Source organism: Oncorhynchus mykiss, chromosome 17 (genome assembly GCF_013265735.2).
Source record: "Oncorhynchus mykiss isolate Arlee chromosome 17, USDA_OmykA_1.1, whole genome shotgun sequence".
Lineage (NCBI taxonomy): Eukaryota > Metazoa > Chordata > Actinopteri > Salmoniformes > Salmonidae > Oncorhynchus > Oncorhynchus mykiss.
In genome coordinates, this window is record NC_048581.1 from 21328993 (window position 1) to 21442544 (window position 113552).

The 113552-nt window shown below is 45.1% G+C and overlaps 9 protein-coding genes and 1 long non-coding RNA gene across 13 annotated transcripts; 3 read left to right on the plus strand and 7 right to left on the minus strand.

The window, feature by feature from the left end:
- Positions 1-4797: 4797 nt before the first annotated feature.
- On the plus strand, positions 4798-5899 carry LOC110493448 (protein Hook homolog 2-like). The gene is made up of 3 exons (XM_021567717.2): positions 4798-5006; positions 5146-5217; positions 5445-5899. Exons 1-3 carry the CDS (start codon positions 4950-4952, stop codon positions 5595-5597), a joined length of 282 nt encoding a protein of 93 aa, XP_021423392.1. The 5' UTR covers positions 4798-4949; the 3' UTR covers positions 5598-5899.
- A 369-nt stretch (positions 5900-6268) lies between these two features.
- LOC110495100 (bestrophin-2-like) lies at positions 6269-23679 on the minus strand. 2 transcript variants are annotated; one of them, XM_036949362.1, is made up of 10 exons: positions 23512-23679; positions 21710-21881; positions 21501-21595; positions 21145-21378; positions 10951-11105; positions 10697-10774; positions 10141-10293; positions 9890-9970; positions 7476-7630; positions 6269-7245 (listed from the first exon to the last, which is right to left on the minus strand). In XM_036949362.1, the coding sequence occupies exons 2-10, from the start codon at positions 21859-21861 to the stop codon at positions 6354-6356; spliced, it is 1995 nt and encodes a 664-aa protein (XP_036805257.1). In that variant the 5' UTR covers positions 21862-21881; positions 23512-23679; the 3' UTR covers positions 6269-6353. The 2 variants fall into 2 exon arrangements, with proteins under 2 accessions (XP_036805257.1, XP_036805258.1); XM_036949363.1 differs by having other exon boundaries at positions 23354-23679.
- Positions 23680-24201: 522 nt separating this feature from the next.
- On the minus strand, positions 24202-31291 carry LOC110493447 (ATPase GET3). The gene is made up of 7 exons (XM_036949364.1): positions 31110-31291; positions 30229-30376; positions 29657-29805; positions 27595-27745; positions 26628-26735; positions 26173-26370; positions 24202-26070 (listed from the first exon to the last, which is right to left on the minus strand). The coding sequence occupies exons 1-7, from the start codon at positions 31250-31252 to the stop codon at positions 25942-25944; spliced, it is 1026 nt and encodes a 341-aa protein (XP_036805259.1). The 5' UTR covers positions 31253-31291; the 3' UTR covers positions 24202-25941.
- Positions 31292-35157: 3866 nt separating this feature from the next.
- On the minus strand, positions 35158-38386 carry ntan1 (N-terminal asparagine amidohydrolase). The gene is given in 10 exon segments (NM_001165247.1): positions 35158-35709; positions 35925-36038; positions 36358-36455; positions 36536-36589; positions 37157-37210; positions 37319-37392; positions 37467-37578; positions 37672-37737; positions 37884-37986; positions 38187-38386. Coding segments are annotated over 10 exon segments (927 nt in total). The 5' UTR covers positions 38268-38386; the 3' UTR covers positions 35158-35538.
- A 215-nt stretch (positions 38387-38601) lies between these two features.
- Positions 38602-48712, plus strand: LOC110493445 (probable ATP-dependent RNA helicase DDX17). The gene is made up of 13 exons (XM_021567712.2): positions 38602-38900; positions 39282-39441; positions 39540-39636; positions 40052-40185; positions 40447-40512; positions 42530-42671; positions 42943-43103; positions 43387-43559; positions 43816-43926; positions 44157-44218; positions 44353-44412; positions 46946-47179; positions 47398-48712. The coding sequence occupies exons 1-13, from the start codon at positions 38845-38847 to the stop codon at positions 47928-47930; spliced, it is 1989 nt and encodes a 662-aa protein (XP_021423387.2). The 5' UTR covers positions 38602-38844; the 3' UTR covers positions 47931-48712.
- Positions 48713-48793: 81 nt separating this feature from the next.
- On the minus strand, positions 48794-56656 carry LOC110493446 (ADP-ribosylation factor-binding protein GGA1). 2 transcript variants are annotated; one of them, XM_021567714.2, is made up of 17 exons: positions 56501-56656; positions 55887-55971; positions 55686-55761; positions 55463-55561; positions 54977-55100; positions 54068-54165; positions 53797-53877; positions 53296-53433; positions 53142-53223; positions 52692-52802; positions 52327-52467; positions 52104-52168; positions 51837-52030; positions 51521-51738; positions 51167-51336; positions 50860-50970; positions 48794-50635 (listed from the first exon to the last, which is right to left on the minus strand). In XM_021567714.2, exons 1-17 carry the CDS (start codon positions 56541-56543, stop codon positions 50525-50527), a joined length of 1947 nt encoding a protein of 648 aa, XP_021423389.2. In that variant the 5' UTR covers positions 56544-56656; the 3' UTR covers positions 48794-50524. The 2 variants fall into 2 exon arrangements, with proteins under 2 accessions (XP_021423389.2, XP_021423390.2); XM_021567715.2 differs by having other exon boundaries at positions 56432-56549.
- Positions 56657-57362: 706 nt separating this feature from the next.
- micall1a (MICAL-like 1a) lies at positions 57363-74805 on the plus strand. 2 transcript variants are annotated; one of them, XM_021567710.2, is made up of 16 exons: positions 57363-58380; positions 63540-63588; positions 65489-65630; positions 66089-66189; positions 68125-68279; positions 68542-69428; positions 69565-69637; positions 69832-70244; positions 70696-71066; positions 71250-71387; positions 71678-71804; positions 72655-72745; positions 72839-72912; positions 73118-73232; positions 73336-73382; positions 73513-74805. In XM_021567710.2, the coding sequence occupies exons 1-16, from the start codon at positions 58226-58228 to the stop codon at positions 73674-73676; spliced, it is 3102 nt and encodes a 1033-aa protein (XP_021423385.2). In that variant the 5' UTR covers positions 57363-58225; the 3' UTR covers positions 73677-74805. The 2 variants fall into 2 exon arrangements, with proteins under 2 accessions (XP_021423385.2, XP_021423386.2); XM_021567711.2 differs by having other exon boundaries at positions 70738-71066.
- A 3274-nt stretch (positions 74806-78079) lies between these two features.
- LOC110493443 lies at positions 78080-80255 on the minus strand. Its single transcript, XR_002469146.2, has 6 exons — positions 80099-80255; positions 79834-79927; positions 79681-79743; positions 78939-79506; positions 78602-78697; positions 78080-78406 (listed from the first exon to the last, which is right to left on the minus strand). It is a non-coding gene; the product is annotated as an uncharacterized LOC110493443 (long non-coding RNA).
- A 2378-nt stretch (positions 80256-82633) lies between these two features.
- LOC110493441 (transcription factor SOX-10) lies at positions 82634-88438 on the minus strand. Its single transcript, XM_021567709.2, has 4 exons — positions 87671-88438; positions 86276-86953; positions 85620-85888; positions 82634-85414 (listed from the first exon to the last, which is right to left on the minus strand). Exons 2-4 carry the CDS (start codon positions 86713-86715, stop codon positions 84633-84635), a joined length of 1491 nt encoding a protein of 496 aa, XP_021423384.2. The 5' UTR covers positions 86716-86953; positions 87671-88438; the 3' UTR covers positions 82634-84632.
- An 11917-nt stretch (positions 88439-100355) lies between these two features.
- LOC110493440 (ATP-sensitive inward rectifier potassium channel 12-like) lies at positions 100356-110495 on the minus strand. Its single transcript, XM_021567707.2, has 3 exons — positions 110237-110495; positions 104420-104621; positions 100356-104212 (listed from the first exon to the last, which is right to left on the minus strand). The coding sequence occupies exons 2-3, from the start codon at positions 104509-104511 to the stop codon at positions 102580-102582; spliced, it is 1725 nt and encodes a 574-aa protein (XP_021423382.2). The 5' UTR covers positions 104512-104621; positions 110237-110495; the 3' UTR covers positions 100356-102579.
- Positions 110496-113552: the final 3057 nt, after the last annotated feature.

Genomic DNA, 113552 nt, shown 5'->3' on the forward strand with positions numbered 1-113552 from the left:
CCGAACAAGCAGCCACGAAACGACGCGTGTCATGCTCCCGGGTGGGCCACCAAAAACGCTGGCGAATGGAAGCAAGCGTACCCCGAACGCCAGGGTGGCCGGCTAACTTGGCAGAGTGAGCCCACTGAAGAACGGCCAGACGAGTAGGAACGGGAACGAAAAGAAGGTTCCTAGGACAAGCGCGCGGCGACGGAGTGTGAGTGAGCGCTTGCTTTACCTGCCTCTCAATTCCCCAGACAGTCAACCCGACAACACGCCCCTCAGGGAGAATCCCCTCGGGGTCAGTGGAGGCTACTGAAGAACTGAAGAGACGAGACAAAGCATCAGGCTTGGTGTTCTTAGAGCCCGGACGATAAGAAATCACGAACTCGAAACGAGCGAAAAACAGCGCCCAACGCGCCTGACGCGCATTAAGTCGTTTGGCAGAACGGATGTACTCAAGGTTCCTATGGTCAGTCCAAACGACAAAAGGAACGGTCGCCCCCTCCAACCACTGTCGCCATTCGCCTAGGGCTAACCGGATGGCGAGCAGTTCGCGGTTACCCACATCATAGTTACGTTCCGACGGCGACAGGCGATGAGAAAAATACGCGCATGGGTGGACCTTGTCGTCAGAGAGGGAGCGCTGAGAAAGAATGGCTCCCACGCCCACCTCTGACGCATCAACCTCGACAACGAACTGTCTAGAGACGTCAGGTGTAACAAGGATAGGAGCGGATGTAAAACGATTCTTGAGGAGATCAAAAGCTCCCTGGGCGGAAACGGACCACTTAAAGCACGTCTTGACAGAAGTAAGGGCTGTGAGAGGAGCTGCCACCTGACCGAAATTACGGATGAAACGACGATAGAAGTTCGCGAAGCCGAGAAAGCGCTGCAGCTCGACGCGTGACTTAGGGACGGGCCAATCAATGACAGCTTGGACCTTAGCGGGATCCATCTTAATGCCTTCAGCGGAAATAACAGAACCGAGAAATGTGACGGAGGAGGCATGAAAAGTGCACTTCTCAGCCTTCACAAAAAGACAATTCTCTAAAAGGCGCTGGAGGACACGTCGAACGTGCTGAACATGAATCTGGAGTGACGGTGAAAAAATCAGGATATCGTCAAGGTAAACGAAAACAAAGATGTTCAGCATGTCTCTCAGGACATCATTGACTAATGCCTGAAAGACAGCTGGAGCGTTAGCGAGGCCGAAAGGAAGAACCCGGTATTCAAAGTGCCCTAACGGAGTGTTAAACGCCGTCTTCCACTCGTCCCCCTCCCTGATGCGCACGAGATGGTAAGCGTTACGAAGGTCCAACTTAGTGAAAAACCTGGCTCCCTGCAGGATCTCGAAGGCTGAAGACATAAGAGGAAGCGGATAACGATTCTTCACTGTTATGTCATTCAGCCCTCGATAATCTATGCAGGGGCGCAGAGACCCGTCCTTCTTCTTGACAAAAAAAAACCCCGCTCCGGCGGGAGAGGAGGAGGGGACTATGGTACCGGCGTCAAGAGCTACAGACAAATAATCTTCGAGAGCCTTACGTTCGGGAGCCGACAGAGAGTATAGTCTACCCCGGGGGGGGGGGGTGGTTCCCGGAAGGAGATCAATACTACAATCATACGACCGGTGTGGAGGAAGAGAGGTGGCCCTGGACCGACTGAACACCGTGCGCAGATCGTGATATTCCTCCGGCACCCCTGTCAAATCACCAGGCTCCTCCTGTGAAGAAGAGACAGAGGAAACAGGAGGGATAGCAGACATTAAACATTTCACATGACAAGAGACGTTCCAGGAGAGGATAGAATTACTAGACCAATTAATGGAAGGATTATGACAAACTAGCCAGGGATGGCCCAAAACAACAGGTGTAAAAGGTGAACGAAAAATTAAAAAAGAAATGGTTTCACTATGATTACCAGAAACAGTGAGGGTTAAAGGTAGCGTCTCACGCTGAATCCTGGGGAGAGGACTACCATCCAGGGCGAACAAGGCCGTGGGCTCCTTTAACTGTCTGAGAGGAATGTCATGTTCCCGAGCCCAGGTCTCGTCCATAAAACAGCCCTCCGCCCCAGAGTCTATTAAGGCACTGCAGGAAGCTGACGAAACGGTCCAGCGTAGATGGACCGACAAGGTAGTGCAGGATCTTGAAGGAGAGACAGGAGTAGTAGCGCTCACCAGTAGCCCTCCGCTTACTGATGAGCTCTGGCCTTTTACTGGACATGAAGTGACAAAATGACCAGCGGAACCGCAATAGAGACAGAGGCGGTTGGTGATTCTCCGTTCCCTCTCCTTAGTCGAGATGCGGATACCTCCCAGCTGCATGGGCTCAGCACCCGAGCCGGCAGAGGAAGATGGTAGTGATGCGGAGAGGGGGGCAACGGAGAACGCGAGCTCCTTTCCACGAGCTCGGTGACGAAGATCAACCCGTCGCTCAATGCGAATAGCGAGTTCAATCAAGGAATCCACGCTGGAAGGAACCTCCCGGGAGAGAATCTCATCCTTTACCTCTGCGCGGAGACCCTCCAGAAAACGAGCGAGCAAAGCCGGCTCGTTCCAGCCACTGGAGGCAGCAAGAGTGCGAAACTCAATAGAGTAGTCTGTTATGGATCGATTACCTTGACATAGGGAAGACAGGGCCCTGGAAGCCTCCTCCCCAAAAACAGATCGATCAAAAACCCGTATCATCTCCTCCTTAAAGTCCTGATACTGGTTAGTACACTCAGCCCTTGCCTCCCAGATTGCCGTGCCCCACTCACGAGCCCGTCCAATAAGGAGAGATATGACGTAGGCGACACGAGCAGTGCTCCTGGAGAAAGTGTAGGGCTGGAGAGAAAACACAATATCACACTGGGTGAGGAACGAGCGGCATTCAGTGGGCTCCCCAGAGTAACACGGCGGGTTATTGATTCTGGGCTCCGGAGATTCGAAAGCCCTGGAAGTGGCCGGTGGATCGAGGCGGAGATGGTGAACCTGTTCTGTGAGGTTGGAGACTTGGGTGGCCAGGGTCTCAACGGCATGTCGAGCAGCAGACAATTCCTGCTCGTGTCTGCCTAGCATCGCTCCCTGGATCCCGACGGCTGAGTGGAGAGGATCCGAAGTCGCTGGGTCCATTCTTGGTCGGATTCTTCTGTTACGGTGCGTGAATGAGGACCCAAAAGCGAATTAACTTAAACAGAGCTTCTTTAATTACCAAACATAGGTAGGCTCAGACGGACCGGCAGATTCCGACAGGACAAGACAAGGTTACAGCAAACATGACGACAGTCTGGTTCAGGCATGAAACACAACAAACAAGAATCCGACAAGGACAGGAGCAGAAACAGAGAGAGATATAGGGACCTAATCAGAGGGAAAAAGGGAACAGGTGGGAAAAGGGGTGACGAGGTGGTTAGTAGGAGACAAGGCACAGCTGGGGGAAAGAGGGGGAGAAAAGGTAACCTAACAACGACCAGCAGAGGGAGACAGGGTGAAGGGAAAGGACAGAGACAAGACACAACATGACAGTACATGACAATGAGACAGCCAAATGTTCAAGTACACCATCTAAACAGGATGCTTGCTTTCTGGTGCTTACCTACAAATCCCCCCTGTGACCGTCTGAATGTGGACGTTCAATATTGAATGTGCCCTGATCAGCAGTAAAGCATATGTGGCCACAGGGAAGAGCCAGACTACCAAAGCCTACCTCTCCATTGTCTCTCACTCTGAACAATACCAGCCAGGGCCTCTTCCCCCCATGTGGATTGGACCGGGCTGAAGAGAGAGCAGAGAGGGTCAGCGCCTGGCTGGATGTAAGGTTGGTGTGTTTATTAGTGTTTGGCGTTGTGGTTATATTCTGGCTAGAAAGTAGTTTGGTTGAAGAGAGAGGCTGGGCAGTGACTCGCAAGCGGTTAGGTCGGTGTGTTGATCAGTGTTTAGATCAGGGTTGCTGATTGTTGGAGCTAGGAACACAAGCATTTTGCTACACCTGCAATTAAAAAAAAGTATTTATTTTTATTGAACCAGGTAGGCTAGTTGAGAACAAGTTCTCATTTACAACTGCGACCTGGCCAAGATGAAGCAAAGCAGTGCGACACAAACAACAACACAGAGTTACACATAAACAAACGTACAGTCAATAACGCAATATAAAAAAATAGAAAGTCTATATACAGTGTGTGCAAATGGCGTAGGGAGGTAAGTCAATGAATTGGCCATAGTAGCGAAGTAATTACAGTTCAGAAAATTAACACTGGAGTGATAGATGAGCAGATGATGTGCAAGTAGTGATACTGGTGTGCAAAAGAGCAGAAAAGTAAATAAAAACACTATGGGGATGAGGTAGGTAGATTGGATGGGCTATTTACTGATGGGCTGTGTACAGCTGCAGCGATCGGTTAGCTGGTCAGATAGCTGATGTTTAAAGTTAGTGAGGGGAATATAAGTCTCCAGCTTCAGCGATTTTTGTAATTCGTTCCAGTCATTGGCAGCAGAGAACTGGAAGGAAAGTCGGCCAAAGGAGGTGTTGGCTTTGGGGATGACCAGTGAGATATACCTGCTGGAGAGCGTGCTACGGGTGGTGTTGTTATCGTGACCAGTGAGCTGAGATTAAGCGGAGCTTTACCTAGCTGGCCCTCGCTACGAATATGTCACGAGGGCCAGCCGACTAAAGCATACAGGTCGCAGTGGTGGGTGGTATAAGGGGCTTTGGTGACAAAACGGATGGCACTGTGATAGACTGCATCCAGTTTACTGAGTAGAGTATTGGAAGCTATTTTGTAAATGACATCGCCGAAGTCGAGGATCGGTCGGATAGTCAGTTTTACGAGGGTATGTGACCAAAACAATTTGATTTGACTATTAATGTGATACAATTTCTCTGGCTAGATGTTGCTGTTTGGCTAGTGGTCAGTCAGTGGCCCTGTTTTGGTGGTTTGGTAGGAGTGCTGATGTTTTACGGGCATCGTTGTGATACAGTTAGAAGATGATGACTGAAGAGGAGACTATTTCCTGTGATGTCATCATGACAGCTGTCAAAGAAGTGAGTGTTTGGCCTGATTTCAGAACTATGTTTGTCATACGCCATCATCTGTGGTAAATCTTTAATGCACCACCCAATGCTCTTAATTGTATAGCCTCTAAAAAATATATTGATGTTACTCTATCTGTTGATGTTCCAGGACTCACATGAGAGGATCATGTCCAGACAAGACCAAGAGGAAAAACTCACTATTACAGACTGGTACAGTATGGTGAGTGTGTGAGAATGTATACTATTGTTGATGTCCTAAATAGTAACCTATTCCCTATATAGTGCATTACCCCAAAACTAGTCCACTATATAGGGTATAGGGTCTCATTTCAAATGCAGAAAGTTGGAAAAGTGAGGACTGAATGTTATTGTTAAACCATGTGTATGTCACTCCTGAGCGGACTCTACTGTTTGAATGAGAAATTCGTTTTTATGCATCCCCTCCAGTGTGTGACTCTCCAGCAGCAGGAGCTGAGGCTGTCTGAGGGCTCTTGCAGGCCTCCAGGCCAAGCCCAGTCCTTCCTGGCCCAGCAGAGGCAGTCCACCCAGGCCAGGAGCAGGAGAGGCATGGGGCTCTTTCCCAAGCTACAGCCCAGATAGGAGGGAGAGATGGAGGGAGAGGTCCCTCTGTTGGGGATGGTGGGATTGACACTGGATGGACAAGGAACGTTGGAAGAGGATGTTGATGGGATTTTTGTGGCTGTTTAAAAAAATCTTGGATGATAAAAATATATATTCTATGTAACATTGGCGCCACCTGCTGGTCAAATGGTATTGGTGTTCGTTTTTTGTCCATCTCAGTTTGAATCTAAAGTCTAAGGAATAGATAGGACAGTAAAGGACCATCACTATTACAATGTGTTGCCAATGGATTTTTGTGCTTCGAATAAAATATCAACATGACTTACAGTATAGCGCTCATTTTCTCCAGATTTAATTTGACTGTATTGTCTCACATATCTGCTGTCATCCCAAACTATTGTGTCTCATAGCAACAGAAATGGAACTATGGCAAGAAAGATTTGTCTTTTCTTTTTATTTACCTCATTATAATTCATTATAATTCATAACAACGTAACAAGGTGAAAAATCATTCATCTAAAGTAAATGTACAGTGTAAGATTGGTGAACACAGTGAAAGCTGCAGCCCAACCTTGTAGCATCTGGGTGGATTGATCAGTAGGATGAACTTCATGCACATGATCTATAGACCAGTGATTTCTCATGAACATACTACAGTGACATATGACCTAGCTGTTCAGTGTAATGTGTTGGTCCCAGTTGGACAGAAGTGTGTATGTTCTCCCTTACTCATAGTCCGGTTCTGAAATGGCATCCTATTCCCTAAGTAGTGCACTAATTTTGGCTAGAACAGGGTGCAGTTTGTCGTTTCGGAGCCGATGGGGACTCTGACCCCATGCTGACGCTCCTATGGCGCTTTGGGGCGCTGTAGGACGGCACAGTGAGGAAAGACATCTTGGCTCCACCAATGGGCGGCTTGGGAATGGCGGGGATCATTGTGCTCTGCTCTGTGATTGGTTCAGAGATGAAAAGGTCTTGGGTGGAGCAGGCTGTGGAACGGGGGTGGATGATTCTGGGGGCTAGGGGGCTGGAGGGGGTTGTCGAGGCTGGTCTGGGTGTCTTATCCTGGGGTTGTCTGATGGATGTTTGGCCTCTGTCTCTGGAAGGCTGGAGGGGTGATGGGAGCAGTGGCATGCGGCTTTGAATATCTCCTGTCACCTCAGTGTTCCCTTCCTCCATCTTCTCTTTCTCTGCCCCCTTCTGGATGTTCCCCTCATCCTTTTCTTCTTCCTCTTCTTCCATAATCTCTTCCTGGCTTTGAAGGGCGTCCCCACATCTCTCCACCCCAACCCCAAACTGTACCTCCATGAGGGGGGTCCTAGCATTAAACACCCCTCCACAACTACATATGGTACTCTGAGTATCCTGACCCAAAACAGACGGCAGCGAGCCCCCAGACGGCCACAAAGTCTTCCCACCTTCATCATCCTCGTCCTCACCCTCTTCATCGCTGAACGAGGGCGGGTACATCCCGGAGCGACGGCGGAACCTTTGGAGCTGGGCGGAGGTGCGGCGCAGCGCCCCTCCAATGAGTCCCGTGGGGGACGGGGCAGTGAAGAGGAGCCGGTTGAACAGGGCCATGTTGGGGTGGTGACCCCCACCCTGAGACTCCACGTTCTCAGTGATATCCGCCAGGGGCGCGAAGTGCATCTCCTCTTTGGGAATCCTGGAGGGGACAGACTCAATTCAAATCACTACAACTTAAATAATGCCCTTAGGGCCATACAGAAGTGTTAGCAAGGTTACAAACATACAACTAATCATCTTTGGACTTGTAAGACACACATACGGAATATCCTTGCTTGCAACGAGGTGAACACATATTTGAGGTGTATTGTAGAAATGTATTGCACTTGCCCCAAAAATAGAATAGAATAAAATAGAATAGAGACTCACGCCATGTCGAAGGTGGAGCCCTGGAAGGAGGGTTTGCGCAGCCTGAATAGAGTTGCTGCAGTGTAGGGAGGACGAGGGTTAGAGTCGTTCCAATATCGGTCTCTTTCCATGATGGGAAGATCCCCATACATCTCATCGACTGCCATCATGGAGACCTGAGGAAACACACACTCAACCTCTTCAGTTTCAGATGAGGGAAGTTCCAAGAAACTCTTCTGTTGAAATTTCCTTTCACCCCACCATTTTATTCTCTCACTTTGAATGTTTCAAAAGTACTTATCCCACTCATGTACAAGTGTAGGCTCGGCCCTAATTTATGTGCTCTCTGTCACCTGGAGCTGCATAGCAAATGGCCAGTAACACAAGGAAAGCACAAAGGACAATGCTCAAGGACTTGCAAGCCCTTCCCCTCTGAGGGGCCAAAATGTATCTCTCTGTTACAGAGGACTGACTACTATAAAATAAAGATATAGTATCCATGTCTGGTATCTATCTGAAACGTGTACCTTAAAGACTCTGAGGCAATATGTATGTACAGTGGGGCAAAAAAGTATTTAGTCAGCCACCAATTGTGCAAGTTCTCCCACTTAAAAAGATGAGAGAGGCCTGTAATTTTCATCATAGGTACACTTCAACTATGACAGACAAAATTAGAAAAAAAATCCAGAAAATCACATTGTAGGATTTTTAATGAATTTATTTGCAAATTATCTGTATTCCAGTCATGTGAAATCCATAGATTAGGGCCTAATGAATTTATTTCAATTGACAGATTTCCTTTTATGAACTGTAACTCAGTAAAACCTTTAAAATTGTTGCATGTTGCGTTCATATTTTTGTTCAGTGGATGATCTCTGTGGTAACTTGTATAAAGTAGTGAATGCTCCTTAGCAGGAGGGTGAACTCTAAATTACTCTGTGCAAAGGTGTTTTATGGTCCTCTCAGGAATATTTTGAAGTACTACTTAAGTAGTTTTGGGGGTATCTGTACTTTCTTTACTATTTATATTTTTAGACTAATTTTACTTTTACTTCACTACATTCCTAAAGAAAAGTATATACTTTTTACTCCATACATTTTCCCTGACTCCCAAAAGTAGTGAATGCTCCTTAGCAGGACAAGAAAATGGTGCAATTCACACACTTATCAAGAGAACACCCCTGGTCATCGCTAGTGCCATCTGGTGGACTTACTAAACACACACGCTTCGTTTGTAAATTATGTCTGAGTGTCGGAGTGGGCCACCATAAATTAAAAAACAAACAAGAAAATGGTGCTGTCTGGTTTGCATAATATAAGGAATTTTAAATGATTTATACTTTTAGACTTTTACTCAAGTAGTATTTTACTGGGTGACTTTCACTTTTACTTGAGTCATTCTCTGTGAATGTATCTTTACTTTTACTCAAGTATGACAATGGGGTACTTTTTACACCACTGGATCTTTATGCCTAGACTAATGCTTTGTTAATGTCAGTCTTGCCTTGTAGCTTAATCTTTATGCCTAGACTAATGCTTTGTTAATGTCAGTATTGCCTTGTAGCTTAATCTTTATGCCTAGACTAATGCTTTGTTAATGTCAGTCTTGCCTTGTAGCTTAATCTTTATGCCTAGACTAATGCTTTGTTAATGTCAGTCTTGCCTTGTAGCTTAATCTTTATGCCTAGACTAATGCTTTGTTAATGTCAGTCTTGCCTTGTAGCTTAATCTTTATGCCTAGACTAATGCTTTGTTAATGTCAGTCTTGCCTTGTAGCTTAATCTTTATGCCTAGACTAATGCTTTGTTAATGTCAGTATTGCCTTGTAGCTTAATCTTTATGCCTAGACTAATGCTTTGTTAATGTCAGTATTGCCTTGTAGCTTAATCTTTATGCCTAGACTAATGCTTTGTTAATGTCAGTATTGCCTTGTAGCTTAATCTTTATGCCTAGACTAATGCTTTGTTAATGTCAGTATTGCCTTGTAGCTTAATCTTTATGCCTAGACTAATGCTTTGTTAATGTCAGTATTGCCTTGTAGCTTAATCGTTATGCCTAGACTAATGCTTTGTTAATGTCAGTATTGCCTTGTAGCTTAATCGTTATGTCTTGTATGTGAAACCATTCATTTTACAAAGTTATTAAATTATATTTGCTTTGATCTTTGATTTTATGACCAATCTTTTGATCTTAGTCAGCTAAACGCATAATACTTGATAGCACATGGTTTAACCATGGTCTTGCATATTGCGATCTATATTATTTTTCCATTTAATTCATTTAATGGGCTAATTGCTTGGTCTTATTACGGGTTGCATGTGGTATATTTATAATATCACATATATGAAGTATTACCATATACATGCATATATTACATCTAAGATAACAACGGGGGGTTGTGAGAAGGATAGCAGTACATGTGATTCAATATGAACCTGGAAGTTCCTGTCGATCAGCCAGTTGGTCTCAAAGTCATCATCGTCCTCTCCAAATGGGTTTATCAACTGCTCTGCTACCTGAAAAACATTTTAAAAATGGTCATGTTCGTTGGGGCACGCAAGGGAAATGTTTTAAAACATTTTGCAACGAAAAAATAATAATAATTGTTTTTGGTAGCCTCTCCCTGTTTCAGTCTGGTTTTCTTCCATTTGCTACCTAGAGAACACAACAATGAACTTCCACTGACCTTGAGCCAGCCAGCATAGAAGAAGAACTGTAGCAGAGTGAAGATGGGGACGTACAGGTCCAGGTCATGACCCAGGTAGCCCTGTGTGGGGTCCAGGAACTGACGTCCTATCAGACACACGAAGAAAAAACTGTACACGGCCAGAGTCACCACCTATAGGGATGGTGGAGACGAGAACATAGGACACCGAATGAGTGATGCCGACAGAGAAAATTCTACAATGATTGTATGTGCAATCACCTGCATGCACATACACACACACACACACACACACACACATACACACACACACACACACATACATACACATACACACATACACATACACACACACATACACACACACACACACACACACACACACACACATACACACACACACATCCACATAAACATACACACACATACACACACACACACACACACACACACATATACACACACACACACATACACACACATACACACACACACACACACACACATACACACACACACACACACACACACATACACACACACACACATATACACACACACAAACACAAACACAAACCTGAGTGTAGACCAGGGGAACACTGATCATGTCGTAATGGAAAAGCATACTGCAGTTCCCTCTGAAATGATTGAGCTCCTGCCGACATAAACAGACAAGCACACAAATGTAAGTTATCGTTTTTGTTGAATGTATTGTTTTTGTGTAAGGTTCAGTCAGTATGTAAGTCGGGTACAGCTTATTCATGTCATATAACTATTGACATAATGTGGTTTATCACTATGTCGCTTTATGTGTGTTGTATTGTAGACTACCTCCAGCACTAGTTTGAGGGTGCTGTCGTCCTTAATCCTGCCCTCACAGCGGGCCAGGGCGGCCAGGTTAGTGAACCACACACAGGGAATCCAGTACTTGTTATAGGGGGACTTGAGGCTCTCAAACTTCTTCCGCTCCTCCTTGGTCATGAACCCTGAGGAGAGGGGAGTGTATCTGTCACATGTGAGGTCGGAACCCCCATGTACTGCTTTGAAACCCAATGTCTTAATTAGGCCAAGAGGAAATTGGACCGAGGGTGACACTGATTAAAGTTCCAGGCAGGGCTACCTCATCACCAGAGCGTGTCATGTTGTGTCTTTCTGTCCTGTCCTTTCACCCTGTCTCCCTCTGCTGGTCGTATTAGGTTACCTTTTCTCCCCCGCTTTCCCCCAGCTGTTCCTTGTCTCCTCTTGACTACCTCGTCACCCCTTCTCCCACCTGTTCCCCTTTTCCCTCTGATTAGTCCCCTATATCTCTCTCTGTTTTTGTTCCTGTCCTTGTCGGATTCTTGTTTGTTGTGTTTCATGCCTGAACCAGACTATCGTCATGTTTGCTGTAACCTTGTCCTGTCCTGTCGGAATCTGCCGGTCTATCTGAGCCTACCTATGTTTGGTTATTAAAGAAGCTCTGTTTAAGTTAGTTCGCTTTTGGGTCCTCATTCACTCACCGTAACAGAAGAATCCGACCAAGAATGGACCCAGCGACTTCGGATCCTCTCCACTCAGCCGTCGAGATCCAGGGAGCGATGCTAGGCAGACACGAGCAGGAATTGTCTGCTGCTCGACATGCCGTTGAGACCCTGGCCACCCAAGTCTCCAACCTCACAGAACAGGTTCACCATCTCCGCCTCGATCCACCGGCCACTTCCAGGGCTTTCGAATCTCCGGAGCCCAGAATCAATAAACCGCCGTGTTACTCTGGGGAGCCCACTGAATGCCGCTCGTTCCTCACCCAGTGTGATATTGTGTTTTCTCTCCAGCCCAACACTTACGCCAGGAGCACTGCTCGTGTCGCCTACGTCATATCTCTCCTTACTGGACGGGCTCGTGAGTGGGGCACGGCAATCTGGGAGGCAAGGGCTGAGTGTACTAACCAGTATCAGGACTTTAAGGAGGAGATGATACGGGTTTTTGATCGATCTGTTTTTGGGGAGGAGGCTTCCAGGGCCCTGTCTTCCCTATGTCAAGGCAATCGATCCATAACAGACTACTCTATTGAGTTTCGCACTCTTGCTGCCTCCAGTGGCTGGAACGAGCCGGCTTTGCTCGCTCGTCTTCTGGAGGGTCTCCGCGCAGAGGTAAAGGATGAGATTCTCTCCCGGGAGGTTCCTTCCAGCGTGGATTCCTTGATTGAACTCGCTATTCGCATTGAGCGACGGGTTGATCTTCGTCACCGAGCTCGTGGAAAGGAGCTCGCGTTCTCCGTTGCCCCCCTCTCCGCATCACTACCATCTTCCTCTGCCGGCTCGGGAGCTGAGCCTATGCAGCTGGGAGGTATCCGCGTCTCGACTAAGGAGAGGGAACGGAGAATCACCAACCGCCTCTGTCTCTATTGCGGTTCTGCTGGTCATTTTGTCACTTCATGTCCAGTAAAAGCCAGAGCTCATCAGTAAGCGGAGGGCTACTGGTGAGCGCTACTACTCCTGTCTCTCCTTCAAGATCCTGCACTACCTTGTCGGTCCATCTACGCTGGACCGGTTCGTCAGCTTCCTGCAGTGCCTTAATAGACTCTGGGGCGGAGGGCTGTTTTATGGACGAGACCTGGGCTCGGGAACATGACATTCCTCTCAGACAGTTAAGGGAGTCCACGGCCTTGTTCGCCCTGGATGGTAGTCCTCTCCCCAGGATTCAGCGTGAGACGCTACCTTTAACCCTCACTGTTTCCGGTAATCATAGCGAAACCATTTCTTTTTTGATTTTTCGTTCACCTTTTACACCTGTTGTTTTGGGCCATCCCTGGCTAGTTTGTCATAATCCTTCCATTAATTGGTCTAGTAATTCTATCCTCTCCTGGAACGTCTCTTGTCATGTGAAATGTTTAATGTCTGCTATCCCTCCTGTTTCCTCTGTCTCTTCTTCACAGGAGGAGCCTGGTGATTTGACAGGGGTGCCGGAGGAATATCACGATCTGCGCACGGTGTTCAGTCGGTCCAGGGCCACCTCTCTTCCTCCGCACCGGTCGTATGATTGTAGTATTGATCTCCTTCCGGGAACCACTCCCCCCCGGGGTAGACTATACTCTCTGTCGGCTCCCGAACGTAAGGCTCTCGAGGATTATTTGTCTGTAGCTCTTGACGCCGGTACCATAGTCCCCTCCTCCTCTCCCGCCGGAGCGGGGTTTTTTTTTGTCAAGAAGAAGGACGGGTCTCTGCGCCCCTGCATAGATTATCGAGGGCTGAATGACATAACAGTTAAGAATCGTTATCCGCTTCCTCTTATGTCTTCAGCCTTCGAGATCCTGCAGGGAGCCAGGTTTTTCACTAAGTTGGACCTTCGTAACGCTTACCATCTCGTGCGCATCAGGGAGGGGGACGAGTGGAAGACGGCGTTTAACACTCCGTTAGGGCACTTTGAATACCGGGTTCTTCCTTTCGGCCTCGCTAACGCTCCAGCTGTCTTTCAGGCATTAGTCAATGATGTCCTGAGAGACATGCTGAACATCTTTGTTTTCGTTTACCTTGACGATATCCTGATTTTTTCACCGTCACTCCAGATTCATCTTCAGCACGTTCGACGTGTCCTCCAGCGCCTTTTAGAGAATTGTCTTTTTGTGAAGGCTGAGAAGTGCACTTTTCATGCCTCCTCCGTCACATTTCTCGGTTCTGTTATTTCCGCTGAAGGCATTAAGATGGATCCCGCTAAGGTCCAAGCTGTCATTGATTGGCCCGCCCCTAAGTCACGCGTCGAGCTGCAGCGCTTTCTCGGCTTCGCGAACTTCTATCGTCGTTTCATCCGTAATTTCGGTCAGGTGGCAGCTCCTCTCACAGCCCTTACTTCTGTCAAGGCGTGCTTTAAGTGGTCCGTTTCCGCCCAGGGAGCTTTTGATCTCCTCAAGAATCGTTTTACATCCGCTCCTATCCTTACACCTGACGTCTCTAGACAGTTCGTTGTCGAGGTTGACGCGTCAGAGGTGGGCGTGGGAGCCATTCTTTCTCAGCGCTCCCTCTCTGACGACAAGGTCCACCCATGCGCGTATTTTTCTCATCGCCTGTCGCCGTCGGAACGTAACTATGATGTGGGAAACCGCGAACTGCTCGCCATCCGGTTAGCCCTAGGCGAATGGCGACAGTGGTTGGAGGGGGCGACCGTTCCTTTTGTCGTTTGGACTGACGATAGGAACCTTGAGTACATCCGTTCTGCCAAACGACTTAATGCGCGTCAGGCGCGTTGGGCGCTGTTTTTCGCTCGTTTCGAGTTCGTGATTTCTTATCGTCCGGGCTCTAAGAACACCAAGCCTGATGCTTTATCTCGTCTCTTCAGTTCTTCAGTAGCCTCCACTGACCCCGAGGGGATTCTCCCTGAGGGGCGTGTTGTCGGGTTGACTGTCTGGGGAATTGAGAGGCAGGTAAAGCAAGCGCTCACTCACACTCCGTCGCCGCGCGCTTGTCCTAGGAACCTTCTTTTCGTTCCCGTTCCTACTCGTCTGGCCGTTCTTCAGTGGGCTCACTCTGCCAAGTTAGCCGGCCACCCTGGCGTTCGGGGTACGCTTGCTTCCATTCGCCAGCGTTTTTGGTGGCCCACCCGGGAGCATGACACGCGTCGTTTCGTGGCTGCTTGTTCGGTCTGCGCGCAGACTAAGTCCGGTAACTCCCCTCCTGCCGGCCGTCTCAGGCCGCTTCCCATTCCCTCTCGACCGTGGTCTCACATCGCCTTAGATTTTGTCACCGGACTGCCTTCGTCAGCGGGGAAGACTGTTATTCTTACGGTTGTCGATAGGTTCTCTAAGGCGGCTCATTTCATTCCCCTTGCTAAGCTTCCTTCTGCTAAAGAGACGGCACAAATCATCATCGAGAATGTTTTCAGAATTCATGGCCTTCCGTCAGACGTCGTTTCGGACAGAGGTCCGCAATTCACGTCTCAATTTTGGAGGGAGTTTTGCCGTTTGCTTGGGGCTTCCGTCAGTCTCTCTTCCGGCTTTCACCCCCAGTCTAACGGTCAAGCAGAACGGGCCAATCAGACTATTGGTCGCATCTTACGCAGTCTTTCTTTTCGCAACCCTGCGTCTTGGTCAGAACAGCTCCCCTGGGCAGAATACGCCCACAACTCGCTTCCTTCGTCTGCGACCGGGCTATCTCCTTTTCAGAGTAGCCTCGGGTACCAGCCTCCGCTGTTCTCATCTCAGTTCGCCGAGTCCAGCGTCCCCTCCGCTCAGGCTTTTGTCCAACGTTGCGAGCGCACCTGGAAGAGGGTCAGGTCTGCACTTTGCCGTTATAGGACGCAGACTGTGAGGGCTGCTAATAAGCGTAGAACTAAGAGTCCTAGATATTGTCGCGGTCAGAGAGTTTGGCTCTCCACTCAGAACCTTCCCCTTAAGACGGCTTCTCGCAAGTTGACCCCGCGGTTCATTGGTCCGTTCCGTATTTCTCGGGTCATTAATCCTGTCGCAGTTCGACTTCTTCTTCCGCGATACCTTCGTCGCGTCCACCCGGTCTTCCATGTCTCCTGTATTAAGCCCGTTCTTCGCGCCCCCGCTCGTCTTCCCCCCCCCCCCCCCATCCTTGTCGAGGGCGCACCCATCTACAGGGTCCGCAGGATTTTGGACATGCGTCCTCGGGGCCGTGGTCACCAGTACCTCGTTGATTGGGAGGGGTACGGTCCTGAGGAGAGGAGTTGGGTTCCCTCTCGGGACGTGCTGGACCGTGCGCTGATCGAGGATTTCCTCCGTTGCCGCCAGGTTTCCTCCTCGAGTGCGCCAGGAGGCGCTCGGTGAGTGGGGGGGTACTGTCATGTTGTGTCTTTCTGTCCTGTCCTTTCACCCTGTCTCCCTCTGCTGGTCGTATTAGGTTACCTTTTCTCCCCCGCTTTCCCCCAGCTGTTCCTTGTCTCCTCTTGACTACCTCGTCACCCCTTCTCCCACCTGTTCCCCTTTTCCCTCTGATTAGTCCCCTATATCTCTCTCTGTTTTTGTTCCTGTCCTTGTCGGATTCTTGTTTGTTGTGTTTCATGCCTGAACCAGACTATCGTCATGTTTGCTGTAACCTTGTCCTGTCCTGTCGGAATCTGCCGGTCTATCTGAGCCTACCTATGTTTGGTTATTAAAGAAGCTCTGTTTAAGTTAGTTCGCTTTTGGGTCCTCATTCACTCACCGTAACAGAAGAATCCGACCAAGAATGGACCCAGCGACTTCGGATCCTCTCCACTCAGCCGTCGAGATCCAGGGAGCGATGCTAGGCAGACACGAGCAGGAATTGTCTGCTGCTCGACATGCCGTTGAGACCCTGGCCACCCAAGTCTCCAACCTCACAGAACAGGTTCACCATCTCCGCCTCGATCCACCGGCCACTTCCAGGGCTTTCGAATCTCCGGAGCCCAGAATCAATAAACCGCCGTGTTACTCTGGGGAGCCCACTGAATGCCGCTCGTTCCTCACCCAGTGTGATATTGTGTTTTCTCTCCAGCCCAACACTTACGCCAGGAGCACTGCTCGTGTCGCCTACGTCATATCTCTCCTTACTGGACGGGCTCGTGAGTGGGGCACGGCAATCTGGGAGGCAAGGGCTGAGTGTACTAACCAGTATCAGGACTTTAAGGAGGAGATGATACGGGTTTTTGATCGATCTGTTTTTGGGGAGGAGGCTTCCAGGGCCCTGTCTTCCCTATGTCAAGGCAATCGATCCATAACAGACTACTCTATTGAGTTTCGCACTCTTGCTGCCTCCAGTGGCTGGAACGAGCCGGCTTTGCTCGCTCGTCTTCTGGAGGGTCTCCGCGCAGAGGTAAAGGATGAGATTCTCTCCCGGGAGGTTCCTTCCAGCGTGGATTCCTTGATTGAACTCGCTATTCGCATTGAGCGACGGGTTGATCTTCGTCACCGAGCTCGTGGAAAGGAGCTCGCGTTCTCCGTTGCCCCCCTCTCCGCATCACTACCATCTTCCTCTGCCGGCTCGGGAGCTGAGCCTATGCAGCTGGGAGGTATCCGCGTCTCGACTAAGGAGAGGGAACGGAGAATCACCAACCGCCTCTGTCTCTATTGCGGTTCTGCTGGTCATTTTGTCACTTCATGTCCAGTAAAAGCCAGAGCTCATCAGTAAGCGGAGGGCTACTGGTGAGCGCTACTACTCCTGTCTCTCCTTCAAGATCCTGCACTACCTTGTCGGTCCATCTACGCTGGACCGGTTCGTCAGCTTCCTGCAGTGCCTTAATAGACTCTGGGGCGGAGGGCTGTTTTATGGACGAGACCTGGGCTCGGGAACATGACATTCCTCTCAGACAGTTAAGGGAGTCCACGGCCTTGTTCGCCCTGGATGGTAGTCCTCTCCCCAGGATTCAGCGTGAGACGCTACCTTTAACCCTCACTGTTTCCGGTAATCATAGCGAAACCATTTCTTTTTTGATTTTTCGTTCACCTTTTACACCTGTTGTTTTGGGCCATCCCTGGCTAGTTTGTCATAATCCTTCCATTAATTGGTCTAGTAATTCTATCCTCTCCTGGAACGTCTCTTGTCATGTGAAATGTTTAATGTCTGCTATCCCTCCTGTTTCCTCTGTCTCTTCTTCACAGGAGGAGCCTGGTGATTTGACAGGGGTGCCGGAGGAATATCACGATCTGCGCACGGTGTTCAGTCGGTCCAGGGCCACCTCTCTTCCTCCGCACCGGTCGTATGATTGTAGTATTGATCTCCTTCCGGGAACCACTCCCCCCCGGGGTAGACTATACTCTCTGTCGGCTCCCGAACGTAAGGCTCTCGAGGATTATTTGTCTGTAGCTCTTGACGCCGGTACCATAGTCCCCTCCTCCTCTCCCGCCGGAGCGGGGTTTTTTTTTGTCAAGAAGAAGGACGGGTCTCTGCGCCCCTGCATAGATTATCGAGGGCTGAATGACATAACAGTTAAGAATCGTTATCCGCTTCCTCTTATGTCTTCAGCCTTCGAGATCCTGCAGGGAGCCAGGTTTTTCACTAAGTTGGACCTTCGTAACGCTTACCATCTCGTGCGCATCAGGGAGGGGGACGAGTGGAAGACGGCGTTTAACACTCCGTTAGGGCACTTTGAATACCGGGTTCTTCCTTTCGGCCTCGCTAACGCTCCAGCTGTCTTTCAGGCATTAGTCAATGATGTCCTGAGAGACATGCTGAACATCTTTGTTTTCGTTTACCTTGACGATATCCTGATTTTTTCACCGTCACTCCAGATTCATCTTCAGCACGTTCGACGTGTCCTCCAGCGCCTTTTAGAGAATTGTCTTTTTGTGAAGGCTGAGAAGTGCACTTTTCATGCCTCCTCCGTCACATTTCTCGGTTCTGTTATTTCCGCTGAAGGCATTAAGATGGATCCCGCTAAGGTCCAAGCTGTCATTGATTGGCCCGCCCCTAAGTCACGCGTCGAGCTGCAGCGCTTTCTCGGCTTCGCGAACTTCTATCGTCGTTTCATCCGTAATTTCGGTCAGGTGGCAGCTCCTCTCACAGCCCTTACTTCTGTCAAGGCGTGCTTTAAGTGGTCCGTTTCCGCCCAGGGAGCTTTTGATCTCCTCAAGAATCGTTTTACATCCGCTCCTATCCTTACACCTGACGTCTCTAGACAGTTCGTTGTCGAGGTTGACGCGTCAGAGGTGGGCGTGGGAGCCATTCTTTCTCAGCGCTCCCTCTCTGACGACAAGGTCCACCCATGCGCGTATTTTTCTCATCGCCTGTCGCCGTCGGAACGTAACTATGATGTGGGAAACCGCGAACTGCTCGCCATCCGGTTAGCCCTAGGCGAATGGCGACAGTGGTTGGAGGGGGCGACCGTTCCTTTTGTCGTTTGGACTGACCATAGGAACCTTGAGTACATCCGTTCTGCCAAACGACTTAATGCGCGTCAGGCGCGTTGGGCGCTGTTTTTCGCTCGTTTCGAGTTCGTGATTTCTTATCGTCCGGGCTCTAAGAACACCAAGCCTGATGCTTTATCTCGTCTCTTCAGTTCTTCAGTAGTCTCCACTGACCCCGAGGGGATTCTCCCTGAGGGGCGTGTTGTCGGGTTGACTGTCTGGGGAATTGAGAGGCAGGTAAAGCAAGCGCTCACTCACACTCCGTCGCCGCGCGCTTGTCCTAGGAACCTTCTTTTCGTTCCCGTTCCTACTCGTCTGGCCGTTCTTCAGTGGGCTCACTCTGCCAAGTTAGCCGGCCACCCTGGCGTTCGGGGTACGCTTGCTTCCATTCGCCAGCGTTTTTGGTGGCCCACCCGGGAGCATGACACGCGTCGTTTCGTGGCTGCTTGTTCGGTCTGCGCGCAGACTAAGTCCGGTAACTCCCCTCCTGCCGGCCGTCTCAGGCCGCTTCCCATTCCCTCTCGACCGTGGTCTCACATCGCCTTAGATTTTGTCACCGGACTGCCTTCGTCAGCGGGGAAGACTGTTATTCTTACGGTTGTCGATAGGTTCTCTAAGGCGGCTCATTTCATTCCCCTTGCTAAGCTTCCTTCTGCTAAAGAGACGGCACAAATCATCATCGAGAATGTTTTCAGAATTCATGGCCTTCCGTCAGACGTCGTTTCGGACAGAGGTCCGCAATTCACGTCTCAATTTTGGAGGGAGTTTTGCCGTTTGCTTGGGGCTTCCGTCAGTCTCTCTTCCGGCTTTCACCCCCAGTCTAACGGTCAAGCAGAACGGGCCAATCAGACTATTGGTCGCATCTTACGCAGTCTTTCTTTTCGCAACCCTGCGTCTTGGTCAGAACAGCTCCCCTGGGCAGAATACGCCCACAACTCGCTTCCTTCGTCTGCGACCGGGCTATCTCCTTTTCAGAGTAGCCTCGGGTACCAGCCTCCGCTGTTCTCATCTCAGTTCGCCGAGTCCAGCGTCCCCTCCGCTCAGGCTTTTGTCCAACGTTGCGAGCGCACCTGGAAGAGGGTCAGGTCTGCACTTTGCCGTTATAGGACGCAGACTGTGAGGGCTGCTAATAAGCGTAGAACTAAGAGTCCTAGATATTGTCGCGGTCAGAGAGTTTGGCTCTCCACTCAGAACCTTCCCCTTAAGACGGCTTCTCGCAAGTTGACCCCGCGGTTCATTGGTCCGTTCCGTATTTCTCGGGTCATTAATCCTGTCGCAGTTCGACTTCTTCTTCCGCGATACCTTCGTCGCGTCCACCCGGTCTTCCATGTCTCCTGTATTAAGCCCGTTCTTCGCGCCCCCGCTCGTCTTCCCCCCCCCCCCCCCATCCTTGTCGAGGGCGCACCCATCTACAGGGTCCGCAGGATTTTGGACATGCGTCCTCGGGGCCGTGGTCACCAGTACCTCGTTGATTGGGAGGGGTACGGTCCTGAGGAGAGGAGTTGGGTTCCCTCTCGGGACGTGCTGGACCGTGCGCTGATCGAGGATTTCCTCCGTTGCCGCCAGGTTTCCTCCTCGAGTGCGCCAGGAGGCGCTCGGTGAGTGGGGGGGTACTGTCATGTTGTGTCTTTCTGTCCTGTCCTTTCACCCTGTCTCCCTCTGCTGGTCGTATTAGGTTACCTTTTCTCCCCCGCTTTCCCCCAGCTGTTCCTTGTCTCCTCTTGACTACCTCGTCACCCCTTCTCCCACCTGTTCCCCTTTTCCCTCTGATTAGTCCCCTATATCTCTCTCTGTTTTTGTTCCTGTCCTTGTCGGATTCTTGTTTGTTGTGTTTCATGCCTGAACCAGACTATCGTCATGTTTGCTGTAACCTTGTCCTGTCCTGTCGGAATCTGCCGGTCTATCTGAGCCTACCTATGTTTGGTTATTAAAGAAGCTCTGTTTAAGTTAGTTCGCTTTTGGGTCCTCATTCACTCACCGTAACAGAGCGTGAGTCCCACTCACCTCCGCTAGACGGCTACATAAACTATAGGTATGTGTTTGGAAGACACAGGATGTAGGACAAAACTGCAAGTGGTATGGTGTATCCAGATGTACACTGTAGGCTACTTTCTTGTGTTTGAATTCCGAAAATCTGCAAAGTGCAATTTTACCTTGAAGGCGACATCTGGAAAGTGCAATATCTCCTCAAAGGCAGTCTCTTAGCTGCATCTGAATGACACATTTACCTGCTTCCACGACGTGGTCCATGGTCGGGAAGCGTTTGAACACCGCGGTGCTGACCGAGCGCAAAATCAGTAACGCGGACAGACTTGCATAGCGCATCATGGTGCGTCGCAGCAGCCGCCCGCGCTCATCCACACCCTGCAGGCCGCCGGAGAGCACGCACATCAGGCGGTCAGGTAATGGAATGCGGGTGTACTGATTCCACCAGCGGTTCACCACCAGTGTCACGTAAAAACCTGGAAAACAGCAGCAAATGGTTCTGTAATAAATGGTGGTATTTTCTTATAGAATAGAAGAATATTAGAATAGAAGAATATTCTAATAGAATCTGTGTTATTGATTTAGTAATATTGCCCACCTAGCACAAAAGACATGGGGATGAGACTGGCATAGTGGTTGCAGTAAATTGCCAGTTTTTCAAAATACCTCTTCTGGTCATCAAAGAGGAAGAATCTTAAGAAGTAAAAGTTACATAATAATGTGCACCAATTAAAACAAACTGAAATCTTCAAATGGTAATGGGAAGTTCAAATAATTATGTAACTTGGTAGCCAAAGGCTCTCATACCTGTAAGTGACACTGATGGCAGTGTACATGGCGAAGAAAGCAAGGAACTCCTTCCATAAGACCTTGTAGATACTTCCCCTCCAGGCTAGGAGCAGTTTGGAGAACCCGCAGAAGCGCGCGTTGGCAACTTGCGCAGTGTAGGTGACCGTCATGATGTCATCTATCAATTATTCTATCAAATAAAATAAAAAATAGTATATCTCGGAAAACATATATTGTGTTAGTTTTGTTTCTATTAATCAAGGGAAATGGAAAGAAAACCCATGTCTAACCCTCCACAAATCATACCTATACAGTTTTGTTTCTATTAATCAAGGGAAATGGAAAGAAAACCCATGTCTAACCCTCCACAAATCATACCTATACAGTTTTGTTTCTATTAATCAAGGGAAATGGAAAGAAAACCCATGTCTAACCCTCCACAAATCATACCTATACAGTTTTGTTTCTATTAATCAAGGGAAATGGAAAGAAAACCCATGTCTAACCCTCCACAAATCATACCGATACAGTTTTGTTTCTATTAATCAAGGGAAATGGAAAGAAAACCCATGTCTAACCCTCCACAAATCATACCTATACAGTTTTGTTTATGTAACAGGTGTAAAATATACTTTATGTATTTCACCGAAAATCCCTCATATTTATTTTTCATTTATTCATTTATGGTTATTTTCAGATGTATTACAATACTTTCAAGAGTGAACTATTTTATTGTATTTATTTTCTAAATTGTGTTGATGTTGTGATGTCATCTACAAGAACCATGCTTTTACGCCTCAGTTTGGTCAAAGCGTGATGATGAGAGGTCTGTGTTACTGTTTATTTTGAATGCACATGTTAGCAAGTGTTCACAAATGCACACAAAAAAAAACAAGCAACAATTATATCATCATTGATTTAGTGTTGTTGCACTCCTGTTAGTAGGAATATATATTCGCGTGAATGGGGATAATTTTCGAGAGCAACTTTGATTGCAAATGTGCAAGGTTACCGTTAGCTTTGGGTGCGGGAGAGGCTCTCTTTCAGGTACAGACAGCGTGAGTTTTCTGACGATTTTCTCACGGGAATTCTGCAATGTCTTTTGTCAGGCAAATATACTTATGTACGACAGTCCAGACGGCAGCATTAACGTTTGCCTTACATTTGTATCCATTCCATGCAGGTATGTTGTGAAATGTGACGTGTTTGTATTTAATTTAGCTATCGTTCATTTTGTAACCTGTCCGGTCATGTCAGGAATGGCGTTGTTACCTCATTAGTATGCCTCGGGTATAGTAGTGCAATAGTACACTCAAATACACATTTAGCACTTATTAGCAAATTAGTGTATTGGTGTACAATGTTTCTAAAATGAAATTTTAGTATTTTGAAAATATTAACATGCACATTTTGTACAATGCATTTTTTTGTTTTTGCGAGTTTGCTCAAAGCGTGACGAGGAGAGGCAAATATACTTATTTATGAGAGTCCAGACGACATAATTAAGCAGACAACTGCAGAGTTGTGTCCAGAGCTTTCCCTTCCCTTCCCATCCACCTACACCCCACCAGAACACAACACATTTAGACTTTGCGTAAAAGTCCATGAAAACACCTAGTTCGATTGACAAATTTAGGACAGATATGAAACAAATGGTATTACCTCTAGTCTACTGTTGTGAAGTGAGTGGATCTTTGGGGTGTTTGCAGGTTCAGGTTAATCAACAATCTCCGCGCTTAGCATTATTGCTGCGCACGATCAAAGCCCTTACATATTCCATAGCCTAATACAGCTGTACAACTTTAATATTCTCTACTAACCATTCTACGTCCACCGTTGGTAACCCATTCAGCCGATACATCATACAGTAAAAGAAGACAGCAGTAGAGGGTAATCGTTGGATGCTGGAGCCTCAGCAGTGCGTTCAGTGGTTAGAGCGCCCCGGGGCAAATCCCGAAAATTGGAGGGAGACGGAGCTCGTTAGTGTATGTCCCCTACTGGGAGAGCGAGCTTTTCTGCACAGTGCATTTTAAATCGGTGATGGACCACAAGCGACCGCCCGCGGAGAGCTACACAATGTCAAAAACGCAAGTGCGTAAAAACTAGAAGAAAACAAGTATTGGAAAACAGGAAATAGTCAGACTGCCACTGATAAAAGACTAAACCATGTAACAGTATGGTAATATTTATTAAATTGTGCTTATATTAGAAAAAGTTTATGGTGCGTTATGTTTTTGATCGAGGCAAGTGTTTTTTTCCAGTCCATTGACAAATTTGAATGAATTCTACAAAACAGTGTCAGCTCAACAGGAGGCTTGTTGTTTGCAGGTTCTGAGCGTAGAAGTCACCCACAAAGTCAGGACCTGTCAAGACGAATCTGTTGTTCAACAAGGCATGTTGTACCGCAGACCATCCATGCGTGTCCCGGCTGCGTCTTGGGGGTCGCCTGCGTCCGTAACATTATTTGGTTATGAAAGCTGTGTTAATAAATAAAAACACAACCAAAAATCTCCCTGCGAATTAGACATGTTTGGTTTTTATTTCGTAAGTTTAACAATTGCCTGGGGGGGGGGGGGGGGGGGGGTGTATGCATAACTTGAAGCATTAATAACATTGCATGGACAAAATCAAATCAAAAGGACCCTTCCAAGACCTGTGTTGCTACTGCAGAGATTATGGGGCTATAGCTGGTAGTATAATGACCACTTCTGGTGTGTGAATATCTTGATGACAAGTCAAATTGACAGCTAGTGGGACATTTTGCCTGTGGATCACAAAGAAGCTGTGCCAATTGTGCACTAATGCAAAAATGCAGGCAACACAAAAATCCCACACTGAATGATGTCTAAATAATGACTCAAATAGAGAGCCCTCTACACAACAGACAGGGTGTGTCTGAAACAGCACACCATTCCCTATATAAAATGCACTACTTTTGACCAGGGAGAAAGAGATGTGTTTAACCAGGCTAAGTCCCCCCCCACCCAGGCTGAACACTGTACTCAATGGTGAGTGCAGCATTCAGTCTGGTTCAACCAGGCTAGAGAGAAAAGTAGCACTTTAAAAGCTTTACACAAAGACTGCTTCAGTGGCCTCCTAGAGTAGGGAAAACAATGACATTGGCATAAAATAATTACAAGTAGCCATCTGATACTGTAGATTATAGATGAATGACACTGCTCAGTGATCAATAAATATAATTTCTTTATCCAAGAGCTGAACTAAATGTAGGTGGGGACATGCTATTTACACCATAAACATGTGGTGCGTGAGAACATTTTGGTCAAATAATGTAGTTAAGTATGTCCATGCTATTATTACTCAAGTATTCAAATGCCCTTCTAAGGCTGGTCAGTGGACTGATGGGATTGGTGGGACAGAAATATAACATGATCTGAAAACCCTTCCCTCTAGGCCTATATCCCTCTTCATAGTGACTATTCACCCTGGGGTCGTAAGTCCTCACCCTGCATCACACACCCACCTTCATCCAAAACAGACTAAACTCTCCCACTACTCATATTATTTTCCATTCCCACAATGGAGGGCATTAAGAAGTCAGAATGTGCATCCAAAATGGCACCCTATTCCCTATATATAGTGCACTACTTTTGACCAGGGCCCTGGTCAAAATGTGTGGCAATAATGCACTATACAGGGAATAGGGTGCCATTTCAGATGCAAACCAAACAGATACAGTCTAATTAAATCACATGGTAAAAACCAAAGATGCAGTCCATCGTCTCAAAGCTGTTTTATACTGAAAAACACAGCAGCGGCACCAGACACCAAACTCAGCCATTAAGGATAGTTTCACTTGTACATTACTGAGGCTGGAATATGGAAGGAAAAATAGGATGAGGGAGGCAGGAAGGAAGAGGAGGAGGGGGGGCCTTGAGTGTTCCTCTGGGAAAAGTTACATTCTTTAGGAATAGTTCATCTTTTCCCTGGTGAGACAAGATGGATAGAATGGTATGGATAGAATGATAGAATGATGAAAAGTGAAAAGAGAGATAAATCACATGTGGATCCTCCTTTCTCTTTTAGACTGTAGGCCTACAACAGGAGCAGGTGGTTGTGTGTCCTGGTGTTCTGTGTTGTCCGCCCCCTGTGTGAGTATCGTTCTTGCTGTAGTGGTTTAGGTTCCTGAAGATGAAGAGGATGTTCTTGCTGGGTTGCTGTAATGCAGGAGTGAGGCTGGGGTCAAGGGGGACGGAGATGGTGAGTTCAGACTGGGAGTCAGAGGTCAATCACTTGGTAGGGGGGATGTAGGGCTCCAGGAGTTGCATTGAGAAGGTGTTGACTTTTTCAGACCCCCGTACCTCGTGGGGCAGCAGCGGTAACTTGATTATGTGGAAATCTTCATATAGATCCTCCATCTGGGACAGAAAATAAAGGTTAGGACACCATTGTAGGGGCAGAGCACGTGGTGACAGACTACTGCCATTGACAACATGAAGACTACTTATGCTGTGCTTTACCTGGTCCAGGTACTTGGACTGGATCTTGTGGCGGGCCTCGCACATCTTGCATGGCCGGTCTGAGTCGGGGAACACCAGCTGGTTGACGATAATGTTGTGCGTGTCGATGCGACACTTGGCCAGCTCCTGGATCAGGCGCTCCGTCTCGTACAAGGACAGGAACTCGGCGATGCACACACAGATAAACGTTGTTTGTTCCTATGAGGGTGTGTGGGGAGGAGCGGAGAGAGGCGTCAAACACAAGTAGAGACATAGTCACTATACGGACTCCAAAAACTATAATTAACACACAATACTCAAATAACCACTCTACTTCACAATGTGGAGTTATCAATCAAATGTACATAATGCAGGTGTATATACACACCACAATGTTTTCCTAGAGCGAAGATGTTTGGTAAAGCATTGTTAAGGAGATCGATGTTTCTAAATGGGTCGGTGTTGGTCTGACTTACAGGGTCTTTGAACTGCTCACTGACAGAGCGGATGACTGGTAGGGTCTCCTCCAGCTTAGAGGCCAGCTGGTCTGCGTTCATGTCTCCCAGACCCAGCATGTTACACATCTACGGGGGAGAAAGAGTGAGCAAGAACTAGAGAGAAGGATCATGCACAAGTGGCAACAATAAGAGAACTGATGCTACCGACTCAGACAGCAACACTGGTCAATAAAAACAGAGCAACTAGAGCTTCATGCTTAACACAGAATTAAAATCAACAGTCAGTAGACCTTACCTGTGAGATGAAGGGGCTGATCTGGTTTAGGGTTAGTAGACCTTACCTGTGAGATGAAGAGGCTGATCTAGTTTAGGGCTAGTAGGCCTTACCTAGGAGATGAAGGGGCTGATCTGGTTTAGGGCTAGTAGACCTTACCTGTGAGATGAAGGGGCTGATCTGGTTTAGGGTTAGTAGGCCTTACCTAGGAGATGAAGATGCTGATCTGGTTTAGGGTTAGTAGGCCTTACCTAGGAGATGAAGATGCTGATCTGGTTTAGGGTTAGTAGGCCTTACCTAGGAGATGAAGATGCTGATCTGGTTTAGGGCTAGTAGGCCTTACCTAGGAGATGAAGGGGCTGATCTGGTTTAGGGCTAGTAGGCCTTACCTAGGAGATGAAGGGGCTGATCTGGTTTAGGGCTAGTAGACCTTACCTGTGAGATGAAGGGGCTGATCTGGTTTAGGGCTAGTAGACCTTACCTGTGAGATGAAGGGGCTGATCTGGTTTAGTGTTAGTAGACCTTACCTGTGAGATGAAGGGGCTGATCTGGTTTAGGGCTAGTAGACCTTACCTGTGAGATGAAGGGGCTGATCTGGTTTAGTGTTAGTAGACCTTACCTGTGAGATGAAGGGGCTGATCTGGTTTAGGGCTAGTAGACCTTACCTGTGAGATGAAGAGGCTGATCTGGTTTAGGGCTAGTAGACCTTACCTGTGAGATGAAGGGACTAATCTGGTTCTTGATCTGCATGAGTCGTCCCAGGCCTCTCTCCACTATGGTGGGGAAGTTGAGCAGACGTAGCGTGTGGCCAGTGGGGGCAGTGTCGAACACCACCACAGAGAAGTTCATGCCTTTCACTAACCTGAATGGAGAGGAAAAGAGTATGACTGAGGAATACTGGAGTTAGTCAATATAACCTTATTAACCCTCTAGTTTCTAAGCTGGGGGGGGGGGGGGGGGGGGGGGGGGGTTCTACTAACATATATATTTGTTTTAAGATGATTTAGCTATTTGATTATGAATTTGAAGACCCCTTATTAAGGCAGAGTTTTGTTTTGCCCTAGAACTACACAACTGATTAAAATAAATCAACTAATCATCAAGCTTTGAATCAGCTGTGTAATGTTAGAGTAAAAAACAAAACAGTTTGGAAAACCCTGCCTTAACGGTAACGGGTCTTAAAATTCAAATAGCTAAATGATCCTTGGTGTGACCATCTTAAAACAAATCTATTTTAGCTTAGTAGAACCCCCCCAGAAACTAAACTAGTGCATCAAAGCGGGGGCCGAGAGACTGAAAAACAGCTTCTATCTCAAGGCCATCAAACTGTTAAACAGCCATCACTAACATTGAGTGGCTGCTGCCAACATACTGACTCAAATCTCTAGCCACTTTAATACTTGGATGTAATAAATGTATCACTAGTCACTTTGAACAATTCCACTTTATATAATGTTTCCATACCCTACATTACTCATCTCATGTATATACTGTACTCTATACCATCTACTGCATCTTGCCTATGCCGCACGGCCATCCATATATTTGTATGTACATACTCTAATTCGTCCCTTTACACTTGTGTGCATAAGGTAGTTGTTGTGAATTTGTTAGATCACTTGTTAGATATTACTGCACTGTCGGAACTAGAAGCACAAGCATTTCGCTACACTCGCATTAGCATCTGCTAACCATGTGTATGTGACCAAGAAAATATGATTTAGGAACCGCTGCCTTAACGTAAAAATAATAATAATAAATAAATAAACATACATACACACACACACACACACACACACACACACACACACACACACACACACACACACACACACACACACACACACACACACACACACACACACACACACACACACACACACACACACACACACACACACACACAAAAGATTTGGTGAAACATTAAGTTTGGCATTACAGCTATTAAACACATTGAATAACAGATCCATTACTTGGAACATATTTTTTTTACTATACTAAGGAAGTTTGTCCATCCTATATCTGAGAGATATAAGAGAGATCTATTCTTATTTTAGGAAATAAACTACTTTTTAAATCCCGTACAGGGGGACCTTCATACGAGTCGTGTGAGTGTCCTAGAGACATGTGTGTGTTTGTGGTCATATTAGTGTGTAGCCCAAACTGCTTGGACGCTACAGGCAGAAGAGGCAGTAACGACTTCAGATGAGTCCCGTGATACTTGTGGGGGTCGTAGAGCAAAATGGAGAACACCATCGTGTTCGTGCGACTCTCAGTTTGTAGGCCAAGCCCTTCAGACACTACAGACATATTCGTGAGAAGACCGATTTTCGGGATGTCTAATGGTCTGACAAACACCGCTCTAGCTTTGCCACCTTTCACCGCAAGTGCGGAAGGGCAATATCGGCAGATGCGGTGGATTGAGGCCCTTTGCAAAAAAAACATATTTCATTTAAACAGAAGTATTTTTTTAAATTATGGCCGTGGAAATTGTAGGAAAAGGGTTAAGCTAACCCAGACGTATGAATTTGATTCGGGTGACAATAAAGCCCAATAACAGCAGCCCAACTAATTTCTACCACCACAAGTACAGACCAACAGCCACACTATCATCCATGTATATGGTGCATTATAGCACAGAAACTGAACATAACCAATGATTCACTGAATTTAAAGAACTTTTAAAAAACACTCAAAGCACAATGTGTATCGATAACTATGTGGAGAGCCATTAAGTGTTGACTTCATGACCTCTGTGTGTGCGTCTCCATACCTCATGACCTCTGCGTAGCTCATGGCCTCGTCGATGCCGGGGAAGGCACTCATGGCCTCCTGCATCATCTTCTTGCCCATACTCAGCATGTTATCCTCTTCAAAGAACTCATCTGGGAGCTCCGCCACACCCAGGCTGGGATCAATCTCCTGCAGGGGCACACACACAGACAGACAACACAGACAGAGCAGAGGTTAGGGCAAGACACAGGAGGAAAGAGAAAATCTCCATCTTAGGGAAAAACAGACTTTGCTTGCAGGACTTTTTTTTAATACTGATGGCTAGATTGTGTGTGAAACACAAACTATTGTGTGAAATAAGAGTTTAGTCTTGCCTGTGTCATTCTCCAAACAAAGCTTGCTGAATGTCACCCTCAAGTCAACATAAGCTCTCCTAAGTCGACTTCTATGAATATATTGACGGTGAGGAGGTAGACTGACAAACCAGCTCTTTGCCTCTACTCATTCTCAAAACCCAGTAAGTGAGTGCATACTGCAGAAAGCGACATCACCAGTCTGTAGTGTAGACAGAGAAAAACTGGGGCAAAGAGACTGGGTCTAATGCTGACATACCATAGCGAAGAGGTTCTCGTAGCCCTGGACTTTTGTGGGCACCTTTGAGAACTTCTGGTCAAAGGCATCTGAGATGTTGTGTGCCGGGTCAGTGGAGATGATGAGCACGCTGTCACGCACCGCAGCCAGCTGTACAGCCAGACTGCAGCTGTGGGGGCAAAGGACAGACGGAAACATTAGCACACATAGACAGAAATGTCATGAGCACGCACTGACAGACAAATATGACCATAGACATATACACTGATAGACAGACACGAGCACAGACAAACAAGACAGACAGTTATCTTTTTCAACCCTTCAGTTAGAAATTGTTTACGTATGTATACGTTACTACATTAGAAACATGTCGTCTCAATTAAATAAAAATCAGCTTCACATGAAACTGACAAATTTAACCACCGAACTTTGAAGTTGGTGTTTGAAAGTGATGGTCCATGTTGAGTTGATGGTAGTGTCTAGCTAAAACTAGTTAGCTAGATAACGTTAGATAGATAGCAGAGTTTGCTAACCTGATGCTTGCTGTTAATGTAAAAGATTGTTCAGAACTGTTTAAAACTCGCTGGATTGCTAGCTAACGTAGTAAGTAATGACAGTCTTATTAATTTGACAGCTAGCTAACCAGTTAGCTACAGTTGCTAGCTATTATTGTCATTTTAGCTAACCATATAACTAGCTAACGTTAGCTCACTGTGTTTCCCACTGAAATAAGAGCTACGCTGATGGTAAATTAATGTCAATAAAGAAACATTAATTGAACGTCGGGCTAGCGGTATTGAACAAGCTACGCTACCTGGCTAGATATCTATACTTGGCTAGGCCATTCATTTTGCTAGTGACGTTAGCTAATAGTGACAAAGCACTATTTTGTATCGGCCTACCTGCATGTTGTTTTGCCAACGCCACCTTTGCCTCCAACAAATATCCATTTCAGAGATTTCTGCTCTATAATGTTTTTCAATGTTGGTTCTAAAGGCTCCACATCGGGCGCATCTTCAAATTCTTCTTCCAACGAAGCTGCCATCTTGTGTGTACAGGTCAGCAAATGGGATGTACCAAATAATAAAAAACAGCTGGGTAAAAAGAAAAAGCGACCCTCTTTTGGGCGATACCAAGGCTAAATAGTTTAGCGATCAAAATGTAAACATATTTTCAGCAAACAATCTAATCAAAAACCAAATGAAAAACACTCAATTTCTAAGAAACAATAAAACAATGGATAGATATTGAGTAATAAAGACACAGGAGGCCCATCTATTAGGAATTGTTGTTTTTATTCCACATCAGAAATAACAGTAAGAGGACACATTATAAGACATAAACAGCTGACTGGTCATGGGAGAGTTCTGACAAATGCTTGATAGGCTGGTCCATCTTCAGCCCATTCTAAATTGTTAGCTTTTTTTGTTGCATTGAATTACCATTATTTGGCTGGGGTCCTCAAAGGGAAAACATGGGCCATGTGTGGGCTTCGAGGAAAATGAGCCGGTATGTCTTTCAAATTCAAAAGCCATAAAATACATAAACATGGAATAATAATGAAAAGTTGAAATATATTTATCTTTTTAAAATCTTCTGAATTTTAAATAGACTAGATGCTGTGTTGCATATTGGGGCCATGTGTGGGCTGTACCTTGCTCAAGGTCACATAGAAATATTTCACATTGTCGGATTGGGTTTTCGAACCAGCGACCTTTCGGTAACTGTCACAACACTAACCTTTAGGCTACCTGCCTTTCACAATGCGGATTACACATTGGTCCTAAAATAAAGAAAAGGGGATTGGGAAATCTTGAATTGCACCACCATCTAACACTGCACCTATACACTATCCCCCCAAATCCACCACCCCATCCCACTACTTTGGCCCTTAACGATCCTAAACCAGACCGTCAGCCTGGGAGGATGGAACCCCTTCTCTCAAAACTTCCTGTAGATCTTCGGCACTACAATCTCTCACACCCAAATACACTGCTCAAAAAAATAAAGGGAACACTTCAACAACACAATGTAACTCCAAGTCAATCACACTTCTGTGAAATCAAACTGTCCACTTAGGAAGCAACACTGATTGACAATACATTTCACATGCTGTTGTGCAAATGGAATAGACAACAGGTGGAAATTATAGGCAATTAGCTAGACACCCCCAATAAAGGAGTGGTTCTGCAGGTGGTGACCACAGACCACTTCTCAGTTCCTATGCTTCCTGGCTGATGTTTTGGTCACTTTTGAATGCTGGCGGTGCTTTCACTCTAGTGGCAGCATGAGACGGAGTCTACAACCCACACAAGAGTCTCAGGTAGTGCCGCTCATCCAGATTGGCACATCAATGCGAGCTGTGGCAAGAAGGTTTGCTGTGTCTGTCAGCATAGTGTCCAGAGCATGGAGGCTCTACCAGGAGACAGGCCAGTACATCAGGAGACGTGGAGGAGGCCGTAGGAGGGCAACAACCCAGCAGCAGGACCGCTACCTCCGCATTTGTGCAAGGAGGAGCACTGCCAGAGCCCTGCAAAATGACTTCCAGCAGGCCACAAATGTGCATGTGTCTGCTCAAACGGTCAGAAACAGACTCCATGAGGGTGGGCCCGACGTCCACAGGTGGGGGTTGTGCTTACAGCCTAACACCATGCTGGACGTTTGGCATTTTCCAGAGAACACCAGGATTGGCAAATTCGCCACTGGTGCCCTGTGCTCTTCAGAGATGCAAGCAGGTTCACACTGAGCACGTGACAGACGTGACAGAGTCTGGAGACGCCGTGGAGAACGTTCTGCTGCCTGCAACATCCTCCAGCATGCCCGTTTTGACGGTGGGTCAGTCATGGTGTGGGGTGGCATTTCTTTGGGGGGCTGCCATTAGGTACCGAGATGAGATCCTCAGAGACCATGTGCTGGTGCGGTTGGCCCTGGATTCCTCCTAATGCAAGACAATGCTAGACCTCATGTGGCTGGAGTGTGTCAGCAGTTCCTGCAAGAGGAAGGCATTGATGCTATGGACAGGCCTGCCCGTTACCCAGACCTGAATCCAATTGAGCACATCTGGGACATCATGTCTCGCTCCATCCACTAACGCCAAGTTGCACCACAGACTGTCCAGGAGTTGGCGGATGCTTTAGCCCAGGTCTGGGAGGAGATCCCTCTGGAGACCACCTTATCAGGAGCATGCCCAAGCATTGTAGGGTGGTCATACAGGCACGTGGAGGCCACACACAGTACTGAGCCTCATTTGGACTTGTTTTAAGGACATTACATCAAAGTTGGATCAGCCTGGTTTTCCACTTTAATTTTGAGTGTGACTCCAAATCCAGACCTCAATGGTTTGATAAATTTTATTTCCATTGATAATTTTTGTGTGATTTTGTTGTCAGCACATTCAACTATGTAAAGAAAAAAGTATTTAATGAGAATATTTCATTCATTCAGATCTAGGATGTGTTATTTTAGTGTTCCCTTTATTTTTTTGAGCAGTGTATTTCTCTGCTGTAACTACCACATATATATTCTGTGATTTCCACTCCATCAGTGCAGTTGATCACCATGGCTATAAACACAAGACATCCAACCTTAGTAAAACTCATGACATAGTCAAAAAAGTGAATTGTTAATACAGTAGTTTCCTTATGATGGTTCATCATGGCAATGTCTTTGGTGGCCCTAAAAAGTTTCAAGTTGATAGGCCACTGTGAAATGAATTTAGAAAGGAAAATGTGTCCATTGATAAAGATTGATTTATCAATAACTCAGCCATATTTGAACCAAAACCTTAGCTTTTCTCAAACTAAGTTAAGAGACCTGCCACATACCCATGTTATTTGGAATTCGGGTTCATGAAATATGTTTTTTAAAGGTTTTCAAAATTGATCCTGACAAACCTTAGTCATTGATGCAAATTTGATTGGTTGCCACTCCATACCTTCTTGCGTGGATGTTTTCTGTTTCCTTGTAACATTTTAGCTAATCCTAACCATTTCCCCAACCTTAACCTCATTCTCCTAACCTGCCTAGCTAAAATGTGACAAAGAAATAGCAAGCAGCCACTGTTCTGAGGGCAAAAGGAAACAATTTTAGGAAGGTGTTCTTAATGTTTTGTCCAGTAAGGGTACATCTACAGCTACTGGATAACATGACTACACCAGGTAATAGCATAGTAGGACTCAGATGAACACATTGTGCAATCCAACAGACCGCGTAGGTGCAGACCTTCGCCAACTCAAGAATTAAAACATCCCAACAACAATCATCAGTAATAGAAAGATATAATCTGTCCCAAATTGTACCCCAGTCCCTACATAGTGCACTACTTTTGACCAGAGCCCTATGGCCCTATGACTGCACTAAATAGGGAAAAGGGTGCCATTTGGGACAAATACACAAGAGCTCCGCCTGTCCTGTCTTCACTGGGGCCAGCCAGTCAAGTAAACAAAATAAATGTTATTTTTAAGGCAATTTCAGCAGAAATGTTGCAGTTGGGGAGGTTCAAGTCCCTAGTGAGACACCATGGTAGAATGATGAGTTATTGAGAAAGATGGGTTCATCTGTGGCTGTCGGAAGGGCGGAATTTATGAGTGTTGAAACAGAAATGTACAGGGCAAATGTTTGATGTCCGCCAATCAGGGGTGAGGGTAGGATGTGATTATTCTATGTTTTGCTTTTCGTTATTTATGTTTTGTGGTTTGGCTTCATGCTGTGAGCGGTATGTGTGCTGGTCCTGATATTTATGGGTGCGCTTTCTTTCATGCCCGCCCGCGAATCGGGCTTGGTTTTTCCAGCCTTCGGAAAAATCTCTTTGGGCCGGGGCCTTGTCTTGTTAGCCCCTCGGGGCGAGCGCACCCTCTGACCAGAGCACTCTCTGTGGGAGTGGACATTTGTATTGTCGATTTAAAATAAGTTTGGTAAACTATGAGACAGACAGTCCATAGATACAGCACTGGGGTTCAATCCAGATAGCTCTGTACTGTACATAGCTACCACGGATAAATCAAATTTTATTTGTCACATGCGCCGAATACAATTTTACCTTACTGTAAAATGCTTACTTACAAGCCCTTAACCAACAATGCATTTAAGAAAAATAATTACTAAATAAACAAAAGTAAAAAATAAAAGAGCAACAATAAAATTAAAATAAAGAGGCTATATACAGGTAGTACTGGTACCAAGTCAAAAAAACAATAACATGTGACACCCACAATGGCGTAAAGAGGAGGGTCACAGTGTCTTGTCTTCCAGAAGTTAAGGAGTGATTCCATTTCCGGACAGATTCCAGGGAAAGTCAAAGTAATAGGGGGTTAGAGAAGGGTCTCAAGCCCTTTATGTCTGGTTAACATTCTCCCAGTCCCCCTGCTCTGTTCTGCGGTAGTGCTGGGGCTGTCCTCCAGGGAAGACGCTGTCTGAACTGGGGTGCTCCAGGAGGAACTGGATGGTGGACTTGATGTGCTGGACAAAGTGTGGTGGCTCAGCCGTAGGGGACGTGGATAGGTACTGGTCGGGAGGTGGGGGAAAAAAAAAAAACATCAGGGGAGTAACATATCAGTGTGTATACTGATAACATACAATGAATGTTGCATAGTATCAGTGTTGACAGAAACAGGGACTATAACACAGAGGTTGTCAAAAAGGTTTTAAAGGGACATACAACTAAAGTTCTAGTGATTGTGGGATCAATATTAGTAATGTATTATTTTCTTACACCTTACCTTTAAGATGGTGTCATCGTCTTGCGACAGCCAGAAGGAAATATCTAGATTCGGGGACCACTTACATGGGCCTATCTTCACAACTCCTTTGTTCGAGTCATATATATCAGCCATCTGTGGAGATACAATTACAATGTTATATGACTGTCTGATGAAGAGTAGTTAGCAACTGGCGCATGGGTTCTATCCAGACACTCCACAAGCCATTCAATGTGTCATCTTTGATCTTTCTTTATATCGATCCTTCACATAGTGTCAGAGATGATGTGCAAGAGCATAGACAATATAGCAGTAGACAGGAATTCTAGTTCTACTTGACGTCCCAATTAGAGCAGGACCCAGCTAAAAATGCGGACAAATTTGCCAATCTGATGCATAGTGGCTCTATGACATCAGCCTATTTAAGGTTCTATATCTATGCGGAAGTCCCTACCTGTCCCCCAGTGAATGTCCGTGCTGATCGCAGCTCCTCCGCGGGTCCTTTGTAAGGAAACGAGGCGGGGAACACCTCCCCTGTTTTAATATTTATACCTGCAGACAAACAGTTAATGCCATACTATAAACTGTGTGCTACACAAAAGGTGAATTTATTTGCAGTGTAGATACAGTACCTATGCCATGCACACCCGGTCTGTGCGCTCCGTCCACTAAGACGTCATTCATCTCTGCAAGTGGAAAAAAGAGAAAGAGCCTCAAGATAGGTAGGGGCAGAGTCAGATATACAGAGAGTTGGGCCAATTAGGGTTTCTGTCTGAACGTTCCCGAGAGCGCCACTTCCTCCTCCATAGCTGTTGCTAAGTGATAATTGACACTTCCGCGTTGTGCTGTTTATTTCAGATAGGTTTTGAAAACTATGAATATGTCCACTGAAAGAAGATATGCAATTTGTTGACACCACAACACAGTACAGACTTGGATACACCTCGAATGCGAATCAATAAAAACATATTAAATTCGCTCTCCTGCTTTGCATGTTTACAGGGGTCATTTCATTGGGAATTGTCGGAGGCGCTCTCGTATTGTTACATCACCAAAACTTCAAGAATAAAAGGCACTAACATGGCAGCCGTTCGATCATGGCCCCTGTGCTAACATGGCCCCTGTGCTAACATGGCCCCTGTGCTAACATGGCCCCTGTGCTAACATGGCAGCCAAACTCTCTACATATATAGCTCTGGGTTGTATAAAGAAAAACAGGCTGAGAGAGAATATAACAGAGTGGAAACATGTACCTGTGATGCAGCAGGTCTCTAGGTGAATATCCTCTTTCTGTCTCTGGAAGGCCGCTGCAAAACACAATAGAAGGGTTGTAGTTTCTCTATGCAGCCTGATAATGGTGTTGCCACTGTGGCAGTTGCATTCAAACAGGAGGGAAGAGAAGGAGATTCACGTACACAATAGGTTAAGGCTGAGTTTGTGGGACGTCTTTGACTCATCATCAAATCCTCCAACGAGGTGGAGGTCCAGCCTGAAGGAAAAGAAGCAAGGGGACAATTACGTGTGTGTGTGTGTGGGGGGGGGGGGGTGTGTGTTATCTCTTACCTGCCCTCCTTGGCAGGGTCCTTGCTCAGAGATGTGACAGCTTTGACGATGAGGGGAACCTCACTCCACGTGCTGGAGCCATCACAGTGAGCCAGGCAAGCAGCTCCACTTCCTACAAGATGGTACAAATGCAGACATTAAGAAGCTCATATCTTGATGCTATCATAGTATCTACAAACACACATTACATAGAGAACTGCAGTACCTGTGTGTCGCACCAGAACTAGGTGGCAGGTGGTTGCATCATCAGAACCAAGGACAGCGACAGAGTCTGGGGAAACAGAGGGACACATTTCGTCATGGTCGTGGATACAGCGGATTTTTAGCTACAGTGTAGAGGTAGGTAGCCGTTGGACGCAACAATATACTATGTTAAGCTAGGCTGACCGATTGATTTAACTATAGGTTTATACTCACTGTCCGCTGGTGTTGTGGCTGCAAACTCTCGTTGCTGTATGTATAGGAGGCACTTCGGGTCGACATCTACAACCGGCTTGGACCGAAAGACTCGGGCGTTTTCCTATGGTATAAAATAAAAATGTCATAGCATGAAGAGCAAGTGATATGTTACTTAATGGTGATTAATTTCAACAATGACAACTTGCTTACGACATGACAGCTGCTAGTTTGCTTGGCTAACTAGTCAACTCAACGGTAAATAAAGGTTAAATAAAATAAAATAAATACAAATAGTTTGCTTGGCTACTCCAGTCAACTCACCTGCAAATGCGGATATCTGGCGAACAAATCGACTGTCGAACCTGGTCGTTCGATTATTCTATTTTGTATTAGCAAAGGCATTTCTTTCTACAATATAAATCTACCTAATATAATGTCATATTATCTTCATGAAACATGAAAACTAGACCTATTACACAAGACAGATGGTTAGCTAGCTTGCACTTCCTGGATCCATTTTCTTCTTCTTTTGTAGGCTTTCTCCTCAAGAACGTCACTCACTGTCACAAGATGTATTACTGCCACCAACTGTACACAAGTATTATTAGGGCATGAACGCTATAAAATGTAAATGTAGGCTACGCCGAATTCTCCATTTGCCCTACGCCCTTTTGACACGAAACGTGCATGTTGTTTATGTGGGGTTACGACCCAAAACCTTACGTTCACAGGGAGGGAGTGACTGGGGGAGTTGACGTGACGTGATGTGAAGCAGCAGCAACTGCAAAACAAAATTCTGTTTTGGTTTGTTCAGTAACTTCAGGGCTCGTCTTACCTTTTAAGTTGTGTTTGTAAATAAGTGTTTAACTTTATTGCACTTTCATTATAACATAATCTATTGTATCGGAATTGTAGTATCGAGACTGCACAACACCGTGCAACTCTTAAATATTTCTACAAGCAATTATTTATTGACGACATGAGGGGGAGTTCGTCGTACGGAGACCGAGATAGAGACCGTGGACGAGACAGAGGGTAAGCAGATATTTTCTGCAGCACGTGAAATATAGTTATAGCCACGTAGGAATGAATATCTGTCATAAGTGTGCTTTTTATATGATACGGGGATATATTGGAAAGCTGTTAGACGTTCGTTGAAACACAACTATCTTGCTGAATGTCTACGTGCACGGGCGTGTCTCAGACATGGTGCACGCGCCCTGTTCGTGTATGATAAATAACTCTACTTGCTTGCAACATAGTTATAGGCGGTGCCCCACCCCACCCAGGGAAAATTGCACTAACTCAAAATAGATTAAAAGGGCCAGGAACCTATTTAGTGACTATGTTGCAGTGTTACTAATCATGGATCGTTCATCCCATTTTTCATCACTCCTCTCGCTGCATGTTCCATAGGCCTCGGTTTGGGTCCAGTAGCTGGGGCGGCCCTCCCCCTATGAAGAAGTTTGGGAACCCTGGAGAACGCCTTCGCAAGAAGAAGTGGGATCTGGACGAGCTGCCCAAGTTTGAGAAGAACTTCTACAATGAGCACCCAGAGCTCCAGCGCATGACTCAGGTACACACACAAACACAATATATACACATGCTCTTAGAAGGATGCTATCCATAGTGTGTCTATTGAGCCTGTTGATTCTCTGTTGTCTGTGTCTGCAGTATGACATAGATGAGTTCCGCAGGAGGAAGGAGATCACAGTCAGAGGTACTGGCTGCCCCAGGGCCATCACCGGCTTCCACCAAGCACAGTTTCCCCGTAAGTAGACAACAGTAGATACCAGTTGACACTTGTTGAACCTATATTATAGCCTGTCCCTTCACCTTTTCAGCAGTCATGCCGGTAAAGAGATGAGAATAGGAAGTTGAACCCATTTTAAAGAGTTCTTGGAACACAGCCCAAGCTTACAAAAAACTAACCCCATAGGCTATTGGGAAGGGGAGGGGGGCTCATGGGTCACATTATTGGGTTTTAAAAAAACAACACTCCAGGCCACTCTTGAACGTCAAACTAAATACATAGTATGTTGAAATTATAATGGCCTGCAAATTGATTTTGACAAATCAGTCAAAAATTAATCTGTGTGGCCCTCGGTTGAATTTCAAAAGCCAAAAGGTTTGCCCACCCCTGGCTATAGCTAACTATTCCTTTAATTGTTTCTCTTTGCTGACAGAGTATGTAATGGATGTGCTACTGAGTCAGGACTTCAAGGAGCCCACATCCATCCAGTCACAGGGCTTCCCTCTGGCCCTGAGTGGCAGGGACATGGTGGGCATCGCTCAGACTGGCTCCGGCAAGACCCTGGCAGTAAGGACGCCATGATAATCCAACAACACGCACAGTACCGACAGCTGCAACATCTCTGTCTCTCTTTCTGTCACACACACACACACACACACACACACACCCACCAACAGCTGCAGTATAAAAACACAAACTCCCAGAGGAACATTTGACAGCTGAAACACACAAAGACATATTGACACATGAGGACCAACGTCCCTGGACTGTCAGATTGGGACATATACCTCATGACCTCATTGTACTACTTGGCGCCTTTTCTTGCAGTATCTGCTTCCTGCCATTGTGCACATCAACCATCAGCCCTATCTAGAGAGGGGAGACGGACCTATTGTGAGTACACAACTGGAAACTGCACACGGTTACTTATTCATATATTTCATGTCTGTGAGACTAGAATGTTTTGGCCCTTTTCTATAGTGTACTTAACTCTGTTGTGTTTAGACTTACCTATGGTATGCTGTAGCTTTATATCATGTGTTATTAAAGGTTATACACTACCGTTCAAAAGTTTGGGTCACTTAGAAATGTCCCTGTTTTTTTAAAGAAAATCAAATTTTTTGTCCATTTTAAAATAATATCAAATTGATCAGAAATCAGTCAAATTTCAATCAAATGTATTCATAAAGCCCTTTTTACATCAGCCGATGTCACAAAGTGCTGTAAAGAAACCCAGCCAAAAACCACAAACCGCAAGTAATGTAGATGTAGAAGCACGGTGGCTAGGAAAAATTCCCTAGAAAGGCAGGAACCTAGGAAGAAACCTAGAGCGGAACCAGGCTCTGAGGGGGGGCCAGTCCTCTTCTGGCTGTGCCGGGTGGATTTTATAACAGAAATACAGTGTAGACATTGTTAATGTTGTATATGACTATTGTAGCTGGAAATGGGTGATTTGTTTTTTCAATGGAATATCTACATTGGCGTACAGAGGCCCATTATCAGCAACCATCACTCCTGTGTTCTAATACTACGTTGTGTTAGCTAATCCAAGTTTATAATTTTAAAAGGCTAATTGATCATTAGAAAACATTTGTGCAATTATGTTATTGCTTCTGATTATTGCTTCTGATTAAAGAAGCAATTAAAACTGGCCTTCTTTATACTAGTTGAGTATCTGGAGCATCAGCATTTGTGGGTTTGATTACAGACTCAAAATGGCCAGGAACAAAGACCTTTCTTCTGAAACTCGTCAGTCTATTCTTGTTCTGAGAAATGAAGGCAATTCCATGCGAGAAATTGACAAGAAACTGAAGATATCGTACAACGCTGTGTACTACTTTCTTCAAAGAACAGCGCAAACTGTTTCTAACCAGAATAGAAAGAGGAGTGGGAGGCCCCGGTGCACAACTGATCAAGGGGACAAGTACATTAGGGTGTCTAGTTTGAGAAACAGACGCCTGACAAGTCCTCAACTGGCAGCTTCATTAAATAGTAACTGCAAAACACAGTGAAGAGGCGACTCCTTGATGCTGGCCTTTTAGGCGGAGTTGCAAAGAAAAATCCATATTTCAGACTGGCCAATAAAAAGAAAAGATTAAGATGGGGGAAAAGAATACAGACTCTGGACAGAGGAACTCTGCCTAGAAGGCCAGCATCCTGCAGTCGCCTCTGTTGACGTTGAGACTGGTGTTTTGCGGGTACTATTTAATGATTCTGCCAGTTGAGGACTTGAGGCGTCTGTTTCTCAAACTAGACACTAATGTACTTGTCCTCTTGCTCAGTTGTGCACCGGGGCCTCCCACTCTTTGTATTCTGGTTAGAGACAATCTGCGCTGTTCTGTGAAGGGAGTAGTACACAGCGTTGTACGATATCTTCAGTTTCTTGGCAATTTCTCGCATGCAATAGCCTTCATTTCTCAGAACAAGAATAGCCCGACTAGTTTCAGAAGAAAGGTCTTTGATTCTGGCCATTTTGAGCCTGTAATCAAACCCACAAATGCTTATGCTCCAGATACTCAACTAGTCTAAAAAATGCCAGTTTTATTGCTTCTTTAATCAGACTAACAGATTTCAGCTGTGCTAACATAATTGCAAAAGGGTTTTCTAATGATCAATTAGCCTTTTTAAATTATGAACTTGTATTAGCTAACACATCGTGCCATTGGAACACAGGAGTGATGGTTGCTGATAATGGGCCTCTGTACGCCTATGTAGATATTCCATAAAAAAATCTGTTGTTTCCAGCTACGATAGTCATTTACAACATTAACAATGCCTACACTGTATTTCTGATCAATTTGATGTTATTTTGATGGTCAAAAAATTTGCATTTCTTTCAAGAACAAGGACATTTCTAAGTGACCCCAAACTTTAAAACGGTTAGGAAATGTATTGATATCTCTCTCCTCAGTGCCTGGTCCTGGCCCCGACCAGAGAGTTGGCCCAGCAGGTGCAGCAGGTGGCTCATGATTATGGCAAGACCTCCCGCATCAAGAGTACCTGTGTCTATGGAGGAGCACCCAAGGGACCGCAGATACGTGACCTGGAGAGAGGTGAGGAGCTGCGGGTTGAATTAAATGCTGTTACAAGTTACTCACTTACTTACTTATATTGTTTGTGCCTACTACAGACAAGACCTCTCCACTTCTGATGATCTAAAACCTGATTGGCTCCCTGGCCCCAGCTTAGCTTAATTTTCTGCACTTCCCCTTCAGTTACTAGTATTAAGATTGAAAAAGTTACAAGTATTGGAAGTAATCTCACAATTGGTCTCTTCTGCGTCTCTTTTGAAACTGTGACACTTTGCATCCTATGTCCATATAGGTACAGAGATCTGCATCGCCACCCCGGGGCGTCTCATAGACTTCCTGGAGGCAGGGAAGACCAACCTGCGGCGCTGCACCTACCTGGTGCTGGACGAGGCTGACCGCATGCTGGACATGGGCTTCGAACCACAGATACGCAAGATCGTGGACCAGATCCGGGTAAGCCAGGCACATGCTATACTTAGCAAACCGCACACACATCTCCTGGAATTAGGCAATTATTATGAATGTGTAATACATAGCCATTCATGGATTGTTGGGTAGGTAGATGGATACTACAGAGGGTGGTAGATCATCTCTGTCTGTCCAATCTATCTTAATGACAGTTGATATAATATCAATCCATCGCAAATAACTAAATACTCATGTTATAGAATAGAGTAATAGTGTAGTGTCCTCTGAGGAGGAATATCCCCATTACCGTTCTCTCCCTGTGCCCCAGCCGGACCGGCAGACTCTGATGTGGAGTGCCACCTGGCCCAAGGATGTGCGTCAGCTGGCAGAGGACTTCCTGCGGGATTATGTCCAGATCAACGTAGGAGCTCTGGAGCTCAGCGCCAACCACAACATCCTGCAGATAGTAGACGTCTGCATGGAGAACGAGAAGGACAACAAGTTAGTGAGGCCATCCGCCAATGGACAAGATCCATCTCTAGTTTTGCATTCTGTTCATGTCTCCTTTCCTTAATCATCGCTGATCTGGAAGGGATGAAACCAATGTAGTTAAAAGTATTCGGTATTCTTGGTTATGGACAGGAACAGAGTGCCGGATGCTATCTTTTTGTAACGGTGAGAGAATATTAGTCTTGGGATTGTAGTGATTGAGGGATGTTTTCCTTATATCTTTCCTCTGTCTTTTTGTTGATGTCAGGCTGCTCCAGCTGATGGAAGAGATCATGGCTGAGAAGGAGAACAAGACCATCATCTTTGTGGAGACAAAGAAGCGCTGTGACGAGCTCACCCGCAGGATGAGAAGAGATGGGTGAGACAGAGAGAGACTGAGGGAAAGCACAGACTGCAGAAATGGGTTTTAAGTCCTCTTTCAAAGCTATGATACTGACTATGCAAAACAAGAGCCAGTTGGGGGTTCTTAGTCAGATAAGAGTGTAGAGAAATTGTCTAACTGTTCTTACAACTGCCTGCCTTATCACGTCCTGTTCTGCTGTCTCAGCTGTCTGTCCCATGGCAACATTGTTGTGGTGTGTTTTCTAGGTGGCCAGCCATGTGTATCCATGGGGACAAGAGCCAGCCAGAGAGAGACTGGGTTCTGACTGGTAGGTCACATTTCAACGGCCATGCTTTAGTCTGGTTTTGGTGAAATGTGTTTCAGTATGGGGGTTTTCTTCCGTTTTTTTGTTTCCTTTTTCAGTCTTCTACCTAACGCCTTTGATTTTGTCTGAACTTTCAGAATTCCGTAGCGGCAAAGCCCCTATCCTCATCGCCACTGACGTGGCGTCTCGCGGTCTGGGTATGTCTTCTCAACATGGAATACACACACTCACGTGTTCACACTTACACTCCTACAGAGCACAACATACAGATTCAAAACGTATACACACTCTCCAACACACACAAACAAAAACATTTTCAGAGAAAAACACACACAATTAATGAATGTGATTTTTGTTGTTGCATAATTTCCCATCCCGTTTTCCAGGTTTAAGATTTGCAATGACAAAATCATGCATTTGTCTGCAAACATGTAATAGCGGTGTTATTGAACCTGTAAACAACAACGGAAAATCGGTCATCACTCTTTCTACAGCATGACCTCTGTCAATGACTTTCTGAAGGAAAGTAGAAGCACCAGTAGCCTGACAATCCCCCAGGCCTTCAACTCCACAATGTTTTACAGTCTGTTTCTTGTTACTGCAGTCCAAAACGTCCTTCGACCGGGGCACTCTGGCACGCTGCCTAAATGGGGGTGTGATTGGGGGGGGGGGGGGGGGGGGGGGGGGGGGGGCGGTGTCCCCGTGCTCGCCCCAATACCCTCCTCTCATGTCTCCTATATGATGTAACCCAAAACACGAAGGAAAACATCTCAAATATTCAGTATTTTATGTTTGATTATTCCTCTATGTTTACATCATTCATAGTACTGTATTTTTTCTCCAGGTATTTTCTAGGTAGGGTGTGTTTTAGGGGCATCTAAGTGAAATCGACAGTCAGTTCTCCCCATGCCCACCCTGAAACTTGTACAGAAGTGCCCTATTCCACCTCCCTAACTAAATAGGTTAAACCTGGAATCTGAGAAGGGGAAGTAGACATGTTGGTTTTGCCAAGCTACCTATGACTGTGTCTTTGTTCTTTTTCTCTCCCCCTCAGGGTTGTGCAGCACAAGGCAGCTCCAGCACATGCTGGTGTCAGACAGTACTGGGGCTGCCCTCAGTCACGTTAGCAGCTAGCCAGGGGCTTGTCTAGTTATCAGAAGGATTCATCCCCCCCATTCTCCTCCTTCTCTGGTTCCTAAACACCCCAAATAGACCCCCACAATAAACTGAGGGTATATGATTATCTGGTTCCTAAACACCCCCATAGACCCCCATCATAGACTGAGGGTATGTGATTCCAGCGAGCTCTCCTTGGGATCAACCTGAGGTGCCTGTCTGTCCCTCTGCTCGTCCGTCCAAAAGGCAGACAGACAGGGAGAGTTAGGAGCTCGGCTGGATCGAGTCCTGATCGATTTGCGGAGGTCCTGCAACTCGGCGAGAGAGCAACAGAACCGGCAGTTGGGGGGGGGGGGGGGGGGGGGGGGTTTAGCGGTTCTGCTCATGTCCGACGTTGCTGGTGTATGCGAAGGGTGAGGGGGAAACGGGGGGCTAGTTTGGGCCCCCTCCTCTCTCCCTCCCCCCCAGCGCCTCCAAGCGAACCAGGACTGATCAGGACAGGACAGGGGGTGACTGACTACCCTTGTAAAACAACTCTAAAGGGGTAAGTACCTCAACACCCCCTTTCCTACTACACCTTCCACGACCTCCCCAGTCGCATCAACTCATTCAGGTAGTTTCATCGATCCATATTGAAGTCAGTCACAGAAAGGTATTTGTTGAAGGAATTGTGTTGAACTCTATCCTCCAACATGTACTCCATCACATTTTCTCTTGGTGGAAACATATGAAGGTTTGGCAGGTTCTGTGAGTAGTAAAATGGCCTCCCTTTGTAACTATGGAAAACAGAGGGGAAAGGTCCAAGGAGATGTGTTGTTTTCGGACCAACCCAGCAGTGTTGTCAGAGCTTCTGTAATGAGAAACAGACTTTTTTGTCCTTCTACTGTCATTTCAACATCCGAATTTAAAAGAAACATTGGAAATACTTTTTACTCTTCTGGTCTGATCGTGTTGACAGTGTACTGTCACTCATTTCCCCATATTCTTCTCATACCATTTCTCAGCAGGGAACATGTTACCATGGTAGAACTAAATGTTCTGAATGGTTATACTATTATGTAAGATTGCGTAAAGTGTGCATTGGTGAAGGTCCAGACAGAGAATGTCACATCATCATCTCTACTGAAGCCTTCCTAATGCTGAGTGGTTCTCTCTTGTCACATTCTGATGGGGTTTACCACTAAACCTCTAGGCCTCCAGTCAAGATATTTTGACTCAAAACTGAATAAATGTCAAAGGTTTTACTTCAAGAATTAACACTTTTATTCTACTTCAATTTGGATACATGTATATTTATTCTTCTGTTATTATTGGACAGGTAAGTGGTAATCAATATTTATACAATATTAATTAGAAATGGATTTCTAAATAATCATCCACTTTTCTCTCATAGCTTTGGTGTTGTTTGACTACCATCTGTCTTCTTTCTCACTGTACAAACATCTCTCAAACCCTCCTCATCTCACCCTCCTCTCCCTCCAAACCCTCCTCATCTCACCCTCCTCTCCCTCCAAACCCTCCTCTCATCTCACCCTCCTAACCCTCCTCTCTCATCTCTCCCTCCTCACCCATCATCTTCCTCTCCCACCTCTCAAAACCACTTTTCCCCCAAAGACGTGGAGGATATCAAGTTTGTCATCAACTATGACTACCCCAACTCGTCTGAGGACTACGTGCACAGGATCGGCCGTACAGCCCGCAGCACCAACAAGGGCACGGCCTACACCTTCTTCACCCCGGGTAACCTGCGCCAGGCCAGGGACCTGGTCCGAGTCCTGGAGGAGGCCCGGCAGGCCATCAATCCCAAACTGCTGCAGCTGGTTAACTCTGGACATGGGGGAGGAGGTGGTGAGACTGGCTTGATTCACACTATAGGGTCAACCCGAACCATACTATGCTGGCTCAATTGAGGAATGGGTGTTATTCTATTCTATCACCTTTACCATCTCACATCCAAACATAAACTACACATTCTGTGTAACCAATGATGTTTGACATTCTTAAACTAAAATATTTCAGCTTATATTATGACATTCTAATCCTCCTATGTGAATGTTCTTCTCCAGGTGGCAGGATGCGTTACCGTGGCGGCGGCTCCAGCGCCAACAACCCCAACATGATGTTCCAGGACGTGTGTGAGCGTCGCTTGCGCTCCGTCAGCGGGGGTAACAAGCCAGACAGCCGCGGCAGCAGTTTTAGCCGGGACGGGCGCAGTGGCGGGGGTCGGGATGGAGACCCTAGGTCCTCATCCTCTTCCTCCAACAGGGACCGAAGCAGGGTCAGCCGGGGGAGTTACGGCTCCGGGGGGGCCGACCAATACCAGAGCTATGGTGGTGGTGGTGGTGGTACCCAGTACAGCTCCAGGGCTGGGGGAGCAGCTAATGGGGCCCCTAGGGGTAGTAGTGGTGGGGGCCAGAATCAGTCCAGTCAGCCCCAGGGTGTGTTCGGTCCAGCTCCTCCACCTCCAGTAGGGCCCAAGCCCCTCATGGCCCAGCTGATGGCCCCGCCACAGCCCCCTCTCATGAGCTTCATAGGGCAGCCTCCGTACCCCTTCACTCCTCCCCCACCGCCGCCTCCTACACCCCCACCCAGGAAGTAGAATTACTATACAGTCATGGTGCTTGGAATCCAAATCCCCATGGTCTTCAAACCCTAGTGTTTATCAGTGTGTAACTGTAACGTTACTCCTCTGAAAGGGTGTTTAGAGTTGCCGTCCTGCCCTTACCTACCATGGTAAGAAAGCATGAGGTAAGGACTAACATATAGCTAGCTACATGTTTTTGTACTTGTTTGTTTTGCGATGATTTTAACTACGTCTGAAAATATATAGTACTCATGCATGATACACTTTTCGCTTTTCATGTGTTCAAGAGTAGTGCGTGTCCAGAAAATGATATTCTGTGAATCTGAAGCTGTGACTATTTGGTATTAATTGGCACGACAGGAGTTGATATTTCCATTTGCGATTTACTCTGAATGGTGAGGTTCTAGTCCTTTAGTGAGTAACAAATGCTAAAATGTGATATTATTTTGTTGCCATGTAGAACTCCAGTGATTTTGTCAGTCAGCTATGCTTTCTACTTCTCTTTTGGGGAAGTAAATGTTGCATTATATCCTTCTCTATTATCCTATAACTTTTTCTATAAACTGTTTAGAAACTGTATTGCTATACCATTTTCTTCAGATTCATATTAAAACTATATCAGGAGAATTTGGGAATGATAATCACAGACACGTGTCATAATCCCATAAGTCAGCACATTGAGTGTTGCGTTGTGAATGTTTAATCAACATTTTATTGGAAAGAGGTAATTCATACTTATGTTATTTTTCTACATTGCTTTATTTCACAGGATTTTAATAAAGTTTCTGAAACCAAAATCCTTGTAATTGTTGTACGGAGTACAGAATAAGTAAGCATGAGTGAACATTCATTGACAACCACCAATAGACAAAAGTCAGTTTAAACCCCCGAGAAAAAGAATAACTTTATTTCCCTTAAATACATATTTGCACTACATTCACCATTCCCCCGTCAATATTTATTTGCTCTCTATAATTATACTTTTTTTGGCAAATGTACATAATTGCAAAACCATTATTATTTACAAAGTCAGAGCAGGGAATAGGTAGCCTGAGTCCCAGATCTGTTTGGGCTGTTTTACCAGCTCCTACAGTCATTGAGTTCACAAGACAGCACAAACAGATCTGGGACACAGGCTAGGGAATAAAGGCAGGGAGGTGGAATGTGGAGGGGAGCTGCAGAATGATGTGAGAGATGCAGCCACTGTATCTGCAATAGACAGGTGGGGCTGCTGGCTTTACTTCTAGCCAAGCACTAACATGGTACCTGATCTTAGTCTTCTATAAATAATTTTATTGGTTGAATCGGGTGTGGTACTACTTGACTGGAGCGGATATGATTGGTCGCCCCTAGATTGAACGAACGCATCATTAATGACCATATTCGTTTCACATCTCACACCAAAGGAAGCATAACCAAATTTCATAAGAAAATCAGTAGTCCAACTCAGAAACAAAATTGACAACCAAATTAGTATTGGTATGTACATGGAAGGTAAAAAATAAATACCAAGATACATAAAGAACAAACTTTCAGCTTTAGGCACATACGGCAGATTTAAACGGTGTCAGCACTGACAACTCAGTACTGAACTAACGCCTCTCCCTTTGGGTCAACGTCAACAGCAAATGAGGGAATCATATTCATGTCCATAACCAAACTAACAGGAAGTGCATGCATCATGTAGTGGAATGAAATCACTTAAATCGGGGGGGGGCAACAAACTGCTGTTTAGATCAAAACAATATGATCATGTGATTTCAATAGAATGGATAAAAGCGTCATAGATTGGATATTCCTTCACAGAAGATTGGACAGGACATACATTTGTTACAGCTTCAGACACCTACTGCCCAACTTATATAACAGTCACAGACCCAACTGGTCTTACACCGTACAAATAATAGAAAATAATACAATACTTTGGGACTACACTATTTGAGTGTCATATTTTGTGCAGAATAATGCTATCAGGCATAGCCTGAGAGAAACCGTTCCACACACATTCAGTTTAAAAGGCTTCGACTTCTCACAGCAATGGTTTGTTTTGGACAGATCACGTGAGATGGTTATTATACAGTAATGCATTGGAGACTAAGGGCTGATTGTAGTACAGTCAATGGAATGAAGAAAAACACAAAATGGGAGTATGAAAGATGACAACATGGGGTGGTGGATCATGGATGGGACACATGGATGGCATAAGGGAGAAACTGCCCACAAATAACTTATCTAGGATCCACTTTCCCTGCCGATATTCAATCCATAACAAATGGGAAGACATAAGGGCTCGGACACACCAATAGCGTTTACCTGCCGAGTGTACTTAGCACCTCTGAACAGAGAACCGGAGGTAATTTGAAAACTGAGTGCAAACCGATTTTACATGTAGAATTACGCGAAAAAGTCGGTAGTCAGATGTCAACAGCACACATTTGGTGTGACCCTTAAGGGAGAAACTGATCCCAAATAACAGGTCTAAGACCATATTTCCCGTAACCATCACAATGTAAAAACGCCATCTTTCCCTGGACCAGTGCTTGGGGGGGACCTTCGACCTACACCTAAGGGAAGCAGCGGATCAGGTGACAGGAAGTTGATCAGTCCCACTAAAGGTTCCCCCAGGTATCTGGAGGGGGGAACTGTTCTACATCGCCGGATTCATCATGTGATTCTTCTCCCAGGTCAAATGTGAGCTTGTATCGCAACCGGACCATCTCCTGAAAGAAAGAACAGAACCATGTTAGGCTACAACAGGAAAAGGGACAAATCAACATGCTTTCTGCTTGCACATGTTTAAGTTCTGTTTTGTTGCCACGGTGACAGTTTGTCACCTCAGGGCTTTTCACAGCTACAAATGAGATGCTGACTTGGCAGTTTCTTTTAAATGAGCATAGGTTAAACACCTTGGAAAGAAGGCGGGAGTAGTGTGTGTGTGTAGTACCTTGTGAGGATTGGCCAGCAGTAGGACCTGTGTGATGGCGGCTGGGGGTAAGATGGGGTTGAAGGCTGGAAGCTCAGTTCCTGAAGGAGGCTGTAGTTTCACCTTCATCACCTAGAAATAGACAGGAGGAAACACATTACTCAAACTACAGTCACAACTCAGCGCACATAGGTTACCGCAGAACACACCTAATCAGACAGAGTGGAAATTAGGGACAAACAAATGATAGAGGTAGAAGATGGATCACCAAGACAAATTAGAGAGGGGGGGGGTTAGTGAGAGATGACAGAGAAGAGACAGGACCAACCTTGGGTACTGCAGACTGGAAGCGGATGTTGGTGACTGGTATGGGGGCCGAGGACAACATGGAAATTATCACTACCAGCACGTCAGGCCGAGAGGGAGGAGAGTCACGGGCAAAGTGGAACAGCACCCGCAAACTGTGCTTGTCAAATACAGTCACTGGTAACAAGCTGCCTAGAGGACAGACAGAGGCTTAGGGTTAGTTCATGCCCAGCCATCACCATGTCTGGAGATATGTTGCAACACAGGTAATGGCTGGGTATGTTATAGTTATTATTTGGAGTCTGGTTTGGTATTTTTCTTGCTAACGTTCAAAACAACCATACAGTAATACAGATTGACCAGACAATTGGCTTACTGGGCTTGATTGATTCCAAGGGCACAGTCACGTTAGCTAAGGAGATGTCGTTCTGGGGGACTGGGGTAGGAGGCCCGGGGCTGGGCAGGGAGTCTAGAAGAGACCCAGGCTGCTCAGAGGGGAAGGCCAGGACAGGGCTGGGGGTGGAGGTGCTAGTAGTGTTGGTACTGGACTTGGTCTGGAGGTCTCGCAGGGTGGGTCTGGACTGCAGTTTATCCCTGTGAGAGGGAGAGAGAGCAAGGGGTCAGCTTTTTTAAGAGAAAACAAGTGTTTACGTTACAGATTAGCAGCTGCCTCTCTGGCTTGCAGTGTTTACCAATTGACGTGCTGCGTCCCCGGGGGTAGGGACTGATGCAGCAGGGTCTTGCCCAGCAGGTCTAACTCATCCAGGGCTTTAGGGGAAGCAGCGGGGGCCCCCCCTGATGGAGCCTGGGGGATAGGGGTCACGGCCGGTAGCAACACTGTTGCAGTAGGCACCGCTGGGACGACTGGCTCTACACTGTCAAAACACTGCGCAGAAAAACACTGTGTTAGGGACATTTTGTGTGTGTGCGCATGAGTCATATGCTGACAACTCTCTCACCTGAAAGTAGTTCCAGTCTCCCGACTGAGGGGTGTGGGTAGAGTTGGGCGTTACGTCATTGAGTCCTGAGTGAAAACAACAATAGAAAGAGGCTGTCGACACGAACCGAGAGGGAACACGATGCATAACCACAGTTGGACGAGTCATGGCATGTTGGAAAATAATTGGGCAATTTAATAAGAGTAAACAAGCTAGCGAAACGACATTCAGAACTGCTGCTTACCTAGTGACATGAGCTCATCATCTAGCAGGCTGATACCCAGTTCTTGTGACGTGGTCTGTAGTGAGGGGGTGTCTGGGTAGGAGGGAAGTCCAGTGGGCGATGTGTCTAACCCTGTCAGGTCTAGGAGGGCTGTGCTACTTCCTGTGGAGAGATCAAACGTCAGTCTTTGTGATCAAATGTTTTGAAACTACTGAACGAAACACATTGAACACATCTGTGAAAGTGAACAGGGAAACAACCTGGTTGATTATGCTGGATGTCCTGAGGTTCAGTCTGTGCATGTGTGAACATGATGGGAGTGTGTAGAACAGTGTGTCTGCCCCTCTGAGACGCCTGCAGGTTCAGGTCGTGACCCTCTCTCTCACCTGGTAGTGTAGGCATGGCTGTGCTGTCTCCGTTCACCTCTTCTCCCTTCACCAGCTGTCTGTACAGGTTGATGACCTGAGTCAGGCTGTCGTTGGCCTGCAGGATGTCAGCTGGCGTAACAGAGACGTACACAGAGGTGAGCTATGCAATGCGTCGATACAGAACACTACATAACCATATAGTACTGTCTAACAACCGTATAGAGGATGCATCACTCTTCAGCCATTTTGAATCATGCCTCTTGTATTGATCACACTATATGTATAGAACAAAGAAGGCCTGCACACTGTTAAGGCTCCCAATTCACTGCTTTATTGACAACGTTTCGATCCAAAACGGGCCTTCTTGTTCAATACCAGTATTCTTTATTAGCCCAGCACCTATGTTTTTAAGAATGTGCGTATGACCAAACTTTTCTATCACACTATATGGAAACATAAGATTCTCACCCAAGGCCTCATCATTGTCCTCTGTGTCGCTAGCCAATCGGAACAAAGTAGGCCTCATCTTTTCACAGCTCTGGTATAGGTCCTGCAAACACAAACACATTTAGAAATAGCCCATTGCACACACACACCTCTAGTGGTGTTGCTCTGTGCTAACCTTGATGAGTTCCTGATTGCTCTGGGAGCTGCTCTCCTTGCTATAGTCTCCCAGTAGCTGGGTCAGCAGGCCCACACTCTCCTTCACCTCCTGGATGGCGTTCACACGCTTAGACACCTTCTCCATTCGCTTCTGGTCCTGGAGGACCGTAACAGAACACACACACACACACTGAGAACACTGCAATCAAATAAAAACATTATCCCATAAAATAAAAGCTGGAGCGCTCTGAAGTCTGCATAGGTTATTTTATTGCAGGCATATACAGTACAATTATGAGAGCAGTTGTAGGGATAGTAGATCACAATCGTGAGGGAGTTCAGAATTCAATCCATAAAAATCATTAGAAGTGCTTTGACGATATGAAGGGCTCGCTGTTTACTTAGCGTACGAGTAATAAATCGACTGCGTTGTGAATGCAATAGGCCTATATGCATTGATTGACTCCCACCCAAACAAACACACAATCACGCAGACAGGAGTAAAAAGAGTAGGACACACCTCCTGCACCATTTCCTTAATGAGTTTGTTTGCTGCTCTTAGATCTTCAGGGTGAGTGCTATTCAAAAGCCGAGACAGCATCTACAAAGGAAGGGAGGGAAGAGGAAGGAAAAGAGTGGAAAACAGGAGGAGAGAGGTAAAAGAGGGAGAGCAGGCCGTTAGGGAATACATGAAAATTACAGTGGAAGAATGGAAAGACATCAATTCAAAATGTCCGCTAATGTCATCTCTATTGACAAAACTCAAGGGGCTGATTCATTGTCATCTTTACCTTGGACTTCTCCTCATCCTCAAAGATGACGCTCTTAGTTCTGGGCGGAGGGGGTGGGAGGGGCTCATCAGGAAGTACCGGGTCCTGCTTCACAATGCCTGGAAGAGAGCAGGGAATCCCATCCATGTCACATAAATAAACAGCCTGTCACCGGCACTCCCTACAGTACATCATGTATATACCGTAGGTTTCCGGCATGTTGGTAATAACATTGTTTTCCCCATGAAGTTATTGTAAACACAAGCAGCGTAACCAACGGATTTAGGGCCAGGCTAAGAAATATTGTTGGCTGTCACTCCCTGGAGCAAAACACTTAATTACACAGTGCTCAAGTTATCTTCCATCATACTAAACAAACAGCCATACTAAACAAACAGTTTCTCTCTCTCAATTAGACAGACTAAGTGAAAAAAATAATCATTCTGGATGCAGACTCAGGAGTTTCAATATGATTTTGTCTTATGTTGGTGCATAAACTATAAAAAGAAGAAGTGAGATTGACATGGGGCGGCAGGGTAGCCTAGTGGTTAGAGCGTTGGACTAGTAAACGAAACGTTGCAAGTTCATATCCCCAAGCTGACAAGGTACAAATCTGACGTTCTGCCCCTGAACAGGCAGTTAACGCACTGTTCCTAGGCCGTCATTGAAAATAAGAATTTGTTCTTAACTGACTTGTCAGGAAAAAATAATATGGACAAAATACTATTTATATCAGGATCACACGTTAGGGGACGTTAGGGGATCATACAGTTACAGTACTGTAATAAATCATATGATTTAGCCATATTCCTCATCCTGAAGTTCCATCATAGTGAAAACAATGAGAGATGATAGAAAAGGATCATCACAGAGAGAACGTTTTATTTGACTCCTATTCTTTCTAGGTGTGTCATCACTATTAAAGCTCACCTTGTTTCTTCAGCATCTGGTAGGCGTCTGCTATCTTGGGCTCGTCAGGCAGACCCACCGTCCAACTGAACATCACCTCCAGAACCTTCTTCTTCACTGGCTCTGGGGCCCGAGTACCCAGGTACTGCACAGGAGACGAGATTTAGGAACATCAAAAACAGACAGAATGGAATACTGTGTTTTGTTTGTTTATAAAAAAGGGGTCGAGTTACATAAAGGGTTGTTCCATTTGATTTCAATCAATAGTTGTCCGCACCCTTTTAGATTTGACCAAAACTTTCCATACATATTTGCCCATGGTAGAAGTGGTCAGAAGGTAACTTATTGGACCAAAATGTCAAAACATTCAAGTGCTCAAAATGGACCCATTTTGCACTTCTACCATGGGAAATATGTATGGAATGTTTCATTCAGATCAAAACAGGCACAGTCAAAAAGTGATTTCATTCAAATGGAACCCTAAAGAAATAGCCCTCCAGACAGTACCTTGGGTGAGACCACCTTGATGAGCTCGTTGAGGAAGCGGAATTTGCCCACTTCATTGTGGAACCTCTTCCCACAGTTCTTCATGCACATCTCTAGAACCTAGGGACACATATATGTTATGACACTGCTGGTGGTGGGATCACTTACAATAAGCATTTTCTGGCTAATGGAGATGTCAGTGAGCATGTCAACCAATACGTTACCCTGATAACGGTATACTCACCATTAGTGCTTGCATGGCCTCCCATTCTTGGGGTGACTGGATCTTATGGGCCAAAAGTCTGGTAGCCAGTTGAGGACTAGGGGGGAGAGAGGGGACATCAAATAAGAGTACCTGTATTGTTTGCCATATGTTTAAACATGTTGAGGTACTAACTGACAAAGCAAGCCTATGACCAGCTCTCCACATGTTGGTCCTTCTTACCCTTCAGGCTCATTGTTGAGCTGTTCACAGAAGCCCTGGATACTGTCCCAGTCCGCCTCCTTGTTCAGAGGGTTGGTGGCTTTGTCTGGGGAGAATAAAAGCAAATTCCAGATCCTTGGGCTTATCAACATTTTCAAGGGTTTCTCGCTACTCTAGAACCAAATGCACAAAGAAAGTTTTCGTGTTTACTTGCTGCAAACGTTAGCAGAATGACTCCTCCCCAATTTATTTGCCCATTGACACTTAGCCACTGGATAATGTGTCTATTTAGCTTAGCCAGTCTGATTCACCAGTTTCAAAGTCGGACTTTGTTGTATTTGTAATACATTGCGTATTAAGAACACCTAAAATAAACGATATTCGTGCTTGTCAATGCATTATTCTGCGTAAACAATACAGGGGTGAGGTCTGTTTTTGTTCCGACCTTAGTAGCGCTACGTATAGCACACTAGCTAGCACTTTGGATAAAGCATCATCATCACTGTTCGTCCACTACACATACAACAATTATACTCATAACACTACAACTACAGGGCATTCTCTACCTCAGTTTTCTGAAAGTAAATTGGTCACGTATTGAGTCGTTATAGCAGTAAAAGCATCGTATGACTCACTGACGCGAGACTCCAAGCTCTCCTCCTCTGGCGGCGCCGCCATTTTCGGGGATTCCGATTAACTGGCAGCTATCGCGTTACTTTGCCAGTCTCATGCAACGACGTGGGCGTCATCATATCAAGCCATTCTTGGTCGTCCCTCTACTACACGGTTGTCAAGGATAAAAACTGAGGTGCGTGATGATGCATTTTATGACCGAAATCATCTTGCACCAAAAGCCTCCATGTCAAGTCAAGTCATGATATTTCTTAATATAAAATAAAACAATGTCAAGTCATACTGCCACATGTCAGCCCAAGACCTGCTGCTCTCATCCAAAGACACAGACACCATAACTCTATATCATGTACGATCATCTCATCTTCCATGATTGATATTCCAGGATGTTTATGTCACTTTTCTACACAGATACCACGAAAAGGCACAAAGTTCTATGTTTCGTCGTCACATGTAAAGGCTCCATCGGGAGAGAGACAGATACATTGCGATAGAAACACACCCAGTAGGCTAAAGCCTTCTGGCAGTTGCCCATGGTATATATATATTTTTTTTAATGACTGATATACCTGATCCTTCTCTGTCTCCACAAAGTGTGTTCTCAACCCCCAACCATTGATGACAAGCCTGTGCATTAATCTGCTCCTAATAGCGCAGAAACTGGAAACATAAACAGCAATACGCAGTTAGAGTTTCACTTATACGTCTATTAAACTCCACAGAGAGGAGGAGAGACCAACAACATATTCCATAAAAGTTGTCAATTTGTGAGTTTGTGTGGCTGTCAACAACAGACTGAGTGTGTGTCCTGTAATTATAGCGGCCAAGAAAGTTGCCCAAAAAATGTAACTGCTCCCTCTAGCGAACACAGGAGTAACGTTGTTGAATTCGTTTCATTTTAACAGCAGGCAGCCGAAGCAAGGCTTGGCAGAATGGTCGGCTGCCTTGATTACAATTAATTTTCCATGATACATTTAATTAACCATCATCGCCATCCAAACACAACTGTGCGTTTGATAAATGTATCTTCTGTTTTGGCGTCAAGAAGAGAGAGAAAAAGCGCCTTGTTCTGGAGTCTGACCGGTATAACGACACAGATGGGACTGCACCATACAACAAGCAACGACGCTTCCCATTTAAAGTTTTGGATGAATGCTTCAACATAAGGATTGTAACTGAATACACACGAATAAGGGACGTGTTTCATATTATTTTATTGACACGTTTCGGGTCAATGAATGTGTTTTTCCAAGTGAAAACATGGCTAGTTAGCTTCAGCTAGCTAACTCGCTAAAAGGCTAACTGCATCAATCTGAAGCAGGGTTGAGATGTTCGTCTAAATTTGGACCGAAGCTAGCTAATCCAGGTAGCTAGCTAGCCACTGACAACGTTTCTGTGACAAGCTGTCAAACCCATTGTATGTGGGATTCTTTTTATATGGTGATTATTGATTGTGCGTGTTGGGAAAACTTGCAGATCGAAGCTTTGATCACATTTGCTGGCGGAGTTGTGGAAACCAATGTTTCATTGACATCGCAAAGTTAGCCTGCTCGCTACCAAACGTGACTACTATCCTCGACCAGTCAATGGAATTCCGAATGAGTCATTTCGGGTGTTGTCCTCCAAAATTCGAAAAGCAGGAGGACAGCTTCTAGAATCCTACAAAAGCTGATTTCTCATCCCGCTACACGTGGGATGAGACCTATATCGAAAGGAATAAAATCTGAATGTTTCCGAACATGGGGTCTTTAAAAGCACTTCAAGAATGGTGTCGGATACAATGCGAGAGTTACAACGATGTAGACATCAAGAACATGTCATCTTCTTTCCGGGATGGCTTGGCATTCTGTGCCATAATCCACCGATATAGACCGGATTTGATGTAAGTATTTAGTTAGTTTCAATCAACTTTGAAAAACGTTCTCCACTTCTTCCCAGGCCTAAACAAGATGATCTTGTCCCTCAGAAACAATAAATATTTAGAAACATAACACGCCAGCAACAAAGTGGGTTTATTTACATCAGGGCAAAATGTCAATATTGACAAGAATTCTAAAATAACAATGGAGCTCACTAACTCATCAAGAATTTAACAATTTGCTCCAAAATAGGATCACTAAGTACAATGTTGCAACGTGCTGTTACAATGTAACAACTGTTAACACCATAACTATCTGGGTGCTGAACTTCGATACTTCGATACAATGCGTGACTGCTGATTTCACTGTAATCTAATCCTATCAGGACACTCAAGTACACTCTGTGTTCCTGGTCAAACTCTAGGCCAAATGAACTGATCTAGTTCTTGCCTAGTTAAATTAAAAAAAAATCTCGCCTGTAACTAATAATAATATAATAATATCATGGGGTGGCAAGTTAGTGCTCTCAGCCAGAGCCAGACCACCTTCGGAATGATGTAGCCAGGGAACTAAGTTTGTCCTCACCGTCACAGAACTGTGGAACGGAAACCTTTTGAACTCGATCAAGATCATGTCACTTCAACATGAAACTAAATATAGGGAGGAAGTGCCCTCTAGCTTGTGTTGCTGTTTATCATTTTGGCACCAGTGTTTGTGTGCAGAAAGATATGTTTTGCTAACCTACATTGCCTTTCGCCACAACAATCAGTGTTCCACCAACAACGTTGTTGTGAGCTATTACAGCCAGCAAACCTAGGCTTGACTTGTAGTCCAGGCGTCATTGCAGAGACTGTTTCTAAGCAGCGTTAGAAAGGGGAAAACCAAGGGTAAGCCAAGTGTGCTGTACGGTATCTAATGTGGGTTGACGGGTCTGGCCCTGTCTGTAACAACACACCCCTTTTCCTGTGTGGGACTCGCGCGCACACACTGCAGTCGCAGAACAAGGGCACAGTTAGGCCACAAACTAACTGCATTAAAATGATTGCAATGATGGGCTGCAAGAAGGCGGAAGATGGTAAATAGAACTGCCTTGGCTGAGAGTAGGAGTGAGCAAACGATGATGCCTCCCATTCAATACAGTACAGATGATTCAGGTACAACCATGCACCTTGTACTGTAACTTTGCTGTGTACAGCAGATGTCACATGTTCTGTGTCCATGTCCTTCAAAGTGTGTGAAAACCAAGCTTGCATGACCTGCATGCAGGATCTCATACACGATGCACCAGTACTACCCACTACACCTATCCTGGCTTGTGTGTGTGACAGGACATGAGATCACACGGCGTGACCTAAGCCTTCAACTACTACATACAGTAGAAAGGGAGTGAGTGAGTGCAAATGACACCAGATATGTTACAATACATCTTCCTCTATGGGTCAAAGGCTGAAGATCCAGCTCTACCTCTGTCTCCTGAGCTCAGAGCTATTTGGCCAGGCAGCCTCATCAGCCAACCAGCAGCGCTGCAGTGGCCTGGCCTCTCTGTGACTGTCTTCAGTCTGATCCAGACAGACAGGCCGTCAGGGTAATCTGCAGCAAGGGGCCTCCTCCTGCCAACCTGCATTTAGCTCTCATGCTACTCTAGCCAGCCGGTGTACAGTACTGCACAGCGATGCTACTCCAGTTCTTATCACTGACAGCGTTCAGCACGCCACTGTACTATACAGATGACTTATCTGACTGAAACCTAGTAATGTCATTCAGGATCAGACCGGGTCCAGTTCTCTCTGACTGAAGTGGCTCTTGGTTCAGGGTGAATAAGCAAGGTGATTAAACAGAAGCTATAAGCCTGACCAAGGTTGGGTAGCTGCAACTGGTATTATTTCCTCAGTACCAACAATAAGCCTTATTCAGTAGATCCATCGATGGGTTCAGAGAGATTGGCCCCTATCAGTTATTATTCCGTCACTATTGACCTCAGTTTCATGTGATTTCGGTGCCTCTACGGTCTCCTCGTGTCAGACGTGTTTTGTTTGATCTGTCATTCTCCCCTGCACATGACGCTAGTGGCCTCCGTATTGTCTCTCTTTTCCCCTTTTGTGTATTTCACTTCCCGTTTCCACTCTGACACGGTGTTCTCTACCTCTGTGTTTCTCAGTTGAACCTTTCTGACGGGTTGAAGTTCGTTTTCTCCCACACCGTGCAGCTCACCCACCCAGACGGTTCAACATGTCTCCTCTTTTCTCTTTATACTGTCCACGCAGCAACATCACCAACAAATATGCTGAGGACATTTGACTACATTCTGTGTTTTGTTGTTAACCACCAGAGCATGTAGCTTAAAGCAGACCATGTAGCTTAAAGCAGACCATGTAGCTTAAAGCAGACCATGTAGCTTAAAGCAGACCATGTAGCTTGTTGGCAGCAACAGCAAGTCCACTCACACACAGTACAGGACTTAATGGTGAGGATGGTTGACACACCGGTGGCGATGGCAGGCCCCTCATCGAAAATCAGCTTGTGAGCAGGGCAGCAATACTTGTTGGATTAGGTTCTCCCCCCAAAATGTGCAATGCTTGCAGAAGGAGTGGGTTAAGTCGGTCTGGAACTGTTGGCAGAGAGAAAAATGTGCTGTTTTTCCAGTAAATTTCTTGCAATTCTATAAATTTTTCCATGGGGCTGAGAGAACATTTTGCAGTGTGAAAATGAATTTCCTTCAATTATGCACATTTTGCCGTGGCTGATTCTGTGTTCTTATGCCCAAACATTCTAACAAAATCAATCAGGGCCCCATGTACCCTAACCCTGTGTGCCCCATCACTGATCCAGCCATGCCAAAAATATCACCATTTATTGTTAGTAGAATTTTTGTTTCTCCCTGACTGTTTAGCTTTTATTGATTTATTGTTCTCAAAGATTATATTCTAAAAAAAAATGTGATAGGTCAATTATTTTCTAAATTTTTGTTGTGGCAACAACAATTTAGCTGCTGCTAAATGAGTACAGGGGAAGCATTGCTCTGATCTGGCCTGTCAGGCTTTCAACTGTTGAAGCACTGAGGGGCACCACTCCAGTGTTACTCAAGGACAATTTGGCAGTGGCAGTTGCTGCACTTTGCACAACTTTGAGTAATAGCAGACTGGGCTGTAGCATTAGCGCTTTAGCACCCGTAGGCCTACAGCAGAGTGGCAGTGTGTGTGACGTAGCGCTAGGTCAGGACGGCTAGGCTAAGTGCATTTGGGGCCATGGGAGTCAGATTAGGGGGAGAACAGAGCTCACTTTGTGCTATGGGCTGCCTCATACCAGTCTGTGGGCTTACTGTGCTCTAGGCAGTCTAATACTAGTCTATTGGCTGGCTGTGCTATAGGCAGTCTCATACCAGTCTGTGGGCTGGCTGTGCTATAGGCAGTCTCATACCAGTCTTTGAGCTGGCTGTGCTACAGGCAGTCTCATACTAGTCTATTGGCTGGCTGTGCTATAGGCAGTCTCATACCAGTCTGTGGGCTGGCTATGCTATAGGCAGTCTCATACTATTCTGTGGGCTGGCTGTGCTATAGGCAGTCTCATACCAGTCTGTGGGCTGGCTGTGCTATAGGCAGTCTCATACCAGTCTGTGGGCTGGCTGTGCTATAGGCAGTCTCATACCAGTCTGTGGGCTGGCTGTGCTATAGGCAGTCTCATACCAGTCTGTGGGCTGGCTGTGCTATAGGCAGTCTCATACTATTCTGTGGGCTGGCTGTGCTATAGGCAGTCTCATACTATTCTGTGGGCTGGCTGTGCTATAAGCAGTCTCATACTAGTCTGTGGGCTGGCTGTGCTATAGGCAGTCTCATACCAGTCTGTGGGCTGGCTGTGCTATAGGCAGTCTCATACCAGTCTGTGGGCTGGCTGTGCTATAGGCAGTCTCATACTATTCTGTGGGCTGGCTGTGCTATAGGCAGTCTCATACTATTCTGTGGGCTGGCTGTGCTATAGGCAGTCTCATACTAGTCTGTGGGCTGGCTGTGCTATAGGCAGTCTCATACCAGTCTGTGGGCTGGCTGTGCTATAGGCAGTCTCATACTAGTCTGTGGGCTGGCTGTGCTATAGGCAGTCTCATACTAGTCTGTGGGCTGGCTGTGCTGGTGAGGTTTCCTGTATCCAGACTGATAACCAACAGGTTGGTGTTTTTTCTATTTCCCTTCTTTAACAGAGCAGAGACTTTGCGTCCAAAAGCAACTCTCAAAAGTTCTAGGATGTGTCCCAAATCCCACCCTATTCCCTACATAGTGCACGACTTTTGATCAGGGCCCATAGAGCTCTGGTCAAAAGTAGTGCTCTACATAGTTCCATTTGAGACACAGACCTAATTTTACGGCAGGATGTTAACTGGTGGGAACATGAGGTTTAGTTCCCTGCTCCAGGCCCAGTCAACCAGCCACCTACTCATTACTGCTGTGTTGAGCCAACCTGCTGTCCTTTCATCACAGTGGGGTTCACCCATAAAACACTGTTGATGTTGATGGGTGCTGTGGCCCCATTCTCAATGAAATATAGAGGTAACTGGTTGTGTATGGCCAAACACTGTCTGTCGTTCTGTTCGGATCCTGATGATGTTTGATGGGCCAATCACTCCCCACCCCCCAGATAGTTAGGCCTGTCATTACTTAGATGCACTAAGCAAAAATCGCTCCGCCATTTCCTGGTTGCTAAAATTCTAATAGTTAGCCTAATTTCAGTTTGTGTGACAAAACAAACAGTCATTGCGTAGAGAATCATTGTACCATCTAAACCACTTTGAAAAATATTTTCCATAACCCAAAATATAGTATTTTCAGCTGTTTGAAGCTGGTGTACAAAACCGAAAGTAAAAGACGCAAAAGCAAAACTTCAGAACGGAAGCGAAGCACTTATAGAACATATCTACCACTTCTTAGACATGCTTTCAATGGGAATCAATCTATAACCGATCTATAACTCAAATTTCTATGTGAATTTGTTCGGGTTGCCCAAAAAGTGACATATTATAGCTTTAATATGCAATATGGGTTATTTCTGGTCTGCTTAGATGCTCACCCTTTTACCTAACAATAGCAGTGTGATCTCTCATAATTTGAACGTAGTCTTGTGATTGTATCTATGATTTAGAGTAGGTTATTTGTTTAGATTTTAAATGTTGTCTCTTTCCCCCCTGTCATTCTAGAGACTTTGACTCCCTCTCCAAAGAGAATGTCTACGAGAACAACCGTCTGGTGAGTCACTAGAACACATATCACTTCTCCACACACGCAGACACACTCTAATAGCCTTGGCCTAGATGTAATGATTAGTTGTGAACCAGCTAGTGACTTCTTGTTGCCGAATACTGTAATTAGCTGTGACAAGTCAGTCATGGTCGTTACTTTGGTTCCCTTCTCTGTGTCTGTGGTAGGGTATGTATTGGGTGAGTTCTGTAATGCTAGAATACAGTGTAGCCAGGTGTAGGCCTACTAGTGTCTATGAGAGGGTGAGTGTTGTTTTGGAAGGTAATAGAGATGAGTAACAGATGTCACGTGGGTGAGACAGTGGAGCAGTGTCTGCAGTTAGTTGGTCAGCTAACTATCATACATTTTCATCTGTCTCATCTGTCTCTTTCATGTCTGTCTTTCTATGTCTCTGTCGTTCTATGTCTCTGTCTGTCTGTCTTTCTGTGTCTCTGTCTGTCTGTAGAGAGCATAGTTGTTTATTGGTTCCTGCCGGAGCCTGACATGTGAAGGGGGGAGGGAAGGAGAGAAGGGGGGAGCGAGAGCAAGCAAATGAGGACAGGAAAGAAAGACAGAACAGTTAACCAAAGGGAGGATATGAAAAATAAATAGTCCTCTGCTATAGGTTTGTTTGTAGCAATCATTTAAATAACAAAGCCACATATTTGTTTATCAAAAACTGCAAAGGTGCCAAAATAACATTGCCCTGATGTTGAGTAGGCCTACTTATAGCAATCCTCAAACTGAGCTTGAGTGTTGTCTACTGAATGCTACTAGTTACATTTCTTTCCAATTATCCAAGAGCTTTTTCAGGGTTGAAGCAGTTGGTGGTTGACATAACTGTTTGTTTCACTGGCAGCATGTCAGATATCTGTGAACATTTGCAGTGATTCACTGTAGCTACAGCATTAGCCTGAGTTAGCCCGAGACAGCCTAATCCTGAACCCAAACACGCAGCATGCTAAACTAAAGCTAGGTGATTAACGTCCAATCACTGTCTACACGGTAGATTTCAGTTGTTCCCCTGCGTTTGTTTACCATTGTTTCTCAGACTTATCTGACTCCTGATAATCCTTGAAGGTTTTAGTCATCATGGGACGTTGTGTTTCGAGTTAATTGCCAGAGTTGATCTTGCTGCTGGGATAGCATTCAGCTCACCTACTGTCTGCAAGCTGTCGTTGTTTTGACTGATATTACATTTGATGAATATGTCTGTTTTTCACATGCAAAAACAGCTCCCGTTCACTGGTTTGTTTAAATGTACACCGTTTGTAACAGTTTGTTTACATGTACACAGTTTGTTTACATGTACACAGTTTGTTTACATGTACACAGTTTGTTTACATGTACACAGTTTGTTTACATGTACACAGTTTGTTTACATGTACACAGTTTGTTTACATGTACACAGTTTTGCATCAATTGTGGCCCTGTTTACTGAACAGCTGCCAAGTGATTGTATTATCCCCAGTGTTTTGTAACCTGATCAGCTCTGCGTCCCAAATGGCACCTATTCCCTACATATTGCACTACTTTTGACCAGAGCCAAATGGACCCTGGTCAAAGTAGTGCACTATATAGAGAATAGGGTACCATTTGGGGCAGAGAACTATTAAGGCCTTCATTTCCTCAGTGGAATTTTTCATTAGGCAGATGGTTATCCAACCAACAGTATTCTGGCAGGCTTTAACATTTAATTATGACCAAATAACACGGAGGTTTTTGAAGCAGGGGGTCAAGTATCAAAGTGTACACAGGCGCGTGCACACACACACACACACACACACACACACACACAATAAAAAAACTGGTTTTCACATTGTCTTTCTCCATTCTTTCCCTCCTGCCCTCCTTCCTTCCCTCCCTCCTTCCCTCCCTTCTTCCTTCCTTCCCTCCCTCCCTCCTCTAGGCGTTTGAGGTCGCAGAGGAGGAGCTGGGAATCCCTGCTCTGCTGGACCCAGAGGACATGGTGTCCATGAAAGTGCCTGACAGGCTGAGCATCATCACCTATGTCTCCCAGTACTACAACTTCTTCACCAACAAGTCCCATGGTGAGTAGTACAGCACTGGGGTTGGAGGGCCCAGACACTGTGAAAGCGCCAAATCCAGGGCTGTGTTGTGGAATGTTGCAGATAGAATTGTCATGAATAGAGCTTACGTGATTTATTTTACTATTTGTCAGAAAGGCATATTTGTTCTACATATTATAGTTCTATCTGAATATTCCACAACGATCGCTTACTGACCGGTGGTCCAGTACTCCTGGGCCTTTAGTACACAGCTGTAACCTAAACGGTTCGCTGGCTGGATGAGAAGTGGTCCTGTGTTATTAGATGTGACAGTATCACTGACAGGCCATCACTGAGTCACTACTATACGATTGCATTTGTAACTGGTCTCTCAAAAGGCCCTCTGGGTTTTATAGTGCTCTGACGCAAAGGAAAATATCTACAGTTAGCCAATGCATAAACTCCATTAGAAATTGACTGATACCATCTCCCTCCTGTAGCCAACCCCCCCTGCTTGAAGAGGTCCAGTGGTACAGGCCACATTGAGCCGGCCCAGAAGAGACCGGTGGCCCCTCTGGAAGACAAAGTGGTTGAGCCCGAGGTAAGGGCTACGATGGTATCGGGAGTCAGATGATGCATGAATACATGTGGTAAAGAGGTCAATGGAATGCGACCAAAACAATGGAATTGCCATGGAAACGCGTAGGGGAAAGGTCCTGAATCTCCTCATTGCGCCGCAGCAATATTAGCCAACATTTATGCTATTGTTTATATGTGTTGCTAGCTTCCAACCAGAACATTAAGCTAGCTAAGACCGTCAACACAATCAAACAGACTATACGGCTACAAGTAGTGAATGGCGCTACAAACAGACTACACTAAACAAGTTAAATGTCTTACCTGTGTTTAAATGTTTTCCACACACACAGCTAGCTACGTGTAGCCTACTTGAACACCGGCTCCCCACAATTCCCCGCTGTCCCACGCCGAATAGCCTGAAGCCAAAGGGCTCTTCTCACAGGCTCTATTTCCCAAGGTGGGAGCACTGTAGGTCGGGATTTCTGACCTGGTGTATGTTATTTCTGTATAACAAAACTCCACGACAAAGTTGCCTCTTTTACACTGGGGGTCAATGGGAAATAATGTTTTCCTTGTTATTACGTGGATATCGACTTGTAATATGCAGATATTCTGGATTTACGGATTGCGTGTATGATGTCATTCACGCGATTCTAATTCTAAGCCTTATTAATTTAAACTAATGGCTGTGTGGACCCCAGGAAGAGTAGCTGCTGCTTTTGCAACAGCTTATGGGGATCCTAATAAAATACCAAAAAATACGACATTGATTTAACTTTAATTGTACATGCATGATAACTAGATCTAATTCATTGTATTTGTTTAACATAACAGGGAAACTATTTGTGCTGGTATTTTGGCACGGACAAGACCCGGACAATCACTGAAAACGTGTTCTATAAAACATTGACTGTCACAGTATCAGGTGTCAATGCTAACGTGTCCGATGCATGAATGGATTGTTGTCTGTCTGGCATCTATTGGTGTGACCGTATGGTAGAGGTTGGGTACTCGTTGGTGTGTGAGTGTTTCGATAGAAGTCACGTTGTCCGTTACATCAACGAGGTACGGGATTGAGTAATTCTATTGACTAAATACATTTTAGTCTGAACTTATAGGAAAGGCCATCTCAAAAAGATGCCCTATAAGAGAGTATTAATGTGGACTATATCCTGTAAGTTTAGCCTCCATTGTTTTTCTTTTAAAGATAGCCTTTGTATCCTGTCTCTCCCCTTCTTCCGCATGCCCTTTCTTCGACTTCCTCCCACCGTCCCCCCATACCGGCCTCCTCCCTTCTTCCCCCTCTTTAGACAGAAATCCACTCCTCCTCTTCCCCCTCTTCCTCCTCTTCTTCCTCTTCTTCTTCCTGGCCTCTGAACTCCTCCCCTCTCTCTGGTCCTGAGCCTAGACAGTAGGATGGGCGGGGGGTGGGGGGCTAGGGGGATCAAAACCGTTAGGTCAGTCATTTTGAACTTTAACCTCTGTACATAGTGTCTATTTAACACTTGTTTTATACTACTAACGTTGTGTGCCAAGTTTGAACACTTGCTGCTAACCCTTTGACTTTTAACTCAACCTAAAAACACCTGCTAGAGTTTCTTACATCACTAGTACTAGTGTTCTACTAGACTTTCCTTGCTAATTAGCGGCTGGTTTGGAACTTTACTACTTTTCCACTTAATACATATCACTTTTTAATATCAAGACAATGTTTTTCAGCGATTATAAAATACATGTAGCTAGTTAAGGCAATGACTCTAAGCCGAGGAGGCGATGGAAATATAACAGACTGGTTGTAGCTAGATAAGCAGAATGAATCCTCCACATCCTCGATCCTGACTCCATGTTTGATCTCCCCCCACCTCCCTACCCCCTATCCTCTCCATCTCCCCCATCCCACACCCCCTCCACCTGCGACCCTCACCCCCTGGCCACCTGCCTGCCACGCCCGTGCTAGCTGAGCCTACCTGTTCCGATGGGTACGGACGGAGAGGTACAGGCGGGGGTGAAGCGTAGCACCCTCAGCAGCAGCTGCGCCGCCTGCCAGAGGCACGTCCACTTGGTGCAGAGGTTCCTGGTCGACGGCAAGCTCTACCACCGCAACTGTTTCAGGTGAACACCCGTTCAGTTACTGCATATCTGGTCTGCACAGCTACTACAACATACTGCTGAGTCTCTTTACTGTATAATGATTAAACACTGCTATTCCAGTGACTCAAAACAGACCGTTTATATCCTCTGTTGACATGTATTTCCAGAGTTTAGAGAGATTCAACTTATTTTAAGTGTTTAAACAATGTGCTTACCACAGGGTTTGTCAGAGCCTATGTCAGGCTATAGTCTGAATGTTGCCTCCTGCTCTCCTCTCTCTCAGGTGTAGGGAGTGTAGCAGCACTCTGCTGCCTGGGTCCTACAAGCTAGGAAACGAGGTCGGCTCCCTGGTCTGCACGCATCACTTTGCCAGGTCTGCCTTAGCCAATCAGAACGGCCGACCGGACCTAAGCAAGCGACCGACAATGGTTCCGTCCGTCAGGATTGGTCGACCCATGCTGCCTCAAACTTCTCCTCCTTCTGGGAGGGACCAGGCGGCAAAGACTCCGGCTCAAGAGACTCCGCCAGCAAAAGGGACTCCGCCCCAAGAGACGCCAGCAAAAGAGACTCCGCCCCAAGAGACGCCACAAAAAGAGACGCCGCCACAAAATGAGACGCCACCAAAAGACACTCCGCCACAAAAAGAGTCTCCACAAAAAGAGACTCCGCCCCAAGAGACGCCACAAAATGAGACTCCACCAAAAGAGACGCCGCCCCAAGAGACGCCACAAAATGAGACTCCACCAAAAGAGACTCCGCCCCAAGAGACTCTACCAAAAGAGACTCCTCCCCAAGAGGGCGTCACCAATGAGGATTACACCCCCACACCAACCAATGACTCTGACTCTACACCATATCCTATCTCAACGACAAAAACAGACTCTTTGAAAACAGAGAACGAGAGGGAAGACGGTGCAGGAGAAAGAGAGGTCAAACCTCCACCCTCCATTCCTCCCAACCCTTTTGATGACATCGAGGAGGAGGGGGAGGAGACTCCGACAACAGCCAAAACCACAGCCAATGGGGTTATCCCTTCTACACCTGTCAGTCATCTAGGACCAGGGGACAGTAAGCCAGTCCCCATCCCTCGCCGCTTGTCACAGCCCTCCCCTCCACCTCGTCCCGCCCCCAGGGTCCGCCCACCCCGCGTTGACAACCTTGCGGTCAATGGTGAGTGGTCGATTTAAGGTGATTGACAGCTGAAATAAGTTAGTGCAATTTGCTACTGTAGATCCTCAATTGAACTGTGAACTGTGAACTCCGTCCTAATATAAAATATATGAAACCTCTTGATTTTGACTCTCAGGTGATCGTGGTGAACACAGGAGATGTCTTCCTCCAGCTCCCAGACCTCGAGAAAGATCCCACTCCCCTGGAAGGTTCAGTATACTGACTAACCTATCTTTACTAGTCGACAGTGATTGGCCTACTTCATCTGTTTCTCTCCCAGTCTCTGTCCAGCAGTCTTTGTGTGTTAATGCATGTTGATGTTTTCATGCACTCATCTGTCTTTGTTGTTTTGTCTCCCCCCTCCCTTTCTGTTTCTGTCTCCCCCACTCATCCTGTCTCTCAGCTCCAGTCTCTCCATCGACGCCCCCAAACCCCCTAACCCGCCCTGGCTGGCCCTCGTCCAATCCCAAGAACCCAAGAAGAAACCAGCACCTCCCCCTCCCCCTGGAGTAGCCACACCCCCACACACTGGTTCGTTATCTTCTCTAAAAGGGGAGGGCTCCAGACCACCCACGCCCCCTGCACCCGCCAACCCCTTTGATGAGGAAGAGGAGGTGGGGTCAGGGGAGGGGTCAGTAGGAAGTTTGGTTTCTACCACTGTGGTGGTGAGTCATCCGTGGTACAGCATCTCCCAGGCTGACCAAGACACGCCCCCTGGGGGTATTTCCTCCCGCTCTGCAAGCCCCAATGGCTTCAGGTGCAAGAAACGCCCGGCGCCCCCAAAGCCTGTTCCAAAGGCCCCCGGCTCTAACTCAGGTGAGTGGGCCTTGATGGCAACAGGATATGATAGAGGTTGGTTAGAGAAGTGGTTCCCAGACCGGGGGACCTAGGACCTACCCACAGGGGTACTTGAGAAGACTTATCAGACCATAGACTGCCTGGTAAAATGGTACTTCAGGGGTCCTCTGGGCAGAGCAAAATTCAGTTGGTACAGTAACCAAAAAAGGTTGGGAACCACTGGGTTAGAGCATTGGACGAGTTGTAGCCACTTCACCTCAAATCATGTCAATCATGTGTCTTGTATGTCCTGCACAGTGCTGTGGTTTTGTTGTTGTCATTTTGAAAGTTACCATTCGATGTGTATACATGGATGTTCACAATGTTTTTCTCTCCATCCTCCTCCCATCCAACTCTACTTTGTTTTCCATTTCAACTTCTGCTCCTTTTTTCTGTTTTCTGATATCACTTCATCCCTCTATTTCTTCAGCCCTTCCTCACTCCCAGCCCTCCTCTTCCTCTCCCTCTCCAGCTATTAGCATAGAGAGCCTATCCTCTGCCTCCGACCATAGCTCCTCCCACCCAGCTTCCCTAGGGGGCGGGCCCACGGGCGATCAGGACAACCCTTTCACCAAGAGCGTATCAGAGCCCTCCATCTGTGGGCCCTGTGGTGGCTCCACCCCCTCCAACTCAGCCAATCGCCTCTCTCCGAGCCCCTCCCCTCCTCCCCAGCCAGCCAATCCTAGCTCGGCTCCGGCCACTCCGCAGAGCAATCGGAGCGCCAGGCCCCCGCCGCCAAGACCTCCAACGACACCCAGCCCCCTGGCAGCATCAAGTGCTATCCCAGTTCCACCCCCCAAGGTAAGGGATTCTGGACTTTTCATTTTTTTCACCATGTAAAAATACATGAACTGCACTAACTTCCAATAACCTTTTAATGATACAAGATATTCAATGTAATGAGCTTTATACCTAACTAACAGATACTATGATAATTATTTAATACCTTGACATTAATCTCTGTCTTCTTCTCTCTACTTCCAGCGGACTTGTAAGGAAAACCCTTTCAACAGGAAAGCCTCTCCCTCCCCCGTTTCCTCCCCTACAACCAGACCCCCTAGTGGCCCTCGCCCCGCCCGGCCCCCCGCCCCTGGACACGGCTTCCCCCTCATCAAACGCAAGGTGAGATTGTGAGGACACCACAGTCCGCTAAAGTTTGTAATTCAATGAGTCACTCGAGGATTCAGCATCAGACAGAGTCTTTTTTTTAATGGAATGTGGTGACAAGCCAGCAACAGTCTGCTATTACTGCTATTACCATAGGCAACGGTATTGGTTATAGTTTGACTAGTGGCACTAATGTTTTCAAAGGAACAACTCAATCTGGATGTAAATAATGTGAACTGTACCATATTGTATTTTTTTAAAGATTGCAGTGCTAGTGTGTTTTGTGATGTGTGTGTGTTGTCCAGGTGCAGTCAGACCAGTACATCCCAGCTGAGGACATCCATGGAGAGATGGGAGAGCTGGAGAAACAGCTGGATGAGCTGGAGCAGAGAGGTGTGGCTTTGGAGAGAAAACTACGCGATAACCCCAATGGTAAAACTATCATATACACCTCTCAAGACTAGTCTTATGATATAGGGAGGTTGCGTGGTCCCAAATTAAGCCTACCCCTGGACTAAGAAGCATGTTCAGTTGAGAGTCTCTATAAAAAAAATGTTTGGTCCAAGTCAAATGTTATTGGTCACGTTGTTTAGTAGATGTTATTGCGGGTGTAGTCAGGTCAATAGTCAGGTCAATAGTCAGGTCAATAGTCTAATAGTCAGGTCAATAGTCTAATAGTCAGGTCAATAGTCTAATAGTCAGGTCAATAGTCTAATAGTCAGGTCAATAGTCTAATAGTCCGGTCAATAGTCTAATAGTCAGGTCAATAGTCTAATAGTCAGGTCAATAGTCTAATAGTCAGGTCAATAGTCTAATAGTCAGGTCAATAGTCTAATAGTCAGGTCAATAGTCTAATAGTCAGGTCAATAGTCTAATAGTCAGGTCAATAGTCTAATAGTCAGGTCAATAGTCTAATAGTCAGGTCAATAGTCTAGTCTAATAGTCAGGTCAATAGTCTAGTCTAATAGTCAGGTCAATAGTCTAATAGTCAGGTCAATAGTCTAATAGTCAGGTCAATAGTCTAATAGTCAGGTCAATAGTCTAATAGTCAGGTCAATAGTTCAAATAGTTCAATTAACTTCCTTGTTCAGGGACAGAACGACAGATTTTTACCTTGTCAGCTCGGGGATTCGATCTTGCAAGTCCAACGCTCTAACAAGTAGGCTACCTGCCTCCCCAAAAGTCTACTATTCAGTTCAATAGTCAGATCAATAGTTTAATAGTCAGGTCAATAGTCCATATTTGTATCTATAGTATAATATTATCCATATTCCTGTTCTAGATGAGGAGGAGGAGACTTTGCTGGTGGACTGGTTCACTCTGATCCATGAGAAACACCTGCTGGTGCGCCGCGAGGCTGAGCTGGTCTACACGTACGTACCAGAGCCTCACCAGAGCCTGTGCTCATTGGCCCATTTAGCAGCTGTCTCTTTAAGATTCTCACACAATTTATTTCCTCTTGACAGGGCCAAGCAGCAGAACCTGGAGGAGAGGCAGGCTGATGTAGAGTATGAGCTGAGATGTCTTCTTAACAAGCCAGGTGTGTGATCTCACTTCCTGTTTGTGAATGGCATCATAGAGCACAAGGCCCTTGCAGCTACCCGGGATGGGAGGCTTGTTAACTAAAGTCCTGATTCCATTGTTGGACTGAATTCACTGAAAAGGAACGGGGTCCAGAAAATAATCCACGTTTTAAGTCACTGCGTTACTCTTCATCCTCCCCTCTTAATCCCTCCATCTTGTAGAGAAAGACTGGAATGAGGAGGACAAGGGCAGGGAGCAGGAGCTGATGACAGAGCTGGTCACCGTCATCGAACAGCGGAACCAAATCATCAACAACATGGATCAGGACAGGCAGAGGTAATCAATCACCTATCATCTCCTGTCTGAGCTCATCTAGAGCAGGATGGGCTAGTAGATGTCTGTTTTTTTTGTTGGTGATCTTACTGTGCTTCTCCAACAGGGAAGAGGAAGAGGATAAGCTGGTGGCGACCATGTTGAAGAGAAAGGGTAAGACGAGACAAAAGCTTCATGTTTTGTTAGAACTCTCCCTTTCATCTTTCTTTCCGCTCAAAGTATTCACGCTTCTCGTCCATGTCTCCGTCTTCTCTCTTCTTTCTCCATCTCGCCCTTCCTCCAGACTTCCAGAAGGAGCCAGCAGCAGAGGGCGAGCAGCAGCAGCAACAGAAGAAGAAGAAGAAGAAGGAGAAGTTTAAACCCATGAAGGTTCTGAAGAGGTTGAGTGTGAACCAAGGAAAAGGTGGCAGCCCACACAAAGAGATGGCAGAGAAGGACAAGAGCTGAACAAGGTATGGAAGGAGGGAAGTGGAGGATGGATGGAAGGAAGAAAAGGAAGAGGGATACCATCCTTTACAGGGGGACATATCAGATGGAAAGAGCAAGGAAACGGAAGATGAAAACAAAACACAGTGAGAAGGAAAAACAACCCAGGATTCTCACAGCTATGTGAAAGACTGTAATGTTACTGTAGCATATCCTTCTAATCGCTCCTCCTTCCTCTTACTGTAGCATATCCTTCTAATCGCTCCTCCCTCCTCTTGCTGTAGCATATCCTTCTAATCGCTCCTCCCTCCTCTTGCTGTAGCATATCCTTCTAATCGCTCCTCCTTCCTCTTACTGTAGCATATCCTTCTAATCGCTCCTCCTTCCTCTTACTGTAGCATATCCTTCTAATCGCTCCTCCCTCCTCTTGCTGTAGCATATCCTTCTAATCGCTCCTCCCTCCTCTTGCTGTAGCATATCCTTCTAATCGCTCCTCCCTCCTCTTGCTGTAGCATATCCTTCTAATCGCTCCTCCTTCCTCTTACTGTAGCATATCCTTCTAATCGCTCCTCCTTCCTCTTACTGTAGCATATCCTTCTAATCGCTCCTCCTTCCTCTTACTGTAGCATATCCTTCTAATCGCTCCTCCTTCCTCTTACTGTAGCATATCCTTCTAATCGCTCCTCCTTCCTCTTGCTGTAGCATATCCTTCTAATCGCTCATCCCTACCAGAGTATGTGAGCAGAGTTAAGCGGTTGGAAATCCGGCTCGTGCTGGTGATCCACCTCTTTTCAACTGCTCCGCTAAAAAAACCTTCTGCGCTCACAGGAAAAAAAATGGCCGCTCCAAATTCGCCCCATTCATTAAAATCACAATTTAACCAACACCCATCTATTTTTGTGACTACATTGACTTACCATTTGGTATTCAAGTAATGAAACCATATGATTTGAATTAAAAGTATTTGAATTAACAAATATATTGGAATATGCCAAGCCTATTTCTTTTAGCATGTGCATATGGTAAGTACACCATCATGCTTTGGGATGCGTGTCTTTTCAGATTCCACGATTTGATTCTTTAGTTGTGGACGCTACATCGCCGCAATCCCTCTCTTGCTCTTGGTCCACATCTTGTAAGTCACCTTGATTCACCGCTCACATACTCTGCTCCCTACTGTAGCTCCTCGCTCCACTCCGCTCACATACTCTGCTCCCTACTGTAGCTCCTCGCTCCACTCCGCTCACATACTCTGCTCCCTACTGTAGCTCCTCGCTCCACTCCGCTCACATACTCTGCTCCCTACTGTAGCTCCTCGCTACTCACATACGCTCACATACTCTGCTCCCTACTGTAGCTCCTCGCTCCACTCCGCTCACATACTCTGCTCCCTACTGTAGCTCCTCGCTCCACTCCGCTCACATACTCTGCTCCCTACTGTAGCTCCTCGCTCCACTCCGCTCACATACTCTGCTCCCTACTGTAGCTCCTCGCTACTCACATACGCTCACATACTCTGCTCCCTACTGTAGCTCCTCGCTCCACTCCGCTCACATTCTCTGCTCCCTACTGTAGCTCCTCGCTACTCACATACGCTCACATACTCTGCTCCCTTCTGTAGCTCCTCGCTACTCACATACGCTCACATACTCTGCTCCACTCCGCTCACATACTCTGCTCCCGACTTTAGCTCCTCGCTCCACTCCGCTCACATACTCTGCTCCCTACTGTAGCTCCTCGCTCCACTCCGCTCACATATTCTGCTCCCTACTGTAGCTCCTCGCTCCACTCCGCTCACATACTCTGCTCCCTACTGTAGCTCCTCGCTCCATTCCACTCACATACTCTGCTCCCTACCGTAGCTCCTCGCTCCACTCCGCTCACATACTCTGCTCCCTACTTTAGCTCCTCGCTCCACTCAGCTCACATACTCTGCTCCCTATCGTAGCTCCTCGCTACTCACATAATCTGCTCCCTACTGTAGCTCCTCGCTCCACTCCGCTCACATACTCTGCTCCCTACCGTAGCTCCTCGCTCCACTACGCTCACATACTCTGCTCCCTACTGTAGCTCCTCGCTCCACTCCGCTCACATACTCTGCTCCCTACTGTAGCTCCTCGCTCCACTCCGCTCACATACTCTGCTCCCTACCGTAGCTCCTCGCTCCACTCCGCTCACATACTCTGCTCCCTACTTTAGCTCCTCGCTCCACTCCGCTCACATACTCTGCTCCCTATCGTAGCTCCTCGCTACTCACATACTCTGCTCCCTATCGTAGCTCCTCGCTCCACTCCGCTCACATACTCTGCTCCCTACCGTAGCTCCTCGCTCCACTCCGCTCACATACTCTGCTCCCTACCGTAGCTCCTCGCTCCACTCCGCTCACATACTCTGCTCCCTACCGTAGCTCCTCGTTACTCACATACTCTGCTCCCTATCGTAGCTCCACTCTGCTCACATACTCTGCTCCCTACTGTAGCTCCCATGATGCTCTTTCAAATACAGCCACTCCAATACTGTGTATATATTTGAAGTTGCCTGTGTGTGAAGAGTGTGAAGAGAAAGTTAAGAGAACTCAACTGCTTTAAGACTAAAACCTTAAACATCTGAAGACTGAATTGAAGAGGAGGTATATTTTCTGTAGCTTTGAGGTTCCGCGCAAAATGTGGTTTATTCTGTCCCTTTTCATTATTACTTTGCACATTGTGACCCAGGCCTTTGAAAAATGGGATTTTAACAAAGATATAAATACTATGACTGCAGGTTTCTTACCATTCATCAGTCTCTTATCATGGTAGAAACTAAGGAAGAACACTCTCTCATCTCCTGCTTATTCAGTGGTCCTAAGGTTTCCCCTTTGTTCATGGACGCTGCGTATGTCTCATTGTCTGTAGATTGGATACAGAACGAAGAGTTGTGTGTGTCAGTCGGTTGTCTGGTTTGAGTCTGTGGTACTTCTGAACTATTGTGAATCTTTTTTAAAAGAGGAACCCGTTGTTGTGAGTAAATACTGCCAGTTAAGATGGAGTAATGACAACCCAAATAATTTTAGCGGAAAGGTTATTTCTTAACTAGCTACTTACCATGTTTTCCAAATCACTGACTATTGTACTGTAGATATTATGTTGGATAATCACGGGTCTGAGAATGAGACATAAGACAGACAGGTAAGAAATAGTTAAGATGGAATGTAAGTAATGACTTGAAACAAGGAATGTAAAGCAGTGTATTTGACTAACATAGTTGTATCATGACAGGTCACTGACTTAATAGTATTACAGAATCTGACCAGATTTACAACCGAAACAAGTGGGAACAGTTCTAGGGGCTACATTATACAATAAGGATTGTAATAAATATATATATATATGCATATATTTATTACAATCCTTATTGTATATTGTAGCCCCTAGAACTGTTCCCACTTGTTTCGTTTGTAATATATATATGCATGCAGTGAGTGTACAAAATATTAAGAACACCTTCCTAATATTGATTGCACCCCCTTTTGCCCTCAGAACAGCCTACATTCGTCGGGGCATGGACTCTACAAGGTGTTGAAAGCTTTCCACAGGGATGCTGGCCCATGTTGACTCCAATGCTTCCCACAGTTGTGTTAAGTTGGTTGGATGTCCTTTGGGTGGTGGAGCGTTCTTGATACACACGGGAAACTGTTGAGCGTGAAAAGCCCAGCAGCGTTGCTGTTAACACAAACCACCACTTAAATATTTTCTTGTCCGTTCCCTCTCTGAATGGCACACAGACACAATCCATGTCTCAGTTGTTTCAATGCTTAAAAATCCTTCTTTAACCCGTCTCCTCCCCTTCATTTACACTGTCATCAATAGGGGATCATAGCTTTCACCTGGTCAGTCTAGATCACGGAAAGAGCATGTGTTCCTAATGTTTTGTACACTCGGTGTATATAAATTCCGTAGATATCTTTTTAACAATGTAGCAAACTGTTACTACCTACCAGTTGTTATCAGTTTAACTGTTTTGGGAAAGTCTGCAAAATATGCAAATCTTTTAAATGTATATATTTTACAATGCCTTTGTTTGACTCTGTAAACGCTGTCTAATTCCATTGAGTTTTGCCTTAACTTAGAATCTGCCGTCAAAGTCGATAGCACTATGAGATCCGTTTATGTTAAGAGTGCCCTTATTTAAATGTATTCGTCAATGAAGTCTCGTTTTTGTCCGGAGTTAAACCGAATGTCTTGTTATAGTCTGTTCGTATATATTGTCTAGTACACGATCTTGTCTTCCATTCAAAATGGCTGCTTGTGTGTTTGTGCCTCTTCTTCCTATTTAAAAACTCACACCAAGGGCTTCTGTAGAGCTATGTTGAAACATGCTCCTAAAGAAACAACAGGATCGCATTGAAATCTGGGAGACTGAGAAATAAAACATATTAATGCCGCTAAAGAGATGTGTGGTCATATTTTAATGTACACTACAATGCTTTTTCACAGTTTGACAAGGATGCATCGGGGTCTTCCCAGCAACATTTGTTACCATGCCATAATTTGAACAAGCATTTATGCACAAATGAAGACTAGTATCCAAGTTTGAGTTCAGAATTCCTGTGCAGTGTATTTTCTGTAGGAGAGTATTAGCAGTATAGTAGATCCATTCAGCAAAGTCAGTAGATGAGTATTCCTCTCTGTCACTCAAGTCTTCTTCTCTGGCATAATGGTCCTCAGCTCTGCACTGCGGGCCTTGTCAATCACCTCCAGCTCGCGGATTTTCTGGAAGGCGAGGAGACACAAACAACCGTTTAAAAATGTGTGAGAGAGTGAGTGTACCTGTGTGTGTTATTTCACGCTGTGTTCACCAGTGAATCTGTATCATCGAAACCGTACAGTGTAAATACTGTTGTTTTTGGGTGTAGATGACTTTCCTTAAAGACATTCCTGTGACATGAGGTATATCAGACAACTTACCTGTGAGATCTCTGTGTTGATGATGTTGCTGCTTCCCTTTCCCCAGGGCTGTCATCTCCTCCAGAAACTCCTTCCTCTCCTCAATTTCATCCAAAACTAGGAAAGAAACACAATCCTTAGAAAACTTGCGAAGGAGAAACTCCTTAATCAAACACTGTGTTGGGACGGGGTTACAGTAGATTGGGGCAAATTAGTTTAGTAGAGTCATATGGAACTGAATTGAAATGAGGGGAAAGTTATGTATGTGAGGAGGAGAGATATGTAGGAGAGCCAGAGATGTGGATGACATGTTTCCCCATAGCCAGAAAGCAGCAACTCTCTCTGTGGTAATCCTCACCCCCCTGGAAGCGGTCCCTCTCCTCCTCTGGGCCCTGGTCCAGGGAAATGTTCCTGGGACGACTGGGTCTGGGTTCCTCCTGCCCCGTAGCTATAATGTTCTGGAGCCTCCTCTTCTCCTCCTCTAAATCTTCTTACAAGAGAAGTGAGGGAGAGAATGAACGCACATACATCTCTTATCCAGATCTCTCATAGAAGGAAAAGGAAAGGGGGATACCTAGTCAGTTGTACAACTGAATGCATTCAACTGAAATGTGAGAGAACTACTGTAAAAGAGGGCTCATACACACAGGCCTAAATTACATTTTTTTTATACAAGAACAGTGGTACATTTGTTTCCAGGTGTCCCTGACCAACTATCAGTGAACTAGTTCTGATATCAGGAGAACAGGGCCTCGATCTTTAGAATTCCAAGCATCTCGGATAGTTGAAATGTAGTAGAGCTGATGTAGTTGTCCCTAGAACTACAATTGTCAGCGGTGCGCCCCAGGGGCTTGGCTGGAGTGTGGTTTGTGCAGTGACGGAGGAGCCGATGATGTGGGGTCGCAGGTCAATGGCAAAGCTGATCCCTGTGAAAATGCAGACAAAAAAAACATAACATCTTACCTTTGTTTGGCAAAATTATTCATAAAACTTAAATTAATGATAGGACTCAAAATAGAGCAACAGGTGTGGAGGAAGTTCAAGCAGTAAGTCAACATTACTTTCCAAGAGAAGATGGATAACAAACATGTGACACTCACTCTTAAGTTTGTCATTAAGCTGTCTTTGCTGGAAGTTGGTGAGTCTCGACTCTTGCATCATTACTGTGAAACCAGAGCACAGGTAGGCTTATTGTATGTGTGTGGATCTAACGCTCTCTCACACACACACAAAGAGAGAGAACAAAACCCCACATTTCAGTATGTCCTGAATCTCCTTGCTGTACTGGGTCCTTCTAGGACAGTTCCACAGACCTCCACCAGCTTGATCACGAGAAGACGTCTCCATCTGCAACGAATGACGGAGAAGTTATCTAAAGCCAGCTGGCTAACGTTAGCTGCTGCTGAGCAAAGACCATGGCAGATAGCAAAACGTTGCATGCTAGGAAGCTAAGATACCCAAACTGCAAACATGTAATATATTTATTAAGACATAACTAAACAGTGTTGTATTTCTTACCATGGATTTCTATTTTTTATTTTTTTTCAACGTTCTTGACGCTGCACCATGGGATAATGATGGCAGTGTCTCTTCCGGACATAACTGGCGGCTGCCATAGAAACCATAGGTCTTAAAGCCACGTGATGACACATTTGGCCTTGCAGTACAACATTGACCCACTAGAGAGAGGCAAAACCACAGATAATTGTACAAGGCATATAGAGCAATGGATAAAGGAGGTGCTCATTTTTGTGCAATAATGTGTTTGTGAGTATAACTTATATTTTTAAACGTTTAAGAATGAACCTTTTTTTTATTATGTTTTCTATTTGTGTTTCTTGACTCAAGTATCAACTGTGTAGAGCATGGCACATGATTTATCAATCCAAAGAGTTTGGGTATCAAATTGTGCGTTGTGAGACTGTCTAACTAGCTAAAACATCTATTTTTTTTTTACCCCGTCATCTAGGTTGCTGACTGCTGTTGAATGCTTGAATCCATTAAATTTCGTAGCTGAACTGTGAAGTGCGAGGAAAACGTGGCAAGGGAGACAGGGCATGGCAAGGGAGACAGGGCATGAGGGAGTAAGTTAAGGCAGGGCATTTATGAAAGTCCATGTGTAAAGTAGGGTACTGACTGTGGTAGCTATTGGCCTTCTCACTGGTCCTCTCCCCTTCTAGCTCCCTCCCTCCCGCCCTCTCATATTCAATGGTTCTCTTTGTCTCTCTGAGTAACATGCAGCCTCAGCCGATTAAACGCAGCGAATTAGCAGTCAATTTTAGTTTGCCACACACACAAACAGAAATTAAACTGCTTAGGGGAAGGGTTTGTGTTGTGGGACAGAGATCTTGTTGTTGTAGCACTGACTACATGGCAGTGATTTGATTTAATAGTGATGTTTACAGTGCATTTGGAAAGTATTCAGACCCCTTGATTTTTTTCTCCAAAATAAATACTTTACAACCTTATTCTAAAATGGATTAAATTATCCCCCCCCCCCCCCCCCATCAATCTACACACAATACTCCATAATGACAAAGCAATAACAATTTTTTTGCAAATGTATTAAAAAATAAATGAAATTACATTTACATAAGAATTCTGACCCTTTACTCAGTACTTTGTTGAAGCACCTTTGGCAGCGATTACAGCCTTGAGTTTTATTGGGTACGACGCCACAAGCTTGGCACACCTGTATTTGGGGAGTTGTTTCCATTCTTCTCTGCAGATCCTCTCAAGCTCTGTCTGGTTGGATGGGGAGCATCGCTGCACAGCTATTTTCAGGTCTTTCCAGAGATGTTCGATCGGGTTCAAGTCCTGGCTCTGGCTGGGCCGCTCAAGGACATTCAGAGACTTGTCCCGAAGCCACTCCTGCATCATCTTGATTGTGTGCTTAGTGTTGTTGTCCTGTTGGAAAGTGAACCTTTGCCCCAGTCTGAGGTCCTGAGCACTCTGGGGCAGGTTTTCATCAAGGATCTCACTGTACTTTGATCTGTTCATCTGTCCCTCGATTCTGACTAGTCTCCCATTTCCTGAAAAAAATCCCCACAGCATGATGCTGCCACTACCATGATTCACCGTAGGGATGGTGCCAGGTTTCCTCCAGACTTCAAGCTTGGCATTGAGGCCAAAGAGTTCAATATTGGTCTCATCAGACCAGAGAATCGTGTTTCTCAGGGTCTGAGAGTCTTTTCAGTTGCCTTTTGGTAAACTCCAAGCCAGCTGTCATGTGCCTTTTACTGAGGAGTGGCTTCTGTCTGACCACTCTACCATAAAGACCTGATTGGTGGAGTGCTGCAGAGATGATTGTCCTTCTGGAAGGTTCTCCCATCTCCAAAGAGGAACTCTGGAGCTGTCAGAGTGACCATTGGGCTCTTGGTCACCCCTCTGACCAAGGTCCTCGATTGCTCAGTTTGACCGAGTGGCAATACGTGGTTCCATACTTCTTCCATTTAAGAATTATGGAGGTCACTGTGTTCCTGGGGACCTTCAATGCTGCAAAAATGTTTAGGTACCCCTCCCCAGATCGGTGTCTTGACACAATACTTTCTCAGAGCTCTACAGACAATTCCTTCAACATCATGGCTTGGTTTTTGCTCTGACATGCACTGTCAACTGTTGGACCTAATAATGTTTGCCTTTCCAAATCATGTTCAATCAATTACATTTACTGCAGGTGGACTTCAAGCTGTAGAAACAATTCAGGGATGATCAATGGAAACAGGATTCACCTGAGTATAATTCTGAGTCTAATAGCAAAGGGTCTGAATACTTATTTAAATAAGGATTTTAAAAAAAAAATACATTGTGAGTGGATTGATGAGGAAAACTATTTATTTAATCCATTTTAGAATAAGGCTGTATCATAAAAAAATGTGGAAAAGGAGAAGGGGTCTGAATACTTTCCGAATGCTCTGTATATGTTGTGTTGTTACTTGTTATTATTTTACCTGATGCTTTTGTAGGACAATATATATAATTTGTCCTACAAACAATATATATATATATATATATATATTCTCAAAATTTGCAATGAATTTCAATAGATTTCAGTTTTGTATAAATAAATTGCTTTAATAGAATGACGACGTAATGACAACATCAATAATATTTGTACATTGTTGTTTCTTGTAGAAGAAAGCAGATACATCAAATGTGTAGGATACAAAGTTTTAGAAACTATCCAGGAATGTACAAAATGGAGAGAGAAAAAAAGCTAAACGTGAAATTATTTTTGATAAAAACTTCATAGCAGAGGTGGTCAGTATAAAATGACTCCCGTCTAAATCACCTATGGAAGAAGAGGCATGTGGTGATCATTCACATTGCAGAGGGAGCCGAGAGGGACATTAAACAGGATACAGAAAAGGGAGATGCAGAGGGGAAACCTTTGTACGTAAACTATAGCATGTGGCATTTGTTCTAAACAGCTCACTAATTCTCACTAAGAGTAAATCTTTAGTTTAAAGCTGGAGAATTCTTCACAAAAGGATTTTACCGACTTTGTACTTGCTGAGTCATGTAGATTGTTTTGCTTTGATAATTTGGTAGACAAATGGAATTAGAAGCAACCAGAGCGTACAAATGCAATCCATATCAATAAAAAAAAAAATCCAGTGACTTCAACAATTGTTTTATTATTTATGAGTAGTATAAGCGAAATGTGTGCCATATATTCTCATCGAAGATATTAGAGTAGAGTGTTATTGGCACATGTACATTGAGTTGAGGTAATGTGCTGCTTTCCAGAACTCTATGCTAAAGTGTTTCCAGGAATTCTCTTTCCCTCCTTTTTTTTGTCCTTTTTCCTCGTCAACTCTGGTTTTGCACAACGCAACACATAAGGAGTCAAGCAGCATCCCAGAAGGTGATACCTAGTCAGTTGCACAACTTGAACGCATTCAACCGTGTCTTCCACATCTAACAGAAACCCTTTGAATCAGAGATGTGCAGTGGGGGCTGCCTTAATCGAGGTCCATGGCGCCCGGGGAGTAGTTGTTGCAGGTTAACTGCCTTGCTCAAGGGCAGAATATAATATTTTTCCACCACGCCGGCTCAGGGTTTCGAACCGGCAAGCTTTCAGTTACTGGCCTAATGCACTTAACGGCTAGGCTACCTGACGCCCGTAGACCAACGCATAACGTTTTTGACCCGGTAAACTGACCTTTCTTTCAAAAGCAGTGGTGGAGATATGTCAGTGTAATATCGAACCAGAGTGTAAAGTCATATAAAAAATAACCACAAAATACATCACTTAAGTCATAAAAAAAATTACTAAAATTAAGTCACACAAACATTTCCTTTAGTTTGGTTAATAGACTCGGATTATTTCAATCTAAAACAACCCAGTTCTGATAAACATCATGTTGTATTTTTCCTAGGCTGATAGCCTGTCGAAACCCGCTGAAAGCCAGTCCTTGCCGGCAATGTTACTCAAACCTTGTTATATAGGTAGCTAGGGTTGGAAAAATTCCATTAACTTTCCCCAAATTCCCCAGTTTTCCAGAAATCCCAGTAAGAGGATTCCTGGATATCCTGCTTATTCCCTCCTAATTCCAGGAACTTCCAAATAGGATTTCTGGAAAACCTGGGAATTTTGGGGAAGTTAGCAGCATTTTGAAACCCTGTGTGTATCCTTCTTACCACTACGGTATTAGTTATGTGTGCTCTGGGCTCATCATCACAATAAGCCCTCTTACTATACACTATGACACTCTGGCAGCTGGGATCCTGACCTTACACACTAAAACATGGCACACATTGGTTAAAGGTTTATTCTGATTGGCTATTGACCATTGGCTGTGATAGAAAATATACTGTACAGTAAAATATTATAAGGACTCCATGGGTAGAGATACACTGTCAAGTCCCAATGAATCCCAATACAACATCAGTAAGATATCCATCCTTTGTTAACCCGCCACACACACATTCAGTAGCCACCCTACACCCTTCCAATCTTTGTCTTTCTTTATCCCTTTCTCAGGGTCGTGAGAAGGTGGTGTAGAGACGCACACACACACACACATCCGATCCCATGCATCTCAGTCTCTCATGGCCGTGACAGGGTGGTGTAGACTGGCTGCTCCCAATGTGTAGGACTGTGAGACTGGGCCACGCTGGAGGGGTCAGTGATGGTAGTGTAAAGGGGCCTCTGGCTGGGCCCCATGTAGGAGAAGGCTGAGTACAGCCCCGGGGCCTGGCTGGAGTGGGCGTAGTACGGCCCCGGAGCCTGGTGCTCCCCGTACTCAAACTGGGCCCTGGAGGGCAGCGAGGGGAAGGCTGATCCGTAGTGGGGGAGGCTGAGGGGGGTGTAGGTGACGTGGGTTCCTGACGAAGAGGAGGAAGACTCTGCGTAGTGGCTCCCGGCCCCGGACTCACTCTTGATCTGGGCCTTGGTGGCGTCTGAGGCTGAGGGGGAGGGCTGTTGATGCTGATGCTGCTTGGAGAGCCAGGCGGCTGAGTGGCCGCTGGCAGCAGCGAGGGCGTAGGCGTAGGATGTAGCGGAGGAGCTTGATGTGGCGGCGCCGCCCTGGCCAACCCCTGGGTGCCCGTTGGGCGGCAAGTACTGGTCAAACTCGTTGACGTCGAAGGGCTCGATGTTGGCCATCACGTCGTGGCTGATCTCGCCGATGTCCATGGTGCAGAAGTCGATGTGGGGTTTCCCGCCCGCTGATGAATGGCCCCCGGAGGCCCCCTCTGCTCCAACCCCCAGGCCTCCTCCACGGGAGGATCCTGAGCCACCTCCGCCCTCCCTCTTCCCCTCCGTCATCTTTCCAGACTGGAGCTCTGTCTTTGGGGTGGTGGGGGGTGTTGGCGGGCTGTGACCCTGACCTGGAAGGAAAAGGGAACATACCGATCAGCAAAGCAATAGAAGTGAAACACTTGGAATGGAGACCAGTAGTTCAGTTTTCTTCTTGTTCTCTCAGGTTACAGAAGGCCGTGTGGTGCCAGGTGGCCTATTGTTTGCCCTAGCTTGTTGAAGTAGGACTTACTCATAGTATTGGGTAAATTCATTAACCAATAAAGCTGAACTCACCTGCAGGGTGGTGGTGATGATGGTGGTGGAGGTCGGCCAGGGGGGACCCAGCCCCTGTACTGTGCACATCCAGGTGGAGGGCCTTGTAATGGGACTGGGCGTGGCTGCCATCCCCCTCTGCTCCCTCCCCTCCCTCACCATTGGTCCCCAGCTTGCCGTTCTTGCGTCTGCGGGGCTGGTACTTGTACTCTGGGTAGTCCTTCTTATGTTGTTTCCGCAGTCGCTCCGCCTCCTCAATGAAAGGCCTCTTGTCACTCTCATTCAGGAGCCTGTGGAACAAAACATGGTCATGGCAGGGCGGCAGGTAGCCTAGTGGTTAAGAGGGTTGGTCCAGTAACTGAGAAGTCACTTGTTTGAATCCCAATGCTGACTAGGTGAATAATCTGTCAATGTGCCCTTTACCAAGGCATTTAAAGGCATCTAGTTGCTCTGGATGAGTGTTTCTGCTAGTTAACTTTAATGATTATATAATATAGTGCCTTCAATTTCAGAAACATATTTTAAAAATACGGGAAGGAAATGTATCAGAAGTAAGTAGGACTTTATGCATGACTCATGCTTCAATTGCACACAAACGCCAACAAGGCCTACAGGTAGCCTGTAGATTATCAATTTCCCACGTAGGCCTATTCATTTCAATGCCTGCCAATGCCCACCTCCACAGTTTGCCGAGTGTCTTGCTGAGCTCCGCGTTGTGCAGGTGAGGGTACTGGTCCGCCAGTTTACGGCGCGCGGCCTGCGCCCACACCATGAAGGCGTTCATCGGCCTCTTCACGTGCGGCTTGCTCTTGTTCCCGTTGTTTACGCGCACGGGCATGGGCACGAGCGTCCAGTCGTATCCGTCCAGCACCTGGCTGACCGCCTCGCGGATGCCGATGGGGAACCGGTCCATATCCACCTCTGACTTGGGTACTAGTCCACCGTCCTCTCCGCCGCCATCTGCGCCAGAAAGCCCCGTCAGTTGCTGCGACGGACCGATGAGCGGGGAGTCCCGGCCGCCGGTGGCCCCGGAGTGTGCCGGTGACAGAGAGTGACCATCATCTGAGCCCCCGGGACTCAACTCTGCCTCGGATAGACTGTGCTCCTCTCCAGACATTTTAATGTATAGGCTATTATCGATTGGCAACAAAAAAAAATATCCTTGCAGGAAAATTTGTTAAATTTGTTCAGAGAATGCAAAACTTTAAGCTACAGCTGAGAGATGTGCTCCGGACTCGCTCCTTTATGTGGAATTATTCCTATATGCCACGCGTAAACCCATAGCCTACTCGTGCGTAATCGAATGTACCCAAATCCTGTCTTTTGCACTTCCCATTCACTTCCACCGATGTCGCCTGAAATGAATAATATAGAATAGAACAACATTAGGCAATTAACACATTTTACATTGGGCAATGAGGTCAGAACCCCATTTGATAACTTTTTCCACATGTTTTTTTATAGACCTAAGCAGAGACTGTACCCAGTGGGAACAGACGTCAATTCAACGTCTATTCCCAGTGGATATGTCCCATTACAATGGTAGGCCTAGAAATGACCGTTAGCTCTGAGACGAACAGAAAGACATTCATACAATGTTTTCTTGTTGACAGTTATGTTAGGCCACAAAATGTAACGAATGATAGGCTAATATATGTCCACTGGAACCAATTTATAGGCTACATAATAAGAGGACCAACTTCTTCTTCGCCGGTTCTTGTCATTTTGCATCAGTCCATATGCCATTACAGGCTAATCATAGGAGGGTTTGCTTCACCCAAGATGCCCTATTTTCCAAAGAAACAAGGTTCGTGAAGAAAACTGAACATTAAAAACTAACATCATAACTGTTTCAGTACTTATCTTTAAATCATTCTGGGAATATGTATTTTAATGTTTTAATCCTATTTTAAGGCTAAAGCTGGAAAAGCCCGTAAAATTCAGCCCAACATCATCTTGGGAATTAAAAAAAACCTCTTAGATAATAAGATTTGGATATTTCTGAAATTCCACCCAAAAGCGTAAACAAATCTATTTTATGTTCATATGGAAAATAAAGTTACAAAACTTACCAATGCAGAGTTTAGGAGGTCGCCCGTTCAACACGGGAGTTCGTGCGTTCCCCTGTCCAACAGTGTGACGCTCGCCCTGTCCCCTGCCCCCTCGTTTGGTTTGCCCTTCAATGAATGGCCGCTCTGTATCGCGCACCGGAGCTTAAAGAGCGCCGTTGTGAGAAGGAACGAGAGAAAAAAAGTGATTGAAAGTGGAAAACATTCTGAGAGGCAGCATTCCAACACTGAGTCGACGCCACCCTCTTGCGCACACGCCGGACGCCTATTGGTCATTTAATATTCTCCGGCTTTCTTACTGGACGACGGGGTTACTGTTATTGCCTGTCCGTCCGTCACCACTAATATTTCCAATGAAAGGAGGTGAGATTTTACATCAGAGTGGCTTAAGTGACTTTACACTGGCTCTATTTAGGAACCAAATAAGGCCCGCTTTGTTTGATGTGTTGACATGTTATATTGAATAAATAAACAATCATGATAATACATTTGTGGTCAAAGTACACTAAATTTCACGAAAAATCTCCAAGGGATTCAAATACATAACGTCGTTATATTCATTATAACGTCATTATACAGTTGGTGGGCCCTATTTGATGAGTGACTATGTTACTTATATCTAGGTCATCGTTAACCCCAGGAAATTAATAATGAAAGAATTAGGTCTATGGCCTAAAAATAATTTAAAGTACTACTTAATACGTTTTTTGGGGTATCTGTACTGTACTATTTCTATTTTTTTTTACAACTTTTACTTTTACTACATTCCTTCCCTGACACTCAAAAGTACTCGTAAAAATGTCGAATGCTTAGCAGGACAGGAACATGGTCCAATTCATACACTTATCAAGAGAACATCCCTGGTCATCCCATACTGCCTCCGATCTGGAGGACTCACTAAACACAAATGATTCGATTGTAAATGAACTGTTGGCGTGTTCCCCTGGCTATCCAGAAATGTAAAAAACAAGAAAATCGTGATGTCTGGTTAACTTAATATAAGGAATGTGAAATGATTTATACCTTTACTTTGACTTTTGATACTTAGGTATATTTTATCGATGACATTTACTTCTGATACTTAAGTATATTTCAAACCAAATACTTTTAGACTTTTACTCAAGTATTATTTTACTGGTGACTTTCACTTTTGAGTAATTTTCTATCAAGGTTTCTTTACTTTTACTCAAGTATGATAATTGGGTACATTTCCAGTACTGCCTGTGGCTGATATAGTACTGAAATATGACAAAAAGTGATATAGGGTAGAGTGAGTTGCTGGAGGAGTTGAATTAGATCCGAAATCATCATCCCTATATTGTTGACCAGCATTAAGGGCCTTATGGGCCCAATCCTGAGGTCAATGTACGTGACCTTTCACCCCTATACTCTATGAAATACGTAACTTTTCTCACTCCCCGATATTGCTCTTCCAAATTGCTCTTGGACGTCCCTTAAAAATATTGCATATGCATCTAAAATGCATGTCAAGATCCAGAGTGTTCTGTGTGTAAGGTTGTGCTGTTGAGGTCAAATCATTCATTATGTTGACTGCATTGAATGTATTGTTACTGTAACTGGCTGTATTCTATGTAACTTGTAATAACTTACTTGTAGTCATTAATATCAGATATTTACAGTATATACGTACATTGTCACACGTTAAGATATATTAAGGGACTGAATATTATGGGCCACACACACACACACACACACACACACACACACACACACACACACACACACACACACACACACACACACACACTGATTGCAACAATAACCGCCAGTGTTTCCCTTTTCCTTCTCATGTTGAATCCGTGTCTCAGTTTTCTCTCTCTCTCCCTTTCTCCCTCTCGTCTCTCTCTTCTTTAGCCTCTTTGTTGTCATCTCAGGTGAATTGTGACCATGTGATCAGATGCCCTGCAAGCACCCTTCCATTAGCCTCCTAAATGAAAAAAAATGAGAGGAACAAAAAGCAGTTTTGTGCATCTTGAAAAAATGATAAGAGAAAAGAAAGAGATGTGTGTCTCTGGGCCCTGTGTTCCTACACAGACACAGTATCTCACACATAACACAACATCCAAGGACTGCACTAGCTGGACTAGCTTTCTCCATCTGTTTTATTCTCATGTCCACCGAGACCATGGGTCTGGGCCTTTGGGTGCTGGTCTTGGTGGGTTCGTCCGAGAGGGGTTGGTTGGGGGTGCAGGATTCAGGATGGGGGCTACATACACCCCTCTGACTACACTGGGATACTGAGGCCCTGTCCTGGCCTTGATGTGAGTGACTACTTCTGTTTGTGTATGAGTGAGAGGAGTTTAAAGAAAATCCCTCTCACTCATATGCTGACAAAAGGTTTGATTTGATGTGGATTTATATAAGCAAGCAAAGGAATCTGACAGACTAAGAACAAGTTGGAATGAATTGTGATAAGTATTTTGTGATTCAGAGTGACTGTGCTGTAGGCTATGTTATATTATGCATTAGGTGAAATAAAAATCACTGTGAATTTATGCAGGGCATGGCATTATTTTTTTATGTGAATGCGAGATGTTTACTTAGAGTATTCCCAATGTATTGTAGCTAGAAGGTAAAAATATGTTTTGAATTTATTTAAAACGAAACTGTTTTTTTAGTGAGACTCCAAATTAAAAGTAAATAGTTAATTAGCAGTGATTCAAGTTGTCATTATTTTGTTAATTCACATGAAATCCTCATTTTCTTTCGTTGCCAAAATTAGCGTTAGATATCCTATAAATTCTCAATATACCATTAACTAACGAAATAAGCACCTGCTTTACAATTTTCGCAAATTAGCAAAACTGCAATTGTATAATATACGTTCATAACACTGAGATCATGCTCCAATGCGATGCGAGAAGAGTGACTTCAGTCAATTATTTGCGAGAAATGTTATAGGTCTTCTAGAAATGGTTTAATTCTGTTTAGAATTCCTGTTAAATAACGCAACAAAACTCTCTGTGCTACTCAGCCTATCATAGGGTCAGTTCAATCAGAATGTTCATACTATGTTATTCATTGTTGTAGCATTAATCGTGGAGAAATGCATTCATATGCTATAAATATATATATATAAATTGTACAAATTGCTCTAAAAACAATTGTCTTGATAGTGTGGGAGAAACGCACTAAAGATAGATCAAATGAATGAACAGCTAGGCGCATACGAGTTGTAAACAACTTTAAAAGGAGGCCTGCCAAAAAAAGTGAACTTGATGTATTGGTCCAATAACGTTCGTTTGATTTCCATCTCGCTTTCGATTTTTTTTCTCAAGAATTACATACTTGCAATTTATTATTTTTTAGGCCTAATCAGTCGATTATTATAAACTATTTACGTCTAAAAGATCATCCGTTTTTGAATGTATAAGTTAACATTCGTTTGATTAAATATTATCTTTGAAATATTAATAGCTAGTTCAATAGCTAGTAATTATGAAGAAAAAGTGGGGCTTTTAGGAAATTAAAGTTGAGTGCAACTTTATAGCCTAAATACAATTAATCTCTGTCTGTTTATAGTCAACTATGAGACATATTCTATAGGCTACTACTAAGACTACTACTAAGACTACTACTAAGACTACTACTAAGACTACTACTAAGACTACTACTAAGACTACAAAATAGTCTTAGTAGTAAAAAAGACAACAAAATACTGATGTCAATCTATTAATTTTAAAGAAAGTCTATTTGAATTGTTTGTAAATGCATTTTACTCAATCTTTTTAGTTTGTTCCACTTTACACAAGATGAGGGACTGGATGTGCTTATCAATACAATGAATTATGTACATTTTTGGTACAAAGGTAATATTTTCATATAACATATTGTCCATATCTTTCTCCTATCCAGGTCCCATCTCTCCCATCCAGGGCTATGGGCCCCAGGGGCTGACATAGCTCTGTGGAAAATAGAACTCACATGTCCATCTATTAACCACAGTGAGACATACATACCTGCCATGTGACCGGCTGCACTAATGTGTCTGCTCCTGTCGCTGTCAGAAGAGTCTGTATGGTGCTGTGGCAGAAGAGAGAGAGGGGATGGGGAACTCATGACTAGCAGGTTCAAGGGGTCGGGATTCACTATGTCTGACTCCCCAGGTGCATGTGGGGTGATATGGAGCAGCAGTAGCCATTTTGTGTTCATGTTTGTGGCTCTGTCCCCACAAAATGTAACCTCTTACTCTCAAATGAACCAATAAGCCTGCAGCGACATACTATGAATGTCATTGCGATGTCATGTTCTAAAATGATAGTGGTGGCAGAAAAATATTTTAAAAAGGGAATCCAGTTTTGCATCCTGGAAAACAGCATGCTGATGGTGAAATCCTAGAGGAGAAGAAGAAGGAACGAGAGAAGGAAATAGAGAGAGATGGCTGCCCTTTTGTGTTGGCATCAGTCCATAGAATAGTTTCACTGGGAAATTCCTGAAATCTGACGAGAGAGAAATAGAGAGAGAGAACAAGGGAACATGGACAGCGGTCAACATATTCATGCAGTGGGTCACATTCTGCGTTCGATTGTCGTGTGTATAATTGAGGGAAAGACAGTCAGTCATTCCCATGTCAATGGACACGTGGGGCTGATGTGAATGGCGCTGTTTGTTCCGAATGATGACGCACTCAATAGAAGCCCCGAAATAATTTGACAAGGAGGAACTGCATATATTAGCACGGTTGTATTTGACAACCTATTGCTTCCTGAATGATGGAAATATTCTGTACTTACAGTCAGAGTTAGCTTATACTTGTTTGGGTTTTTCCCCTATTAATTGTGACATGTTTTGTTGACACTTCAATTTCACAGTTAGCAACAAGTAAAAATACGTAGTTCAAAATCATTTCATCACATACCTATTGGCCAGAACATTTGTAAACAGGTTTGACACAATCAGGGTTAAGGACAATTCAGGAATTAAACTATTCTCATCGACAAATTCCACATCCAAAGCAACTAACAGGAATTAAAACCTAATCAACCCTCTCCAACTGACCCAAATCTCTACATCTTTTTAACAACTTGCTCTATTTGATTAATATCACTTCTAAAAAGGAGAATTTCATAACAACATAAACAACCAGGCCCTGTGAGTGACAAAATTGTGTATCATTCATGCTGGGAAAGGGAGAATGTGGATGGAAGGCCCCAGCCCACGTCTCCATGGTTCAGGGGTAGCCTTTACCCTCCATGGCTCACATATTTCACATATTTACTCCTAGTTACATTATGACACTCAGCCTGCTCTGGATACCATCTTAGTAATTATAGTTTTTACCCCCAAGCCATAAGATTCCTGAACAGGTAACCAAATGACTACCCAGACTATTTGCATTGTGTGCCCCCACCCCTCTTTTACGCTGCTGCTACTCTCTGTTTATCATATGTGCATAGTTACATTAACTATACATTCATGTACATACTATCTCAATTGGCCCGACCAACCAGTGCCCCCGCACATTGGCTAACCGGGCTATCTGCATTGTGTCCCTCCACCCACCACCCGCCAACCCCTCTTTTACGCTACTGCTACTCTCTGTTTATCATATATGCATAATCACTTTAACCATACCTACATGGACATACTACCTCAGTCAGCCCGACTATCCGGTGCCTGTATATAGCCTCGCTACTGTTATAGCCTCACTACTGTTATAGCCTCACTACTATATATATCCTCGCTACTGTATATAGCCTCACTACTGTATGAAGCCTCGCTACTGTTATTTTTGACTGTCTTTTTACTGTTGTTTTTATTTCTTTACTTACCTATTGTTCACCTAATACCTTTTTTGCACTGTTGGTTACAGCCTGTAAGTAAGTATTTCACTGTAAGGTGAAATGCACCTGTTGTACACCTGTTGTATTCGGCGCACGTGACAAATACACTTTGATTTGATATATCCTGGGACTAACATTCAGATGTATTTTATACCACATCATACAGGATATATTTTATTAGTAGATCATGTCCAGATATAAAATATGCTGTGATTAATTGAAACCGTGTTCTTATTGATGACAGATGCAGTGCATTCGCAAAGTATTCAGACCCCTTGACTTTTTCCACATTTTGTTATGTTACAGCCTTATTCTAAAATGGATCTAACCATTTTTTCCCTCATCAATCTACACACAATATCCCATATTGTCAAAGCGAAAACAGGTTTTTAGAAATTATGGCACATTTATTAAAAACAAAAACAGACATACCTTATTTACATAAGTATTCAGACCCTGTGCTATGAGACTCGAAATTGAGCTCATGTTCATCCTGTTTCCATTGATCATCCTTTAGAGGTTTATACAACTTGATTGAAGTCCACATGTGGTAAATTCAATTGATTGGACATGATTTGGAAAGGCACACACCTGTCTATATAAGGTGTCACAGTTGACAGTGCATGTCAGCACAAAAAACAAGCCATGAGGTCAAAGGAATTGTCGGTAGAGCTCCGTGACAGGATTGTGTCGAGGCACAGATCTGACAACCATCTCTGTAGCACTCCACCAATCAGGACTTTATGGTAGAGTGGCCAGACGGAAGACGTTCTTCAGTAAAAAGGCACATGACAACGACCCTGAACACACAGCCAAGACAATGCAGGAGTGGCTTTGGGACAAGTCTCTGAATGTCCTTGAGTGGCCCAGCCAGAGCCCGTACTTGAACCCGATCAAACATCTCTAGATAGACCTGAAAATAGCTGTGCAGCGACGCTTCCCATTCAACCTGACAGAGCTTGAGAGGATCTGCAGAGAATAATGGGAGAAACTCCCCAAATACAGGTGTGCCAAGCTTGTAGCGTCATACCCAACAAGACTCGAGGCTGTAATCGCTGCCAAAGGCGCTTCAACAAAGTACTGAGTAAAGGCTCTGAATACTTATGTAAAAGTAATATTTAACTGAAATTTAGGTTTTCAAAAATTTGCAAAAGTTTCTAAAAACCTGTTTTTGGTTTGTCATCATGGAGTATTTTGTGTAGATTGATGAGGGGGATAACTCTTTAATCCATTTTAGAATAAGGCTGTAATGTAACAAAATGTGGAAAAAGTCAAGGGGTCTGATTACTTTCCGAATGCACTGTCTATGACCATTTAGCAGACACTTTTTGTAAAGAGACTACTAGTAGTAGTAGTGCATACATCTTCATATGAGGGGCCTCAGTGGGAATCTAACCTACAATCCTGACACTGCAAGTGCCATGCTCTACCAACTCAGCCACCCAGGACCACTGTCAGACCATACTGATGCCACGGCTCCCTGTGATTCATAGTTTAGTGATTTAGTGATATAGTGATTTAATGTGCACGGCCTCATGCAGATTCCAGAAGGATGAATAAAAAATTATGCTGCTTGCTGACCTTTGTCTCTCCTCACCCATTTTTTGCAATGAATCACTGCAGCTGCGCAACACTTAAATGGGTGCCCCTCTCTTCCCGTGAGTGTCTGTGACTAAAGCCATGAATCCTCTCTTTGTGTTCCATTTGCAGAATTGCCCATTTCTTGCCCTCTCTCTTTTTATTTGGGAAGGGGGTTGAGGTTGGCTTCGGCGGCGATAGTGGTGAGGGTGGAAGTTTGGTGGGGGGGGGGGACTTGTTGGACCGCATTCCTGTGCAGCTGTGGAGGCTGGTGGAGGTTGGGGCGGGGGTTTTAGAGAGAGCAGGATCATCATTGCATTTGCAAGGCATCATGAATGGCCTATTGTTCGTCCCTGGGTCCGTATCCACACTGGCCCGAGTTACCTCAATTGTGATGGAGGGATGGAGAGAGAGAGAGAGAGAGAGATGGAGAGATGGAACTCGAAAACAAGATATCAAGAAAATGAGAGAACGAAAGAACAAGAGAAAGAAGAGAAAGAGAGATGGGGAAAGATGGGTAGAGTGAGACCACTAGAGAGAGAGATGGAATTATGGGACTGAGTCATTAGCAGGAGGTTGAAAATTATGGTATTAAAATAATGTGAAGGTGGACAATGGCGTCTGTGACTGGCTGGCAGTGGCCCCTCAGTCATAGTGTCAGCACCGGGCTAGTCATGGCATTTTTACACACAGACGTGTAGGATGTTGACTACTTATTTAGCTTAACCATTCTTCAAATCAAATCAAATTGATTTATATAGCCCTTTGTACATCAGCTGATGTCTCAAAGTGCTGTACAGAAACCCAGCCTAAAACCCCAAACAGCAAGCAATGCAGGTGTAGAAGCACGGTGGCTAGGAAAAACTCCCTAGAAAGGCCAAAACCTAGGAAGAAACCTAGAGAGGAACCAGGCTATGAGGGGTGGCCAGTCCTCTTCTGGCTGTGACGAGATTATAACAGAACATGGCCAAGATGTTCAAATGTTGATAAATGACCAGCATGGTCTAATAATAATAATTACAGTAGTTGTCGAGGGTGCAGCAAGTCAGCACCTCAGGAGTAAATGTCCGTTGGCTTTTCATAGCCGATCATTAAGAGTATCTCTACCTCTCCTGTTGTCTCTAGAGAGTTGAAAACAGCATGTCTGGGACAGGTAGCACGTCCGGTGAACAGGTCAGGATTCCATAGCCGCAGGCAGAACAGTTGAAACTGGAGCAGCAGCACGGCCAGGTGGACTGGGGACAGCAATGAGTCCTCATGCCAGGTAGTCCTGAGGCATGGTCCTAGGGCTCAGGTCCTCCAGGAGAGAGAGAGAAAGAAAGAGAGAAAGAGTTAGAGAGAGCATACTTAAATTCACACAGGACACCGGATAAGACGGGAGAAGTACTCCAGATATAACAGACTGACCCTAGCCCCCCGACATAAACTACTGCAGCATAAATACTGGAGGTTGAGACAGGAGGGGTCAGGAGACACTGTGGCCCCATCCAATGATACCTCCGGACAGGGCCAAACAGGAAGGATATAACCCCACCCACTTTGCCAAAGCACAGCCCCCACACCACTAGAGGGATATCTTCAACCACCAACTTACCATCCTGAGACGAGGCCGAGTATAGCCCACAAAGATCTCCGCCACGGCACAACCCAAAGGGGGTTGTATCTCTTGGTGTACAATGTATCTCTCAGTGTTGCTACATCTGAAATGATTAATAATCAAAGATATCCCAATTACCAACAAGGAAGGAATTGTGTTTCATGTTTTGTCATAATATTGTAGTCTGAGCACTTAAAGCAGCAATCAGCAATTGAAATAATAACAAAGCGATCTTGCTTTCAGTAAAAATCGGAGGGATGGGGCTGGAGAAATGTAACCACTGTCAAATTCATAGACACTGGTATCTGTTACAGCAGCAAACGGGGGACCAACCCCATATTAATGCCCATGATTTTGGAATGAGATGTTCGACGAGCATAATAATAACCTCTGAGGTCTCCCTCAATCAGCAGTGATCCAATTAACCAATTAGGGCTTATAGTAGTGGTGGTATGAGAGGTTGCAGACAGCACCACTTTCAGCCCCAGGCCTCCCCCTACCTTTCCCCCTCTCATTCAGACTGTGCTGAGTTCGGGTGTCATGTGGTTTTGGGTGGAGGGGGGCATCATTAGACCAATATCCACCTGTATGGTTGCCCAGGACTGCTGTGGATTCCTGTGTTATTGAGCAAAGGAGTTTGACGCATATGTAGTTATGTTGTCTATATAGACCATGGTAAGTAGACTTGCTTGTGAGAGCCAGAACGGCTCATAGGAGCAGGAGCTGATCTTCTGTTTCTGTAGTGTGAGGCAGCTTGATGTGCCAGTAACCCCCCTGGACAGGACGCTGGTCTATCGCAGGGCCTTACCCCCAATCCATCTCCTTAATGCTGAGTGGCAAGCAGAGGCGCATCGGGTCCCATTTTTTACAGCCTTTGGTATGACTCAGCCGGTGATCGAACTCCCAACCTTGCAATCTCAGGGCAGACGTTCTAACCACAAGGTGTTGGTGCAGATGCACTTTTTCTGTCACATTTAATTGAACCAGGAAGTCCTATTGAGTTCAGAAGACCTCCTTCCCAAGAGAGACCTGGCTGTGTAGCTATGGATACAGAGGGAAAGATCCAGCAGACTACTCACTTGCAAAACATAGTTTACTTCTCTGGAAAATGTCTTTCTGATGCTGATCAGAGGGGTAAAAGGAAGATGCATGGGAAAATCAATGGGAAATTGGCCTGAGGGACGAGAGAGGAGAGAAGAGACTAGTCACTTTCCAATCATGAGTTTTTCTCAGAACATTTAATTAAGCTGAGCGAACAGCAGAGGGCCTGAGGGCCTGAGGCAGCCACTGAGATGCCCGAATGAAAGACTCTGTTGTTGGCGGAGAGGAGGAAGACATGAAAGGGGGAAGAAAGAGAGGAAAGGAAAAAGAAATAAGGGGATTTTCAGTATTCTTCATACGTGGTGTCAATGTTTTTCTCAGCAAACATAAACAGTCTTGTATATTCACGCACCGAGACAATAACGGATGATCTGCATGTGGTTACAGCAGCACGCATTGATACATGTGATATCCACAGGTGTTCCTCACAGGCTAGACACCTCACCTGATCTCAGAGCCTCAAATAGACAAATAGACAGACAGACAGACAGACAGACAGACAGACAGACAGACAGACAGACAGACACAAAAGCACACACGCACACAGACACACACACACACACACACACACACACACACACACACACACACACACACACACACACACACACACACACACACACACACACACACACACACACACACACACACACACACTTACCCCCACCCCCCCCACACACACAGCCTGTGGTGGTTCTCAGTGGTGTAGCCAGCGTGGGCAGCCCAGTGTAACACAATGCCTCTCTGTCCTCCAACGAATGGTTCACAGCTCCACAACACACAACAGGTCATTATGGGCCCTAGGACCCCCAACCCTCCACCACTTAGTCCCCAATACTGTCCCCTACTGAGCACACACACTAGCCCCTATTCCCTAACACTAGCCCCACTGCCCCACACAGCCCCACACAGCCCCTCACAACCTCAGGGCAGAAACCAACAGCAGCAGAGGAGGTCTACAAAGCATTAAAGCAGCCCCCTGCCAGACAGCCCAGATCCTAGATCCTCTAGTCAGCCATTATGACTGACGGAGTCTGGAGAAAGGTCACCAAAGGTCACCCAGCTGGTCGTTTTTATGGATGTTGATGACAAGGGGGTGTGACACAGTGGCTAATTAACCGACATCAGTAGAGAGGGAGGGAGGGAGGGAGGGAGGGAGGGAGGGAGGGAGGGAGGGAGGGAGGACAGAGAGATAGCGTATGAGATGGGGAAAAGGCTCGTTTGAACTGACAGTAGTAGAGGAAGGAGAGAATGATGGAAGGATGAGAAGGAGAGAGAGATAGAGATGGGGAAGTGGCCTGTTAGAGCAGGAGAACACATTTAATACAATTAAAGATGGGAATGATTTGATTACAGGAGAGGAAGATGTTGGGGAGACATATGACATTGCTGGAGTTTCCCCTGTCGGAGCTCCGCAACACCGACTGCTGAAGACGTGTAGAAGAATTGTTTCGTTTTTGCTCTTGAAAATAGAGTTTAAAAAGTTATAGCTTTTGCTTATAGTTACCTCACCACATCAAGAGATTAAATGAAGAGTTTATTTCCAAAACATATATATATATATATATATATATATATATACACCAATTTCACATTTGCGTTTTTTAACCAGTGATTGCTTATGGGTTTGATGTGTGTGTCTTCAAAATGCTATACTGTAAGTCCATTGTTTAGCTTGAATGGTCCTATCCTGTATATTTGTCTGTGATATGTGGTTGTCTCACCGAGCTATCTTATAATGAATGCACTTACTGTAAGTCGCTCTGGATAAGAGCATCTGCTAAATGACAGATCTCCTATTACTGTATTGCATTTTATTTAATTTTTTATATAAACATTGATTTTATAAATGTATAATTTGTACAGTACTCTATAAAAAATGTAGTTATTTGTTCCATTCGACTGTGTAAAACCTAGCAGTACTACTTATTCCTCTGAGAATGAGGCGGCTATATAGCATTTTGTCTCTCTGAAACGAAGCCATCAAGTGTTAGATTTTAAACAAATACATGTCTGTCATTGAACAACCCCATGACATGATTAGACAGTGAAAAAACACACCAATCTCTTTCATAACATCTTTAAACAATAAAAGTTGATTTACTAACATTTCTGAAAAGGGATATTGTTTTGGAATGAAATTCTTCATATACAGAAAATAAAGGGTTCCGGTGAGCCTTAGCACTTCAGAAAATAAAGGGTTCCGGTGAGCCTTAGCACTTCAGAAAATAAAGGTTTTGTGACTAGTCGTCTTTAAAAAAATTGTTATGGTTGACTGATAATTTACCACATGAGGGAGCTGGTATACCATACTCTCTCTTCCGTTGGTCTGTTGTGGTGGAGCAGTCTTCACTGCCCCCTAGTGGTGAACTGGCTAAGTACAGTAATCGACTGTGTTGTGTTAGCAAGCTGTTCCTCCTCTCCTCTCCTCTCCTCTCCTCTCCTCTCCTCTCCTCTCCTCTCCTCTCCTCTCCTCTCCTCTCCTCTATTCTCCTCTCCTCTCCTCTCCTCTCCTCTCCTCTCCTCTCCTCTCCTCTCCTCTCCTCTCCTCTCCTCTCCTCTCCTCTCCTCTCCCCTCTCTCTCTATCTCTCCCTCCCCACTGCCCCTCGGCCTAGTATGTCCTTCTCCAGTCTGTATCTATTTCTATTTTTATCTAAGCCTCTCTCCCTCACTCTCTGGGACGTTTTAAAAAACAACTTGCCAAATAAAAACTCTCTGTACTGAGCTATTTGAGTACGACACAGATTTGGGGTAATACCCCAGTTTTGGATTAGAAAGAGAGAATGGTAAGAAAGACAGGTGTGTGTATGGAATTACCTCTGAGTCACTGAGCTAGAGAACAACAACCCCCTGCCTTCACATTACACACACACACACACTTCCCCAAACCAGGCCAACCAATGAGCAGTCAGAAACAGGTGGACATCAACATGGGGTCAGTTTGACCTTTGACCTTTGTGACTGATGGGAAAAAATTGTGTGAGAACAGAGCAGAGTGTGTCAACCAGAACAGCTACTGCTGCTTGTTTATTATTATTATTACTAGACATTTATTCATTCATACAAAACAGCAATTAAAATATTTCATTTTTATTTTTAGATATTCCTTTTGATAAAATACAGAATAAAGTGCTCTTTATTCTTTATCTGGAAAATACACGCTATTTCCAACTCAGTTTCTGTTCAGATTCATTGTTTTTCCATCATTTATTTTCCGTCATAAAATATTTACTAATTTTGGAATACATAGCTCATGTATCAAACATTAACAGTAATATACCTTAAGCAGGAAGACAAAATTACCATGGTTTCTAATAGGTCTGTGATGTTACCAGTATCGCAATATTCATTGGAAACACAAAGCAGACCAAACTCTTTGGTTCTTAAAAAAATGTATGTAAATTATTGGGTGCTATAGCTTGGATAATAAATAAATGTGACTCTGAATGACAACATAATGATGTTTGTTTCCAACATTACGGATGTTTTCCTGAAGAAGTTAAATCCGCGTCATGCTTTGTTTCCTTGACACAATATTAACGAGTATCGTGATATTGGTATCATCCCGGCCCTAGTTTCTAAGCATGAAAAATGATTTATTTACAAACAGAAAATACTTTTTAATACCACATCAACTTAATTTGTGGTTTTGAAAGTATTAATGACTCATGACAGCTATCTGTAAATGAAAAAAAACTGTACCAAGATTTGGTTGAATGGAACCAAAAGTCACTTCACAAAGAATATTATTCCAGAGAATATATACAACTGAATATTGAATACAATAAGAATGAATTTAAGTCTTACGCTATAAAATACAAATTTAGACTCATGTACTGAACACAACTATGTTTAAAAACAAAAAGAAACTCAAGAGAATAATAAAGTCATTCAACCTTCCTTCTTCGCTGTGCTGCAGAATTCTTTCCTTCTCTCTGTGAGGACTTTGGTTGGATACACAAAAAAGCAGAGGAACTGTACCAAGGGCACATCGTTCATTCGGGACACGAGACACGAGAGTCTTCTATGACTGATTCACACTACAGGGCCGACCCAAACCACAATGTGCTGGCTTCAGGGCTGTACAATTAAAAAACTCTAAAATGCTATTTGGAGAAGAGCAAAAAAAAAACACGACCTAAGCCATTATTACTATGGTTTCTGATGCTTCATTCACCTCAGTCGATCTACAAATGCATCGCCTAGCTACACAAGTAGCTCAGCACCAGGATTAAAAACTATAATTTAGGTACTGAGGGAATCTGTTAGCAGAAAGTATTTTATTAACAAATGGTAAAGCATTAAAAAAAATGTTTTGAAATGTTCCTGCAATTCTACACATTTTGACGTGACTTATGGTTAATATGATGTCTGAGTGAGAGTGACTAACAAAATCAATGGGGGAACCCTGGAGGTCAGTCATTTGGTCATGATTACTACAAGTTCAGTCTAGACTAACTAGACTAATTCACCTATTTTAATTTTATTTTTAACGACATGGGCTAAATGAGTGACTGTCAGTGAGTGACAGAGAAAAACTGGGGCAGCCAAGTTTCAAAATCGCACCTTGTGTATTCTACTAATCTAACTCTCAACAGCAAGTTGAGACCCCAAATGAGTTCCCCAAAAATACATATATATATATATTTTTTTTTTAATTAACTAGGTCTGGACCTCAGTGTCCTCATATGTAGCTACGGCCCGGGCTGGCTTGGATATTTTCCTCTCACAATATCCTTTCTAGCACAGTTCCAGCAACTACAGTGGATGCGTAACCAGGCCAGCCCAGGATTGTCTTGTCTCAGTTTGACTCGATAGCGTGAATCAGTCACTACACTCCTGATTCCCTCCTGAAGCCCAGCGCATCAAGAGCTATACCCGGCTGCAGCCTGTCAATCTGATTGTCCATGTCCAGCACACACAGCATGCTCATGTCCACCGCTACCTGGTCCTGAAATCTCTCCTGGAAGATGTCTAGTTGTACGTCCCTCTCCTCCCCCTCCCCGTCGTCCCTCCCCCCCAGCATCACACCCATCTCCCCTACCTCCTCCCCCTCCTCCTCCCCGCAGCACAGGGCCACCTCGTTCTCGTAGCAGAAGGCGCTGGGGGAGTGTGGAGGCAAGAGGTGGAGGCCGGAGGACTTGGGACCGAGAGGGGACACTGACCGGGTAGAACTAGAGCCGGAGGCAGACGAGGGGGAGCGGGATCGGCCCGTCATCTCCCGGAGCTCCCTGGCGCTGCAGTGCGGAGTAGCTGGCACCTCGTAGGTCTTGTGGAAGCGGGAGTAGTCTACCTGGTAGCGGTGCTCCTTCTCGAAGACCACAGGCTCGAAGCGATGGCCCCACAGGATCTCCCTGGCCAGGTAGGAGGAGCGGGCCTGGGTGGTCATGGCCGTGGCCTCCACCATCCCCTCCAGTATCACCACGATCTCAAAGTCCTCTGTCGTCAGGTCGGCGCTGCTCATGCAGTACAGCGGACTGTTCTCGTTGATCTCGTGGACCACGACCAGTGGAGACACTAGGAAGAGGCGGTCCAGGCCCTCGTCGTAGCCCACGTCGATGTCTGTCTGCTCCATGGGGAGGTACTCGCCTTCGGCAGTGACGTGCGGCCGGATGAGCTGCGCCCGGACGTGAGCCTCCACGATGTGGCTTTTCCTCATGTTCCCCAGGCGAAACATCAGGCACAGCTTCCCGTCCCGCATGGAGATTACCGCGTGGTGCGAGAACAGCAAGGTCTGCGCCCGCTTCTTAGGTCGAACCATCTTGGCCATGATGGTTCCGATCATGAAGGAGTCGATGATACAGCCCACAATGGACTGGACCACCACCGTAGCCACCGCCGCCGGACACTCCTCGGTGACGCAGCGGAACCCATACCCAATGGTGGTCTGGGTCTCTATGGAGAAGAGAAACGCCCCTACGAAGCCTTGGACGTGTAGGATGCAGGGCTTCCACTCCACCCCTCCTCCCTCCAAGCCGGCCAGAGGCCCCTCTCCCAGGCCGGGTCGAAGGTCGAAGTCCCCATGGGCCAGGGCCACTCCCCAGAAGACCACCCCGAAGAGGAACCAGGAGAGCAGGAAGGTAGAGGTGAAGAGGAGCAGCATGTAACGCCAGCGGATGTCCACGCAGGTGGTAAATATGTCGGCCAGATAGTGTTTCGTCTTGTCTTCCATGTTGTGGAAAACCACGTTGCACTGGCCGTTCTTCTTCACGAAGCGGCTCCGGACATGGTTGGGCCCCGTCGTGGAGATCTGGCGGCCGTTGTGGACAGGCTCTGTTGCTCGCAGGGCTAGCGAGCTGCCGCCTCCTCCTCCTTCTGACACTCCTCCTCCTCCACCACCACCACCTCCTCCGCCCCCCATACCCCTCCCAGTCATATTGTGGTGCATCAGGGGACCATGGCCATTGTGGAGGCCCAAGGTGGAGATCTTGAAGTGGTCTTCATCGGTGGCTACAATGCTGTATCTGATGTGAAACAAAAACCCAAACAAAACACATGAGTTTAGAGAGGAGGGCGAAGGAGACATGGCAGGTTTAAGAGTTAAAGGCCCAGTGCAGTCAAAAACATGATTTCCCTGTGTTTTATAGTCCAAGAATAGACAACAAGGACAGGCGTTTAGAGGCAGGAAAAGGGGGAGAAAAGGAGCTGATTGTCCTATTCCTCGGTCCTACCTGTTGACTCGCACCGCTCCCATGGCACCAGTGATCATCAGGCTGTGTCTGTGTGGGCAGTAATCAGGGCCGCGGTGGCCAGTGCCAACCATTAAAAGAGACCAGCTTGGTAGGAGGCTGTGGGCAGAGGGGCAGGAGGACAACAGCCTCAGGTCTAAGGACCCCTTGGAGATATCAGCGTTGCCTCCTTCTGATGCATTTCCTGGAATGACAGCAAATCAGAGAACAGTATGAATTTTTAAGGTCATTCAGAATCACAGCACCCAATGCACAGTATTCCCACATCTACACATGTCATGCAGGAGGAGGGTGGGATGGTCAACTCTCTTCATGCGTGAAGAAAAACAGACAAATATTCATCATGATGGTTATAGATTGAGTCCCTCGTAGCCGGTCGCCCGAGGCCCCTTTATGTCAGCATGGGGTGGAACACACTAACAGACATAGGAGGGGCCAAAGGTCTGAAAGAGAGGGGAATCTGTGCTGAACTACTGTTAAGGGAACAATTGATCTGGTGTTTGGCTTGATGACAGGGTTAGAGGCCGGGTGACGTAGTGGGTTAGAGCTAGTACCCATTATGTGATCGCTAGACTATCAGGGTGACCAAGGGAAAGCGTTGCATAACAGCCGTAACAGGTTTGTAGCTGCACGCTATAGAACAGCAGCACTGGATGGTTTGAAGGGAGGTGTGGAGTTAGCTATGTGTAGAAAAATAGTGGCAGTAGCTTACTAAGGCGCTGTGACATCACTGCTGGGTCAACGAAACTGACTCGTCGACACACGTCAGCACGGAGTTATTAAAACACAGACTATTAAAACACGCGCACACACACACACACACACACACACAGAGTCCACAGACTGACAGGATTTAGCAGGGTTGTTTTTTACCTTTGCGTGACAGTCTATGGCAATTTTCTTCCCTCCCAAATACACACACACACACACACACACACAGCAGATGGACAGATGTTGCTCCTGCCGTGTGCTTATTGGCCGGATTGAGGATCCAGGATCCTTCCCAACTTAAATCCTCAGTAAGAGGCTGGGATAGATTACGTCAGCATTGTTACATATCAACCACTGTAGCAGCTGGACCAAAGGGGCTGAGAAAGGAAGAAAGAAAGAAAGAGAGAGAGAGAGAGCGAGAGAGAGAGAGAGAGAGAAAGAGAGAGAGAGAGATCCAGGGGGCTGACATGACATTATTGACATCATCACACCAGTTCCACTGTATCTTAAGGAGTGTTTAGTGTACACAGTGTTAACCAGGGTCACACGTATCAAGTCTTTCCATACCACTTCCCGAGGATCCTGGGAGTTTGATTGGACAAGAATGTGTATCTGAGTTAGGTTGGAGGAGAAGAATAATGCATATGAATGGAAGACTGTGACAGCTTGAGTTTCTCAGTTTGAGAGTCTATGGGATAATGCCAGATCATAACGAATCCATCGCTACAGACTGAGGAAACAGTAGTCTTTTCGAGTCAACCTGATTCCCATTGAGACGTGAAAATCCTAATGTAGCCATACTGTTAACCATATCAGCATCTTCAACATCGGAGGCTTCCAAGACATTTGATGTACTACAGATCTAGGACATTTTGTAGAATATACAGTACTAGTCAGTACTAGTCACACCTACTCATTCAAGGTTGTTTCTTTATTTTTACTATTTTCTACATTGTAGAATAATAGTGAAGACATAAACTATGAAATAACACATATGGAATGTTAAACAAATCTAAATATATTTTATATTTGAGATTCTTCAAAGTAGCCATCCTTTGCCTTGATGACAGCTTTGCACACTTGACATTCTCTCAACCAGCTTCACCTGGAATGCTTTTCCAACAGTCTTGAAGGAGTTCCCACATATGCTGAGCACTTGTTGGCTGCTTTTCCTTCACTCTGTGGTCCAACTCATCCCAAACCATCTCAATTGGGTTGAGGTCGGGTGATAGTGGAGGCCAGGTTATCTGATGCAGCACTCCATCACTCTCATTCTCAGTCAAATAGCCCTTACACAACCTGGATGTGTGTTGGGTCCTTGTCCTGTTGAAAAACAAATGATTGTCCTGCTAAGCGCAAACCAGATGAGATGGCGTATCACTGCAGAATTCTGTGGTAGCCATGCTGGTTAAGTGTGCCTTGAATTCTAAATAAATCACTGACAGTGTCACCAGCAAAGCACCATCACATCATCACACCTCCTCCTCCGTGCTTCACGGTGGGAACCACACATGCGGAGATCATCCACTCACCTACTCTGTGTCTCAAAAAGATACGGCGGTTGGAACCAAAAATCTCAAATTTGGTCTCATCGGACTAAAGGACAGGTTTCCACCGGTCTAATGTCCATTGCTCGTGTTTCTTGGCCCAAGCAAGTCTCTTTTTCCTTTTTCTTATTGGTGTCCTTTAGTAGGGGTTTCTTTGCAGCAACCATAAAAGCCTGATACACACAGTCTCCTCTGAACAGTTGATGTTGAGATGTGTCTGTTACTTTAACTCTGTGAATTATTTATTTGGACTGCAATTTCTGAGGCTGGTAACTCTAATGAACTTATTCTCTGCAGCAGAGGTAACTCTGGGTCTTCCTTTCCTGTGGCGGTCCTCATGAGAGCCAGTTTCATCATAGCGCTTGATGGTTTTTGTGACTGCACTTGAAGAAACTTTAAAAGTTCTTGAAATTTTCCGTATTGACTGACCTTCATGTCATAAACTAATCTTGGATTTTCATTTCTCTTTGCTTATTTGAGCTGTTCTTGCCATAATATGGACTTGGTATTTTACCAAATATATTCTGTATACCACCCCTACCTTGTCACAACACAACTGATTGTGCTCAAACACATTAAGAAAATTCCACAAATGAACTTTTAACCAGGCACTGTCACGTTCTGACCTTAGTTCTTTTATTATGTCTTTGTTTTAGTATGGTCAGGGCGTGAGTTGGGTGGGTTGTCTATGTTCCTTTTTCTGTTTTAGGATGTCTGTGTTTGGCCTGGTATGGTTCTCAATCAGAGGCAGCGTTTATCGTTGTCCCTGATTGAGAACCATATTTAGGTAGCCTGTTTTCTATTGTGTTTCGTGGGTGATTATTTTCTGTCTTTGTGTATGTTACCAGACAGGACTGTTTCGTTTCGTGTCATTCTCGTTTTATCGTTTTGTTGTTTTGTTTGAGTATTCATTTTCATTAAAAGGCATAATGAATACTTACCACGCTGCACCTTGGTCCTCCTCTCTTTCTCCCACAGACAAACGTTACAGGCACACCTGTTAATGGAAATGTATTCCAGGTGACTACCTCATGAAGCTGGTTGAGAGAATGCCAAGTGTGCAAAGCTGTCATTAAGGCAAAGGGTGGCTACTTTGAAGAATCTCAAATATAAAATATATTTTGATTTGTTTAACACTTTTTTGGTTACTACATGATTCCATATGTGTTATTTCATAGTTTTGATGTCTTCACTATTATTCTACAATGTTGAAAATAGTAAAAAAATAAAGAAAAACCCTTGAATGAGTAGTTGTGTCCAAACTTTTGACTGGTACTGTATATAGAGAGTAGGAAGAAAATGGCACCCTATTCTCTACATAGTGCCCTACTTTTGACCACATCTCATATGGCTCTGGTCAAAAGTAGTGCACTATATAGGGAATAGGGTGTCACTTAGGACGCAACCAGAGACAGTCAGGAACCACTAGTCCCTGAGGGAGAGCAGGAGTAATTAAATGTTGATGATAGTTATTAGCCGTTTCCATAGGAACCTCTTTCCCCTCCTCGACGCTCTGATTTGCCGTGTCGAGCGGGGATGATTTAGCATGAGGCACCGCCGCCGAGGTGAAGCCAGAGGGTAGAGACACCAGAGGTGTAAGTGCTCTCCTGAGTGACTGAGTCACATACAGGACTGATTCACTTTAATGTGGGTAAAACTGAATCACACAGAACAGAGACAAACACCCAGATGTTTCAGCGCATTTACATTTTGGCAGGCGCTCTCATCCAGAGTGATTTAAAGTAGTGAATACATACATTTTCATACTGGTCCCCCGTGGGAATAGAACCCACAGCGCCACAAGCGCCATGCTCTACCAACTGAGCACCCCGACCATAACCTACTCCACACCATAACCTACTCCACACCATAACCTACTCCACACCATAACGTATTCCACAACATAACCTACTCCACACCATAACCTACTCCACACCATAACCTACTCCACACCATAACCTACTCCACACCATAACCTACTCCACACCATAACCTACTCCACACCATAACCTACTCCACACCATAACCTACTCCACAACAGAACTCTACACAACACAAAACATTTAGGGCCTGAAATTGTCAATGCAGCTCAGATATGCCTTGAATCCGGAAACACTTAATCCCAGGGGAAATTAATATGAATGGATGAAAGTGTGTGTGTGTGTGTGTGTGTGTGTGTGTGTGTGTGTGTGTGTGTGTGTGTGTGTGTGTGTGTGTGTGTGTGTGTGTGTGTGTGTGTGTGTGTGTGTGTGTGTGTGTGTGTGTGTGTGTGTGTGAGCGAGCGCGCCCTCGTGTGTGTGTATGCATGTATGTTGGCGTTTGCATGTGCGTGTGTCGTAATCTCCTAATCCAAACTGTGATATGAAAGGTGGATGCAGTCAAACGACCTAGTTTAAATGTTCTTCTTTAATCTGATAATGACATTAAAAGGGGAGAAAGAAAGGAAAAAGAAAGTGAAGTATTTAGGTGACAGCACAGGGCAGGGCATCCGCTTGTCAGGGATGGATGGATGAAGGGAAGAAAGAACAGGGGGTATAGAGATTATGACATCAGAGGATGGGGTGTTACTTTTGATCCGGTTTAGCGGTGATTGGTGGCGTTGTGGCGTCGTCATCACTGAATGAAGCATTGTTATACATGATTATGGCAGACGTTATTGTAGGCAAGTAATAGGAAGGGGGGAAAGTTATGTCCGTCTTTTTTGAATGGCTTTGATGGGAGCTCTATGAACACAGTATCTCATTCAAATATGCACGATCTGCAGGTCTGTCACGAATGCACATGATTGTGTAAAAAAAACATGTCCTTCCCATATCTATGAAAAAATATGGGATGACGAGATATCCCATTCTTTGAATAGCCAATGATAAACTAAAATTATACTTTTTTTTTATAACACAGTGCAGGGTAGGCCTACGCACTTGTTAAACTATATCAAAGTTGATGCTGACGTGTAGAGCTGTCCAGTGCTGAAATCTATTCCCGCGCATATAGGAAACAAGAATGTCTGAATATAGGAATTATATGTCCATATCTGATCTAATTTCGAGTTTTGCAAATCAAACCTCTCAGCATATTGAAACTGGCATGCCACATCGCCTACGGCCTAGTCAATAAAATATGTCACACAATTAGGATTTGCCTGCGCATCATTTACAGTTGATTGACATTATAGGCCAGAACAATGCGTTATGTTAGCGGATTCATTGATCATTTTACAGTGTTTGTCTGAAGGACGGTGAACAGCAGAAGACAAAACAGGTTTCACTGGGCTCTACAAAGCGAGGAGTTCATGTCGTGACATAATACTGGTGAAAACAGACAAGATTACTCTGCAGTTTATTTCGGGGCCTTAACTAGTGTATGAAGTGAGCTTCGTCGAAACGCTGCATGTTAAGAACAACAAAGACTCTTCGACTAGCCAACCTAAAAACCAACCAATCTAAAAGAAAAACAGGTCAAGTTCATGACAACTTGTCCTGTCAATGGAAAAGTGTTTTCGCCAATGAAAAAACTGTCAACGATTAGAATAAATACTCACCTTTTGAATGGCAATGTTGTTAGCTACTTGAAAAACAACGTTGACATCCTTTCCAAAATAAAAAATAAAACACATCCTTAATGTTCTGTCCTCTCTCTACGAATTCCTTTTTGCAGCCCGTTTCATTGTCTCATAACGTTCATTTTGAAACTTTTTGTCTTTGAATCCTAATGTTCTTCCAATGTTCTGTTTTATTGCTTCCTTGCATCCCACTCAACTGCTCGCATTCGTTCTCTCTGTTGGACTCGCACTTGACTCAATAAGCGCTCGAACCCTGTGTATGTGAAGTGCGCACGGCACATCTCTCTGTCCCTAGCTAGCTGTGGGTGGGAGAGAGAGGGCGGGCGGGAGGGATGGAGCGCTTGTCACTTTGATTATGTCCCCGTTTACGTGGAGTTGTGTTCCTGAGAGTGTAGGTGTGCGTCCCTATTATTTTCCGCCCGCGCCACAGATTTTTATTAGACTGGCCTCCGGAGAAGAAAACAGGTTGCTATGCATTGCTCGGATTTTCAGTGAATTTAGATCAGTGTTAGGCTGTACATGCGAGCTGCCTGTCTTTGTGCGAGTTTGAAGCTGCATTATTGAAATGTGAATAGATTTATAGAAATAGGCCTAATAAAAAAGTTAATGACAGGAAGATGGTTGATTAAATATCCCTTTTGTTGACAACTACAGTATGTAATGTTAGAGTGCTTCATTTGATCACTCTTTTGTGGCTGGGAATTTTCTTGCACCGCAGGAAATCCAGATGAGCTTCGTGATTTACATAAATCCACTGAACACCCACACTAACACACTGTTATATTAACAGTATTGCACTTTTCATGTAGCCTACTTTTAGCCAGCTAATGTCCTAACCACCGATCCAACAACATTATGGACTCAACGTTCAAATCCCGTTGCTGCAGGATTATTTTGTTGCGACATAATTGGTCAAATTATGATTCTACATATATACGTAACAAACCAACTGAAGAGGGGGTGTGGGGTAAGAAACCAAGTCTCCCTAGTAACCTAGTGTGAACAGGCAGTTGAAATCGGATCCCAGTGTTGCATTGTGGAGCTGTCCAGAGCAGAGGTGCTGAAAACTACTAAAACGGAAAACGGATACTCCTCGAACTACCACCACCCTACCGTGGCCTGGCTGGCTGTCACATACATTTAGCCTCCAGACAAGTCTCAGCACCCGGCTAACAATCACCACCTCATTTGCTTTGTCATTGATTAGAGCAATATTTTACCACAGGGAGACTACTGAACTAGCGATGGAGACCTGCGGAACTTTCTCCTAGCTGCAATAAGTTCATCCAACTTTCTAATTTCCATCTAAGACACTACTGTTCATAGTTTAATTTATAATGAATAGTTGTATTGGCATCAGCAATGTCTCTTTTTTGCAGGGAAATATAGTTATAGTATTTCAGACAGACCACAAATATATGCAACTAGATCGTTTCTATGGATACCTTTCTTATTTTCTCTCTCTCTCTCTCTCTCTTACTTGTCTCAAGCAAACATTTATCTAAAATTATACAGTTGAACCAATTTATTTTTAAAACCCAAGTTCTCTTCAGCCAGACGTGGTGGTTGTTCAATGTACCGAGAGAGAGGGATAAAGAAAGACAGACAGAACGACAGACAGACAGACAGACAGACAGACAGATAGATAGATAGATAGATAGATAGATAGATAGATAGATGGAGAGAAATGTGGGAGACAGAGAGAGGAAGAGAGAGAAAGAGAACGAGAGAGAGATGGAGAGCGAGACTGAAAAACGGGGTGAATCAACAGTGTAGGTCAAGGTCAAGAGGGATTAGAGGCTCTATTCAATCTGTATTGCTGAACCGTTACAGATTGTGTGATATAAATGTAAAGGCAATTTCCTATTGAGCTGACATATTCAGCTTTTACTGTGAATGCAGGCTCAGCTAATGCGAGACAATTATGCTGCGAGTCAGTGCGAGTCAACCAAGCTGCGAGTCAACCACACTATAACACTGAACTTCTGCGATAAGGATTGAATAGAGCCCTAAATGGGGTGCGAGTGGGGAAGAAATGTGTGGGTGGGTTTAGATTCTAGAAGATAGAGGAACAAGGATGCTGCAGCTAATGACAAGAGGGGAGTTATCTTGCTGTTTGTTTACCGTTGTTTTGAGTGGGAGTAGTTAGGCCTAAATAAATGTGGAAAGAAGCAAGGGAATGTTACAGTAGGGATACAGTAGGTGTATTTTGATTTGTTGATCGAATCCAGGTATTTCTACTCTACTGTACCATACCCTACCCAACTCTGTATTCTACTCTACTCTACTATACCCTACCCAACTCTGTATTCTACTCTACTCTACTATACCCTACCCAACTCTGTATTCTACTCTACTCTACCATACCCTACCCAACTCTGTATTCTACTCTACTCTACCATACCCTACCCAACTCTGTATTCTGCACTACTCTACCATACCCTACCCAACTCTGTATTCTGCACTACTCTACCATACCCTACCCAACTCTGTATTCTACTCTACTCTACCATACCCTACCCAACTCTGTATTCTACTCTACTCTACCATACCCTACCCAACTCTGTATTCTGCACTACTCTACTCTACTCTACCATACCCAACTCTGTATTCTACTCTACTCTACCATACCCTACCCAACTCTGTATTCTGCACTACTCTACTCTACTCTACCATACCCAACTCTGTATTCTACTCTACTCTACCATACCCTACCCAACTCTGTATTCTGCACTACCCTACCATACCCTACCCAACTCTGTATTCTACTCTACTCTACCATACCCTACCCAACTCTGTATTCTGCACTACCCTACCATACCCTACCCAACTCTGTATTCTACTCTACTCTACCATACCCTACCCAACTCTGTATTCTACTCTACTCTACCATACCCTACCCAACTCTGTATTCTGCACTACTCTACTCTACTCTACCATACCCAACTCTGTATTCTACTCTACTCTACCATACCCTACCCAACTCTGTATTCTGCACTACTCTATTCTACTCTACTCTATGATATTCTGACTGAAACAAAGAGAAGGGAAGATCGGAGACTGCTTCCATTACACCTGCCCCACTGACAGAAATGAAATGACCATCTCTGTGTCTGTGTATTAATAACCATAATCTGTCTGAATGAGGCTGACTGGAGTAAGATATCACATAAGATATTAACTCTTTTTCATATGCACACCTTGCTCAAGGCATCAAACCACTGCTCCTGCATATCTCTCTCTCTCTCTCTCTCTCTCTCTCTCTCTCTCTCTCTCTCTCTCTCTCTCTCTCTCT

Bases quoted from the DNA above. Each gene is read 5' to 3' on its own strand.
- LOC110493448 (XM_021567717.2), top strand. From the start codon at position 4,950: ATGATGACTGAAGAGGAGACTATTTCCTGTGATGTCATCATGACAGCT. The intron at 5,007-5,145 runs GTGAGTGTTTGG...TTGATGTTCCAG, and splicing joins TCATGACAGCTGTCAAAGAA to GACTCACATGAGAGGATCAT. The intron at 5,218-5,444 runs GTGAGTGTGTGA...CATCCCCTCCAG, and splicing joins TTACAGACTGGTACAGTATG to TGTGTGACTCTCCAGCAGCA.
- LOC110495100 (XM_036949362.1), bottom strand. From the start codon at position 21,861: ATGACGGTCACCTACACTGCGCAAGTTGCCAACGCGCGCTTCTGCGGG. The intron at 10,775-10,950 runs GTAGTCTACAAT...TTATGTCGGCAG, and splicing joins CCCTCAAACTAGTGCTGGAG to GAGCTCAATCATTTCAGAGG. The intron at 9,971-10,140 runs GTCAGTGGAAGT...AATGTTTTTCAG, and splicing joins TCTATGCTGGCTGGCTCAAG to GTAGCAGAGCAGTTGATAAA.
- LOC110493447 (XM_036949364.1), bottom strand. From the start codon at position 31,252: ATGGCAGCTTCGTTGGAAGAAGAATTTGAAGATGCGCCCGATGTGGAG. The intron at 29,806-30,228 runs GTATGTCAGCAT...GTGCCCCTGCAG, and splicing joins ACGAGAACCTCTTCGCTATG to GAGATTGATCCCAGCCTGGG. The intron at 27,746-29,656 runs GTATGGAGACGC...CTCTCCATTCAG, and splicing joins AGCTACGCAGAGGTCATGAG to GTTAGTGAAAGGCATGAACT.
- LOC110493445 (XM_021567712.2), top strand. From the start codon at position 38,845: ATGAGGGGGAGTTCGTCGTACGGAGACCGAGATAGAGACCGTGGACGA. The intron at 38,901-39,281 runs GTAAGCAGATAT...CATGTTCCATAG, and splicing joins GACCGTGGACGAGACAGAGG to GCCTCGGTTTGGGTCCAGTA. The intron at 44,219-44,352 runs GTAGGTCACATT...CTGAACTTTCAG, and splicing joins GAGAGACTGGGTTCTGACTG to AATTCCGTAGCGGCAAAGCC.
- LOC110493446 (XM_021567714.2), bottom strand. From the start codon at position 56,543: ATGGCGGCGCCGCCAGAGGAGGAGAGCTTGGAGTCTCGCGTCA. The intron at 55,972-56,500 runs GTGAGTCATACG...TATTCTCCCCAG, and splicing joins GAGCTTGGAGTCTCGCGTCA to ACAAAGCCACCAACCCTCTG. The intron at 55,562-55,685 runs GTGAGTATACCG...ATGTGTCCCTAG, and splicing joins AGGCCATGCAAGCACTAATG to GTTCTAGAGATGTGCATGAA.
- micall1a (XM_021567710.2), top strand. From the start codon at position 58,226: ATGTTTCCGAACATGGGGTCTTTAAAAGCACTTCAAGAATGGTGTCGG. The intron at 65,631-66,088 runs GTGAGTAGTACA...TCCCTCCTGTAG, and splicing joins CTTCACCAACAAGTCCCATG to CCAACCCCCCCTGCTTGAAG. The intron at 73,233-73,335 runs GTAATCAATCAC...CTTCTCCAACAG, and splicing joins ATGGATCAGGACAGGCAGAG to GGAAGAGGAAGAGGATAAGC.
- LOC110493441 (XM_021567709.2), bottom strand. From the start codon at position 86,715: ATGTCTGGAGAGGAGCACAGTCTATCCGAGGCAGAGTTGAGTCCCGGG. The intron at 85,889-86,275 runs GTGGGCATTGGC...TTTGTTCCACAG, and splicing joins ACACTCGGCAAACTGTGGAG to GCTCCTGAATGAGAGTGACA. The intron at 85,415-85,619 runs GTGAGTTCAGCT...TTTTCCTTCCAG, and splicing joins TCATCACCACCACCCTGCAG to GTCAGGGTCACAGCCCGCCA.
- LOC110493440 (XM_021567707.2), bottom strand. From the start codon at position 104,511: ATGGTTGGCACTGGCCACCGCGGCCCTGATTACTGCCCACACAGACAC. The intron at 104,213-104,419 runs GTAGGACCGAGG...GTTTCACATCAG, and splicing joins GGAGCGGTGCGAGTCAACAG to ATACAGCATTGTAGCCACCG.